The 144,179-nt window shown below is 32.7% G+C and overlaps 10 protein-coding genes across 12 annotated transcripts; 5 read left to right on the forward strand and 5 right to left on the reverse strand.

Moving 5' to 3' along the window:
- Positions 1 to 7,193: 7,193 nt before the first annotated feature.
- Positions 7,194 to 17,398, forward strand: LOC100257934 (uncharacterized). Of its 3 annotated transcripts, none has more exons than XM_002263603.4 (9): positions 7,194 to 7,468; positions 9,093 to 9,144; positions 9,479 to 9,552; positions 10,639 to 10,737; positions 11,709 to 11,852; positions 12,819 to 12,870; positions 14,550 to 14,623; positions 15,494 to 15,583; positions 17,027 to 17,398. In XM_002263603.4, the coding sequence occupies exons 1-9, from the start codon at positions 7,344 to 7,346 to the stop codon at positions 17,115 to 17,117; spliced, it is 801 nt and encodes a 266-aa protein (XP_002263639.1). In that variant the 5' UTR covers positions 7,194 to 7,343; the 3' UTR covers positions 17,118 to 17,398. The 3 variants fall into 3 exon arrangements, with proteins under 3 accessions (XP_002263639.1, XP_010645819.1, XP_002263710.1); XM_010647517.3 differs by having other exon boundaries at positions 7,250 to 7,468; positions 17,031 to 17,398; XM_002263674.5 differs by lacking the exon at positions 17,027 to 17,398 and adding an exon at positions 15,784 to 16,048 and having other exon boundaries at positions 7,250 to 7,468.
- A 21,860-nt stretch (positions 17,399 to 39,258) lies between these two features.
- On the forward strand, positions 39,259 to 44,387 carry LOC100263065 (polyadenylate-binding protein 3). Its single transcript, XM_010647520.3, has 7 exons — positions 39,259 to 39,725; positions 41,339 to 42,117; positions 42,226 to 42,303; positions 42,393 to 42,482; positions 42,998 to 43,303; positions 43,430 to 43,654; positions 43,781 to 44,387. The coding sequence occupies exons 1-7, from the start codon at positions 39,449 to 39,451 to the stop codon at positions 44,003 to 44,005; spliced, it is 1,980 nt and encodes a 659-aa protein (XP_010645822.2). The 5' UTR covers positions 39,259 to 39,448; the 3' UTR covers positions 44,006 to 44,387.
- Positions 44,388 to 44,420: 33 nt separating this feature from the next.
- LOC100240805 (uncharacterized) lies at positions 44,421 to 45,700 on the reverse strand. Its single transcript, XM_010647519.3, has 3 exons — positions 45,525 to 45,700; positions 45,156 to 45,435; positions 44,421 to 44,821 (listed from the first exon to the last, which is right to left on the reverse strand). The coding sequence occupies exons 1-3, from the start codon at positions 45,579 to 45,581 to the stop codon at positions 44,481 to 44,483; spliced, it is 678 nt and encodes a 225-aa protein (XP_010645821.1). The 5' UTR covers positions 45,582 to 45,700; the 3' UTR covers positions 44,421 to 44,480.
- A 96-nt stretch (positions 45,701 to 45,796) lies between these two features.
- On the forward strand, positions 45,797 to 48,474 carry LOC100242653 (uncharacterized). Its single transcript, XM_002263532.5, has 3 exons — positions 45,797 to 46,330; positions 46,981 to 47,145; positions 48,151 to 48,474. The coding sequence occupies exons 1-3, from the start codon at positions 46,037 to 46,039 to the stop codon at positions 48,247 to 48,249; spliced, it is 558 nt and encodes a 185-aa protein (XP_002263568.1). The 5' UTR covers positions 45,797 to 46,036; the 3' UTR covers positions 48,250 to 48,474.
- Positions 48,475 to 53,015: 4,541 nt separating this feature from the next.
- Positions 53,016 to 61,245, forward strand: LOC100247785 (DEAD-box ATP-dependent RNA helicase 39). The gene is made up of 9 exons (XM_002263604.4): positions 53,016 to 53,642; positions 54,490 to 54,585; positions 54,676 to 54,864; positions 55,037 to 55,177; positions 57,370 to 57,510; positions 57,882 to 58,024; positions 59,980 to 60,109; positions 60,219 to 60,267; positions 60,615 to 61,245. Exons 1-9 carry the CDS (start codon positions 53,106 to 53,108, stop codon positions 61,094 to 61,096), a joined length of 1,908 nt encoding a protein of 635 aa, XP_002263640.1. The 5' UTR covers positions 53,016 to 53,105; the 3' UTR covers positions 61,097 to 61,245.
- Positions 61,199 to 61,838, reverse strand: LOC104877949 (uncharacterized). The gene has a single exon (XM_010647521.3). The coding sequence runs from the start codon at positions 61,627 to 61,629 to the stop codon at positions 61,243 to 61,245; it is 387 nt and encodes a 128-aa protein (XP_010645823.1). The 5' UTR covers positions 61,630 to 61,838; the 3' UTR covers positions 61,199 to 61,242.
- A 12,778-nt stretch (positions 61,839 to 74,616) lies between these two features.
- LOC100245899 (embryogenesis-like protein) lies at positions 74,617 to 75,506 on the forward strand. The gene has a single exon (XM_002263296.4). The coding sequence runs from the start codon at positions 74,699 to 74,701 to the stop codon at positions 75,230 to 75,232; it is 534 nt and encodes a 177-aa protein (XP_002263332.1). The 5' UTR covers positions 74,617 to 74,698; the 3' UTR covers positions 75,233 to 75,506.
- Positions 75,507 to 82,962: 7,456 nt separating this feature from the next.
- LOC100258033 (LRR receptor-like serine/threonine-protein kinase RGI5) lies at positions 82,963 to 86,916 on the reverse strand. Its single transcript, XM_002263533.5, has 2 exons — positions 83,894 to 86,916; positions 82,963 to 83,625 (listed from the first exon to the last, which is right to left on the reverse strand). Exons 1-2 carry the CDS (start codon positions 86,757 to 86,759, stop codon positions 83,243 to 83,245), a joined length of 3,249 nt encoding a protein of 1,082 aa, XP_002263569.3. The 5' UTR covers positions 86,760 to 86,916; the 3' UTR covers positions 82,963 to 83,242.
- Positions 86,917 to 90,758: 3,842 nt separating this feature from the next.
- Positions 90,759 to 102,750, reverse strand: LOC100240915 (protein PIGMENT DEFECTIVE 338, chloroplastic). The gene is made up of 8 exons (XM_002263472.5): positions 101,793 to 102,750; positions 101,487 to 101,561; positions 101,339 to 101,410; positions 99,382 to 99,462; positions 99,112 to 99,209; positions 93,003 to 93,128; positions 91,424 to 91,472; positions 90,759 to 91,306 (listed from the first exon to the last, which is right to left on the reverse strand). The coding sequence occupies exons 1-8, from the start codon at positions 102,654 to 102,656 to the stop codon at positions 91,130 to 91,132; spliced, it is 1,542 nt and encodes a 513-aa protein (XP_002263508.2). The 5' UTR covers positions 102,657 to 102,750; the 3' UTR covers positions 90,759 to 91,129.
- A 37,322-nt stretch (positions 102,751 to 140,072) lies between these two features.
- LOC100251146 (3-ketoacyl-CoA synthase 11) lies at positions 140,073 to 142,086 on the reverse strand. The gene has a single exon (XM_010647523.3). The coding sequence runs from the start codon at positions 141,929 to 141,931 to the stop codon at positions 140,498 to 140,500; it is 1,434 nt and encodes a 477-aa protein (XP_010645825.1). The 5' UTR covers positions 141,932 to 142,086; the 3' UTR covers positions 140,073 to 140,497.
- Positions 142,087 to 144,179: the final 2,093 nt, after the last annotated feature.

Genomic DNA, 144,179 nt, shown 5'->3' on the forward strand with positions numbered 1-144,179 from the left:
GACAAATGGTCCTCCAATGATCGGATTTCCTATGCCTCTCTTTCACCAACTCTAGTTAGCGAAGCTTCTGTTTGAATTCCCACAAACAATGCCAATTATTTTTGGTGAAAAAGTTAACCTTCTGGAACAACATTTTTTGTTTTAACTTTTTAAGATGGACACATGTTGAGTCCTAAAAAAGTGTGCCTATAATAGAAAATATTCATTTTTGTTTTGTATTTCAATACGACCTTCTATGTTTTCGCGAATATGGATAGTTCGTTTTCATGAGACCACAATGATGGTTCGTTTTCTCGAGCACACGGATGCATGTGTTCGAAACCTATATCTATTACATACACATTCTTCTCATGTAAGATATTTATGATTTTTAATCCTAAAAAATCTTGTTAAGTCTCATTTTGTACTAACATGTGTTAAATGATTAAAGTGAAACAAGATAAAAGGAAAAACAAAAGGAAGTGCAATATTGAGAAAATGATGAGATGAACAAATAAAGTAATGAAATGGAAATGGGAAGAGAAATAAAGTTGAGGATGAAGATTTTAACCATGGAAGGAAGTTAAAAAGTCAATTGGGAGGGAAATCCATTTTGATTTGGCACTTCAATTTTAGAAGTGATTTTGGTTTCTCAAAGAAATTTGGTTTGCATTTTGGTTCGAAGGCGCAAACCAATTTCATTTCGATTTTTACCATGAAGAAATTGAAATTTTGATTTTTCTCTAAAGAATCGAAACTATGGAAAGTGGTTAGTTCAATGGTTTTTTCTATTTTTTATGAAAATTGAAAATTCGATTTTTAATTAAAGAGAAAGATTGTCAACCTTAAGTTTGGTTAAATTAAAGTTTTAATGATAACAAAACAAAGTTTGGATTTAATATTTATTTTTAAGTGTGATAGAGAAGAAGATTTCCTTGGAACAATAAAAAAGAAGCTATATAAAACTATACAACTCAATGCTATAAAGCTAAAAACGAAATCAAGAAAAGGATAATGCACCTTGCATGGTTTTTCAAACTTGGAAATTATTTTTAGAATCTTTTAAATAAAGGCTTCATTTACAATAACTAAAAATATATGAAAATATTTTTAAAGGCACCTAATAATTATATTACTCATTCATCCAATCAATTTTTAAATTTACTTAATATCTTGAAAATTTGGATAATGAGAAAACTAGTACAAAATCAATGTTTTAATCTTAAAAGGTTTTAGAAAATGATAAGGAATATTCTATAATTGGTTTCTCCAACTTAATTGAGTTTCAAAATTACAAATTTATAAAATCTTGAAAAATTAAGTGAGCTAGTTGGACTATAAGTTGATGGATTGAGGGAATGGAGTGGTTGATTGGTTAAGGGTGACATTGTGTTTCAAGTTGCCAATGACTAATGACTGACCACTGGTTAAGGTTTCACCCCAACCTTGTCAATCACTAGTGATCCAATCTTGAACTAGTTAAGCTTTTTACAGCCAACAATTACCTACAATAGTACATTTTTCCCAATAGGTAAGTAGTTGAGTGATCAATTGGTTGATCGATTAATTGAGTTGAAACAATATTGAATGATTGGTTTCACTCTAAAACTCTTATTTAAAGCTATCTTGGTGCATTTATAAATTGAAGAAAACCTTAAGCAGTTATTACTACACATTTATTGAGCTTTAAAGAGTGTTTAAGTGCATTTTTTTCATATGACTTGTTAATCAATCCATACTCAATGCATCTTAATTATAGTTTTTCTTGTATACTTGATCTTCAATTTGCAAATTAGGAGGCCAAATCATTAGGTATAATTCTTGAAAACTTGTGAAAAATAATTTCAAATGCGAGATATCACTTTAATGTTTTTCTTTAAGAGTGAGGATCTCTTAAGGTATTGTAAAGATCCATTGGTACCTAGAACCCAAATTTATATTGAAGAATTTCTTGGTTTTAAAGGATCCTAAGTATAATGGAACATCCCAAGGCTTGGGTTAAAGCTTGAGGCCGTAGACGTAGGTGAGGTTGTGCTAAACCACATTAAAATTGTTGTTTGCATTCTTTACCCTATTTCATTACTTTATTACATATAATCATACTTTAAATCCTTATTGTTTATAATATTACAATTTAGCAAAATAAAATAAAATAAAATAAAAATTAAAGTGACTATCACTCAATTCACCCATTCTCTTAAGTAATCACCTAGGTTTGTTAATTATATTGGCTTCATAATTTTTATGAGACTACTCCTTTTGTTTAGGACTTAACCATCTATAAGGAACATAGCAAACCTATCTTCCTAATCACTCATGCAGTTCTACATCAATAGGCCTTAATTCTTTACATGAAATGATTACTCATATTAGAAAACTAGAATGACATAATTTTTTAAATCAATGTATTATGTTCTTTGAGAACTCATTCAAACAAACCCTTATGTGCCAAAAAAAGTAAAGAATGTGATTACTATTCCTAAGCCAAGCCATGAGTGAGATAAGCAAGATAAGAGAAAACACAATTAAATGTTAGAGTGATTTATTACCTTCATTATGCTATAAATAGAAATGGAAACAATGGGATTTATCAATGTGAATCAGGAAAAGCTCTTTGGAGACTTCTTAAAATAACTCATAAAGGAGCAAGCCAAGTTAAATAATCTAAAATTTCCCATGAAGACAAATTTTTCATTTGGATTTATGGTTTGGGTCATAAGGAATCGTTGCATCGTATTTGGAAACATGAGTGGTACAACTAGAATCAATCCATTAAGTATTACAAGGAACTTCTACAAAATTTGATTCCAAACATATGAAAGCACTAAGCTTATCTTTCTTTTCAAACTAGACTTTATGTTTTAGGCAATCTTTCTTATAGTGTCCAACCTTTTTGCAAAAATAATACTTATCATTCTTGTGTTCTTTTTTATGGATTTGGGCAAATGACACATTAATCTAATTTAGTCACTGCTTGCCCTTTCTATTCTTCTTTTCAAGTTTCTTTCCAACTCCTTATTGACCCATGAGATTAATTGAATGAATTCCTTGTTTCTTTAGCTTGATTTCCTCTTGAATGAGCATACTATGCAATTCATGCACATTCCACTTATCCTTAATAGTATTGTAACCCATTTGGAATGAGGCATGCTAAGAAGGCAAGGAGTTTATAATGAACTAAACAATGAAGTTTTCATTCATGTCTATTCCCATGGATTTCAGTTTTACTGCTATATTTGTCATCTCGGTGACAAGCTCACGCATGGTACATGAACCATCAAACTTCATGGTGGTTATGATAACGATAACAATGATGATATTTAAATGAATAAAAGTGAATGGTGGAATTTTTGTTAGTCTAAAGGTTAAATTTGGAAATCCGGTGTTAAAGAGTTGAATTTTAATGATTGAAATAAATAAATAAACAAATATGGAATAATGATATTTATTAACAAAAATAATGTTTGAACGAATAAAATATTGGAATTTTTCTAATTGAAAATTTGAATTAGGGCGTTGGATTTTTAAAGGATTAGGCTTTGAATAAATAGGTAAGTATGAGATTATAATACTAATTAACAAGAATAATGTTTAGGCGAATAAAGATGGGTAGTAGAATTTTTGGGATTGAAGTTTTAATTCAGAAATTGGATTTTTGAAGAATTGGATCCTATATAACTAAATAGACGCGAAACAAGAATCCTAATTAACAAGAATAAAATTTAGACGAATAATGGCATTTCTGGGATCGAAAATTGAATTAAGACAGGGGGGTTTTCGAAAGATTGGACTTTGAATAGATATGGAATAATGATTCTAATGAGTGAGGATAAAATTTAGATGAATTGCAGAATTTTTAGGGTTGAAAAATTAAACTAAGACATGAGATTTTTGAAGAACTAGTTTTTAAATAAATAGACGAATATGAGATAATAATCTTAATTAACGAAAATAAGATTTAAACGAATTATTGAGAAACTAAATTAAGACAGGGGATTTTTGAAGGATTAGACTTTGAATAACTAAATAAACATGGGATAATAATTTGATTTATGATATTAAGATTTAAACAAGTACTTGAAGAATTAAATTAAAGCGTGAGATTTTTGAAGGATTGGCATAGATAGATAGGAGAATATAGGATAATAATTCTAGTTGATAAATATGAGATTTAAAAGAGTATTTGAAGAATTAAATTAAAACATGTGACTTTTTTGGTAGATTGAACTTTGAATAAATAATAAATACGGGATAATGATTTGATTTATGAAAATATGATTTAAACAAGAATTTTGAAGTATTAAATTAAAACTTAGGATTTTTGAGGGATTGGCATGGATAGATAGGTGAATATAGGATAATAATTCTAGTTGATGAACATAAGGTTTAAAAGAGTATTTGAAGAATTAAATTAAGACATGTGATGATTCTTTTTTTGATAGCTTGGACTTTGAATAAATAATAAATAAGGGATAATGATTTGATTTATAAAAATATGATTTAAACAAGTATTTTGAAGTATTAAATTAAACTCAGGATTTTTTTGAAGGATTGGCATGGAGCCTATCATCCACACGAACTGGGCCTGGGCTCCAATTTAGGCCCAAGTCTAATGTCTTCATTGGGCAAGCCTAATACAATAATCCATCACCAACTTGGGCCTAATGCCCTAATTCAAGCCCAAGTCCAAAGATATCAATGGGCAAGCCCAAGGCAATTAAAGCCTTCACAAACTTGGGCTTCTCCTCTGAGTCCAGCCCACTAAAGCCTAAGTCCATTCTCCTCTTCTCTTTGGGCCATTCAGCCACATACTCTCCTTCTTCACCTCAGGAGACGACGATGGAGAAAGCGGAGGCGAGAGGGGCATCGCCAGAGGTCCTCGGAGTTGGCCCAAGCTGCCAACCTCCCGCGCCACCTCAGACATGCCCAACTGCAGTGGCCTGGTGTCGATGGGGAGCTTGCTGCTGCAGCCTTCGTAGGAGTGTGGAGAGCTTTGTTGGCCGGAATCTGGCCGTTGAGGAAGAGCTCATTTGTTGACGGCATCCTCGACGTCGTCGCCGCGAAGCTCCCATAGCAGGCGAGCCGTGTGGAGGATTCGAACCCGGCGCCGGTGGACGACGAGGTTGGCGCTGGGTGCACGTGGAGCGACCGGAACCTTGGCATCGAGAGGTGGTGAGGAGCGGGATTTTCACGGAGATGGATATTGAAAAATGGGTATTCACGTGGATGTTGCAGGGGGGGAGTCATGCAAGTTATTCATGCATGTGAGAGGAGAAAGGGTGTGGAGTCTGAGAGGAAAAGGGTGGTGGGAACATTAATGGATGACTGAGGTGGGGGATGAAGGAGTGGGGGTGAGTGAAAACGTATGGGGAATGGCCATGCATGTGAGTGAATAGATGTCGAGGGGTGAGAGAGAAAGGTATGGCATCAAGGGTCTTAGATGGCTTAGCTATGGTGGATATGGTTTGCTCTATTATCGGTGTGCGGACTGGTAGAAAGGTTCGGGTTCAATGCCATTGGGTTGGCATGAAGCGCCCAAAGTGAAGGAGAAGCTCATTCCTTAAGAGGCCATGGATAAGCACACTGTAAGTCAACACTGACGGTGCCAGTTTTCTCTTCTTCATCTCATCCTGTAATTCACAAGCACGAGTCATGTTCTATATCACCCCGTCTCGTGAACCAATAAACATCAAAATAATACAATCTAACCAACAGAATAGGAATCACCAAGTATGAGATATAACGAGTATGAAGAGCGAAAATACACAGGAAAAACCATGATAATCGTACCTGAAGATGATCCCCTCCAGCTAGGTCCGTCGAGAAAAATCCACAAGCCCCTTTTTTTTTCTTCCCCCTTTCTTTCTCTTCCCTCCACAGCCTCATTCCTCATGTTTTTTTTCTCCTATCCCCCTGTTTTTGGCGGCCGGTGCTATCCTATTGGGCAAGCCATCACCTCCCTTCCTCTGTTCATCCCCTCAGCAGCATGGCCTCCTAACCACCTTCATGGCTGCCTGTCCCATCTGGTCGGGATTCATGGTAAGAGAGGGGGGTCCCCCCTCACACTTCAAAAGGAATGCAATGAAAAATTATAAAAAGAAAAACCAAACTCCACTCTCTCCGGGTCTTCACCCTATCTACAACAACTTTTAAGAATAATCCTTAAAAATAATTTTTAATTGTTTTTAGAAACAAAATTCTATTTGAAAACTCAAATATGAAAACATTTTCTTGATTTGTTTTCTTAGAAAGTAGTATGCATTCATATACAAAATAAAAGTTTTTAAAATATTTTTCATATTTTCAATTATTGCTCAAAGCATTCCATAAAAAAATAACTAAAAACACTTTAAAATTGTTCTGAACAATAACCATTTATTTTTGGAACAAATTCTCTAAAAATTGTTTTGCGTAAAAAATTTGTCAAATATATTTTTTATTTTAAAGAATAGAACACTATTTCAAGAACAATTTCTAAACAAGGCTTATAACTTTTGAAAATTTAAATTGTAATTTTTATATTTATTTTTAAATTATATTTTTAACCTAATTTTATTTTTATTTAATAAAAATTTATCGGGTTTTCATTGAATTTTAATATTATGAGATAAGACAAACATTAGGTTCTAAAGGGAGTTGGTGTCATGCTAGAGCACTTGTGGATTTAAAAAAAAAAAAAATTCTTTTCCATTTGAGTTGATCCACCTAGAAAAACTATTTTTATGGTTTTTTTTTTTTTTAAATATTCACTAGTGATTTGATAAAGAAGAATAAATGTCATCCCCTTTTTCATTTCAAAGTTTTTTTCAAGATTATGTTTGGTTTCAAAAAATTAAAAATTTAAAAATATGTAAATTTTTAATTAATTTTAATTTTATATATATATATATATTTCATGTTATATCGAAGAAAATAGTTCTAAGTTAAAGTTTTTTTTAAAGAAATTGGGAATCAAACATTTTTTTTTCACATTTTTGTTATTTTAAATTTTACTATCAAATTTTAGAAATAAATAATAAATCATATTAACAAACATGATTGTACGAAATATTTTTGAATTTTTAATTATAAAAAATTTAAAATATTTTCAAATTTTCATCATAAAAATAAATTTCAAAAAATAAAAATGCATGGGCAACCAAACATATTTTTTGTGTTAATTTTATTTTTCTCTCATTTTCAGAATTCTGTAGCCGCAATTAGAAACGCTGCGTTTTGGGGTATTATTCTGCAAAACGACGTCGTGGTATCGGGTGGTTGTAGTTGTGACTAGTCATAACGTGGCCCCTGTGACTCCACATATTCCAGTGCTTGCCACATATTTCAATTCAACCAGTCTCGGCTTCTTCTCTCAGAGAGCAGCAATGGCAATTTGGCTTGTTAATGGCCTCAGAGGTCTCTTCTCTGTGTTGGGATGTTTGATGCTGGCCACTCTCCTTTACACCATCTCTACCGATGGCCTCCCTTTCCGCAGAGACCTTCTCACCCCGTATGTGCACTCTTTCATACCCTCTCTATGTGTATGATTTTTATTACAAGGAATGTGAAAAGTTATTGAGAGTTGTCTAGAAAATGGAATTCTTGTGTGGAAATGGAAATGGGTTTGTGTGGAGATAAGCCAATTTTGCATGATGAGGGAGAACTCAATGAAAGATGAGGAGAATTGTGTGGAGATTGGACTTGGAGTGGTATCTGAAGTGGAAATTGCAAATGAACATGAAATTGGATGAAAAAAAAGTGAAGAAAATGAGGGTGTAACTGTTTGGGAATGTTGTGTTGTTGTGTTATATGTATTTGTTGTGAGCCTTGGTTTAATAGGAGGATTTTAGAGCAGTTACCCATGATTTTTGTGTTGAATTAAAGGGGGTAGATTTCTCTGGATATTTCATAATCTAACCGATGAATAGTTCCCTCCTTTGATTTTGGGTTTATTGTTATTCGTTCTTCCCTTTTTTTGTTCTTCAATCACCCCATTGAATTCTTTCAACAATGTCATTTGTTTTTGGCCCAAAATTCAACTAGGGAGCCATTGTGGATTATTTTGGTCTCTTTGCTCTTGTTCCCTTTCATTCGACTTTTGTCATCCAACCTGGGATTTGATCAGTCCTTATTGTCCTTCTTGACCTCTCACCATGGCAGTTGAATTTGGGTTTATTCAATGTCTGTGTAAATGCACACGATTCTTTAGAAATGGATAAGGTTGTTAATGGATTATGATGTTAAAAAAGTGGCATGACTTTGACTTCAGGCACTCCATCACTCTCTGGGCTTTCGTGTATTTGTCAACATTTCTAACATTTTGTATTAGAGAAGGGCTCCACATCCTGGGTCTGAGTTATGGGAAGGCTGTACTTGGAGTTGATCAAGAAACATTTACCAAAAACTAGAGAAAAGGGTAGCTACTACCAAAAGTGAGAGCTACCATGGAAAGGGCTAACTTAGGAACTGCCGAGTCTTGGAAAAGGGTACCTGGATTTGAGTGAGAGCCATAGAAAAAACTAGAGGAAAGGTCTGTGTTGCTAGAGTGAGGCTGCCCTGGTAAAAGCTTCCTAGAAGAGGCCATAAGGAGCCATGTGTGAGCCATCACCAAGGGAAATGCAAAAGAGCTATCTATCATGAAAGGCAAGGCTACCTAGTGTAAGAGCTTTCAAGGATGTCAACTTTGGGAGGATGGTAGTCTATTAGGATCCTAAAAGGTTATAGGACAAGAGAGGAGAGTTGGGAGTTAAGGTTAGTTGGTATATTTAGCTTTATATCTGAATTTATTATTGATAATATTGCGAAGGAAAATTTGATGCTCGGTTATTGGATAAGCTTGAAAGCTTTATCTGGCTAAAAAACCAAAACTGACTTATCCATTTCTGATGTCATTTGTTTAATGAGAACAAATGACTTACTTTGTGGATGACATGTGTGAGTGATCATCAAATACTGGGCTTTGTTTTTTTTCACTTTAATATTCTTTGAATAAAGGGAGATGGATTCAATATCATACTTATTTTGATTTTTATACCTGTATCAATTTTTATTTATTATTTACTCAATAGATAAAAAATTAAAAAATTTTAAAAAATTAAAAGAAAATAAGTTAATGTGTTTGAAATATGTTGCAGGTGGATGGCTGCAACCCTGGTTGATTTCTATATCAATGTTGTAGCTTTGGCGGTATGACAAACCTGCCTTTTCCTTCTTTCTCAATCTTGTACAAACAAATTATTTTCATGACTTCATTCTTTCACCAAGAATTGGAATGTCATTGTACAATAACTTTATTTTTTAATTATGGCTGAATAAAAACTCAAAACATTTTGTACACAGGTGCACAATTGGAAGAACTATAGGTTGCATTTGAAGCTTCTAAAAATATTCATGGTTCTAAACTAATATGTTTTGAAAAGAAAAAAAACGAAAAAGAAAAGAAAATTCACATTTCACGGTAATCCTTGTGTTATGAAAATAAAGATTTCTTGTATACTTATAAACTTGTTATTCTTATCAGGCTTGGGTTTCATGCAAGGAATCTAACAGGGTTAGTGCAATACTATGGACAATTCTGCTCGTGTGTTTTGGCAGGTATGCTCCTTCCCCCTTTTAACTATTCCACTCTCATTTGTGCTGTCCCCTGACAGAAATTTTATTAAGAATTATGCATTCCTTGAGGTACATGGACACAAGGACCTGCATTTTTTATGTTTGCTTGAAACGATGCTGAGCATCAAATTGCTCTTGCTTCCAAAACCCTGTGGTTCCATGATCAAAAGTATATTATCCAGATTATTGGCTTAATTATTTATGTTGATTGGGGACAGTGAGAGGAAAATGGGAGAAGCAGGTCAAACTTCCTTTTGTTTTCTCATAAGCTTTTTTTTTTTTTTTTTTTTTTTAACTTCAGAGTTTGGCTTCAATTATGACTACTATGGTTCTGTTTTACATTTCCATTTATATGTGGGCTTCTCTCTCATTTGCTAATGTGGTATTTATGCTCTAAATTTTTCTCTTGCACATTTGGCTTTGAGCTATGATGCTTTTATGGTTTGTTGTTGAGTGTGGTTTTGCCTTTTATCAGAGTTTAATATATGTCAGTATACTTCTGCAAATGGAATATCAGGTAAAAAATGCACATATGGATGTGGAAACATTATTTGACACTGCTGACTCACTGCATATGTTGTTTGATTTCTGTAAATGTTTTCTTTCAATTTGAGATATTGAACAAGGTTGTTAACAGTATATGAAATTCAGTGCTTCACATTTTCACTTAGTTCTGATTTTTCAGCTTCTGCCAAGTTCCTCTTGCCTTCTTTACTAAAATTAGCAGGTTTTATTTTTTCTTGTTGCTTTTTCAAAAAAAATTTAAAATAATTGTTGATTTGGTTGAAAATTAAAAAGAGAAAAAAAAAATAGAGGAATTTTTTTTTCTGGATAGTGGTTGAAAATAAAAATAAAAAGAAAAAAAGAAAAAACAAATAGAGGATTTTTTTTTCCCTGGATAGCAGGTGTTATTGGTTGAGAGTGAAATTTAATGAGCTTTCTATGACTTGTATTATTTTCTGACCTTCACACAAGCAATTTTGATTGAAAATATGAAAAGGTATTTTCTCATCATCCTGTTTACATGTTATATGGTTGATGATCTGCCTTCTGTTTCCTTTATTGCAGCATTACTACATGTGCATACATTGTTTTGCAATTTTCCAAGCTGTCATCAGAATCTGTACAAGATGCCATTTATCATGTCTTGTTGCGGAATCAAAGCAAGTAAGTCATAATATGCCATAACATGCATATTTTTTCATTGAAAGGTATTTTATTCATCGTATCAGTAAAGTATAGGGAAGTGCAAAGTTCAGATAAGAAAACAGGACCGACTGGCCCCAGGGAAATTTTTATTAAGAAAACATCAATACATTATAAGGGAAGTCCAAATACTTGGCACTGGCAATGTTGTGGTTGTCCAATTAAATTTAGGTGTGAAACCAGTTACAAGTTTTCCACCATTTTTTGCATAGCACCAGTAGTTGAGGCTTGAAGCTTTGGGTTGCTCTTGCTTTCATAAATCTTGATAATGTGCATATCATGCAAGAGGGGATATGCATACACACAAACAGAGACATCTAAGATGGTTTATATGTTTGATAATGTCTAACTAGCTGCTATGATAGAATTTGTCTATACCATTGTAAAAGCAAATAGATCTAATTAAATTTTCAGGTTTTTGAAGACAAATTACTTTTGGGTTAGTTTAATATCCTAGTTTGCTAAATAATCTCCAGATATTTTCTCTAAACATGAAATCAAAATCTTAAATTGAGGGTAGGAATGAAAATCTGTTCTGTTTACTGAATGAATAGTATATGAAGGACATCCTCCTCTTTGGTTAATAATAGAACCTTCTTAACTTCTTTATATAATCTCCAAAGTCTGGGTTTGCTTCATGTCCCTTGAGAATAAAAGTCTGGATGATGCTTTTCTATTATTTTCCATCTTAACTTTTCCATAGTTATTAGGCAAAACATGCTCTACATACCTTTGGTCTTGTACTCTTATCATCCCCTTACTTGGATCAAATAAGAAAGCATCAGAGGATAATGGAAGAAAACTTTATTGCATTGTATAGTTAATACAAAATTTGTTTTTGATATTAGTGGCAGAATCCTTGCATTTATCATTTCTCTCTCCACCTCCATGAATGTGATTTTCTTACTTGTTGAGAGATCTTTTTCTTCCAGGAATGGTACAGTACAAAAGAGGACATTTTCCCCTATTGTGACTGCAAGAATTAGTTTCAGTTTATTGGGTTTGTTGATGTTGGGAACTTTGATTTACACTCTCCTGACTGATGGTTCTCCTTTCCGCAAAGAGCTTTTAACACCGTAAGTTTTCTTCTATCTAAACTTTATTTCTTGTAGATCAGAATACTATGGCAAGTGAGTATAGTTTTACTTGAAATTTCTTTGTTTTGTTGAATAACCAAGAGAAGTTTTGTTCAGCACCATCCCCAAGGGCACAAAACCCCAACCAAAAGAAAAAAATAAATAAATAAATAATTTTGAGTTATTTGTCATGTTTTTTTTATGTTGATTTTGCTTTCTCATCGAATTTTTAGTTAATAATCAGGTCAATACTTGGTTTACTATTTTGTAAGATGCATTTAGCTTCCATTCTTTTGTGTCAAATATACTGGCTATTATATTTTAGAACTCCTCTATGCTTAAAAGAAGAGATAAAATCTTTAGAAAGAATCAAATTTTTTGGGAATGAAATGCCTCATACTATCAACAAAGCTTTTAATATAGGTTGGGAATCTGTTGGGTTAGACCTAGTGCAGAGGGCAGTATATATTTCTATCCAACCTGATTTTATAATGTTTATATGTAAAAACTTCCATCTCTCCCTTTTTTTGTACTTGGCTCGAAAAACCCACAATTTCCCATCAAATTAACCAAAGTTTCCTCTAGGCTAATAGATTTTAACACAAATTTGAAAACAATTGAGAATATCGGGGACTAAATGGGACAAATATATTGGGTTAGAGTTGGAAAATTTTAAAATGAATTAATTCAGTGCTTGAGTTTACCAAACCAGTTAGCAAAGGGTAATGGTTCTGGTTGAGTGAATTGTAATGTCTTCTTGCTACAAGTCCATAAGTGCTCAACCAGGCCTGGCCCAAGCCACTGCCACCTCTAGTATTTGGTTTCTTTTCTTTATGTGCTAGGAATAAGTAAGGATGCTATCCAGCCATATATTTAAAAACACACGTCTATTTTTAAGTACAGCATCCGTCTTCAAGTTTCTATATTTATTATCATGCAAAATTATGTTTCTAATTTTTTTTTCAGGTGGATGACAGCAACACTAATTGACTTCTATATCAATGTTGTGGCCCTCTCAGTATGTCCTTCAGTACTTCATCTTCATAGCTTCATTGCTACTTAAAAATTGCTTTCTTTAACTTGTGAGGGGCTGAAAAGTTTAAATCTTAGCATAATATCAAAGTAATCACATGAGCATAGGAAGTGTGATAACATCAATGTCTCTGAATTAAAATTAAAAATTTTAAAAAGAATGTTAGTGGGGATTGCTTCAGGGTAGGCCTTCTGAATCAGTTGCAATGTTCTGAGTTATCAAACCTCCATGCATAGAAATTAGTTTCTGCCATTGATTGAGATTGAATTTGAAAAGTATGTGGTTTAAAGTTTTATCTTCTATGGTTTCCATTCCTTTATATATTCTTAGGATTTTACATCTTTTGAACTCTGTACATTTCTTCTTTTGCTATAATTCATAATAGAAATTCAGTTGAGGTTGGAATAAAGGATGTCCAAAATGGTTGTAAATTCTTTAAGGGAAAATATTTAGCAGTTTCAGTGACTAGATTTTGGGATTGTGGTTTGTCACTTGTTAGTTGGAAGCCATTTTACTTCATTACCATCAAATATCTTCATCACTTATTTGTAAATTAAATAGTGAGAGAGAAAAGACCAAAGGAGCGCTCCCTTTACAATAGCATAGATAAACCTTTTACACATCCAAGCAGAAAAAGAATATCCAGCAAATCTCCTTGTTTCAACTAAAGCCCCTATTGGATCTTATTTTAGAAGGTTGCACTTTTAGAGAAAAACATTTTATAGTCAGTGTTCGTTTTCCCAAAGATGGCAAACTGTTAGATGAGTTTCTAGTAAGACTATGCAAGAAGTTCGAGAAAAATGTCATCTGGCCTTTAGAGTAGTCTCATCCCAATTACACCGCTAGTTGAGCCTCTATAATTTACCAAGTTCAATTACGATTCCCAAAACACTGTAAGAAAATCATGTTTTAATATTGTAAAAATTCGTCTCAATTGATTGGTTGATTACTCTAAGCTCCCATATTTTTGCATCCATTGTCCTTCCTTTATATGCTCTGCTTTAAAATTTTCTGGCATATCCTTAGTTGAAGTCTAATATTGGGAATCTGCACCTTAGGTTTTATTTTTCTCGATTTGTAGAATTCTATGCCAGTGGAAATCAAATGGAGGGTGAGCTCGTCAAATACCACAAATTTCAACCAAACAATTGCAATGTGATGGTGAATGGAACACTACCCAGGGTGAAAAGGTCTGAGTGGACCCAATAGTGACAATGTGCAAAATTCAATACTTCAAGCGTCTTTTAACCCCCCATATGCAAATATGCATGCTCTTGGCTTCTGCAGTTGTGTTGACTGGGAGCCTGGAACCTGGCTTAGTTTTGCATAAAACACTGAATCAATCTACTTAATTATGTTGTAAGAGAAGAAAGATGATGAGTATAAAATAATTGAACAATTTCATGAAAATTTAAAATATTCAGGTTTTTCTATATAAATAATAATAATTAGCATCCGAGATAATGAACCCATAAGCACATAGAAGAAAATATCAGGTGTAACACTCAAGTATCTACCTGCCTAAGTAATTTTATAACTTACAATTCGATGACATATTATACATGATTTATCATTACATTTTTTAATGGGTTCATAACTTTGTTAGATCTCAATATGATCTTGCTATTCTCAATCATCCTTTTCAATTGTGTATGTAATGTCAGGTTTGGGTTGCTTACAAAGAATCAAGTTGGATCAGTGCATTCCTTTGGATAATTCTATTGATATGTTTTGGCAGGTAATGTTCCCTTCATGGTTCAAAATTTCAGTTGGCTATATCATTTATCTGCTTATGCAAACATGCAGCTTGGCCATCATATACTGCTATGAAGCTAGAGAGTTGATGATTGCTGTGGTCAACATATCAACCACATATCATATGCATAGCATTATCTGGGTTGACTTGATATTTAATAGATGTGGCTGTGATTTTGTCATTCATTTTAAGAAAATAACTGTCAGATGGTTATCAATTAGTTTACAGGAATATAACTAAATATTTATTTCATATGCTAGGTTAATTTTTGCATGCCATAATTGTTTATTCATGTGCTTGTTGATTTAATATCTATATAATATTAATGGTTTGTGGCTATTGCTAAGTCAGATTAACCTGATATGATAGTAGTTAGTCATGAATCCTGAACAGAAAATTTCTAATTGCTACATGCTAGGAATTGGCAGTTGCCTTGTTGTCCTCTCATTTTATGCATATAACCTTTTCCCCTTTTTCTTTCTCTGTTCTCTAAAATCTTGCTATCTTTTTGTACTGTAGATGAATGAACAGGTGGTTACTGTAATATTATGCTTTAACTACTCATCAAAGAATGTGCCTATTTAAGAAGGTCAGAATGGCATATATTATGTATAAAAATGATATGGGACTTGTCCTGCTATCATGACCACAAAAATCAGGCAATTTTATAAAACCGAATATGTAATTTGAACCTTTAAAAAAAATGGTAAAATGGACTCATAAGCGCCTTCTCTTCTTTTTCATTAGTTTGGCTGTCCGGAGCTTATTTTAGAAAATAATAAGAACATTTCTGTGATTATGACAACAAAGTCTTCTAAGGTTATGCTAATATTTCGTTTCGAAAATTTTCAGCATTACTACATGCATCTACATTGTCCAACAGCTCTTCCAGCTCTCATCCCAAGATCCACTTTACCTTGTTTTGTTGAATAATGGCAACAGGTAAGTCCAAAAATACATATGTGCATTTTGAAATCTTGCTGACTGTAAGTAATGCTACATTTCAAGAAAATATCAGTTTTCATATGCTCCCTTCGCTATATGAAGTTGGTATCTATATTTGGGATCTTCTTACCGGGCAATATGAAATTTAGAGCATATGTATAGCATATGTGTGATATTAATTAGCATTTCATTTGCAGGGTCCCTAGGGCAGGTTCAATTAACCGCTAGAAGAAAGGAATATCATTGGGCGGATGGTTCTAGAAAACTTACTTTGAAATGATTGTCCTATCATTAGTTAGATGTAGTTTTCTAAATAAAAAGATAATTGGAGTTTGAAAAGGTCATTTGAAAGGACCCCTTGTAATATAGATATATTCCACTCTTCCTGTGTGTCTATAATATGTTAACTATCATCTTCATAGAGAAATGTTCAGATGCAGTAAATGATTTGTTTTTGTGTCATCCAGTCATCCTAATGGAGGATGTTATTGTGACAGCTTGAGAGGAAACTGACCCTATCAAGAACAGCAGGAGCTTCAAGATGTGATTATGAATTTTATGCTCATCTTGAGGACAATTTGCCTAGTTGACATTAAAACAAGTTCCTGGATTTTTACAATTCTTCAACTTTTGCTATTCTTAGCAGTTTTGTCAAAAATACTAGGAATTTAAAGAAAAGGTAAAGCTGAAATAGGCCAATCCTTTGAAATGGATCGAGCCAATGATATTTGGAATTTCAGTTAAAACCTGAACCTTGGGTTGGATCCCAATGATTGCTAGATCCCAAAATTTACCAACATAGCAAGTCCTCAAACTGACCTCTGTTGATCCATTGCCCAGATGCATGGGAGTCGTGGACTGTGATTTTCACCCAGACTTAATGGGTTCTGCAAAGAAAAATGAAAGAACTGCTTCTAAACTGGAATTCAAAAATTTGTTAGCAAAAAACAAGACAAAGGAGTTGGTTACTAGGCTCAAAGAGATTTATTTGTTTTCCTTGTATGCTTGGACAGGAATTGGAACTTTGATTAGGAAGCATGCTTTCTGGAATACACTAACAGCTTGGGTTGTACAAGAGTCTTGAAGTGTTTTGTGCTCTTGTTTTTCTCTTTCCCATTCCAGATTTGTCCTGTTTCTTTTGGCACATTGCTGAAATTATAAACCTGCATCCCAAAAACCTATGTTTCATGATCTGCACTCAAAGCTGTTTTAGAATTTGATTAAATCAATTTCATAAGCCCCTCATATCAATAGGTACTGTCTGAAGTACTCAGGAAGTTCTTTTTCATATACCTTCCATCTGGGAAAATCTAGTCAGATTTCAGGCATTGAGGCTTGGACTAGTAAATTATGTGCTGATGAAACATTCTCTGTCGTCTTTCTCCATTTGCCTCTTTGTTTTCTGAGAATACTGAAAATATTTGTCATCAATTGTGTTAGGCAGAAAACAGGTATGAGACAACTTCATGGAGATGATGGTGCAGCTCAACTGATGGATAACAAAGTTTTGGGCAAACCCGACATGTACTGAAACATAGATACAGACAATTCTACACTGGACGAACCGATGAATCATGGTTGATATTTTCTCATCATTTATAGTCTAAACAAGGTCTATACTGTATTGCATGCATTGATGTATAATAATAATAATAATAATAATACAAATGATGCAAAATGCATATACCATTGGAGCTTGATGAACAGATGAATATTGGTCTATATTTTCATGCTATGCACTGTGTAAACAATCTTCATTCTGTATCATATCTTACTTTTCTAATCAAGTGCTCTATAATTGTTATTGTTTTATGTCCATAAGTAATTAAAATTTGTTACTTATTTGCATGTTCACAGAACATTCCATGCAAGTTCATCATACTGAGAATATTCTTTTCTTTTTTTTTTTCTTTTTTTCTTTTTTTTTTCTTTTTTTATATACAATGACACAGTTCAAAATTCTAGGTAAAGTGTTCTTCCAAAAGGATACAAGACCAAAAGGGAAAGAAATCATATTCTCAGTTACCCAACAAAACTATTTCTTCATCCAACTGGTTTTTCTAGACCTCAAGCTTTCATATTCTTTTCTCACCCATTGCATCTGCTTAAAATCCTAGCCCTAATTTTTTTTCCCTTTTTTTCTTCTTCCCATCTCTTTCTTTCTTAAAAGGGGAAGGTAATTTCTTCAATTTCTTTCTTTGAAGTTAAAGAAGAAAAAATAAAAAAGAAAAGGAAAAGGTGGTGAACTCATGGCCATGGTGGTTGTGGGAGTGGTGGGGGGGTTGCCTTTTCACATCATATCTCAGGAAAAAAAAAATGAAAAACTTTTACTTGTAGGACTAGGTAGGGAGATACATAGGTTTACCATTTTTAATCTTAATAAGTAAAATGTATAAATTTAGGTGGTGTTTGTTTTTTTGGCTTTTTACTTTAAGTAATTTGTTTTCAGAATTTAGGTTGTTTGTTTTTTTATTTTTTTATTTTTTCATGACTTATTATAAACTTTTTACTAAATAGAAAAAACCAAAATATGTAGTTTTTTCTAAATAAAAAAATTAACATATTGATTTTTTTTACTTTTTAATACTTAATAGAAATAAAATACTACAAAAACAAACAACCTAATATTTAACACTATTAAGCATTAAGGTTCTATTTAGAATTAAGTAAAAAAATAAACACCACCATAATGTCTAATTACCACTTCAGATTTGGAACTTTTTGATTTATTTAGATTTCTAACACTTAATCAATATGGTCATGGATCATCGTAAGCATCAATGGACCCTATAACCGTCTTTCTAAGGTAGTGTTTGTTTTTTTTTAAATAAAAAAAAACTTAATTTTAAATAGATCTTAATTTAACTTAAGGCTAAATAGTTCTTAATAGTATTAAGTTGTTTTTTTTTAATATATTTATTTTTGTCAAGTGTTAAGTTTTTTGTTTTTTATATGCTAAAAATAACATCTATTGTATTAAGAAAAATAATTTTTAAATTATTTCTTATTTGACCAAAAAATAATTTGACATATTTCCAATAATTTAAAACATTAGAAATTATTTTAAAAGTTGTTGAAGTTCAAGTTGTGAAAAAAGAGAAGAAGGTGGTAGTCGAGGAAGGTGAAGTGACAGAAAAGGAAAGTGATAAGAATAGGGAGATTCATTATAATAATAAAAGTTGGAGGTTGACATTTTTTGGAGGGTTTAAAAATGATATTTTTTCTATTCAAAGAAAGTCAAATATTTTACTAAAGGGCATTCATTTTTTTAGCTTTTTGCTTAAAGTAATTTGCTTTCAAACTTTAAGTCGTTTATTTTTTTACTTTTTCATGACTTATTATAAACTTTTTTCTGAATAGAAAAAATCAAAATATTTAAAATTAGGTAAAAAGAAAAACACCACCTAACTTTTTCTATTCAATAAAAAATATTTAAAAATAAGTAATAAGTTAAATAAAAAGTTAAAAACAAACATAAAATCTAAAAACAAATTGTTTTCGATGATAAATTAAAAAAACAAACACCCTCAAAATCTCTTTTTCTTTTCTCAATTGCCCCATAAATAGTTTAACTCGATAAAAGTTAACATGAGACTTACATATCTTTAGTATGTAATCAAAGAAACTTTTGTCTCACAATAACAGTTGAATGAGAACTCTAAGGTCCATGCATGCAAAGTTGATTAAAATTAAAATACAAGTACTTGTTGAAATATTACAATAAAGCAATATAACTCTCATTCTATCATGTTTATCTCAAATATATAAACATGAAGGCATAAGAACCTTTTTGTAACTCAGAGCAACATCTTCTAGAAAAATGGTTCATACTAAATACGATCAAATTAATGTAACAAAACAAATAATAAGATAACCAAAAGGAAACCATGATAGAATGACATGATCATGCAAATGTTTTGCACTTACAAAACAAGTAATATAAATGTCACTACCTATAATAGGATATAAAGTCGAGAGGAAAATATTATCCTACTTGTTTAAATAATTCCTATAAACCTTTATATATGTAAAAAAAAATATCTTTTATAGTAAGTTTCGGGTTATAATCAAAGTGTAGTATAAATCACAATTGACTCTACATAAGAACAAATATAAAATGATAGGGTTAAAGGAAAAATAACTTAACGGAAAACTATAACTCTAATTTATTAATTTCGAAAGCAAAACTACAAAACTTGTTTGAAATATAATAACACAAAAGGAAAATGTAAAGTGTAGGAGTATTAATGCATCTACTATATGAGTACTAAAGGAACATAGACATATAGAGAATAAAATGACAAAATGATAAAGATATGCAGTATGATAGGAATCCAAATCTAGAATTTAAAAATAAAAAAAATTAAAAAAAAAAACACGTTTTCTATTTTAAGTTGGAAGCAAACTTCTAACTTGTTGCAGCTTTTGTGATCGACTTGTATTAACAAGGGCTCTAATTGATGACTTCCACCACATCAAGGTGACACTCTACTAATGAGCTATATCCCTTTTCAAGAAGAAAAAATGGTTTTAAACTTACCACTACTTCATATAAATATGACTCTCGTCCTTTTAGTTTCTTAGTAAAATCATATAAGGAAGCATCTTACTACTTCATTTGAGTTCTAAGAAATAGAAAAAAGATTAAAAGAAATAAAAATTTAATTAGTAATGATATTATGATAAAGCATTAAGGTTAAACATTAAAGCTATGATGCTTTCAATAAGTGTCATTATACACCCTATTATATATATACCCAATTACAACTAAATAACCACATCATCCTTAAAGGATCAGCTACTTACTCCTTCATTTAAACTTTTATTGAAAAGAAAAAAATGATAATATCTAGTTTGAAACTCAATCAAACTAAATCCAATTAGGATAGTGCATATCTATTTTTTTTTCCCAGAGTTTGAGCAAATTTAGAGCCTATTTGGCAGAGTTTTTAAAAATAATTTTCTATTTTTAAAAACAGAAAACAGTTTTTAAAAATTCATAACACTGTTTGGTTATTGTTCTTTGTTTTTCAGTTTTTAAAAACAAAGTGAAATAGAGAATAACTTTTAGAGAACAAGTAGTTTTTAAAAACAATAGAAAAACACATACTCTTTTATTTCTGTTTTACATAGAATTATTATTTTTCAATTTTTTTTTTCACTAGGCAAATTAACTCCAAATTAAACAAGACTTAATGTGTTAGATTTATTAACAAGTCCATTAATTTTAAAAAATAATTTAAAAGGTAAATAATAAACTTATTAATACCAAAAATTTATTATTTTTTCTAATATATAATAAAATAGTATATTTTCTACTAAAAATATAATTTATGATTTTATTATAATATTAATATTTATGTTTTACTAAAAACTATATATTTTTTAATTTATTTATAATTACAAAATTATTTCATTTTCAATAAGACTTAAATTAAATTTAATTAATTAATATTATATAAATTGAATTTAAAAAATCAAAATAATTTTTTTTTTAAATTATCGAAACAAGTCTTTTTGTTTTTTATTTTTAAAATCCTTTTATAATAATAACTTACCAAATATCCTTAGTTTTATAAAACATTAAAAACCTTTTTTGATTCTTTAACTTTAAAAAAGTTTCTAAAAAAAGCATAAGAATCATGATCGAACAAAAAAATTTTAAAAAAATTAATTAAGGTACTTAATTGACTCGTATTAAAAATGAATATTAAAATTATTTTTATATTATAAATTTTTTTGTTACACTTCAATAAAAAAATGGTTTCATAATTTAAAAAAAAATACTTATCTTTAACTCATATATAATTGTAAATTTAATTTTTATTTTTTAATAAGACTTAATTTGAATTTGATTTCATATTATTATAAATTAATTTTATAAAATAAAAGTAATACATTGTCTTTAAAAACAATACAAATTCTTTCATTCAAACAAACTTTTTATTTTTTGTTTTAAAAAACTATTTTTTAAAACATCTTGCCAAACACTCTAATTTTTAAAAAATTCTAAAAAACTGATTTTTGTTCTCTATTTTAAAAACAAATTTTAAAAAACACCACCAAATAGGCTCTTATACTCAACCAAGGCCCAAATTAAATTACCTAGTTTGGTACCAAGACTAGTGAATGAACACCAAGTTAAAACTGGTTGCATCTCATCTAATAATAAAACCTATAGACTGATTAACCTATGCCTTACTATAATGGTATGATATGCAACCTTAGTTCACATATGAAATGCCTTGAGAAAATTTATTTCAAAATAGTATTATGTACATAACCAGAAATGAATTCCTATAAGTTATGGAGTATCTAGAAATAGATCTTAAAGGAAAAAAAAAGCTCCCAAAGTCCTTACATGTATAGAGAAATTGGAGAGAAACTAATATGAGGCCCTCAATAAGTTTCTTAAAGCTTAACTAAACTTATCAAAAGAAAAAAGTTTCTTAAAGCTTAACAAAAGTTCTATTTTATTTTTCTTAAAGCTTAACCTTTCGTTCTCAAATGTTTCAACAACAAACATGAGATCAATGAAATCACATGACTTGAAAGCCATATATAGAGTTACAAAAGAACTTAGTTCCTTCTCAAATTCTTCAATGGCAACCTTGAACTCATTCCCAAAATACAATTTCTTTCCATTTAATTGCCTCAAACTATTTTTCATTCTTTAGTATGATTGTAGTTTCATTTTCTATATATGTAGGCATTATCTTTTCAACCTCAAGTTCTTTTGTTGTTTCAAAAATATGCACAACAAATATTTCTTTGCTATCCATGCTCTCTTTATCGCTTAAGCTTTCTACTTCCTCTACAAGTAAATGAAATTAACCTTATAAACAAATTCTAATACTTACTTAAACAAGGACTAGACAAATAATTCTTAGAATGAACATAGACAATGTATCAAGGAGAGAATTGAAATTATATATATAAACATAAAACAAGACATCAAATAGTTTTAAATATAATTAATCCACATAAAATAGTACATGAGAATTTCTTATTCGCCTACTCTATCATGTAATGTCAAAAAACAATGGCAACACAATTATATGATAGATTCCTCATGAGACTTGTTTACTATAGAAGCATTTCACAAGCCAAACCAAGTAATTTTCTATTCTTCCTTCTCCATCAAACCCACCTTTTTCTTTTCTTTTAAATAGTTCTTTGTTTTTCTTATAAATGTACTTTTTGATTTTATGGTTATATCGAGAAATATCGGTGATATAAAAATTAAGCAAGACTTGTGAAAATGTTAGGAAAAACTTAGAAAAAATTATGTAAGAAATAATAATAAACATATAAAGGTTATTTTGTTAAAGAAATCGATATATGTGTTATATAATTTATAATATTCACAATAATGTTTATAACTTGAAACATATTTTATACTTATCTAGCTATCTAATTTGGATATATTCAATAACATAGAAAGAATTAATTCATATTTATTTTGTATTTAGTTATTATATAAAAGACATGATAATTGAAATTAATTTATTTATAATAAATTGATTCTAATTAATTTATGATATTTATATATACAAAAAACATATATTAATTAATAAAATTATAACACATACATACATACATATATATATATATATGGGAATACTATATATAATAATTTTAATATAATATATACAAATATATGTCAATAGAATAACAAAATAAAAGTTGGTTGGGTGACAACCTCTCATTCCAAATGTGAGGTCTGGGGTTCTCAAACCCTGCCTTCACAAGCACTTAAAATTTAATTACATTTGCATCCTTGGTTGTAATTAGCTCTCAGTAATAAGTTCCAATTGTCTTTTTTTAATCATTTTTTTTTATCATAAGGTTCTCTTCTAACTTCAAATCTAGGTTTTTCTACTTCTCTTTGTTATGATCATATTCCAACATTGTCTTTAAGTTTCTTTCATTCTTTTTGTCTTATTATGGTTCATCCATAGTTTTAAAAGGCTCAAGGCACACTAAGGCACAAAGTAGTCTTGGAGCATGAGGCACAAGGTGCACCTAAGACACAAGCTTTAGTGAAGTGAGACACACCCTAATTTACATATATATTTTTATTTTATATAATCAAATTTAACAATCATTTATTTGTCCTAAACACATAAATCATCAAATATCATCCAAAACTTCAATTTAATCAACAACAAAAATAAATAAATAAAGAACTCCAAGCATAAAAACAAAGCATCATGATTTCTAATAGCCTAATATATATCCAAATCCAAAGTTTCCTAATCAAAACATGAAATTTGTCCACAATTCAAAAGCATCATTAAAAAACACTTAAATAACAAATTTGTCCACAACAATCAATCATCACTCCTCCTCTAAATCAGCAAAATCATCATCATCACCATTTCCATCATCACATTTGTAGCTTTCCCTATCTTCCTCATCTGCTGAATCAACCATTTCTCCATCTTCATCTTCATCTATTAGTGAACGAGAAGGCAAAGTTTTAGAGCTTGAAGTTATCTCCCTCAATGGTGGTATTATGCTTAAGTTTGTTCTAACTCTAGCTCTAGTATCAAACCTGGCCTCCTCAACTCCAGTAACTCTAGCAACATCACCCCATGTCAAATTATCTTCATCAAATACAAAATCATCTTGTGCACGTCCATGATAATCCTCTTCTTTCATTCTTCCTATCAACCATTTATTGCTATCATCTATATCTTTCAAGGAAATTGGGTTAATGGTGTTACGTTCATTGTATCTTCTCTTCAAGGCTCGATTATATTTAATGTATACCAAACCATTCAAGCGTTGATGATCTAACCTATTTCTCCTCTTGCTATGAATCTACTAAAATTTATAAGCTCATAAATATATTTTAAAGTTTTAACTTTTAACTTTTAAGTTACATTCAAGACTCTATTAGACTATTACTTGTAATTATTTTGGTCACTTACATTTTCAAAGATGCTCCAATTTCGTTTACAACTTGATGCACTACATGTTAGGTTGAGGACTTTTATTGCAAACTTTTGCAAATTTGGAGTTAAAGCTCCATATGTAGCCCACCATTCAGTTGTAGTATAGATATTAACAATTTAGTGAAACAATTCACCTATTTTAGCAAAAATACAATCTAATCATTTAAATAAACAAAACTAAATAACTAATATGGTGCTCTAGTCTTCCTTGTCTTAACAGCTAACTCATTCTCGAATAGTCCTTGGGCATTTGTGTACAAACTCACTTCAGCCACAACTTTTTCTTGCTTAGTAGGGTATCTTGTCAGCCTTAAGATGCATTTATACAAGTCACTCATAATCTCTGTATCATGCTCTATATTTGGTTTATCATAGAAGAATTATGGGTTCAAAAAGTACCCCACTACATGCAAAGGCTGATGAAGCTGAATCTCCCACCTCTTATAAATGATTTTGAATATTTCTTTATACTTCTCTTCATTTCCATTAAAACTTCTCACAATTGTATCCTTAGCTCTATTCATGACCTTATAGATGTATCCTATAGGAGTTTTTTTTTCACCATCAACCAAATGAAGCACATGAACAAGGGGACCCGAAAACTTTAAGCAAAACACAATAGTGTTCTAAAATGAAGGCATTAGAACTATGTTGGCTATAGTTTTCCCTTTCTACTCTTTTTCCCATTTACTATTCGACCAATCTAAACTTGTAAACATTTTCCTCAAGTTGTTTTTTTTATTCATGCAATCTCAATAATGTGATGAAAGTAGATGCAAACCAGTCTTTGCAGGCCTAAGCAATTTCCTTTATCCAATAAACCACTTCATCATGTTGAGTAGCCCTGAACGATTATAAATATATCCATTTAGTGATATAACCCTCTCCAATGTCCTCTTGATGTTTAGTAGCTTTCCAATATCTTCCAATATCAAGTCAAGGCAGTGTGCAACACATGGTGTCCAATACAAATACAAACGCTTTAATTTTAACAACTTCCCTATGTGACATTATAGATAATAAATTTATATAGGTTCTCAAGATAAATAATTCAAATTTTAAAATTAAATAAAAATTCAAAAAATAATATTTATTACCTACCATCACATAAATTGAGTGATTATCTATTATAACTTGAATAACATTCTCCTCATCAGCTTGCTCTACCCATTTGTCAAGTAACTCAAACATCTTTTCTCCTGTCTTAATCATTGAAGAAGCATCAATGGATTGAATAAACATGGTTCCCTTTGAAAAATTAACCAAAAAGTTCACCAAAGTTATTTATTTCCTATCAGTCCATCCATCCGACATAATTGAACATCCATTTTTTTTCCATTCCACCATATGATCCTTCATCAAATCTTTTGTAAGAGCCAATTCTTTCTTGAGGTTAATAACTCTTACCTCATGAAGAGTTGCTCCCTTTATACCCACACCATACTGGCCAATAGCCTCAATCATTGGTTGAAAACTCGGATATGTGATTGCATTAAATGGAATAGCAGCCTTATACATCCATCTTGTGATAAGCATATAAATTCTTTCTCTTGCTTCTTTTTTATAGGCATCATTGATAGTAGTTTGATTCATATTCCCACTCCTTCGATTTTGAATAACCATCTCTACATTATGAGTGAAAAAAATTATCTATTGGACCTTTTTGTCTTGGTTTTTTTTTAAGAAAATATCCTACCACCACTTCTTCCTCGGTTACTACCCCCACTAGAAATGTTGGTGACATTCATTCTACTATTAATCTTCTCACCAAAATCTTCATCTTCCAAACCAAACAAATTTTCTTTAACATCTTTGCTCCCTATATTCATTTACTCTTTTTGACTTTGTTGGAACTCATATACTATTCCATTACTTCTCTAACATGTTCCAGACATTTTCTACACTTTTTAGCATTTCTATATCCACTAACAAGATGTTGTTTATGTCTATATATGCCTCATTTGGTTACGTTATCACAAAAAATGCATATGATGGTGTTCAAATTTTTTTCATTAGGCGAATGAGCATACTTCCATCCAAGATCTATTCTTCCACTTACACTAGAGTCCACTTGAGTTTCACTCTTATTTATTCATCTTGCAAACAAATTATCTATAATACAATAAAATAATTATTATTAAATTAAGAAAAAAAACTAAAAAAAAAAAAATATATGCATATCATATTAACAAAAAAATATGCACATGAGAGTGTTTTTTATTTGTTTATTTTTATTTAGTAAAATCTAAATGTCAAAATACAATATTTATTTATTTTTTTAAATGCCAATGAGAATTATGAGACAAGAACAAAAAAAATGTTGAAAAGTGAAGAAATAAGAAAGATACCAAGGTCCCGGAAAGGTACGTATATTTTTTCTTTATTTTCTCCTATTTTTCCTCTTCTTATTCGTCTTTTTCACTTCTCCACTGCACAGCTAAAGCTAGGGCAAATTTGGAAGGGTTGTCGGGTTGAAAACAATTAGAAAATGGGGTTAGAATGGAAATAGGGTCAAAACGGCGTCGTTTTGGCTTGTTTTTTATTTTAAAGGAACATGCTCCAAAATGGCGTTGTTTTGACATGTTCTTTCTGAAATAAAAAAGTGTCAAAACAACATCATTTTGGTCCAAAAAAAAAATTAGGGCTTCTCTTTTCCCTCTGCAACCCATCTCCGGAAAAGAAGAGAAGAAGAAGAAGGAGAAGGAAATAAAATATTGAGGAACACCTATGGACCGCGTCGCACCTTGCCCAAGCGCCTCATGCACCTAGGCGGTGCCTTCATGAAGGGGTGTCGCTTACCTTCAGGCTAGGCGCCGGAGGATGGCGTTGCGTCGCCCAGAGCCTAGGCGCACCTTTCACAACTATGGGTTCATCTGTATTCCTAACTTCTCTAGAAAAAAATTTAAATCTTTTCTTACTTTAAAGATAACCAAATCTACTATAAACTCTTCCCTATATAACCATAGCATCATCTAAGTCCATTCATCCATGTCATCTACTAAAAAAAAATATAAAATATTAACACATGTTGTAGTAATTAGAAACTTTAAAAAAGATAAGTAGTCTCCGGTTAAGATTCTATATGGGCATCCTCGCACACCTTAATGGTCATCCTTCATAATAGCTCAACAATCTATTAAGATTCAATATTAGGGATGAATTTTTTTACACTTGCTAGTAACTTTAATGAAAAATGAGTTCCAACAATCCACTTTATTGATGTGGGTTATCCCATTCCATGGATCCATATTTAGATTTTTCATATTCATAATCTATTATGAATTCTTCTCCAACTATACTCAACTTTCAAAATTCAAAATGTTCAAGTTTCTTTTAGTAATTACAATAAAACAAAGAAATTGATTTTTTTTTTTTCATTTCCAAAACAAAATAAAGCTTTGAGAAAAATAATGAAGATGAAAAAAAAATATTCTTAGGCATGTAATTTGTAATACTGAAATCCATAATTATTCACTTGTCTCTTATTTCAAGCCCACCAAAATCTTATGGTTCCAAAGTGAATGTTTCTACAAAATGGCTATTCCTTTGTCTCTCATCATTCCTATCTAGGGTAGAAGAATATCATTTCGACAAAACAAAGAGAGTCATTGGTGCCAATGAATGTGTATCCATGGAGTTACCAAGTGGAAATTCAATCTAAAGGATTGAAAAGAAAACAACCCATAACAAACTAAAAAGAAAAAATATATATGAATATTAGCATGTAAAAAGTAAAAATAGTTCTGATTATTTAATTTCCATGAGCGTCTCTTTTTTCCTCTTGAAGCTCCGTTTTCAGAAACTATAATTCATAATAAAAGCATCCAAACTAAGCCTTTGTATGTATCCATATGCAGTGTATTCATCTGTGATACCACCTCCCTAATTTGGTCCTCCTCAAATTATCTTCTCATCCATAAAAACAATAATATCATATAGTGGAAACAATGAAGACTCTTCAATTTCTCTTCAACAATACCAGTCTATTCAAGTATAAGGAAAACAAGATTAGATGATGAAAAGACTTACCAATAGCAATAGTGGTTGGCAATAGATTTTCCTGATGGTGACCTCCTATGGAAGTTGGTTATGACTATTCTATTGGATTAGGACATTTTGGTGATGGAATTTGTAAGGGGGAATGGATTATGGAAATTGATGTGGAGTCAAATGATGTAGGGCATTTCAGCTATGGATTCCATTGATAACAAAAGCATTAGGGTAACTCAATAATGGATGAAGAAAGGGGTTTCTCACCCACACGGGTTACGTATGATTAACACATATCAATTGGTTTCTACTTAAAAAGGCCTAATTTGGGGTAAGCGTTGATGTTTATGGGGAAACATAGTAACTCTTTGAAATGAAAGAAGTGTGCATCTTTAAAGCCAAAAGACTAATTTTTTTCATGTTATAAATTATATATATATATATATATATATATATATATATATATATATATATATATATATATATATATATATATTGATTATATTTGTCCTTTGATTATATTGTATAAAAATCATCTTGATAATAGAGATTATGAACAATGAGATATTATTTCTAATTTCCTTATAATTTTAAAATATGTTCACAACATATAAGCTTGCCATGGACAACATACTTATTAAAAGTCATCATGAGTTGTACTACTATATGTAATAAAGTAATGGATCTCATTCACTAGAGTTGAGAGACTCTTAGTAAACTTCCTAGGTGATTATAATGTGATAGTCACAAAATTAGTCTTCTACAAGACAACTCTTGGACATCTTATTGTTTGTTTTGTTTAATGTTACATAAAATCCTTTTTGTATTTGACTGTATAGCTTTGATATTGTCAACCATTGATGTCTAATAGTAAACTATATATGGACATGTTGGGCTTTATAAATGATATAATGGATATCCGATAAAGGATCCATTACTCCTATAGTATGAGAGAATATTTAAGATTGCGTCACTATAAATTGGATTAAAATACCAGTTGATCAATTTAGAAAGAAATTTTTTTAAGCATATATATCTATGAAACTAAGGTTTGGTTAATCTCAGTTTTGATGATAACAAAACAAGGTTTAGAACTAATGATTATATTTCAAGTGTGATTAGGCAAGACGATTTCCAAAGTGGCAATCACAAAGACAAATCAAGCCAAAAAGAAATCATGAAGAAGAAGACCACCTCAAAGAAAAGTGTTTTTCAAGACCCAAGCTTCATAAGATCTCTTTGTAAGGTTGTTGGTGTACTAGGATTTTCATGCATTACATTATTTACTTATGTACCAAAATCATCCAAGAGTTATTTTGTTTTAAATATTTTAAAATTGAATGATTTCATGTTTTCAACTAAAACCTTATGTCAAATGTTTTTCAAACTTGTTTAAAAGGTTTTAAGTGAAAAAGTTGGTTGTTGAGCCAAAAACGGCTCAACCGGTTGAATCGAATAAGGAACCGGTCGACCCTCAGCTCAACCAGTTTAGGTTCGGGTCGACCCCCAACTCAACCTATCAAGGGTGCAAAAAACTTTCTCATTCTTCCAAAACGGTTGTTCAATCAGTCGAAGTCCGATCAAAAGTCGGTTGAGGTTCGATCAAGGGCCGGTCGAGGTTCGGTCAATGGCCGGTCGAGGTCCAACAGTCACCTACCAAGCATTAAATGCTAACGGCTAGTCAACTGGTCGAACCCCCAACGGTTGGTTTGGTTTTTTTTTCCTCTATAAAAAGACTCCAAATCTTCATTGTTGATGAGCTCAACCTTCCCAAACCTTTCTTGAATATATTTGAGTCTTGGAAGAGTGTTTTGAGTACACCATTATTCTAAAACTTGCATATCTTTAGTGCATCATTCAATCCTAGTTTTCTTGTATCATTTGAGCTTAAAGTTTTTGTACTAGGATTTTGTGATATCAATTATTTGTATATATTTGAGAGGAAGATTCTCGTGTGGGGTATCACTTGAGAGGTTGTTCAAGAGTAGTGTATCTCTTGAGGATTGTAAAAGGTGCTTGGAGCCAAAAGTCCAAGAAGGTGAATTGGAACCATAATCCAATTGTATTGCTTGAAGGCTTGGTTTGGAAGCCTTGAATTAATGGAACCTCAAGCTTGAGATTAAAGCTAGAGGAGAGTGGATGTAGGTCGGGTTATGCCAAACTACTATAAAATTTTGTGTTTGCATTCTCTCTTCCCTACTATTTTACTTTATATGCAATTGACTTTATATTGTTTTATTATATACTTGCATATAATTGTCTCTTGCATTCACATATTTTAAATTTACAAAAAATAGACCATCACCATATTCACCCCCCTTCTAAGGTGATTACCATAGGTTGGATTAGCCTAATTTTTTCTAACAATATCTATATAGTATATCTTATATTAAGTTTTTCTAAAAGGTCCAATTATAAGAGGTAACACATTTATAAGTTTAATAACAATCATTTTGGTCTAACTCAAAAACTTATAAGGAATATTAGCTAATGGAAAGATTAATAAGTAAGTAGGGAACTCACTAATATATCTCTTATTATTTGGGTGAAATTGCAATTTGTTTTAAATATAATTGCAATTGACAAGTTTATTTGGAATAAACTTACTAAAGATATAGAGATCCCACAAAGGTCCCATTCTATATGTCCTCACCTTAGATTATTGAGAAGAAACAATTAATTTATTGAAATATATGTTAATGTCACCATATACAATTTAGGAATCATATTGGCTGTACATATAGGAAATGATTGACAAATTGGCTTACCATGTATTTGTTAATATTACCATATACAATTTAGGAATTAGTTAGACTCTGTGTATAGGATATATATCTGTATATAGATGGATGCAGGGAGATAATAAAAGAAAACTTATCAGAGTTCTTGGTTTCTGTGGAGTTTTTTTAGTATTTTGACATGGTATCAAAGCAAGGTTTCGGCACCTTCTGAGTGGAGTTCGTGATCTTCTACCAATCAAACGCTTAGCATCGAAAATAGTGTTGATCGGGTTCATCACGACCTGGTTCTTGGCCGTTTTTGTTCCAATTTTCTGGTGGGCTATTTCTTTTGTTTCTCGATTGCATCATGTCATCAAATAAGTTGGAATCGTTTCCTATTAGATTTACTAGCAAAAATTATTGTGCTTGGGAGTTTCAATTTAAATTATTTGTCAAAGAAAAAAAAATTATGGGGTCATATTGATGGGAGTAATTCTGTACCTCGTGATGTCGAGGCTTTGTCTAAGTGGGAAATTAAGGATGCTCGAGTTATGACCTAGATCCTTAGCTCGATTGAACCTCACCATGTTCTCAATCTGAGGCCTTATAAAACTGTTGCTGCTATGTGGAATTATCTTCACACGGTTTACAATCAAGACAACTCTGCTAGGTGTTTTCAATTGGAGTATAAGATGGCTAATTTCACACAAGGAAGTCTCTCAATTGAGGAATAATTTTATGGTTTTCAAACTCTTTGGATTGATTATTCCGACATTGTTTATGCTAATGTTCCCGTTGCAACTCTCTCTACCATCCAAGCAGTGCATGCAACCAACAAGCGAGATCAATTCTTGATGAAGCTACAACTTGACTTTGAAATTGCACGGTCTAATATGATGAATCGTCATCCTGTACCATCTCTGGATGCCTGCTTGAGTGAAATTTTGCGTGAGGAGTAGCATATCATAACTCAAGCTACCATGGAACATCGAGCTAATGTTAGTGCACCTGTTTCTGTGGCTTATGCAGCACAGGGACGGAATAAGGGTCGAGATATGCATGTTATCCAATGCTTTAGTTGTAAAGATTTTGGTCACATTGCTCGGGATTGTCCCAAGAAGTTCTGTAACTACTGCAAGAAACAAGGTCATATCATCTCTACTTGTCCTATTCGACCTGAAAGGAAGCAGGGTACTGCTTATCATGCCTCCATCAGTGCCTCTAGTTCTACTAAATTGCCTACTGCCTCGTCGGTTGTTTCTATTCCTGTTACTACAGTCTTCGCAAACCCGAACACACTTACTCCTGAAATGGTACAACAAATGATCATTTCTGCTTTTGGGCTCTCAAGCAATCATACAGTTTCTTCTAAGCCATGGTGTTCTGACTCTAGAGCTTCTAACCATATGATGAATACCGTTCTTTTCTCTTTCCAATGTCAAAAATTATGATGGAAATCTAAAAATTAACACTACTGATGGTAGTTCTTTGCCTATTAGTGTTGTTGATGATCTTTCCTCTTCCTTAACCGATGTTTTTGTGTCTCTTAACCTCTCCACAAATCTGATTTCTATTGGTCAATTGGTTGATAATAATTGTAATGTCAATTTCTCTTGTTTTGGTTGTGTTGTGCAGGATCAAGTGTCAGAGAAGATGATCGCGAAGGGGCCTAAAGTGGGATGACTCTTTCCTCTTCATGTTTTTCCTTCCCTATTATTCCTAGTTTCCATTTACTTTCCTTTGCATGTAATGTTGTTGGTTCTGGACATAAGATGTGGCATAGATGTCTTGGCCACCCAAACTCTGATGTACTTCATAGTTTGTTTAATTCTGGATTATTGGGAAATAAAACATGTTCTTCTCTTGATCTTTCTTTTGATTGTACGTCATGCAAACTTGGCAAAAGTAAAGTTCTACCTTTTCCTCATTCCGCATCTCATGCCTCACAATGTTTTGATATTATACATAGTGATGTTTGAGGGATTGCACTTATTGTTTCTTATGCACATTACAAGTACTTTGTTACTTTCATTGATGACTTTAGTTGCTTTACTTAGGTTTACTTCCTCTGGGCTAAGGCTGAAGTTTTTCCAGTCTTTATGCGCTTTCTTGCACTTATTGAGACTCAATTCTCTACCAATATCAAGGTCTTGTGCTCTGATTCTGGTAGAGAATACATGTCTAATGAGTTTCAGAACTTTCTTCAAAGCAAATGGATCATCTCTCAGCGTTCTTGTCCTTCGACACCACAACAAAACAATGTTGCTGAGATGAAAAATCATCACCTTCTTGATATTGTAAGAACTATTTTACTTGACTCATCAGTTCCTTCTTGTTTTTGGTGTGAAGCACTTTCTACTGCAATTCATTTGATCAATCGCTTACTTTCTCCTATGTTAAATCATGTTTCTCTTATCTCTAAGTTGTTTGGTCATTCTCCTTTATATTCTGATCTTCGTACATTTGGTTGTATTTGTTTTATGCATCTACCTACTCATGAACGACATAAACTTATTGCTCAGACTATTAAGTGTGCTTTTCTTGGTTATGTTATCCCTCACAAGGGTTATGTTTGTTATGATCCCCATGCTCATCGTATACGAGTTTCTCGAAATGTGATTTTCTTGGAAAATCAATATTTCTTCTCATCTCATGTTGAGCTACCATCTACATCTGTATCTCTTCTGCCTAGTTTTTTTGAATCCCCAACAATTGTGGAAATGTTCAAACTTGGTTTTGTGTATGAAAGACGTAGTCAACATGAGTTTGGTTCCACTTCCTTTGTGTCTCCTTCCGATCTTGACCCGACGCCTGATCCTGCTCCTGTTTCCACCATTCTTCGTCGATCTACTCATTTTTCTCGACCCCCTGATTGGTATGAATTCTTCTCTCTTGTCTCTCTTGTTGCTACTTTATCCACTATTTCTATTCACTCTTGCTAAAAACAGGTCATGGAACATGAGTGTTGGCAAAATGCAATGCAAGCAGAACTTCAAGCACTTAGGGAGAATCATACTTAGGATATTGGTCCTTGTCCTCCTACAGTCAAACCTATCAAGAGTAAATGGGTTTTCTCTATAAAACTTCGTTCTGATGGCTCTTTGGACCGGTACAAAGCTTGCCTCATAGCTCTGGGTAACAAGCAGGAATATGGGGTTGATTATGAGGAGACATTTGCTCCTATTGCCAAAATGACCACGGTTCGAACCATCTTAGTTATTGCCATTTCACAATCATGGCAACTACATCAGATGGATGTAAAAAATGATTTTCTTCATGGTGATCTCCATGAAGAGATTTACATGAAGCTTCCCTCTAGTATGGCTAATTCTTCTCCTCATGATGTTTGTAAGCTAAAACGTTCTTTGTATGGGCTCAAGCAAGCACCCCCGGCTTGGTTTGAAAAGTTTCGCAGTTCAATTCTTTCCTTCAGTTTTACCCAAAGTCAGTATGATTCTTCCCTTTTCTTCCACACGTCTGCGTTAGGTATAGTCCTTCTCTTGGTTTATGTGGATGATATTATCATTATTGGCTCTAATTGTGGTTTGATTACTAACCTTCAACGGATGTTACATACAACTTTCCATATGAAAGATCTTGGACAGCTCACATACTTCTTAGGATTGGAAGTTCATCATCAGGCTAGTGGTATTTTTGTGAACTATCATAAGTATATTTAAGATCTTATCACTTTGGTTGGTTTAGAGGACACTTCTTCTGTTGATACTCCTATGGAGGTAAATGTCAAATACAGGAAAGATGAAGGGGACCTTTTGGATGATCCTACTCTCTATCGGCACTTGGTGGGAGTCTTATCTACTTGACCACTACTCGACCTGATATCTCCTATGTTGTTCACTAGGTTAGTCAGTTTATGACTTCTCCTCGACATCTCCATCTTGCTGCAGTTCGACGCATCATCCACTATCTTCGAGGTTCACCTACTTGTGGGTTATTTTTTCCTACCGGGTCCTCTCTTCAACTTGTTGCCTATAGTGATGCTAATTGGGTTGGGTGTCCAAATACACTTCGATTTACTACGGGTTGGTGTATGTTTTTAGGTGATGCCTTAATTTCTTAGAGATGTAAGAAACAAGATCATGTTTCTAAATCCCCTACTAAGGCCGAGTATCGTGCCATGTCTACTGCTTGTTTTGAAATTGTATGGTTACGCGGTCTTCTTGAGGAGCTTGGGTTTCCTCAAACTACTTCTACACCTCTTCATGCTGATAACACTAGTGTTATTTAGATTGCCACCAATCCCCTTTTTCATGAACGTACCAAGCACATTGAGGTTGATTGTCATTCTATTCGAGACACCTTGGAAAGTTGGGTGATATCTCTTCCTCACATCTCTTTTGATCTCCAAGTGGTTGATATCTTCACCAAAGCTTTGACTCGATAGCGGCATCAATTTCTTGTTGGCAAATTGTTGCTGGTTGACTTACCATCATCAATTTGAGGGGGGATGTTAATGTTACCATATACAATTTAAGAATCAGTTAGACTTCATGTATAGGATATATACATATCTGTATATAGATGGATGCAAGGAGATAATAAAAGAAAACTGATCAGAGTTCTCGGTTTCTGTGGAGTTTTTTTTAGTATTTTGATAATATAAAGAATTCATAACATATAAATAAATTTATTATAGGCATTTACTTTAGAAATTAAAATATTATAACAAATTATAAAGTTATAAAAGGTTGTAAATTTACAATTATTTAATGTAATGTTACAAAGAAAGGTGTAAAGATACCAATGAATTGTGAGTTTACTAAAGTTGTAAACTTACAATGAATTGTAAGGTTACAAAAGTTGTAAAGTCACAATGAATTGTGAATTTACCAAATTGTAAATTCACAAATAAATTATGATGTTCTAATAAGTGTAAAGCCACTATTAAAATTTGTAAAGTTACAAAAGTTGAAAAAAAATGTCATGGTATATTGTTATGCCAATAAAAGGATGAAAGTGTATCATAATTTCAACACTTTTTATTGTTGGAAAATGGTCTTTCTATTTTTCCTTTTATCTCTCTTAAGAATTCTAATTTTCTAACACAAGACTAGAAGGGCAAGCACATGATGAGCTTGTGGAGGGTTTTGCACTTGTGAAACCAAAGTGAGGTAAAAGAATTTTTTACTACTTATTTCTAAATTCATACATCCACATGTGAATATCAAGGGTAATTATTTTTAAGGATTTGTTTCAAAATTTTCTAATATGAAATAGGGTTAGCTTTAATTGATAAAGTCAGGGTTTAAGATAATGAAAGGAGGGATAAGTGATAATGGCTCAATAATAACTCTCTGATAGCTTATCATTTGATTGTCACTCACTAGTTGAACTTAATGATGAGCTCTAAGGTTTTGAGGTTTGTCAAGATTTGAAATGGTAAAGGGAATGTATGACATCTCATATCAGATAGAGGGGAAAATTTCTAACGCTATTTAAGTATGGATTCTTTTTAACCCTGTAAACGCGTTTTAAACCCGTGAGAGCCCCTTCAGACCTACAACGGACAATATCTACACGGTTGAGTAAGGATCGTTACAAATGATATTAGAGTCAATCCCCAACCCCCGATTTGAGGGTTTGTTTGGTCTCATAGGAGGTGTTTATCTATTTGGCCCTATAATCCCATGGGACACAACAAGGACGTTGTATCTGCATGAGGGGTGTTTGTGACATCCCACATCGGATAAGAAGGAAAATTCCTAGTGCTATATAAATATAGACTTCTCTTAACCCTATAGATGCATTTTAAAGTCGTGAGGGTTCCTTAGGGCTTAAAGCGGACAATATCTATATGGTTGGGTGCAGGTCGTTACAAATATTTCGTGCGTGCTTGAGGAGAGGAAAATTTTATATATATACTTATTATTTAATGTCACCATGTACAAGCACCAATGTAAAATATCACAACTATGACATAGCCATAAAACACCATCATATACCAAATTATACTTATAAAAAGCTTCTGATAAGCTCCAAGGATAAATCATCAAGATTTTCTATTTTCATAGTAGTAATTAGTATTATTTTACCACATATTAAACATACTTTTTTTAGTTCTTCTTTTTTAATTATATATGTATAATTTTTTAATAATTTCTAAATTTATTGGCCACATCGAAATCCCTACAAGAATTCAACATTTAATTGATTTGAATCCATTTGAAAGCTTAATTTGAAGTTATTAATTGATTTAGTTCATGAAGTGTCAAAACTTCATGCATATAATGGAATGAAACATGCATAAAAATGAAGGCTTAAAATTGGAAGAGTGCACCATTTTTAAATAAAAAACAAAATGATCTTTTATCTTAAAGGTTTCCAAGATTCATCAAAGAAATAGAAAATATGAATTTTATTTCTTTATATCCCATTTTTTTTAGTTCAAATATAAAGTAAAAACAAGTTTTAATTAATTAAAAATAATGGCTTGTTTGGTATTATGATTTAAAAACACTTTTTTTTGTTTTTTAAAAAATAAAAAATCATATCTAAAAATTTATAATACTATCTTATTATTGTTCTTTGGAACCTGTTCTTTGAAACAAGATGATATTGAAAATAATTTTTACTTATTTTTCAAAGCAAAATAAAAATGGAGGAATAAAAAAATAATTTTAAAAAACATAAAAAAAATACAACTAAAAATTTGAAGTGTGATTTCTTTGAATTACCTTTTCTATAATATTTTTTAGTCTCAGCAAAAATTTTAATTAAAGAAATAGATTTCAAATTAAACATATTTTCTACACAAGATTTAATAATTTTTAAATATAATTTGAACCTTAAAAATCGATCTAATTAATGATACTAGAAAGTTTTGGAACTCAAAATCAATTAAATTAATATTAAAAATCATGTATCAAAACACCGATTAATTTTACTAATTCTTTTTTACGCATAATTATATTTTCTAAAAAATTTTATTATATCAATAAATTTCAAATTAAATCAAACTTAATTCTAAGTGATTTAATTAATATAAAAAATTTATAAATGAAAATGAAAATAAATATACCATATATATATGTATGTAATTTATTTTTAATAAACAAAAATAAAAATTTATTTTTCAAAATATGAAAATTATCTCATCCATTATAAAAAATATTTCATTTAAATAAGAGGTTATACAACTATTCAAGTAATCGATTTTTGAAATTATTTATCTTTATTTTTATTTTTATTTTTATTTCTTGGTCATTTTTTCAAAACTTTTTACTTTTAAATTATCTGGTTTAAATTATTTTTACAACAATTTTTTATCAAAATTTATATAAATGATTAGCATGACATTTTAGATATATTAAAAATTTTTAAATAAATATTTTTAAAAAAATTAATATTTTAAAGTAGTAGATTTGTGAGGTGGTTAGCCGGATACAAATATAAATTTTCTCAAAATATATCGAGCATAAAAATGGAAATTGTATCTATAATTTTTAATAAATTGATATTATGAGGATTATTTTGTCCTTTTAACACAAATATTGAAATAGAAAAAAATATTAATAATAATAGAATTAAAAAAAAAAAAAAAAAAAGGGGAAGATATTTTTACATATAGTCGCATTTCTATCCATTCTAGCCCTAAACTTAAAGATTTTGTTCATAATTTTATTTCTATTTTTAATTAATATAAATATTATTTAAGGTAACCTTTTTAAGGTGCAAATAGGATTGCCAGCGTGTTTCCGTGGATCCTTATTCGATGCTACCACTGCAGGAACTGAACTTATCTAGGCCGTCCACGTTTCAAAATGGGAATCAATTAAAGGCTCAGATTCATCCGATTAGGTCGGTTAACCGTAGGGGATCTGCTCCCGCCCGCAAAAGCGAAAAGCGCATCACGTGAGAGTGACATATAATATATAAAATGCCACGTCACGAACCACGTGTGGGACATCCGAAACGATACGATTGAAAAAAACCGGTTCGTGGAATGGCTTCTCTCGTGTGTATATATAAAAATATATATATTATGAATCTCTCTTCTCCTCTCGCTTCACTCTCCCCTTTTTGTTTCGAAGAAAACCCCAAAAAAATTTCCAAAAAAAAAAAAAGAAAAAATAATAATCTTAGAATCGAAACCCTAGTTTCGATCAGGAACCCGAGAGCCTAGACCTCTCCATTGTTGGTGGTTTGATCGTATTCGGCGGGTTGATCTTGCGATGGCGGCAGCGACTCAGTCACCGGCGGTTCAGACACCGCAGTCGCTTTCTCCGGTGGCGGTGCAGCAGTCCACGGCGATGACGGGACATACTGCGGCGGCAGGATTCGCCAATGCGTCTCTGTACGTGGGCGATCTCGACACTGCCATCGGCGAAGGACAACTGTACGATCTGTTCCAGCAGGTTGCGCCGGTGTTGTCCATTAGGGTTTGTAGGGATCAGGCGAGGCGGGCCTCCCTTGGCTATGCGTACGTGAATTTCGCAAGCCCTCAGGATGGTATGTAATCTTCTCCTCCTTTCTCTCATTCCTCTTTTCGTTGTTTCACTTTTTTTTGTTGGTTGATTTTAGGTTTCTGGGGTTTCGATTTGGTTTTGCAGTTTCTTCTTCTTGATTTTTCTGTTTTTATTGTTTTTTTTATTGTCTTAGTCTGGTCTTGACAATTTTGATTGATTCTTTACTTTGTGGAGAATGAAAATTCGTTTTTTATTACGTGTTTTTAATAATTGATTTCAATGTTCCAGTTTGCCTATTGATATATGTTTTTTAAGTTATAAACGTTTGTTCAATTATTTTATAGCAATGTTTCTGTTTCTTCATCTTGCAATCAGCATGAGTCTGTTTTTTTCGGTGATCAGTAATTTGAAATGTCTTTTCCGGGTGCAAATATGGTAAAGCTTATATTTTCTCTGTAAATTCATATGTACCTTTATCTCCCAGGTTTTATATTATGGATCATAAATTTGTGTATTATATATTTGATTCTAAACTCTTTAAGTAGAGAATTAAAATATTGTTGGTGAAGCATTGTTCTAGATGATGAAGACTCGGAATTTTTGCATTGTTCTAGACGAGGAAGACTGGAATTTTTTTTATTTTTTTAATAATTATTATTTTCTTTTAACCAATGATTTCAATATTCCAGTCTGCTTATTGATGTATTTTTTTTTGTTATAATTGTTAATCAATTTTTTTTATTTTCCATGAATCCGTTACTTCACATTGTAATCAGTATAAATTGTCTTTCTTTCTTTTTTTTTATATGAGCTATATTCTGGAATGTTTTTTTTTTTTTTTTTTTGTTGCAAATATGGCGGGGATAATGTTTTCTTCCTCTGTAAATTCATATGAAGATTTATTATTTGATTCTAAGCATAGTTGCAGATTTTTTTGGTGAGAACATTGTTCTAAACATTGATTTTTATCCAAATAGTTGCTGAACATTATTATTGTTATCATTGGTGAGAACATTGTTTCAAACACTGATTTTTATTTTGTGAAGAATGGAAATTCATTTTTTAAATTATTGTTTTTAATAACTGATTTCAACATTCCAGTTTGCATATTTGTATATGTTTCTTTACATAATTATAAACATTATTCAATCATTTACTTTTATGACTCTGTTTCTTCATACTGTAATTACTATAACATGTAGTTTTCTCTCATTTCATGGTATTTTTTACCTTTACAACTGTTGTAGTAGATGCAGTTTACCTGGGTTTGACCTTCAATGTGTGTGTGAGAGAGAGAGAGAGAGTATTTTTGGGGAATCATCTAAGTGAAATTTGGTGTTTGTGATGTGTGATTTGGCATGCTGCAGCTTGCAGGAGAACCTGTTAGAAGCTGCTTCTGTCACAGGACTCTGTTTACTGTCTGTTTTTGTTAAATATTTTGATACACTGAAACGTTTAGGAAGACCAACAAGTTAAGATTAAACTTATGTTAAAATAAATTTAAAATGGTATCTAAAAGAATAAACTATTGAAGCTGCTTTGATAGGGCAATCTATCTAAAAGAATAAACTCTTGAAGTTGCTTTGATATATAGTATTTGATATAGAATGTGTTAAGTTTAGTTTTGACCCTGATTGTGCTGTTATTAAATTGCAGCTACTAATGCTTTGGAGCATTTGAATTTCACACCTCTCAATGGGAAACCTATCAGGATTATGTTCTCTCATCGTGATCCTAGTATTCGAAAAAGTGGCTTTGCCAATGTTTTTATTAAAAACTTGGACCCCTCAATAGATAACAAGGCATTGCTTGATACATTTGCTGCCTTTGGCACTGTACTCTCTTGCAAAATAGCCCTTGACAACAATGGTCAATCCAAAGGATATGGATTTGTACAGTTTGAGCAGGAGGAGGCTGCCCAAAATGCAATCAAACGGTTGAATGGCATGTTAATAAATGATAAACAAGTTTATGTTGGACTTTTCGTTCGTCACCAAGAAAGGAACCGAGGAAATGGTTCACCAAAGTTTACTAATGTGTATGTGAAAAATTTGTCTGAAACAACCACTGATGATGACCTTAAAAACATTTTTGGAAAGTATGGTTCCATCACTAGTGCTGTTGTTATGAGGGATGCAAGTGGGATGTCCAAATGTTTTGGTTTTGTAAACTTCCAGAGCTCAGATTCTGCTGCTGCTGCAGTTGAGCATCTGAATGGTGCCACTTTCAATGATGACAAGGTCTGGTACGTGGGGAAGGCTCAAAGGAAATCAGAGAGGGAGGCTGAGTTGAGAGCAAAATTTGAACAGGAAAGAAAGAATAAATTTGAAAAATTTAAAGGCACTAATTTGTATCTGAAAAATCTTGATGATAGCGTAAATGATGAAAAACTGAAAGAGCTATTTTCTGAGTTTGGAACTATTACGTCATGCAAGGTACAATGTTCTTTAATTTGATAACATTCATTTTTTTTTTTTTACCATTCATGTTCCTTGTAATTTTTATTTTAAAGATGTAATGGATTGAATGAATGATTTGTTCAGGTCATGCTAGATCCACAAGGGCTCAGCAAAGGCTCTGGTTTTGTTGCCTTTTTAACCCCTGAGGAAGCTACAAGAGCTGTAAGCTACTATTTATTTGTTTTTTCCGGAAACTTTGCAGATCTCTGTCTTTTTCCATTTGCTCATACAGTTTGTTAACCATTTTTCAGTTAAATGTGATGAATGGAAAGATGATTGGGCGCAAACCTCTGTATGTAGCTGTGGCCCAACGGAAAGAGGAAAGGAAGGCCCGCCTGCAGGTGATCCTTATTTTGAATTATTCTATGTTGAGTAGAACAATCATAGATATTTTTCTTTAGAACTACTGTTTTTTTTTTTGTCATTGATGGAAGAGGCTCCATTTAAAATTACTGTTACCATTTGAGTCTTGTGGAGGATTCTCATTCTATATTGATGAACTGATATTGCTTAAGCAATAGCTTCTGTACACGGGGATTGTGCCACTGTTGGTGGTATGCAGGTGAAATTATTGCTGGTGGAGGGTGGTCCCCTTGTCAACCATAAATACAAATGGTCATTCAGGAGACAGTATGGGTTTGAAGATAAGAAATCTAAAAGCCTTGGTTCCCAAAGTTGTATGCTTGTCATATCTATCTGAAAGAGTTTAGTTCTGATCCAGTAATAGGGTAATGGCAGTGTTTCTCAATTATGATGTGCAATGGGGTCTAAAGAAAGCCACACTTAATTGTTATTACTGCTCTTTGTTTTGTGGTTCGTTTAATTGTGAAAGTTTGTTTCTATTTGTATTTTTCAGGCGCAATTTGCTCAAATCCGATCACCTGGGGCAATGACACCCTTGCAATCTGGAGTGCCTGGATTTCATTCTGGGGCACCTAGACTTGCCCCTCAGCAGCTCTATTTTGGTCAAGGTACTCCTGGTCTAATACCCACTCAGCCAGCAGGGTATGGATTCCAGCAGCAACTCATGCCTGGAATGCGGCCTGGTGTTGCACCGAACTTCATTATGCCATACCAGCTTCAGAGGCAAGGACAGCCTGGACAACGGATGGGTGTAAGGAGAGGTGGGAACTCCCAACAGATGCAGCATCAGCAACAGCCAGTAAGTTATTCTTTCATCTTTTTTATGTCTAAACATCCAACCATCTGCCATTTTTATTATAATGCTGCTCTCTTTTTTCAAATTTTTATTTAAATTTGCATTTTATATTTTTCCTTTTAAATTTAGTTGCTGCACCGAAACTCCAATCAAAGCTATCGGTACATGGCAAATGGACGGAATGGAGTGGACCCATCCATGGTTCCTCAAGGCCTCATGGGGCCAGTGATGCCATTACCTTTTGATGTTTCTGGGATGCCTGTTTCTCCTATGGACATTCAGCGAACTGGGCCAGTGCCTATGTCAACACTTGCATCTGCTCTTGCTTCTACTACCCCCGATAACCAGCGACTGGTGTGTAAATCCCTCCACTCTTATTTTTTATTTTGATAATTGGTTTTGTGTTTCTGAACTATTGTACTTTTTTATGCCAAAATATTTGTGCTTCTGAATTATTGTACATTTTGTGCCAAAATACAGATGTTGGGTGAACAGTTGTTTCCTCTTGTGGAGCGTATTGAACGTGAAACTGCAGGAAAAGTGACTGGGATGTTGCTAGAGATGGACCAAACAGAGGTGCTCCATCTCATTGAGTCTCCTGATGCTCTGAAGAACAAAGTGGCTGAGGCTATGGATGTCCTTCGTGCATCTTCATCAGGAAATGATGTTGGTGATCAGCTTGGCTCGTTGATGCTCAATGAATGAAGTGACTCTCATATTTATTGGTATACATGCAAATTGCGACAGGGGCCCCAGTTTTTATAGGGCTTGATTGATAAGGGAAGGATTTTTATTTTAATTTTTTATAATTTTTGGGAGTGTTGTCTAGAAAATTCTCTAGGAACTGTTCTGCATGGTAGTGTTATATCGAGCACAGCTTGATTGGTGGAATTTTTTTTATCCATTTTTAGGCTCTTTTGACTTGGTATGGAAAGGGGGGTTATGGATTTGTTTTTGGGATAATTGGGGATTTGAAAGCTGCAAGGTTTTTAGGACATCTATTTATCATGAAGCCCATTACTTTTAGAATATTGTCATTGACCAATTTTATTTCAGACTTATAGGAGTTATTTTTTGTATTCGTTAACTTAAACTGTGCTGCAGGTAGACATGTGGAAAATTATTGAAATTTTCCTTTAGAATTTGCTTTTCTTTATTTGATTTTTGAAGGTTATGGATTTTACATAAAGTCAGGATGAATTTCTTCTTCGACCATCTGATAGTGAGTAATGGCAGCAGCCTCATTGTCCACAGCTGTTGCCATTGCCATCGCCTCTTCATTTTCTTCTTCTGTCAAGTATTCACTCCATTTGGAAGTCCTCCTCTTTGCCTTTGCCTTTGCCTTTGCCGTTGCCGTTTCTGTTGTGTCCTCGAGTGAAATGGTAGGACGGTTGGTGGTGTTTCTCTTGGGGAAAAGAGGTTTCAGTGGTTCCTTGCCACCTCTATCTCTGCTTTGCAATCCAGTTGATTGGTTTTGGTTCTTCAACATCTCTGTCACAATTTCTCCTTCCATATCGGCCCCTGTGCACGAATCAGAGCGCCTCTTCAAAAAACCAGAATTTTCCAAAGCAAGAAAAAAGTTTTCAATCAATTTCCCCCTCCTTCCTCTTTCGCATAAACATTTTGCATTCTCAGCAATTACACATATGGTAGAAAACTCAAATTTGTTTTAACAATCTATTCTCAAAAAATTATTTTCTATTAAAGGTTTATTCTTTTCCCCTTTTTCCCAAAGCTAACACAAACACAAGGTGGAAAAAAAATATCAAAACAAAACAAAACGCTCTTACAATCCATAATCCACCAAATATTAATAATAAATGAATAAATAAATAGATAGATATATCAAACAAACCTCTTTCTTCTTCTTCCTCCTCCGGATCAAGGTACTCGCTCCAGTCACTCCTCCTCTTCTTCCCATTTCCCGAACAACTGCCTCCCACCTCTTCACCATCAGCCACCATCACAGTCAGATTTTCCTCTTCATCAATGGACTTCCGGGACATGTTGAAGGACTGTACGAATTTGCGAACATCCTTGGCCATTGATCCCTGCGCATAGACCTTCCTCACCGACTGCTTCTCGTTGCACACCACACAAGTCCACTTGTTGCTGTTCTTCTTCTGCTGCTTCACCTGAAAAAAAACACCAACCATAACCCCATCAGCCAACATTCGCTGAAATCACATTTCATTTCACACGAAGGTCGTGGAGAGATATCCGCCTGCATGGTGGAGCACTGGAAGCATTGCAGGGCAATGAAAGAGGCGGTGGGCGGCATTGGATTTGGAAGGGATTGATATTTTCGCTTTTGATTTGAATTCTCCCCCCTCAATCGCGCATTTCTGGTTTTTGAATTGTAACTTTGGTCGTTAGGTCATTTGGCGCCAAGTTTTTGAAATTTTTGGAGTTGGGCCTCGGGGTTCATCAAATGGGCTCTCTAGACATGCAGGCCCATGTTTTTGAAAATTTTCCTTTTCTTGTCGTTAACATTAATTTCTTTCCTTTGATCCTTTGAATATTTTTCCATATATAACTAAATATTTTTCCATATATAAGAGAAAGAGTCTACAATTATTTATTATTTATTATTTATTATTTAAAATTTAAGGTGTGAAAGAGTTGAGAACAAAGAAAGCAGCTTTTTGGAAAGCTGTGAATCGATTCGCTGCTGCAGGTGGGAATATAAGGCAGGGTTTCGAGTTTTCGAAACCCTAACCCTAGACGCCGGCTTCCATGGAGTGTGACATAGAGAGGGTTTTGTGGAGTCAAGACCAAATCTCCCGCCGTGTCTCCGACATCGCCTCTGAGATTTCTGCTGACTTCCATGCCCTCTCTTCTCCTCCGGTCTTCCTCGGCGTCGCCACTGGCGCTTTTCTCTTCTTGGCCGACCTCGTCCGCCACCTGTCCTTCCCCCTCACCGTCGATTTCGTCCGAGCCCAGTCTTACGGCTCTGGTACTGAGTCCAACGGCGCTCCCTCGATTTCCTTGGACTTGAAGATTGATATCAAGGGCAAGCACGTAATTGTGGTATTCATCCCCTTCTCTCTTTCTCTTACGTTTGTGTTATACACTCTGCTGACTGCTGAGTAAAACTAAAATTTTCAATTCTGGAATTCACGTAATTGTGTTATTTTGTTTTCATTTTATGACACCATGATTCAGAGACTCAATGAATAAAAGAATTGTTTAAAAATATCAAACCAACACTATATATATCTGGGAAAGAAGATTTTGGTGAGCTTAACAATGGCAGGTGATATAGTTTTTCAAATGGGAGAAAATTACATCCCATTGATTGATGGATTGGAGTTCCGACCTTACAGTTCGCCAGGTTTGTAAATTACGAGGAGCGAGATAGTTTGTTTACGTTCTATTAAAGAGAGTTCGTAGTGGTAGAAAGCATGGTTGATCACTGAAAAGCATTCTAAATCCTAACTGTCCTTTAATTCAGCATCAACTCTGATTATGCTTTTACTTAAAAACCCAAAAGCTTCTATTCCCCAAGTTTTTCCAAAACCTTTCGAAGACAAGTGGGCTTTGAAAATAAAGGCCATACCTTCTTCCTTACATATTCTTCAACACATCCAGGTTATTATGTTCAAATTCTGTGTAATGGTAGGAATAATTTACTGTATTATCAGGCTCTGTGTAAATCTGTAATGTCTTTCTCCTCTCAGGTTGAGGACATTGTAGACACGGGAAACACTTTGTTCTGTCTCATTGCACACTTGGAAGCAAAGGGAGCATCCTCTGTATCAGTGTGTGCTTTCCTTGATAAACCATCAAGAAGAAAAGTTCAGTTTGAGCTAGTGGGTAAAGGGAAGTTTTATCGTGGTTTTGAGGTAAGGTGTATGGTGGTGCTTGGGTATGCCCTCTAGCATGTGTGTGCTTTCTTACACATGTAGCGTTTAGGTATGGTGAATTTACATATGTATTGCTAAAAAAAAGTCAGGAAAAGCTTTGGAGGTCTATTATGAATTTATCTCGAAATGTTTTGAGTGTTTTTCCCACTTTTTCAAATGATTTCCTGTGATTGCTTAAGCTTTGCAAAGGGAAGGTCTCATAGTTTTCAAAATGTTAGGGCAGGTCACTGTTCTTCTGGAATGAGTTGGGCAAGTGTGATATTTCCGTATATCTATAATAAATTATATGCTCTTCTAAACATTCTTATACAGGAAGTCAAATCATCTGCTTACTTGACCAGTGGCAAACATTTAGAGGCATATCTATGTGAAACACCATGGTCAGTGAATTTGTAACAGTCATGCTAGTTGTTGGACTTGGAAACACTATAGACAGCTATTTCCCTTCTCTACATTGTTCTCCTTCACCTTTTCTTCTCCATTCTATCAAATATGTTGATAAATATTCCTTTTGTACTGATAAATGTTTGTTGTTTGTGCTTTAAAGTGGTTGCACAGAGTTTTTACTGCTTGGAAGTAAAGTATATACTTTATCACAAAACAAAACCAACCTAAGTAAAATTGAAATTTTGTTTGTCAAATTGGTGTTTAAGTCTTCTGTGTTATTCAGATTCATTTTTCTACTTGGAAAAAGAAAAACCCACACTGGATCCCAAATTAAAAAGGGTTGGAGCTTCCAACTTCCAAAAATATATACTAAAGTATCACTGCACTTTTACCGTCCTGCTGATGAAGGTAGAATGAGCTGGTTGCTCCAGATAATTTACTGGTGACGATTTTATTTTGGTCAGTGTTTCTGTGTTGCATTTTGTTCAGTGAAACTGCCAGAATCATAGAATCACAGATCCTTGTATTATTTCATTTAATTACTATTGGCAAGCATCTATCAAATATCTTTATTTTCTAGTTTATTTATCTTGGCAGTGTCCAGATTATTTTGTTGTGGGGTATGGCATGGACTTCGCAGAACAGTACAGGAACTTGCCTTATGTGGGGGTCCTAAAGCCTGAAGTGTACAACTGATTTGTCTCACCTCAGCTGATGATTTTGTATTTTTAAGTGTTGGGAAGAAGGAAAATTCTTCAGCAATGCTCACATCCAGCCTTTTATTTTATTTTATGTTTTGGCATTTTTATGTCAGTTTAAATTAAATGACGAAGAATTGAGAAGGAGAATGGAAAATTTTATGTATGTGTCCGAGGGTTATGCAAATTTTTGTACTAATTAATAAATTCTCTTTTTTTTTTTTGTCTTTTTTGAGGTGAATTACATTAACATGGATGTCGAATGATTTTACTTTACCTTTTGAAGTATTTTCTATATGATCCTTTTGGGCAAAAGAAAAAAATAGTCTTGGTGGTTGTGTCCATAGTTGTGAAAGGTGCGCCTAGGCTTAGGGCGGCGCAACGCTACCCTCCGGCGCCTCGCCTGAAGGCAGGCGATGCCCCTTCACGAAAGCGCTCGCATTCCTTCTTTCGTTGGGTTGCAGAGGGTTGGATTGAGCCCTAATTTTTTCTTTTTTATTTGGTGGGTCCAAAACGACATCGTTTTAGCCCTTATTAATTTTAAAGGAACATGCCAAAACAATGTCGTTTTGGAGTTTGTTCCTTTAAAAAAAAATAAACAGGCCAAAACGACGCCGTTTTGGTTTGTTCCTCCCTTTCAGCCCCTTTTCTAGTCTTTCTCAACCTGAGACCACTCCCAATCGTGCCCTAGCTTCAATCGTGTTAGAGAAGTGAAGAAGAAGGAAAAAAAAAAAATAGGGAGAAATAGGAGAAAAATAAAGGGAAAACAATCAAGTACCTTTCGAATCTTGGTATTTTTCTCTTTTCTTCACTTTTCTGCACTTTTATCTCATAACTCTCATTGGCAATTTTTTTTTAAAAATATAAATATTGTATTTTGACATGAAAATTTTACTAAATAAAAATAAATAAACAAAAAACACTCATATACATATTTGTTGTTAATGGTGATATGAATTTTTTTTCTTTTTTTTTCTTAATTTAATTATAATTATTTTATTGTAGAGTATAGATAATTTGTTTGCAAGATGAATAATGAGAGTGAAACTCAAGTGGACTCTAGTGCAAGTGGAAGAAGATATCCCGGGTGGAAATATGCTTGTTTGGTTAATGAAAAAAATTTTAACACCATCATATGCATTTTTTGTGATAAAGTAACCAAATGAGGCATATATAGACACAAACAACATCTTGTTGGTGGATATAGAAATGCTAAAAAGTATAGAAAATGTCTGGAACATGTTAAAGAAAAAATGGAAGAGTATATGAGTTCTAAGAAAAATCAAAAAGAGCAAATGAATATGGGGAGCGAAGATGTTAATGAAGATTTGTTTGGTTTAGAAGATGAAGATTTTAATGAGGAGATTAATAGTAGAATGAATGTCACCAACATTTCTAGTAGAGGTAGTAACCGAGGAGGAAGTGATGGTACGATGTTTTCTTCAAAAAAACCAAGACAAAAAGGTCATATGGATCATTTTTTCACTCCTAATACAGATATGGTTGTTCAAAATCGAAGGAGTGGAAAGATGAATCAAACTACCATCAATGATGCCTACAAAAATGAAGTAAGAGAAAGAGCTTGTATGCTTATCACAAGATGGATGTATGAGGTTGTTATTCCATTTAATGCAGTCACATATCCGAGTTTCCAATCAATGATTGAGGCTATTGGCCAATATGATGTGGGTATGAAATGACCAACTTTTCATGAGGTAAGAGTTACTAACCTTAAGAAAGAATGGGCTCTCACAAAAGATTTGATGAAAGATCATATGGTGGAATGAGGAAAAAATGAATGTTCAATTATGTCAGATGGATGGACCAATAGGAAAGAGAGAACTTTGGTGAACTTTTTGGTTAATTGTTCAAAGGGAACCATGTTCATGCAATCCATTGATGCTTCTTCAATGATTAAGACGGGAGAAAAGATGTTTGAGTTACTTGACAAATGGGTAGAGCAAGTTGGTGAGGAGAATGTTATTTAAGTTATAACAGATAATCACTCAAGTTATGTGATGACAGGTAATAAATACTATTTCTTGAATTTTTATTTACTTTTAAAATTTGAATTATTTATCTTGATAACTTATATAAATTTATTATCTACAATGTCACATAGGGAGGTTTTTAGAATTAAAGCGCCCACATTTGTATTGAACACCATGTGCTGCACATTGTCTTGACTTGATGTTGGAAGATATTGGAAAGCTACCAAACATCAAAAGGACATTAGAGAGGGTTATATCACTAAATGAATATATTTATAATCGCTCAGGGCTACTCAACATGATGAGGGGGTTTACTGGGAATTACTTAGGCCTGCTAAGACTCAGTTTGCAACTGCTTTCATCACATTATCGCAATTGCATGAACAAAAAAACAACTTGAGGAAGATGTTTACAAGCTCAAATTGGTTAGATAGTAAATGGGCAAAAGAGCAGAAGGGGAAAACTATAGCCAACATACTTCTAATGCCTTCATTTTGGAACACTATTGTGTTTTGCTTAAAGGTTTCGGGTCCTCTAGTTCGTGTGCTTCGTTTGGTTGATGGTGAAAAAAAAGCTCATATGGGATACATCTATGAGGCCATAAATAGAGTTAAGGATACAATTGTGAGAAGTTTTAATGGAAATGAAGAGAAATACAAAGAAATCTTCAACATCATTGATAAGAGGTGGGAGATTCAGCTTCATCGGCCTTTGCATGCAGCAGGGTACTTTTTGAACCCGGAATTCTTATATGATAAACCAGAAATATAACATGATGCCTAGATTATGAGTGATTTGTATAAATGCATCTTAAGGCTAACAAGAGACCCTACTAAGTAAGAAAAAGTTATGGTCGAAGTGAGTTTATTCACAAATGCCCAAGGACTATTTGGGAATGAGTTAGTTGTTAGGACAAGAAAGACTAAAGCACCAAGTTGGTTATTTAGTTTTGTTTATTTAAATGATTAGATTGTATTGTTGTTAAAATAGGTGAATTGTTTCACTAAATTGTTAATATCTATACTACAGTTGAATGATGGGTTGCATATGGAGCTTCAGCTCCAAATTTGCAAAGGTTTGCAATGAAAGTCCTCAACTTAACATGCAATGCATCAGGTTGTGAACGGAATTGGAGCATCTTTGAAAATGTAAGTGACCAAAATAATTACAAGTAATAGTCTAATAGAGTCTTGAATGTAACTTAAAAGTTAAAACTTTAAAATATAATTATAAGCTTATGAATTTTTGCAGATTCATAGCAAGAGGAGAAATAGGTTAGATCATCAACGATTGAATGATTTGGTATACATTAAGTATAATCGAGCCTTGAAGAGAAGATACAATGAACGTAATACCATTGACCCATTTTCTTTGAAAGATATAGATGATAACAATGAATGGTTGATAGGAAGAATGGAAGATGAAGATTCTCATGGAGGTGCACAAGATGATTTTGTATTTGATGATGATAATTTGACATGGGGTGATGTTGCTAGAGCTACTGGAGTTGAGGAGGCCGGGTTTGATACTAGAGTTAGAGCTAGAGCAAGCTCAATCATAATACCACCAACGAGGGGGATAGCTTCAAGTTCTAGAACTTTGTCTTCTCATTCACTAATAAATTAAGATGGAGATGGAGACATAGTTGATTTAGCAGATGAAGAAGATGGGGAAGACTACAAATGTGGTGATGGAAATGATGATGATGATGATTTTGTTGATTTAGAGGAGGAGTTGACGATTGCTTGTTGTGGACAAATTTGTTATTTAAGTGTTTTTTTAATGATGTTTTTGAATTGTGGACAAATTTCATGTTTTGGACCTTTTGGTTTGGAAACTTTGGATTTGCATATGTATTAGGCTATTAACAATATGGATTTAGATTTGTTTTTATGCTTGGAATTCTTTATTTTTTATGTTTTTTTGTTGATTAAATAGAAGTTTTGGATGATATTTGATGATTTATGTGTTTAGGACAAAGAAATGATTGTTAAATTTGATTATATTATATAAAAATATATATGTAAATTAGGGTGCGCCTCACTTTATTAAAGCCTGCGCCTTAGGTGCGCCTTGCACCTCAGGCTCTAGGACTACTTTGCGCCTTGGTGCGCCTTGAGCTTTTTAAAACTATGGAGAAATGTTTAGAAAAACTCTTACTGTTTTGGGAGGATTCGATATTGTAGAAGGCTTTAAAATTCTTCAATGCTTTTTCATTGTTGGAAAAACAGGAGAGCTTTCAATTTGTTTTTTTTTTTTTGACAAAATTCATTGATGTTTCATATAATTTTATATATTTATACTTTTAAGATTCTCGTAGCATTTTGGTTTTTTTCTATTTAATTAAGAATAATCTATTTATATTAATTAATATAACTAAATTGAATTTATTGAGTTAGTTGAATATAAAAATATAAATATTAAAATTTTTTTTAGTAAAAAAAAAACACCATTTAAAACTTATAATTGAAATCTTTGATCCCGTGGGTTGTATTATAGTTCGAGCTCCATACGAGGAATAAGTTATTAGGAAATTCGACTTAAGAGAGTGGTTGCATATGAGAATCTACTAAAAAACTAAATTGATTAAATGGATAAGATAATATCCATATTAAAAAAATAATTGCCACCTAACAATTTTTTTATATTAATTCACTTTGATATATTTTCGTTGAAAAGAAATTATATTTGATGTTTAAAAAAAAAAGTTAATACTTAGGGATTCAGATTTCTTTCTATCAAATCATCCGAAAATAGAAAGAATTAAGGGTAGTTATGTCATTTGACCTAAGCCCTTCATCTTCTATGGGTGATAATATCACGCACACAGCGGGAACCAGAGTGAGAAGAAGAAGAAGCAACCATGGGAGGAACTGGAAGAACGCTGGTTGGCCTTTCTCTCTCCTCAAACCTCTTCTCTTTCTCTCTCCTCTCTCCTTCCATGAGACGCCCGCTTTACAAACTCGCAATCCCCACCACCACTAGGGTTTTTCTAGGGTTTAAGCCAATCTCTTGCTCCTCCTCCTCCTCCACCACCGCCATTGAAGCAGACCAAGCACTGCAACCCATGAGGCACTCCATTCTTCTAGAGAAGCTCAGGTTCAGACACCTCAAGGACTCTGCAAAATCCCCACAAACCAGGTCACCTCCACTGTCAACGGGTGGAAAAGAGGGTGAGCCTGGATCAATGAAATCTCAGAAAAAACCCAAGATGGTTTCAAGTTTTGAGGAGCTGGGGTTGAGTGAGGAAGTGATGGCGGCTGTGAGGGAGACAGGTATTTCAGTTCCAACCGAGATTCAGTGTATTGGGGTCCCAGCTGTGTTGGAAGGAAGGAGTGTGGTTTTGGGTTCTCACACTGGCTCTGGCAAGACTCTCGCTTACATGTTGCCTCTGGTTCAGGTGATTTTCATATTTGTTCTTTGGTTTGATTCTGGGGTTGTTTTATCTGGAGATATTTGTTTTCTAATGGAATTTCTGAATTGTTCGAGTGCTATCTGCAATGTACTTTAAGGCTTTTTTGGTAGACAATCACTTGTAATTAAACACCTTATGAATCTGTTTACGATTTTTTTTTTCAGGTTCCTTGATTGCATTTAATTTTTTTTTTCCAACAGTGCCAAGCAATTTAGAGCCTGTTTGATAGTGGAAATGAAAGTGAAAATGACTTTTCAGGATCCCTTTCATTTGAGAACTGAGAACATTGTGTTTGTTGGGTTTTGGATCATTTTTAATTGTTAAATGTGATTGCATTTCTTGAAAATGACGTTAATCTCAGAAAATGTTTCAAAAAAGCTTTTTGACAATGTGTTGCAAGATATACTCTCTGTGTTAGTATCACTTTCTTGAAACAGAAAACAGAAAACAGTTCTCATTCTACCATACAGGCACTTGTGTTCTGGAGTAATTCCATAAGAAAGAAGGTGCTACCTGCCCTTTTCTAAGCTAAATGGGGACTTTCAATCTTGCATATGTGACATTTGAAATAGGCTATTAAAATATTATTTTTTGATAGGCTATTAAAATATTATTAGCTGGCCATCAGAATCATTCTACTGATGTTTCATACCCACCCTAAATTTTAAACAATGTGTATATTGATCCAGCATTTTTTGAAGGCAATCCACATCTCTGTTTATGATTTCACCTATATTCGGAAGCAGTGAAAGTTGCACAATATTTATGCTGATACTGCAAACTGTGTCCCATATGAATTTAAAGTAACAGTTTTGAGTTGTTGATGTTATAGCTACTAAGACGGGATGAGGCACTCTCTGGTGTGCTAATGAAGCCAAGGCGTCCTCGAGCTGTTGTGCTATGCCCTACAAGGGAGCTATCTGAGCAGGTTTTTGCATACTTCCTATAGAATTTGGACTTCAGTTAAAACTAGGAGTTCTTGAATCTTAACTAATTAAGCATTAGAGGAACTTTGCAGGTGTTTCGTGTGGCAAAATCTATCAGTCATCATGCACGGTTCAGGTCCACTATGGTAAGTGGTGGTGGCCGTCTAAGACCCCAGGAGGACTCATTGAATATACCAATTGATATGGTTGTTGGAACCCCTGGCAGGGTTCTTCAACATATTGAGGAGGGGAATATGGTTTATGGTGAAATTAAATACTTGGTGAGTTTAATCTTGTAATTTTATGTTAAGGAGTATCCATTGTCCTATGTTTGTATGTGTGCAGATCATTTGTCAATGTATGGAAGCTTGTAAACAGCTCTATGCTCTCATGTCTTTATGCTACTTGGTAATTGCTGTGTCACACTTAGTAATGGTGGCTTTATTTTAGTAGGTGTTGGACGAGGCAGACACGATGTTTGACCGTGGATTTGGTCCCGACATTCGCAAGTTTCTTGCTCCATTAAAAAATCGTGCATCAAAATCTGATGATCAAGGATTTCAAACTGTTTTGGTCACTGCGACAATGACAAAGGTATCGTAAGTTGCACTATCACATTAGTAGATGTCTAGGATACCCATTATATCTTCAGAGGCCTTCATTGCCCCATGAAAATGAATGTCTCATAGCCCCTCCAGTATTTGAAACATGACATTTTGTTTTCGTGATATTTAAAACCGAGTACATTTTATCATGATAATATTTATATTGGATGGGTTTTAGAGGAATTATTTTAAAGTGATAAGGTCATATTTAGGTGATCAAAATCTGATGATCAAGGATTTCAAACTGTTTTAGTCACTGCTACAATGACAAAGGTATCATAAGTTGCGCTATCATATTAGTAGATGTCTAGGGTACCCATTATATCTTCAGAGGCCTTCACTGCCCCATGACCCTCCAGTATTTGAAACATGACATTTTGTTTTCGTGATAATTTAAACTGAGCACATTTTTATCTTTTTGGATTGTTAGATGGGCTTCTGCTATGTTTGGGTCACAGCAACCAGTTTGGTAGGCAGGCCTACAAAAAGGTTGTCTGGCGGTACACTTTGTTTTCTCTAGGTCTTTTAAGCTTTAGGCTTGGTTTGGGGGGGCAGGTTGTTGTTGCCCTTTCCTTTGGCTTGCTGGAAGGTGCTTTTTGTATACTCTGTGTGTACTGTGATGCACCTCTTTCAAGTGCTTTTAATTTTAATCACTCTTTTTACATATAAAAAAATAAAAAAATTGGATAGGTTTTAGAGGAATTATTTTAAAGTGATAAGGTCATATTTAGGTTTCAACAATGGATTATTCGTTTTTCTAAACCATCTCCCACCACCCAAAAAAAAAGGAAAAGCTGATTTTTTTGCTAGTGTTTTTTATTTTATGTTTTCCTTATTCAAATGTAAAGATAATTAAAATTTAGCTCTCTCCTTTTTTTTAATCCTCTGTCCAAATGTCTAGTTGATATGTATTTCCTTATAAACAGTGATTTTTGATGCTCAACCATGATTCACTAGTTATATTTGAATGTGGGCTTTATTTTTTCTAGTTGTGCTGTGTAAAGAGCAAGCATCTGTTTGTGTTCTTCATTTTGTATTTATTATTGTTTTTTACCCTTCTCTAATAAAACTTTGTTTGGTATTAAAAAATTGTACATCAGTCTTTCTCTACCTGAGTATGGTTTCTTAAAAGAGCTTTTTATTTGTTTTTGCTTGGGAAGGACAAATTCTCATGATCTATTGGTGAAATTCCCCAAGGACTGTAGTATGTACCTCTTTCCAACTTCCCTGATCCTTTTTATCATTAAAATATAGTATAACCCTAGATGGTGAAGGTTGAGCATAGTAACAGTGAAAAGCTCCATTGAACAACTTATGAAATTTCAAACTTGGGTTAGAGATAAATATAAAATTGCTCAAGGCTCATTAACTTGTAGGCAAAGAGGTACATACATAAACACACGTGTGCACATGCATACACATGTATAAGTTTCTCTTTAGGGAAATCCAGAACCAAGTCAACTGAGGATAGCCTTCTTGGGGTTTTTAATTTACTAAGCTTGGTAAAGCTCTATAAGTTGTAAGGGGAGCAACTAGGTATAAAATTTTTATAGGTGAAGAAGAAATATATATATATATATATATATAGAAGGCACTTAACAGATATGGGGCACGATCTTGGTGTAAAAGAGGTATTGAGTTGGGGACCTGGTTCTGTCTTGAATTTAGTTTATATGAGGTAGCATGGGGACCTGGCTGGGTGCATTTATAAAATCAGAACAGCCACTAGACTTCTGACCCAAAATATATATATATATATACAGCCACTACACATCTAAATAGTGATACTTTCAATTTTTAGAAAAGGATCTCAGATTCATGATATATATATTCATGATGGCCTGTGTTGAAGGAGTGACTATTGGTTAAATAAGAATCAAACATCAGACTAGATTTGAAAAGGAGCCTTATATCATTCTCAGTGTGTTTATGAGTAATTATCTCACAGAGACATGAAGTACATAAAAAATGATTTCTCCAGAAGCTCCTATATTGGGTATAACATAATCTTAAACTGTTTTTTGAAAGCTACCTAATCTTTGAAGCCCTACCTTGGTAATTTAGTTGCTAGTTGGTTACTTCTCGAAGTTTCTTTGTCAAATTTCAGCTCATGGGCTCTGCTTTTACGTGAATTGTGGTCTTCAAAGAAGCTTTATAGCTGATCTTTGGGAGGTTTTGCAGGCAGTGCAAAAGCTGATTGATGAGGAATTTCAGGGAATAGTACATTTGCGCACTTCAACACTGCATAAGAAGATTGCATCTGCTCGCCATGATTTTATCAAACTTTCGGGTTCTGAAAACAAGCTGGAGGCATTATTACAGGTCTCCCTTTTTGTGCACTTCTTTTTAGTTAGTAATGGCTATAAAGCTAATAATATATTAATAATAGAGATATTGAGAATTACAACAAAATTGTTGTAGCTCTAGCTCATCTAGAACTTAAAAATGCAAGTTGAGAACTTTACCTAGCTCAGCTTGGTTGAAGCTCAATTATATTTTAGACCCAGTCATTTTTGGCTAGTTGGCTGGGTGTTGAGCTGTCCCAGGCCATTTGACAGTCCTATGTAGTATAATTGGCATTTCAATGGAACTCAGTTGCACTACAAGCCTGGACAATTTTGGTATTGGCTACTCAATGAGTACTCCTCGAAAAGCAGTAAACTCACATGGGCTATTTTGTGATGTCAAATCAGGTTCTTGAGCCAAGTTTGGCAAAAGGAAACAAGGTAATGGTGTTTTGTAACACATTGAATTCTAGTCGTGCTGTGGATCACTTTCTTGGAGAAAACCAAATTTTCACTGTCAATTACCATGGTGAGGTGCCAGCAGAACAAAGGTGAGATGATGCAAGGTATTTAAATTTTTTTTTCCCTGGTTATATGTAATACTCACAATTTGCATAGTAAATGGGGAAAAATATTCAAATGGAGTGATGTAAAGCAGCTTTTTCCCCCCTTTTTCCATAAACATGGTACTCATTCCAGAGGTTACGCAGTCATAGCAGGTCTTCCAGTCTATATCAACATTACTTTTAGGTGACTATATTTGGACAAGCCTTTTAGATGGTTCTCTTGGCTGTCGAAATGATATAGGTAGATTTGATGAATATCTTTTAACTAATTTGTCTCTTGGGTAGGTAAGGGTACAACCTAGGTCCAAGTTATTGTGACCCTACTCAAGTCACGATCTTCATTCAGATAATGGAAAATTTGTTCGTACTATTTTTGATTGGAAAACTTGTTACCTGAGTGGGGGCATTAAGGTGGGCGGATATTGGTTCGGTTGAATGGGTAGGCCCTGATGGGGTTAACTGCTGGCCTGATCTATCAAAAAAAATTTTTGATCAGAAAATTTGTTTGTAATATTTATACATAATTAATTTGTAAATTGAGTGAAAACTAAGTGAAGAATTTTTTTTTATACATAATTAATTTGAAAACTGAATTAAAACTAAGTGAAGATTTTTTTTTTTTTTTTTTTTTTTTCAGTTTTTGAAACTCAAAAGCTTGTCTGAGTCAAGTCACTTGTGGTGGGTCTGATCGGTAGTGGAGCCAGAAAATTAATTTAGTGGGGGACAAAAAAAAAATATACTCCCCTTAGTCTAACCCAATGGTAAGTACTCAAACCCTTTGAAAGGAGGTGAGTGCTTGCACCCCCCTTCCCCCAGGGGTCAAGGTGGCTCTGCCACTGGTCCTGATGCCATGAACATAAGCATGAGCAGAAATAGCAGAAAACACGGTCTCTTCATGGCCTTTGCTTCCAATGGGAGCATTTACCATATGTTGGTCTTGGTATGAAGGAAATTGTGCCTTATTCTCCGTTTAGTGATCCCTTATGACAGCATGCCTCATATTTGTTCCTGAACTGTGCGGTTATTATTTGTTTTTTGACCTTTGGGTTTTACTGTGATTGCTGTTTTGCTTCAACCTGTTACTAAAATTTACTTTTAATTGAAGTTGGTAAGAGAATTCGTGTGTTAGGAACATGGGAGAATTGTCGATCCTAGTTGGAATGAAGTGAACTGCAGTTAGTGAGCCGATAAAATCTAAACAATCTTTCAGTAAATAATCATTCTTAGTGTTTACTTTTTGAAGAAATAGGATGTTACCAACTCTTCTATTCATTCAAGTGCTCACATTGAATCTCTGATGTGGCTTATTGGTCCTCTCTGAATCCTCTGGGATATGCAATGTGAAATTAGCATAGAGTTTATAATGTGTTTGGTTGCATACTAAAGCACTTTAGAGTCGAGGAACTAAGTGGAGTTTAGATGCTGTTGTGGTAGAGCTTCTAGGAAGATGTTTTAGAATTTTAAAATTGTCCATATATTAATAGCAACCTCTTTGTAAAGATCTTATTAGGGAAGCACTTTACTAGAAGTTACAGCAAATTGGCCAAGACGCTAAATACAATGTCTAATGCAAGAAGCATATTGCATCACTTTGTTAAACATGTTTAATGTGGTAATTCTTGAGCTTGAAAGTGCATTTTTGGTTTCGAGGATGCAGTATTTTTATCTCTGTTTTCTGTGCATCTTGTTTTCACCACTAGGTCATTTGAGGCATCTAGAGCTTGTTGATATGTGTTTATGTTCCTGGTATCCCCTGATTTAGATTCTCTGTATTATGGTGCTCATCCCATGAAGTTACTGCATCCCACTATGTCATTTTATTTGAATGCCTCTAAAGTCCGTGGATCTTTGCTCATGTGAAATGAGACCATGTGATAGTGCTCTTTGTAAATCCATAAAATATTAGAAGTTGCTAAGCTGCCTTTTTTCTCTATGCCTAGGGTTGAAAACCTCAAGAAGTTTAAGACTGAAGATGGAGATTGCCCCACATTGGTATGCACGGATTTGGCTGCTAGGGGATTGGATTTGGATGTTGATCATGTCATCATGTTTGATTTTCCCTTGAATTCTGTAAGCATCATTCTTTGACTACTTGTTGAGGTTTGAGAAGATCTTCTGTTTTTTCACTCAACTTTCCTCATATTTGGAAACTAAACTCTGTTTTTCTTTGACCTTTTAGATCGATTACCTCCATCGAACTGGAAGAACTGCACGAATGGGAGCAAAAGGTATGCATACTGGGTCTCGGCTTCTCTTTTTCTTTGCTTAAAAATAATGGGAAAAAACCTTCTCTTCTTTTCTTTGCATGGAAGTGTTTATAATAATATGAAATGAAATTGCATGCTGTGCATTACGGCTCTTATTATGTCACTCAGTGGAGCATAATCTCAAGTCTTTGGGGTTGGTGACATGAAATCATGAATGCTGAATCCTTCCCACTTGTAGAACTAGAACCACATCTTTTCTGTATGAATTGGGTGGGTGGTGTGGAGGTGAGGGTTTGGTTTGGTTAGGTCTGTGGTAGCAAGGTTGAGGCACATTGCTGAGTTGCTAAACCAAATACTTCTCTCAACAGGAAAAGTGACAAGTTTGGTTGCTAAGAAAGACCTGCTTTTAGCCACCCGAATTGAGGAGGCCATAAGGAAGAATGAGAGCCTAGAAGCTCTCACTGCAGATAACCTCCGAAGAGATGTTGCCAGGGCCAAGATAAGCGAGCAGAAGGCAAAGAATGCCAATTTGGTAAAAGTTTCAAAGCAGAAAAACAAGACTAAAGTGGAATCAATGAAGTCCTCCAGCAAGGCTGCCTCCACTCAGACATCAGGAAGAAAAACCTTGGGAGGGAAATCTGGAAAGGTATCTCCTCCAACAAAATCTAAAAAGACAGTCAAAATATTGAAGCCCTCAAAGTCTTCCTCTGCTGGAGGTGGTTCAAAAAGAGCGTTATCAGGTGTGATGAAACGTGCAGACAGCAAGAGGTCCAGCTCAGTTAAGTCTTCAACTTCGAAGCTTAGTGTCGTTGGATTCAGAGGCCGCAGTTCTTCATCCATCAAGAACTAATCAAAGCCCAGATTATTGTAATCAAAATTTTGGTTAAATTTATCTATAAATCCGGTTCTTTTGCACTTGTATGTAAGTTTGTTCAAAATCAATATTGAATAATGAAACATTAAATCAGCATTTCAAATTTCATACACATATTTCCATCACTTCAAGCTCAGGGTTGCACCAGAAGTTTTGGCATTAGAGACAACATTTCCTGCAGAATCATAAATTATAACACCAGAAAAATCAGGCAGCTGGCACTTCCCTCCCATGAGTATGTTCCTCTGCCATACTGATGCTTCCCCTTCTTCACCATCACCATCACCAGGCTGAGCCCCATGTCTAGCTATGAACATTGCATCTGAATCAACTTGTATAACAGGATCTGCATCATGGAAGCTGTGGCAACCACCACTCAAACGATGCCATTTCCGCGAATGGGAGGCACACATGAACAAAGCAAAAGCACACAGCAGAAGGGTTGCTGCTGCCAGGACTGCTTGAGATTGGCCGGTGAGGGGAGAAGAGAGGAGAAGCTGGGGAGCCATGGGAAATCTGTTTGAGGGTGAGTTATGTCATATGTGTGTGTAGTGTGTAGAAAGCTGGTTTATATATGTAGTAGACTCACTGTTTGCTAAATGGGGTTGCTGGGTTTAGGACAATGGAAGAGGATTTGGTAGGGTTTTGGAGTAGGGAGGTTTTGAGTTGGTTGTGGTTTCGGTGATCTTTGACCTTTGTCTCTTCATGCTTATGTTGGTTCCTTACTTTGGGTATTTGGCATCATTTGCTATATTATAGTCAATTTAATTGAATAATATCATTCCCATCTTTATTTTAGGCTCCGATCATCTTTAAGCGGAATGGAAAAAAAAAAAAAAAAAAATCCTTACGCATGTTTGGCCTATCGGAATGGGGAATAGGGAATGGGAATGGCCTATTAGAATGGGGAATGGGGAATGGGAAATGAGAATGGATATTTTTATTTTTATTTCTATATCCCTTTTAATATGAATGAATTTAGTGATTATAATTCTTGTGTTTGATTACACCAGGACTGTAAGATTAGAGTGATTGTTTATTTCAATTTCAATGTTAGGCTAGAAGGATTATTTCTTTTCATTTTGATGTTAGGTAACAATGAAAATAAGAATGGAAAAAAAAAATAAATTGACGATAATATTTATACACATAGTTTAAAATATTTTTTTTATTTTCATTACCAAAAAACCTTCTTTGAGAGTTTCCTTTTTTCTAAATAATAAAAGATTGTTTGGTTGTGTAATTCGAAAACAATGTTTTATTTTGAAAAGCAATTTTTATAGCAATGTTTGGTTGTTATTTTCTAAAAATAGTTTTTAAAAGCAAAGTGAAATACAAAACCCTTTTTTAGATAAAGTAGGAAGTTGTTTTCACATAAAGAGAAATAAAAAAAAAACTATAAAATAAAATAAATAAAAAAATAGAACACGGTACCTTTCTTCTTTTATTCTCTCTCCGTCACCCAATAACATTACAAAAAATCTTTAAATACGATGTTCTTTTATTTCATTCTCTATTCACCACTCAATACCAATACAAAAATCTTTAAATATAATATTCCCTTGAATTATATATATGTATGTATGTATATTGATTTTTTCAAAATTTTTTATTAAACAAATAGATTTCAAATTAAACAACACTTAATACAAAAAAATCATTCATTTTTAAAAATATTTGAAACTCAAAAACTGATTCAATTAGTATTAGAAAATTGTGGAACTCAAAATCGATCAATCTAACATTAGAAAGTCACATATGAAAATTCTGATTAAGATATAAAACATGTAATTAAAATATTCATTTATGAGAAATATATTTGAAGTACAAAAAATACAACCAAGGTATGAATAATGTGATCAAGATACCAAGATATGAAAAACATCACTAATTTATGTATGAAAAAAATGATTTAGTTATAAAAAAAAATATGACTGAGGTACAAAAAAAAATGTATTTAGGGTACAAAAATGTGACAATAATATTGTGATATGGAATTTGTGATTAAAATATGAAAAGTGTAACAAGACCTTTAATTTATATATATATATATCACAAAAACAAAATTCATCTTTTATCATGCTAAGTACAAATTTGATTATCTTACTCGTATTCGAGTATTAATTATCAAGTTTACATGAAAGTTTCTCTTAAATATAATAATTGGCCAATTAAAAAAGAGTTAGGAAGTTTTTATATTTTGAGAAGTACATAATTTAATTCATTTAAATTTCTTCTTTGGTTGCATTTATTTTTTAACCATCTTTTATTTTATTTTTATTTTATCTTTAATATACATGTGTCAATAATGTTATAAATAAGTAATTGTTGTAAATACAGTGGTGAATGACCACATTGATGGTTATTTATGAACTCTATTTACTCATCTTTAAGATGAGTAATGGGGGTTCATATTGTGAAGCCTATAAAAGGTTTCTTACACCCTATGTAAGAAGCATCCCGAGAAAAAGAAAGATATTCTCTTCCTCTCATTCTCTCTCTCTTTCTTTCTTTCATTCTCTCAACATTTCTCTTCTTTGATTTCTTTCTCCCCCCCTCTCTCTCTCTCTCTCTCTCTATATATATATATATATATATATATATTATTAAAGTACTACATAGTCATCTCTACTTTTATTTGAGTCACATTTATTCTCATTTTACAACACGTTATCAACACGAATTGCTCTAAAGGTAATTCTCGTATCTTAAACTTGAAGTTATTTATATAGAATAAAATTTTACATATTTATATTATTGTTGATTTGTTTTGTTACATATTGTTAAAAGTTATAAACAAATTATTTGATTTTGTTTATAATCAAAGTTTACCAATGCTATCAAGTTATTATAACCGATTCTAATAATATTGTTTTGTCATATATATGAAGTTATTTGACAATGTCAAATATCACAAAACTTGATTATGTGGCACTTGACATTTCGGGAAAGAACTATCTATCTTGGATCCTTGATGCTGAAATACATTTTGATGCAATGAACCTTGGAGCTACGATCAAAAAAGGAAATCAAGCATCCCCGTAAGATCGTACAAAAGCATTGATTTTCCTTCGCCATCACTTCCATGAAGGTTTAAAAAATGAGTATCTTACGGTAAAGGACCCTTTTACTCTATGGAGTAATTTGAAGGAAAGATATGACCACCAGAAAATTGTGATTATCCCAAAAGCTCAATATGATTGGATGCACCTAAGGTTGCAAGATTTTAAAACTGTTAGTGAATACAACTCCGCACTTTTCAAAATCAGCTCTCAATTAAAACTGTGTGGAGAAAAAATCACAGAAGAAGACAGGTTAGAGAAAATTTTTACTAAGTTTCATGCCTCGAATGTGCTTCTGCAGCAGCAATATTGAGAGCGTAGATTTACAAAATATTCTGAATTAATATCATGTCTTCTTATTGTTGAACAAAATAATGAGCTTTTGATGAGAAATCACTAGTCTCGTCCAACTGGATCTGAACCATTCCTTAAAGTGAATGCAATATCATCCCAAACTTGTGGATGTGGATGAGGACGAGGATGTGATCATGGTCGTGGAAGAAATCCCCGATACCATGGTTCTTATAGTAATAATTATCAGAAAATGAAAGTCTTATTGCACCACTAGAAGTGGAACAATGCTGAGACAAAACAAGAAAATGGGAAGCGCTTACAAGATGAACCTCCTAAGAACCATGAGAATAATTGTTATAGATGTGGTATGAAGGGACATTAGTTGCGTACCTATCGTACACCCAAACATTTGGTCGACCTTTACCAAACATCAATAAAAGAAAAAGGAAAAGAGATAGAGATGAACTTTACCGATGGTGATGGATTGGACCTAACCTACTATGACATTGATTTCTTTGAAGGTCTCAATGAAAAAACAGACCATTTGATAAATGATACGAAAATTAACATTGATTGGTGTTATTTTATATATGAAATAATATATTATTATGTCTTATATTTACATATGATTTTCTTTGTTATTTCCATTATGCCTTTTTTTTTTTTTGTTATATATGAAATCCATATGTTATTTGGTCTCAAGATGAATGAGGATGATGTATGTCTCATAGACTATGCGACCACACACACAATTTTTCGAGATAAAAGATATTTCCTCGAATTGACATTAATAAAAGCTAATGTAAGTACTATATTTGGTACTACAAACTTAGTTGAAGGCTCTAGAATAGCAAACATAACCTTGCCAAATGGAACTAGATTCCATATAAATGACGCTTTATATTTTAGCAAATCCAGAAGAAATTTGCTCAGTTTTAAAGATATCTGCAAAAATGGATATCATATTGAAACTATGAATGAAGATAATGTAGAATATCTTTACATTACTTCCATTATATCTGGCAAGAAGCTTATAATGAAAAAACTCCTGGCTTTCTCCTCTAGGTTGTATCATACAACTATAAAGTCTATTGAATCATATGTTGTCGTGAACCAGAAGTTCAACGACCCAAAAGTTTTTGTGCTTGGAAAACAACCAAATATCTCTCACTTACGAATCTTTGGTTGTGCAGTATATGTACCAATTGCACCTACACAACGCACTAAAATAGGTCCCCAACGAAGACTTGGGATTTATGTAGGTTTTGATTCTCCATCTATCATAAGATATCTTGAACCTTTGATAGGCGATGTTTTTACAGTCCGCTTTGCGGATTGTCATTTTAATGAGAGTGTTTTCCCGTCATTAGGGGAAGAAAATTCAATTCTTGAAGAACGATGAGAAATTAGTTGGAAGACATCTACTATGACCCATCTTGATCCTCGTACAAATCAATATGAATTAGAAGTTCAAAGGATCATTCATTTGCAAAATCTTGCAAATCAATTACTAGATCCATTCATTGATACAAAGAAAGTGACAAAGTCACATATCTCGGCTGCAAATACTCCAACACGGATTGATGTCCTTGTAGGATAGTTAACAAATGAATTTAAGATACACCTGAAGCGTGGTAGACCTATCGGCTCAAAGGATGTAACTCCCCGGAAGAGGAGAACCCAAGAAAACTTGGCACTCTAGAAAAAGCGTTCAAAATGACTGATCAGTTTAAAATTGATAAATCTATAGTCCTAGAAAAGGCATAAATAATGCAAAAAACCCTTGAAGAGACACATATTGAACAAGAAGCGCTTAAAGAGCCACATATTGAACGAGAAGCCCCTGAAGAGGTATAGGTACCTGAAAATTGTGAGATCTCAGTAAGTTATGTACACACGAGAGAAAAATGGGATCGAAATAATATTGTTATTAACAATATTTTTGCTTTCCAAGTGGCCTCTGATATCATAAGAAATTATGAAGATTCCGAACCACGAAATGTGAAAGAATGTTGACATAGAAATGATTGGCCAAAATGGAAAGAAGCTATATAGGCAGAGTTAAACTCATTAACAAAACGAGAAGTTTTTGGACCTATAGTCCAAACACTTGAAGATGTAAAGCATGTTGGGTACAAATGGGTATTTGTACGAAATCACAATGAGAATAATGAGATAATAAGATATAAAGCGCAATTAGTAACACAAAGTTTCTCGCAAAGACTTGGTATTGACTACGAGAAAACATATTCTCCCGTCATGGACGCAATCACATTTCGTTTCTTAATTAGTTTTGCAGTCTCAAAAGGACTAGATATGCATCTCATGGATGTTATTATAACATATTTATACGGATCCATGGATAATGATATATACATGAAAATCCCTGAAGGATTTAAATTGCCTGGAGAAAATAGTACAAAGCCTCATAGCATGTACTCAATCAAGTTACAACGATCCTTGTATGGATTAAAGCAATCTGGACGCATGTGGTACAATCACCTTAGCAAATACTTGCTAAAAGAAAGGTATATGAATAACCCTATAAGCCCATGCATCTTCATTAAGAAATCAGAAACCGGATTTGCAATTATTGTAGTGTATGTTGATGACTTAAATCTTGTTGGAACTCTTGAAGAGCTCACAAGAACAACAAATTACTTGAAAAAGGAATTTGAGATGAAAGATCTTGGAAAAACAAAATTTTGTCTTGCCTATAGATCAAACATTTTCCAAATGGAGTTTTAGTACATCAATCAACATACATGAAGAAAGTTTTGAAACGTTTTTATATGGATAAAGTGCATTCTTTAAGTTCTCCAATGGTTGTCTGATCACTTGATGTGAAAAAGGACCCATTTCGTTCTTGCGAAAAAGATGAAGAGTTACTTGGTCCTGAAGTACCATATCTTAGTGCTATTGGTGCACTTATGTATCTTGCCAATTGTACACATCCAGACATTGCTTTTTCTGTCAATTTATTAGCAATATACAATTCCGCTCCAACTTGAAGACATTGGAATGGTATCAAACATATATTGCGTTATCTTCGCAGAACTACTGATATGGGTTTATTTTACTCAAGGGAATCAAAGCAACAATTGTTTGGATATGTAGATGCAGGATATCTTTCAGATCCACATAAAGGTAGGTCACAAACAGGGTATGTGTTTAATTGCAATGATACTGCTATTTCATGGAGATCTGTCAAACAAATAATGGTGGCCACATCATCAAATCATTCAAAAATACTGGCAATTCATGAAGCAAGTCGTGAATGTATATGGCTAAGATCTATAATCTAGCATATTCGGGAATCATGTGGACTCTCCTCTATCAAAGGTGACCCGACAATATTATTTGAAGATAATGTTGCATGCATTGCACAAATAACAAGGGGTTATATTAAAGGAGATAGAACTAAACACATTTCACCAAAATTCTTTTATACACATGAACTCCATAAGAGTGGTGAAATTGATGTGCAACAAATACGTTTAAATGATAATCTAGTAGATTTATTCACAAAATCATTGCCAACCTCAACATTCAAGAAGTTAATACACAGGATTGGAATGCGTCAACTCAAGGATATCGACAAGATGAGGAGTATGCTTGTAAAAGGGTGTTAGTGTACTGCACTCTTTTTTCCTTTGTCCAGGTTTTGTCCTACTGGGTTTTCCTGGCAAAGTTTTTAACGAGGCCGTCCTAACATACCAAGAAAAGAATATTGTACTTTTTTCCTCTGCTAGGTTTTTCCTATAGGGTTTTTCACTAGCAAGGTTTTAATGAGGCATATTCTTTTAATATGGTGGTCATCCAAGTAGGAGTGTTGTAAATACAATGGTGAATGACCACATTGATGGTTATTTACGAACTCCATTTACTCATCTTTAAGATGAGTAATGGGAGTTCATATTGTGAAGCCTATAAAAGGCTTCTTACACCCCATGTAAGAAGCATCCCGAGAAAAAGAAAGATATTTTTTTCCTCTCATTCTCTCTCTTTCTTTCTTTCATTCTCTCAACATTTCTATTCTTTGATTTCTTTCTCCCCTCTATATATATATATATATATATATATTATTAAAGTAATACATAGTCATCTCTACTTTTATTTGAGTCACATTTATTCTCATTTTACAACAGTAATGAATGACCACATTAATGTAATAATTAATTAAAGTTCATTTATGAACTTTATTTATGAGTTTCATTTACTAATCTTTAAGATGAGTAAATATGAACCTTTTAGGAAAGCCTATAAAAGGGTTTTCCATCCCTTATAGAATCCATCCCGAGCAAAAGAAAAAAAATTTCTTTCTCTCATTCTCTCTTCTTTTTATTCTCCCAATTCTCTCAATTTTCTTCTTTGATTCTTTCCTTCCCATTATATATTATTATCGAAATAATGTATATTTGTTTCTCTATTTTTATTTGTGTTGCATTTATCCTCATTTTATAACACATTATCAGCACAAATTACTTTGAAGGTATTTCTCATATTTTAACCTTGAAGTTGTTTATATAGAATAAAATTTTAAATATTTATATTACTATTGTTAAATTCATTTAAGTTGTGTTATATATTGTTAAAAACTATAAGAAAATTATTTGATTTTGATTATAATCAAAAGTTATACCATTGTTCTCAATTTATTATAATCGATTCTAATGATATTGTTTTGTCATATATCTGAAGTTATCTGACAATGTCGAATCTCACAAAACTTGAATTTGTGACACTTGACATTTTGGGAAAGAACTATCTATCTTGGATCTTTGATGCTAAAATACATCTTGATGCAATGAATCTTGGAGCTATGATTAAATAAAGAAATCAAGCATCCCTGCAGGATCGTGCAAAAGTGCTGATTTTCCTTCGTCATCATCTCCATGAAAGTTTAAAAAAATGAATATCTTACGGTAAAAGACCATTTTATTCTATAAAGTAATTTGAAGAAAATATATGACCACCAGAAAACTGTGATTCTCCCAAAAGGATGATATGATTGGATGTACTTGAGGTTATAGGATTTTAAAACTATTAATGAATATAACTCCGCACTTTTCAAAATCAACTCTCAATTAAAGCTATGTGAAGAAAAAAAATCATAAAAAAAGACATGTTAGAAAAAACTTTTACTACATTTCATGCCTCGAATGTTCTCAGCAAGCAGTAATATCGAGATCGTAGGTTTACAAAACACTCCAAATTAATATCATGTCTTGTTGTTACTGAACATAATAATGAGCTTTTGATAAGAAATCACCAGTCTCGTCCAATTGGATTTGAACCATTCCCTGAAGTGAATGCAATATCATCCCAAACTCGTGGACGAGGATAAGAACGACGATGTAGTCGTGGTCGTGGAAGGAATCCCCGATACCATGGTTATTATGGTAATAATTCCTTAAATTCGCAGAAAAGGAAAGCCTCATTGCACCACCAAAAGTGAAATAATATTAAGGCAAAACAAGAAAATAGGAAGTGTATACAAGATAAACCTCCCAAGAATTATGAGAATAATTGTTATAGATGTGGTATAAAGGGGCATTGGTCGCGTACCTATCAGACACCTAAACATTTGGTCGACCTTTCCTAAGCATCAATAAAGGCAAAATGAAAAGAGATAGAAATGAACTTTATCGGTGGTGATGGATTGGACCTAACTTACTATGATATTGATTTCTTTGGAGGTCCTAGTGAAAAAATAGTACATTTAATAAATGATGAGAATGCTAACATTGATTGATGTTACTTCATATATCCAATAATATATTATTATATCTTATATTTATATTTGATTATTACATTTTTTTTATATTGTTATTTACATTATGCCTTGTTTTTTTTTAAATATTAGTTATATTTAAAATCCTCATGTTATTTGGTCTCAAGATGAATGAGGATGACGTATGTCTCGTAGACTGTGCAACTATGCACACAATTCTTCGAGATAAAAAATATTTCCTTGAATTGACATTGATCAAAGCTAATGTAAGTACCATATTTAGTCCTACAAACTTAGTTGAAGGCTCTGGAAGAGCAAACATAATGCTAGCAAATGAAACTAAATTTCATATAAATGATACTTTATATTCTTGCAAATCTAGAAGAAATTTGCTTTGTTTTAAAGATGTCCACAGAAATGGATATCATATTGAAACTATGAATGAAGATAATGTAGAATATTTTTACATTACTTCCATTATATCTGACCATAAACTTATATTGGAAAAACTTCTAGTTTTTTGCTCTAAGTTGTATCATACAACTATAAAGCCTATTGAATCATATGTTGTTGTGAACCAAAAGTTCAATGACCCAAAAGTTTTTGTCCTTTGGCATGACAAGTTAGGTCACCTAGGGTCTTCAATGATGTGTCAAATAATCAAACACTCACATGGACATCCAGTAAAGTACCAAAAGATTTTTTTACCTAACGAATACTCATGTGTTGCTTGCTCACAAAGTAAATTGATAGTCAAACCATCTTTTACTAAAGTCATCAAAGTCACCAATCTTTTAAAAAGAATACAAGGGGACATATATGGGTCTGTCCATCCACCATATGGGCCATTCCGTTATTTTATTATCTTAATAGATGCTTCTACTAGGTGGTCACATGTTTGTCTCCTTTCTACATGTAATGCTGCCTTTTCTAGGCTCCTTGCACAAATGATTAAATTACGAACACAATTTCCAAACTATCCAATTAAGACAATACATCTTGATACTGCTGACGAATTTACTTCTCAAAAATTCATTGACTACTGCATGTCCGTAGGAATAGATATTGAGCATCATGTTGCTCATACCCATACCTAAAATGGTTTAGTAGAATCCTTTATCAAATGTCTCCAATTAATAACTCGACCATTACTAATGAAAACCAAGTTACCTACTTCTGCCTAGGGACATGCTATTATGCATGCTACAACTTTAGTCCGTATTCGACCTACAACTTACCATGAATACTCCCCTTTCACAACTTGTGCTTGGAAAACAACCAAATATCTCTCATTTATAGATCTTTAGTTGGCAGTATATGTACCAATTACACTTACACAACGCACTAAAATGGGTCTCCAATGAAGACTTGGGATTTATGCAGGTTTTGATCTGCATCTATCATAAGATATCTTGAACCTTTGACAGACGATGTTTTTATAGCCCGCTTTGTAGATTGTCATTTTAATGAGAGTGTTTTCCCGTCCGTAGAGGGAGAAAAACTGATTCTTGAAGAACAACAAGAAATTACTTGGAACGCATTTAATACGTCCCATCTTGATCCTCGTACAAATCAATGTGAACTAGAAGTTCAAATGATCATTCATTTGTAAAATATTGCAAACCAATTACCAGATGCATTCATTGATATAAAGAAAGTGACAAAGTCACATACCCTAACTGCAAATACTCCAACACGGATTGATGTCCTTGTAGGACAGTTAACAAATGAATGTAAGATACGCCTGAAGCATGGTAGAATTGTCAGCTCAAATGATATAAATCCTCAGAAAAGGAGAACATTAGAGAAACTTGACACTTTAGAAGAGGCCATCAAAATGACTGATTAGTCTAAAATTGAGAAATCTATAACCCTAGAAAATATACAAATAATGCAGAAAACTCTTGAAGATGTACATATTGAACAAGAAGCCCTTGAAGAGGCACGGGTATCTAAAAATTGTGAGATATCAGTAAGTTATGTACACATGGAAGAAAAATGAGATCGAAATAATATTGTTATTAACAATATTTTTACTTTTCAAGTGGCCTCTGATATCATAAGAAATGATGAAGATCCCGAACCACGAAATGTGAAAGAATGTTAACATAGAAATGATTGGCCAAAATGGAAAGAAACTATGTAGGCAGAGTTAAACTCATTAACAAAACGAGAAGTTTTTGAACTTGTAGTCCAAACACCTGAAGATGTAAAGCCTATTGGGTACAAATAGGTATTTGTACAAAAACGTAATTAGAATAATGAAATCATAAGATATTAAACATGATTAGTAGCATAAGGTTTCTTGTAGAGACCTGGTATTGACTATGAGGAAACATAATCTCCTGTCATGGACGCAATCACATTTCGTTTCTTAATTAGTTTGATAGTTTTAAAAAGATTGGATATACGTCTCATGGATGTTATTACAACATATATATATGGATTCATGGATAATATACATGAAAATCTTTAAAGGATTTAAATTGCCTGAAACAAATAGTACAAAGCCTCGTAACATGTACTCAATTAAGTTGCAACGATCCTTGTATCGATTAAAGCAATCTGGATGCATGTGGTATCATCACCTTAGTGAATATTTGCTAAAAGAAGGGTTTGTGGATAACCCTATATGTTTATGCATCTTCATTAAGAAATCAGAAGCCAGATTTGCAATTATTACAGTGTATGTTGGTGACTTAAATCTTGTTGGAACTCTTGAAGAGCTCACAAAAACAACAAATTACTTGAAAAAGGAATTTGAGATGAAAGATCTTGGAAATTTTTTTTTTGTCTCGGCCTACAGATTAAGCATTTTCCAAATAGAGTTTTAGTACATCAATCAACATACATTAAAAAAAAAAATTTAAGCTTTTTTATATGGATAAAACACATTCTTTAAGTTCTCCAATGATTGTCTGATCACTTGATGTGAAAAAAGTCACATTTCGTCCTTGTGAAAAGGGTGAAGAATTACTTGGTCTTGAAGTACCATATCTTAGTGCTATTGGTGCACTTATGTATCTTGCCAATTGTACACATCAAGACATTTTTTTTTCTATCAATTTATTAGTAAGAGAAAGTTCTGCTCTAACTCGAAGACATTCCATATCAAACATATATTACGCTATCTTCGCAAAACTACTGATATGAGTCTATTTTACTCAAGGGTATCAAAACAACAATTGTTTGGATATGTAGATGCAGGATACCTTTTAAATCCACATAAAAGTAGGTCACAAACAAGGTATGTGTTTAATTGTAATGATACTACTATTTCATGAAGATCTGTTAAACAAACAATGGTGACCACATCATCAAATCATTTCGAAATACTTGCAATTTATGAAACAAGTCATAAATGTATATGGTTAAGATCTATGATCTACCATATTTGGAAATCATGTGGACTTTCCTCTATTAAAGGTGATCTGACAATATTATTTGAAGATAATGTTACATGCATTGCATATATAACAGAGGGTTATATTAAAGGAAATAAAATTAAACACATTTTACCAAAATTCTTTTGTACACATGAACTCTAAAAGAGTGGTGAAATTGATGTTCAACAAATACATTCAAGTGATAATCTAGCAGATTTATTCACAAAGTCATTGCCAACATCAACATTCAAGAAGTTAATACATAAAATTGGAATGCGTCAACTCAATGATTTCGACATGAGGGGGGAGTATGCTTGTAAAAAGGTGTTAGTGTACTGTACTTTTTTTTTCCCTATGTCCAGGTTTGTCCCATTGGGTTTTATTGACAAGATTTTTAACGAGGCAAAGAGCAACTTAAAGAGTTATAAGAATATTGTGCTCTTTTTCCTTTGCTAAGTTTTTCCTATATGGGTTTTTCCTAACAAGGTTTTAATGAGATATATTCTTTTAATATGGTGGTCGAGGGAGTGTTATAAATAAGTAATGAATGACCACATTAATGTAATAATTAATTGAAGTTCATTTACTCATCTTTAAGATGAGTAAATTAGAACCTAACATTTTAGGAAAGCCTATAAAAGGGCTTTCCATCCCTTACAAAATCCATCTCGAGTAAAAGAAAGAAATTCTCTTTCTCTCTTCTTTTCATTCTCCCAATTCTCTCAATTTTCTTCTTTGATTCCTTCCTCCCCATTATATATATATTTATTTTTCTACTTTGCATTGCATTTATCCTCATTTTACAACAAATAAATTATTTTTCATCCCATTTTTTAAATATGCATGTCTCAATAAATAAATTATTGATACAAATATGTGGTATAATATTGAAAAACTACACTTTCATGCTAAGGTTGATCACATGACAAAATATCGTTCTTATTTTATTAAATGGATTTTTTTTTGTTATTTATTTTATTTTACTTTATTATTCTTACTTTAATCTAATTTTGGTAGATGAAAAAGGGTTTAAACCGAACTGCAAAACAGGGGTTTGAGATTTTGAGTTTCTCCGTCTCATTTTTGTCTCTGGGAAAGAAATATGAATCAGCATACATGCAATTCGCTCTGTAAATTGATTCTCAGGCACCCTTTTCAGAAATCTTCAAAACCCACTTCATTGATTAGACTGACTTCCCTCGCACAAATCCCCAATCAACTCGTTTCAGGGTCCGTTCCATCTCCAAAGCCCCAGATTCTCTACACATCTGCCTCCAAGTTCCATTATTTTCGACCCCCAAATGGCTCAAGTTTTTCGATCCAGTTTATTTCGCGGGTGATTCTGAGGAATTACAGTGGCGAGTCTGCGAGCAAGTTGGATAAGGACAAGGTGGTGGACGAGATCAACCTCAAGTTTGCAGAGGCGAGGGAGGAGATAGAGATGGCTTTGGAGTCAAAGGAGACTGTGTATTTTGACGAAGAAGCCAGCTGTGCGAGAGCTGCTGTGAAGGAGGTGGTGGACATGTTTGACGGTCTTTTGGAGAAGTTGCCGGAGAGTGATAGAGGGGCGGTGCAGCGGTCGATGGGCCTGAAGATTGAGCAGTTGAAGGCTGAGGTTGAGCAATTGAATGATTAATGAATAAGGTCGGTTCATGTGGGCATTGTTTCATTTTTGCAATTGGGTTCTCATTGTTTTCTAGATTAGGCATGTATTGAGGGTTGAACTCCAAGTCGGTGTGTATACCAGCATTGCGAGTTCTGACTAAAACAATTAATGCTAATGCATTGGGGATCATTTTTGAATAGTGATTGGTATTGGTAGTGTGTTATTGATGATCTTTGATGTTGGTTGTTTTTGGGAATTATTGTAATATTTTTTATAACTGCAAATGCATCTTCTTGCTAACTTACCCAGCATACTGCTAAGTAACTAAAGGCCGAGCTAGGCCGTTTAATGATTGGGTTGGTTCATACGGGTCCATTTTTGTCTTGGTTTGGTTTTGTTTTGTTTTTTTTTAAAAAATTTTTTAATATTTTTTTTCTTTTTGTGTTTGGTCATGTGCTATTCTCTGTGGAGGATGAATCTGCCATAGAAGTGTACCTAGAATTACAGGTTATGGCTAAAAGAATTAATGGTTATGCACTAGAGATGTTTCTGAATAATGACTTAGTTTTGTTTCATTGAAATTTGATTATTTTGATGTTGCCAATTAGGGTACTGGTGTAGTTTTTTGACTGCAGTTCAATGGTATATTAGAGTAGGTCGGCATGTCACTGATAGTAATCAAATGTTCATATGGCTATTTTAAGTTTGTTTTGTTCTTTTTCATTGTTGGCAACTAGATGACACTCATGTAGTCCATCAGGATTTGCTTGTTTGAGTGCTTCCTTTTTTTCAATAGGCAAAGCCTGGAACTTATATAGGAGAGGGATACCAAGAAAAGGGGTGTATCTTCAATGCCTATTGTGACAAAATGGTGCTCATATTTTCTTTCAAGTTGATGTGGTAGTGTCTCTTACAATGGCTGTGCCTGTTGGAAAAGTGAGTAACATCAAAGGAAAGATATGTTGTGTGTTTGGGTTGCTCTGAGCTTCTGACTTTGTGGCATAATCAAATACCCTAACTAATTAGTTTCTTGAGTTGAGCAACCTGCATAAAGGCATAAGGATCTTGAATTAATTAAAGACATGGTTTGAAGGTAAAGAAAACCACCAACACTATCATTACCAAAAAATATATGTGGTTCACAGATAATGCACTCTGTTTGAGGGGCATCTAATTGGGCATAAAATTTATTATCTGATGGCAGACTACAAAACACATTAGTAATAGAATGCTGGTGAAGCTCAACAAGTGTCTCAGCAACAATTCAACCAAGACTAAAACCAAGTGTTTGATTGAAACTATTTAACCACTTCTGTTTTAATATTTTAGACTCGTTCAAGATAGCATTGCCTAGAAGACACAGATGCCTTTTCAACTAATTTGGAATCAGGATTTCCCTTAACTTATGCAGAGATATGCTAGTTTTTATATAAGCAAGCAAAACATTACTATAAACAGCACCTAACAAAGACATGCATTGAAGTACACAAGACATGTACAAAGGGTGCAAAAGTGCACAACCCAAAAAAGAGAAAACAAAAAATAACTCCCTCCATAAGAGAACCCAACCTATGTATAAGATCTACCAAAGACATTGAACCTTCATCTATTTACATCCTAATTCACATTAAAAGAGTACTGAGAAATAGGGATTTGAGTGTCTGATCCATGTGCTCCTCATTAAAAGAGCGCAGAGAAATTTTAGTTTGTGACTAAAGAATATTATTTGAGCTAAATATCAGAAGTAATTTAAATAAGTTGCTGCCAAAAGAAAGTAAGAACGAGATAGGGAGGAAACAACTGTCTTGATACCCTGCTGTCTACAAAAATATAGCCCCTTTTTTGAGTAACTCTTTCATTATACCTCATTCTGTCTTGTTAACTTGTATAATTTATACTTGGTGCATTCTTGAAATAACATTCACGCATTTCGGGCAGATTTAAAATCCCTGTTATCATACCCAATAAGTTAAAGACTGACTGATCTAATTGCATTGTTGAAAGGCAATCAAAACCAGCATCATTTGGTTGTGATTCATTGATATGGATATACTGGGTAGATTCTTGCTGCAAATAGTTTGGATACAGCTCTGTTGTCATCTGGATTCTCTTGGGCATCTTTCATGTGGTGCACACTTGACTGAAGAAGAATTGAGAGGCCCTGATTCAATTCCTACCACCTCATCTCCTTTGCCAAGTGTTCATATTACATCATATGCAATACTTTGAGAGGCCCTGATTCAATTCTTCTTCAGTCAAGAGTGCACCACATTTTCAACCATATTTGTCATAGGTTGATATAATTTTTGTTTCTTATTTATTGAGTGATGCTAGGTTTTCCAAATAGTTTAGCCAAAATACTTATCCAAATTGACCAAGTGTATAAATGTCCCTGATTTAGACAGAAAAAAAAAAGGAAGAAAGAAAGAAAGAAAGAAAGAGATATTACATGTGCTACTAAATCTGTTGGAGAAGCATTTGCAAGAAATATATCATTTTTCTTGTCTATTTGAGGAGGCTTCTTAATGTTCTCTCTCTCGCTCTCTCTCTTTCTCTCTCTCTGTTGGTCCACTAGTTAAATTCAAAGGTTGCAAATTCTCTTTATTTTATCATGCTTTTATTAAATCCTTGCTTGTTTTGGTTTATTCCTTATGAACCCACCAACAATGTGAGCACCATTGTCTCAATGGATTACTAAAGCAAAAAGGATATAGATTGTCATTATTAGCTGACTGTGTTAATGAGGGTTTGACAATGCAATGATACTGACATGTTGGTCAGCTAACTTCATGTATTTTTAACCTTCCTGATTTCTATTTTAAAGAACTTTTGTTTTATTTTTTTATTTTTTTAAGTTCAAGGGTAAATTTGACAGTCTAGATAAAGTATGGGATTTTATAGTGCGGTAGAACAAAAGGGTTGTTACATTTGGAAAGCTTAATTGAAAACCTTATCTTTTATTTTATTTTATTTTTATTTTTATTCCCTCTTTCAATGGAAATGACTTGATGCTATTGTTTTATACTACTTTTTGTGCATAGGATCTTAAAGAAAAAACTCACTTCAGTTTTTGGAATTAATATTTCCTCCCTTTACAGAATCTTCCCTGTGTATGTTAAGTGATGAATAGCTTGTACCTCATGGTATTTTCACATAAAGAACATAATTTTTTTACATTTGAAGGTCTTGTGTTGAGATTTTTTATTCTCTAGAACTATCACCTGTTGTGATGCACCACTCTTTGCTTGCTGGAATTGAATGGACATCATTGGTTATTGTTGTTAAGGTTGGATATGGGAGTGCCCTGTCTGAATACTTAAACTTACTAGATAAAATGAAAAAGAAAAGCGCATGGCTCAATACCCAGTCATGTTTTGATATGAATGCTATCAATGATGAACTGCTATGGAGGTTAGTTTTATTTTCCTTTGGTGACCAACTTAATGGTTGCTTTGAAGCCATAGTGTTTGATTACTCCTTAGATTGTGCTGGAGTTATATGTCACAAAGAGTTCTCCTTGGGTTCCACCAGCACGGAAAGACCCTGACTGATCTTTTTATATTGCCATCTTAGTAGGTTAACATTTGACTAGGTTTAGCACGAATGTGCCAGTAGTCTAGAGTTTGGAGTACCTGGAAAGGTTTTTCATCTCAATAAAAATTATAATCTACTTGCAGAAACTACTATTCTCTAAACTTCTTTTGTTCGTTTCCCTATTTCCCAAACAAACATCTTAACTTCTCTCGAAACAACATACCTTCAGGTTTCATCCCTTTTCAACATGTTTGTCACATTTTGGTGGAACAGACTAGAAGCTGTGCCCATTCTGCTGCTACACTGTCTCAACAGGTTCACTTATGATTTTGCTATGTTGGGCATGGAATTATTGTGAGGGAAAAAGCTGGCAGCACATGCTGTTAATGACTCAGTTTTTCTCAGAGCCTTAAACAGCAAGAGAAACTACAGAAACTGAGCCTCTTTGATATAACCCATCCCACAAATACTGGATCTGAATTTCTTTGAAGTGTATCCTGCTTCGTGCTTTTGATTTCATGGCAAACCTCAACCATTCATTTCTCTGAAACTGACTTTCTCCATAAAAGTGAAGCTAGATATTGAGAATGAATAATGGTGCATTTTTTTTTTTTTTTAAGTTTCTATTTGTTCTAGCATAGTTTTTTATTAGGATTTTGGACCAACTCCAAACTGATTCTTCCTTTCTTATAGCCTGTTATTTATTAAGGCTGTATTTCCAGCATCATCTCAGTTAATAATTCTTCCTTTCTCATTTCCCGCTGTATATTAAGGCTGTAATTCCTGCACTTCTTGTATTTCCAGTGTCGTCTCATTTATATATGGTACCAGCTTTACCTAGCTGGATTGGAACTATGAACCAGTCATTTAAAAGAAAGCATTTTAGGTGTTGATTGGATACACTTCTCCTTTTCTGTTTTTAAAATTTAAAAATGATAGTAACTTTTATATAAAATACAAGAACTCTTTAAGGCTTATCTTAGAAAGATAACAACTATTAAAAGAGGAATTAAAAAATTTTTACTTCCCCAAATTTTAAAAGTAAATTTTAAGGATATAAGATAAGTTAATACTTTCTATATAAAGGTTACTATATTTTCCATAGAAATTACTATTATTTTTTGTTTTTAAAATTAGAAAACAGAAAGTGTATCCAAACGAGTACTTAGTTTTTCTTTTACCTTTTTACTGTGCTCTTAGGATGAGTTTCTTATTGGGAAATAGGACCGTTAAACTGATAAGTAGCACGCAGAAATCACAAGTGATCAGGCCATAGTGAAGGTGAAAATTCCAAGTTCATAATGAATGCAAATTGTTCCTTGTTTTCTCTCTCATTGTTTTTGTTGTTGTTGTGTGTGTTTTTTGGTGAGGTCATATATTTATCGATCTGGATTTCCATTGAAGACTGGTAAAGAGTGTTGAGGAAGGGGCATAACTAGGAGAAGTAACCTGCTAAAGGGAGTCATCATCTGCTGAATGGGTAAACTTGCTCTTCATTTGGTTGGCTAGGAAATGACTGAAAACGAAAAAGAAAAAATTATCAGAATATGGCCTTCCCTGCAACTACAAGGAACCACCAGATTTGACTCCTTTAGGATGAGTACGTAATGAGGAGCCAAATGATGTTTCACATGTTGGTTTATTGGCAATAAAGAAAAGTATGCTTCTACTCCAAAATGCCAGTGGGGTCTTAGGGATGACGCCTAAAAAGAAGGTAGAAATGAGGTATGGCTTCTGGATACAAGCTAATATAATTTGAAAAAACTGATAGGCAGTTGAGAATGATGAGGAAACATCCTGGGTTGAAATTCTTGTAAATTTATGAATCCAATTTCTCCTGTTATTATGAGGGTGACTAGTTTGAGGATGTAAACTTTTGAAGCTGTTTATCTGGTAATAGTGAAGTTACAAGATTCTGATGGTTAAAAGGCCAGGTTCAAATGAAGGAACACCAACTGAACAAATCTGATTTTCTGGTTTTGTAGAAGCGAAATTTCTGGTGATTAGGAAGAACCACCGATGAATCTGTCTTTTTCGAACCGAAATCTCTGAAATAACTAGACAAAGACTGAAAGCAGTTGCTTATATATGGATGAACTTCAATAATGAAAAATGGACAGAGTTTCTGATGTGATGGGCATGGCCTGTCGAGTCCTTGTCTTTTGGAACAGCTTCTGTTGGATGGGGACCTATAATTTGTCCAGTCTCCAAAACAAACTGAATCAAGGTACATTGCATTTAACATCCTTCTTTTGCTTGTATTGAGGCATGATATTAGATTGAAAGGACTGATTGGACTATTGAAAAGAACAAAAATAAAGTGAAGCTTGATAGGTCTTCCAGTGTATTATTCTTCTGAACCTTAAGAGAAACTGTAAAGAACTGAACCTCTTTGAGATAAACCATCCCATAACCTACCAGAAACAAACTTCCTACTTCAGTAAACCAAATCCTGCATTCTGCTTCTGAAACTCGTTGTGAACTTCAGGAACAGACATACAGAACTGGTATTCTCCATAAAAGTGAAGCAAATTTTGAGGGTTGCTGTTTTATTTACCCTAATTTGTTTAGGCTGCATATTCTGCTTCATCTTGGTTTATATCCTATGCTATCTTTTCCTAGCTGATATTTTTGTATTCTTTTTCTTTTTAATGTTTCTTAGAATTGAGTTCTCGACTAGGGAATAGGACCTTTGGACTGGAGAGCATGGAAACCACAAGTGATAACCAACATTAGAAGTCAAATTTTTATATGGAGTGTGCAGCTTCTTTTTGTCTTTTCCCATTTGGTTCTGCTTGTGGTTGGTTTTAGGAATATATATTGATAGATTATTAATCTTTGAAGTGGATCTGCTGTGATATCCTGCATAATTAACCTTGATGCCCCTGGGAAGATAGGTACCATCTGGATACTAACCTCCCAAAGGAAGTCCTCATCTACTGAAATGAGTAAAACTAAAGCTTTATTTGATTGCCAAGAAAATGGAAGAAAAGAAGGAAAAATGGGGAAAAAAAAAATTTAAACTTGGTCTTCCCTGCAAGCAACCAGAGTTTTATAGTTCCTTTCAGAAGTGTAGGTGTGATAAGGGGCCAAATGATGTTTCACCCGTGCACTTACTGGAAATAGAAGTGACAGTTTTATCAGATAAATGCCAGTGGATTCTTAAAGAAGAAATATATGATGTCAAGAAAAGAGTAGAAATGATTTTTCCTCCTTTTTTCCCCCAGATGTAGGCTTTTAGTAGAAAATCATAGTAACAGAGAAAAGAAAGCACATGGCACCACATTCAACAAAAGTTCCTTTCAAGGTAATAAACCTCAGAACACTGGAAAATAGGTTACCACAACTTATGGGAAAGATGAGGGAAGTTAAAAGAAAAACTCATAGGCAGTCGAAAATGAAGGAAATCTCTGGGTGAACTTAATTACTTGGATAATCTGTGGTGATTTGGAAGCAATGAAGCAATGACTAAACCTAAAGTGAAATCTCAGGCAACTAGACAACAGATATTTCTTAAGAAGGCGAAAAGCAAGGCCATTGTTGACTGTGTGGATGAGCATTGACAAAGAGAAGTTGACAGAGTTTTTGATGTGGGGGGCATGGCCTGTCTAGGCCCTTTCTTTGGACTACTTCTCTTGTGGAGGGGGGGACCTCATCCCTGTCCAAGCTCCAAAACAAGCTGAATCAAGGTTCATTGCATTTAGCATCTCTCTTTTGGATCGCATAAACAATACTTTAGATTTAGAAGACTGACTAGGCTATCGAAAAAAACAAAAACAAAAAAACACTACATAGATATTCTGATGTCTATTGATCTTCTAACAAGGTTGATACTCTGCAATTATCACTCTTTATCTTTGTATTGATATGATTTTTTTTTACTATAATGGGAATGGAGAGCAACCAATATTGTCATATTGGATCTCCCTTTTGACTGACACTTGAAGAGTATGGACCCAGTCAAGAACACTCAAACCTTGGGAAACAACACTTGTCTGGTAAGGCATGTGGGGAAGGAGAGGGAGGCATGGCCTTCTATTCTGTGTCTCCTTTTGCCATGCAATATAGGGCCTACACATGGGGTGTGTGTGGGTGTGAACTAGGTTGCTTTCTCTCCTTCACTTTAGGCTCCTAAACTGCTGAAAAACTTTATCCAGAATTTTAGGTCGGTTTGAAAAGAGAAGAAAAATAAGATTCCCGCTTGGCCTCCCTTCAACTTTGCTCACTTTCATGAATAGTTATCTATTTCTTCAAAAAGGGGAAAAAAAATTGATTCTTTTCTTAGGAAAGGAAACAGAAACAAAGGGGAGAAAAGAAAAACAAAGCAAGAGGCAAATAAACCCATTGATGTTTCTAAAACTGTACATAGAACCCAATATGACGAGCCAAAGCCAACAATGATGCCACCTAAAGCTTCCTCCTCTCATTTCCCAGAGTAGACAGGGAAATTAATTACTGATAAAATTAATTACTGATAACCTTAAAAAAAGGAAAAGGAAAGAATATTCAGCTCTGGTTCGAAGACCCTTTTATCAGAGGTTGAGAAGTTTTCCCCCATTCTTCAGGTGGGCTCTTCACCTCCATCAGCAGTGCCACCACTTCCTTCATGGTGGGCCGTTCCACTGGCGAAGAGTTCACGCAGAACATTGCTATCCCGAGTGTTTGAAGCATCTCTTGTATCATCTGGTCTGGTAATCCTTGGAGCTTTGAATCAAGTACTGATGCAGCTGGTTCAAAGCTGCCCATTTTCTTTTTCACCCACTCAACTATGTGTAGCCCGCCCCCAGCCTGGGGCTCAACCGCACTACGCCCGCTTAGTATCTCCAGCAAAACCACTCCATAACTGTAAACATCGCTCTTTTCTGTTATGTTCATCGTGTATCCATACTCTGCAATCAGTATAAAAGAAGTTTGAGACTTAGAACAAAGATTTCCATGTTAAGATGAACCACTGAAACTGCATAAAATGAATCAAGAATGCCGGTTCCCTTGGCAATGGAGATTAAAAGAAACTGAAATGTTATTAAGCTTAAAGAATAAATGGCTCAAGTAATAACAACAGGCACCTATGAGAAGCAATTCAATTAACCATGCAAATTATGAACATAAAATGGTAAAATGCAGAAGAAGAGGCAATGCTTGGTTAGAATTGCTTGCCTGGGGCAATATACCCATAAGACCCGGCTACTCTGGAAATCGCCTGGTGGTAATTTGGAGAGATCATCATCTTTGCCAGTCCAAAATCTGCAAGATACGCTTCATACTTGGAGTCCAGAAGTATGTTATTGCACTTCACATCTCTGTGGAGTATTGTAGGTAAACAATCATGGTGAAGATAAGCAAGACCTTGTGCTGACCCAACTGCAATCTTGTACCTAGTTTCCCAATCCAAGTTCCTATTCCCCTGCAGCAGCTGTTGCAGATTCCCATTGGAAATGTAGTTATAGAGAAGGAGCTTAACACACTTGTTGGAACAGTAACCTAGGAGCTTCACAATGTTCCGATGTCGAATGTGTCCAAGAATTTGAATTTCTGAGGCAAAAGAGTCCACTGGGTCTTCATCTTTCATCGTTTTCCAAAGCTTTTTCACTGCAATCAACTCCCCATTGGGCATTTCTGCCTTGTACACCACCCCAGAACACCCTTTTCCAATCACATTTTCATCTTTCAGGCAATCCAGGATGTTGTCAATTGTGAAATTTAGCTTTTGAAATGGAATGAATGTCCAAGGATATGAGAAATCTTCAGCCCCTGATGAGGAAGCTGATGTGCCTGAGGACTTCTCTACCATATACTTGTGATTCCTTGTTACTAGAATCCATGATGCAATAACTGACATGATCACAGAAGCAAGAATAACACAGATCAAAGCTGCAGTTTTAGCTGATTTCATCCCATTTCTTCGAGCCAGACCTGAAGAACAAGTATACCCGTCCATTGACTGACAAAGCCTAGGATTCTCAAGGTATGAGGTTGAAGATAGAGTTCTGAAGAATGTTGTTACAGGGATAGGACCTGAGAAGTTGTTGTAGGAGATATTGAGGGAAGTTAGACTTGTAAGCAACCCCAAAACTCCAATCTTTCCATAAAGCATATTCTGAGAAAGATCAAGCGATTGCAGCTGCGTCAAACCGGACATTGTCTCAGGGAGTTCTCCTGTAAACCCGTTGGAGCCCAAATCCAAACTGATGGTTAAACTTGTAATGTAGCCAATTTCAGGTGGAATTGGACCAGAGAGGCTGTTGAAGCTCAAATCAAGCAGGGTTAGCTTCTGCAAGTTCCGGATGGATTTGGGGATGGACCCAGTTAGTAGATTGTTGTTGAGGATGAGCTTGTTCAAGTAACTGAAGTTCCCAAAACTCCATGGAATTCCGCCTGTGAAGCTGTTTCGACTGAGATCAAGCTGCTCCAAATTCACCAGCTCCCCTAGTTGGGAGGGAATTTCCCCAGTTATGTAATTATTGTGCACATCCAGCAACTCAAGAACTGTGATGTTGGCAATCTCATGAGGGAGGCGACCAGAGAAATGGTTCATGTACAAGTCAAGAAAGACGAGGTTCTGCAATTGGCCTATCTCCTTGGGAATCTGGCCTGAAAGCTGGTTTTCCCCAAGCCTCAATCTCACTAAGGACTGACAATTCGAAACACTTCGTGGCAGTCGTCCTGATAATGAATTCCCAAGGAGCAGAAGCTTGCTTAGCTTCTTCAAACCGAAAATCTCTTCCGGGATTGACCCAGTGAGCTTGTTCCTCGAAAGGTCAAGTGCATAGAGCTCAGTACAGTTCCCAAAAGAGGATGGTATGGTTCCAGACACCAAATTACCCCACAAGAAGAAACTCTGCAGATATTTCAAGTAGCCAACCTGCCATGGAATTGGGCCAGATAGTTGGTTCTTATCAAGCTGAAGAGCGGTAAGACTTGTACAGTTGCTCAACTGCCATGGAATCAAACCAGTGAGCGAATTGTCCGACAGATGAAGCTGCTCAAGAACCACTAGCTTCCCCAAGTCTCCAGGGATTTCCCCGGAAAGTTCATTTGCAGAGGCGTCAAGGATAACAAGCGATGAACAATTGGAAAGGTCAGGTGGGATGGGTCCTGTGAGTGAATTACCCCACAGAAGCAAACTAGTAAGCTTCTGCAACCTGCCCAACTGAGGAGGGATCGAACCAGTAAGCTTGTTCATATGCAGGTACAAGTTCCTGAGCTCTGAACACAGCCCAAGTTCAGGTGGAACTGACCCGAATACCTCAGTATCATAAAGGGCCAAAGTCTGGAGATTGATTAGGTTCCCAAATGTAGGCGGTATCACACCGGAAAGTCCAGTGGCTGCCGCACCAAACGTGGTGAGATTAGTAAGTAATCCTAACTGGGGTGGAATCTCTCCAGTCAGATAAGGGTTGCCCCCAATTCGAAACTGTTGGAGAGACACCAAAGAGCCTAAATGGAACGGTATGGACCCATTGAGAAGATTGTCTTGGAGACAAAGGACTTGCAATGAAGATAGGTTAGCAAGCTGCTGAGGTATGCTACCAGACAATCTATTGGAGTTCAAGAAGAGAAACTCAAGCGATGAGAGCCCTCCCAGTTGTGGAGGAATTGGACCAGAAAGAGAGTTAGAGGAGAGGTCTAGCAGGCGAAGATGAGAGAGTAGGCCAAAGGAAGGAGGAATTGTACCAGAGACATTGGTGGAGGAGAGGTTGAGGAGTTGCAGAAATGAGAGAGATGATAGTTGAGATGGCAATGAAGAGAGGTTGAGGAATGTGTTGGGTAGAGAGAGTGAGATAACCCTGTCTTGTGGAGAGCATGTAATGCCTTGCCATGCACATGGGGTCGAGCTTGATGGGTTCCATGAGGAGAGCACAGCCGATGATGACTTTGAAGAAGGGTCTGCAGCAGCAAGAAGAGAGAGAAGAGCCTGCCCATCAGGAGACAGAGAGGTGACCAGGGTTTGAGCCATGGTTGCCCAAAGGAAGAACAAGAAGAACAATGGAGAGGATGTAAGAAAACAGCCTTTTTTCTCCATTTTTGGGCTCTGTGACAAAGATAGCAAATGGGTTTGAAGAATCAGTACTGGTGGTCCTATTAGCGGCTCTGCTATCGGTGGTGGTGGCGCTGAAAGTCCACTCTAGGAGACAACATACATGTGAGGGAGGGTTTTGTGGAGGTGGGGATGCTTGAGTTTCACACTAGCTGTTGAACCCATGCATGTGAGCAAAAAAGATAGTGCTAGCTCCTCTTAAGTGGAAAACAGTACTGTTGAACACACACAAAGTTATTGCTCAAGAGTCTCAACTCCCTTACCGGAAAAAAGCCCTCCTGCTCCCTCAACCGCCGGATGTTGTGCTAGTGGAGGTGCTGCTAGTCAGTGGTCATACAATGGTGAAGATGACAACCTCAAACCCAAGCCCTTCTAGGGTTTACTCCATGAATGCTGGCCATCATATTCTGTGTCTCATCACTCCCATATAGTGGTGGTGGTGGGTGGTGGCTGAGCAGCTTTGGTTTGAACTTTCAGGGAACTCTTGTACTTTCTACAAAAGAAGAGTTCAAAGGCCATTCATGCATTTAAATACCTACAATTACTTTAGCCCAAAACTACCCTCATCATCCAATGGGATCATCAGCTCTCCTCCAGGGGCAGTGCTGTGATGTTGAACTCAAAAACAAGCTTAGCATAATCAGCAGATGGGAAATAAAGGAAAGTGGGCAAATGGGTCGGATTCCAGTGGGTGGGTGGTGCCTAGGGAAGAGTAAGATTTGATGATATAGGAGTGAGGCAGCTTGGGAGATTGTGAAAGGTAAAGGGACTGGAGGAAGCAACCATTTCAATGTCTTTTCCTATATATATTATTGCCTGTTTACTACATAAACAATACACCATCTACCATTGTTTGTTTCTCATATAATTTATACATATGACCTAGGGTTTGGCTCTAAAATTTTGTCACCTCTTGTGAATTTTCTTATCAACATCCCATTTTACTTCTTTCAAACGCCCAATTGCATAACATATATAGTAAAAGACACAATATTATGTACGGTCCAACCTTGTATTATCAAATGGGTTTTGTACTATGGTCTAAAATTATGTAACATTAACTATAGCCTATGTTTTCGAGTAGAGAAATGATAAATAAAGTTTGGAATTATTATCTTCTTGAGAGTGAAATGGTAAAAATGTGTAAGTAGAGATAGGGTTGGATTTGGTTTCCGAGGAGGAAGTGGTGGGTTTGTTTTGGGAGTGGTGGCAAAGGAAAATGCAGAGTCACATGAAAGAGAGGCTTGTAGGGTTATATAACATAAATTATATTAGGGCACATTTCACGATTAGGGTTTTATTAGGTTTTTAGGTTTTGACTCTATTCACTATTCACTATTCAGCCGCACCACATTTCATTTCATTTAATGAAACCTAAGCTGATTGGGCCACTCTTGGGTGCCACCTCATGGAGCTATTTTGCATGAAATGACCATTAGCACCCTAGCTGAACCAAAGCTCCAAGGGAAGTTTTGGAAACCCATTGGCCTGAAATTGTGTCTCGAGCATCAAAATTATAGGGTGTGCAAATCACTTTGCTGTGACGTGAGCCATATAAAACCCTAATTACTGTAGTCAAAAGGGTGGGTAAATGGGCTTGGACTTGGGCTTGGACACATTCAAAGGCCTCATATAGTTTATTAGGGGGCTTCATTTTTCATCTTAATTTTAATTAATTAATTATACTTATACAATAATAATAATAATTGGATTTTTAATTGAACCCACATAATATAAATACATCAAAATGAATAATGCAATCATTTTAACTTCATTAAGATATATATATATATATATGTAAATTAAATTATTTTAATATGAATTTTAAGATAATAATTTAAAATTAGGTACCATGAAGTGCACTCATTGGGTCAAACCAACCCCATCATGGGTTCAACCAAATGATGACCCCATTTAGTTTAAAGGATTATTGGCCATCCCCTTTACATATGTGTAACAATTTCTAAGTATTACACAAAATATATAAATATAAATATAAATAAAAATATAGATTGGGTTTTGCATTTCTTAAGGTTGACGTATCATTAAGATGAATGTTGAAAAGAGGTTTACTCAAATAAATCAAAGATATGGCACATTCATAAAGGCACCCTTTCATGGATTACACAATCTCCTCACATGGATGAAAAAATAAAAATAAAAAATAAAAAGGAAAGGAAATGTTGTTAATTTTATAAAAAAATATAATGAAAGAATTTTATTTTTTATTTTCCCTATGTTCCCGAGAAAAAGTTCAAAAGAATATGATAGATTATGGGTTTTCATAAATAAATTATTTTTATTTTAAAAATATACAACTTAATATGCAACTTTTTTATTTTTTTATTTTTTATAAAAGTAAAATGAATTCTCTATTTCTTTACCAAACACACCCATCATTTTTCATGAATTTTCAATTTATAAATTAGTGTTCAAGTTGCAGTGGTCCAAAGCAAACTAGGTGAGTAAAATAATGGCACAAAAAGTGTAGGGTGGGGGTCCTGCAAGCTCCCTCTCAGAGGTGCAAGGCCCCCATAAAAGGGGTTCAAATAATACCCTAATGTGACCTTAAATTTTTCCATGTCCAAAACCCATTATAATATTGAAGCCTGAAGCCGGAGTTTAAGAGTCTAAGACCAAAATCCTAGTGAAATTAAAATCTAAAAGGAAATGACAGTAGGAATTGAGTGGTTTGGACAAAAACATAAAAAAGATATCTCTAAGATAGGCAGGAGATACCAAGATGGAAATTGGAGTCAGATAGGCCTGCAATCTTTAGTGGTAGGAGATAGGGAACATGCATAGAATTTCTTACTATTCTTCTCATGTCTTTAAGCACAAGCATTTGATATGGCTCCTTCTTGAGACTTGAGCACTACTCTCTCTGTCATTAGTATCTTAGTTTATAGTTCATAAACCTAGACACTTGTATTTTTCCTTTTTAAATTTAATTTTTTTATCAGGGTTACACCATCCATATTGGAAGTAATTTCTTCCCATTTCAAATTTGTTTATATGTTGTTTGGATCTGACTTTCTAGCTTTTAATGATGTTTACCACACTTTCAAACATGATTTATCTATGTTTTGTAGAAAAAAAAAATTAAGAAAATCACATTTTTACTTAATTCAGTTATTAAAAATAAGAAAAATAACCTTATTTTTTAAAAACTATCCCAAACAGGCCCTTAGAAAACCAGCAAGATTAGTGGAGATGAGAGACACAACCAAGGACAAGCAGACCTAATGTAGTGCTCAAACTCCTGGAAGTAGGACAAGTGAGGGGGACTGACTTTAGGGTGCCTTTCTTTGCTCTTTGCTCTTGTGTCTTTAAATTTCATGGAGCCCATAACCCTATTAATAATAGGGCAGTCTCAACTTAGTTCGCTTTTAGATTCCATCTCATAGGGTAATCTCTCTAAACAAAAGATCAAAACCATAAAGAGACAATTTTTAAAGTCATGATAAGAATAGCATGAAGAAGACAAAAAGATGGAAACCTTGGAGAAGAGCCACAGGCTCACTTAGTCACCCTGCATAAAAAATAACACATAAAAATGATCATGTATAGGGCTAGGGTTGGTAAGGACTCATAACAGAGATCTCCACAAAAGCATACTTGAAATTAAAAGGCATCATCTTTCTTGGTATCCTGCTTTTAGCTAAGAAAATGGAACACTTTTTGGCAAGATGACCACTCGGTCAATATCAGATTCTTTGGTGCATAAACATATGCAATTTTCTTAACTGTTCTTGCAGCTTCTCAAAACCAGTGGCGAATGGAGGATCAGTTGTCGATTTGTCAGCATGCAGAGCTTTGTCGCGACTAACACCGAGTAACAAACTCTCAATGTCAAGCAATAAGTGAAGTACATCATACATTGAGATTGTTTTAAAACACTGAACGAGGATTCTTTGAATTAATGGAACTGGTCAACGACAAACTTGGAGGGCAAGGAAAGGGGAGGGATCAGAATCATGGATATAGAATAAATAATGATCACTTTTCATTGATAAATCATAAAGTAACATCTAAGGCAATATTAAACTGCATAGATGAAAGGAAAAGGAGACACCAAACACAAACTAGAGAAAATTTGATCAGTGGGGCTACTAATTGAATGAGGAAAATCATGTTTGTGTTGTGATCATCATATGCTTTGTTTCGATATATTTTCAGATGGGTTGTGATCTGAAATGCAGTACACACCATCAAGATAAAACATTGATTTTTGTTAACCTTACCAAACAATGGCCTAACTGGAGATTTAACTTTCTTTCCATGATCAGACGAGGCGTGGCTTGGCCGGTTTCACATTTTTCCAACTATATGAGGTCACTGAGAAACTCTATAGGTCAGTTTGGTCCATCATCCCTTTCAAATTTGAACCATCTCCAATTTGCATACAAACTTGCTTCGTCATGAAAAGGTAGAGCATCAGTTGGAAGAGGTTCTAACTTACGAGTTGCTGTAACTGCTGGCAGCTTTTGCCTATACTTTTTTGCCATTTCTTCAGCATCAGAAAAAACTTTCTGCCAGAGAGTAAAATCTTATGAAAATTGTAACTTTAGAAGTCAAAATCAGAGAATAGCCACACTTAGAAGCCATTACAATATAGAAATAGAGATAAACTAGAAGAATATAAGCACCTCTTTGTTTGATAGAAATAGACCAGGCTCACTTTCGAGGTCAGCAATACTGCAAGCCATAATATCAAACTATCGTTAGTGGCCATTATTTAGCATTAGCTAAACTTGTCTGACATGAAATGTTCTAAACATTTCCCCATTTTAGCTTCAGGCAAACACAAAGGGAGTTGGCGCGGAGGGGGGGGGGGGGTTGGTGGTGGTGGTGTGGGGAGAAGGGATATAAGAACCACATACATCAATGATACAAGTTATGAAACTTTCATCAGGTGGGTTCATTCCCATCCTAGTTTCATGTAAGTCCATGATGAACTTAGAAACCATCTCAACCAAAAGATGGTGAGATGGAAAGACATGATGAACTATGATATCACATAATTGGAATACAAGCATTTTATGGGCAATTGCTAAATGATAAATGTGATTTTATTGGTTGCCAACCTCATATATACATGCATCATCAGATATCCAAAGTACAAAAGTGCACTATTGTCCAGTGATTGTAGTGCTAACAGAATCATCCGCAATCATCTCATCTATCAATATTAATGGACTTGGGGCAGAACCAAAGTGACCTTGGATGTCTCATTGAAATGAACCACTCAATCATGTTTTACATTGCGTTTTTGAGGCATACAGTCATCCTATAAAATGGCATCCCATTATAGAAGACAGATCTATCAACACAAATAATAGTCCATTTTCAGGATTTCAATTTTTCTTTCTTTTGTTCCAATGGCACAAGGCATCTGCTTTCTACAATTAACTCTGTTTTGGAATATGATCTAAGAGGATGGATTTGCAGCTTGTTTTGATAAGTACAATGGAAAATTTTCATTTCCATTTGACCTAACACAGTGAGATAATGATAGTTTTTTCATTTTCTTTCTTTTTCCTTTCATCAGAACACAGAAGAAAGCTCCTACAAACTTCAACTTAATAGAGTTAGTAAACTTGCATGACAACCCCTTTGATAACTAGATGGTGCCGCTTGGTGCTCCTGCACAAGGTTGCAATATAAATAAAACATATTCTTAGGTGCCAACACCAGGATCTTTGTGCAGGTTTCCCAGATAGCTATGATGTTGGGTGAAATAAAATTTTAGAAAGAGAATATACACCTTGATTTCTGGATTCCAGTCTATTAAAAAGAGAAAGGCAAGGTGCTACGAACCAGGCTTTGCCAATTTAGTAGTAGTTGTCCATATCCTTACCACTGTAACTGACAGGGATGATTCAGAAGTTGTCATTTTTATCAACTATTTGATGAATATTCGTTTTTCTATTACCTAGATCAGATATAGCTATACAATTTCCAAGATAATTAAACTCCCCACCTGAAGATTCCACCATGGCCAGGATATTTCCAATAAAGTCTTTTCTTCTAGACGTAGAGTTCTCCTTTCTTATGCCTTTTAAGCTTGTATTTTTTTACCTTCATAACTTGAAGGAAATCAAACACTCAAGGGATGCAAAAGTTTGGAAATAAATTAGAAAACTATGAAGAGAGGAAATGAACAACGACCTTGAGAGTCAGAATTGAGGATTACTTGTAAATGCTATAATGATTTCTTGGGCTTACCTGAGAGCTATTTTGTTGGGAAACATGGACTTTACTACCATAACTTTAACCTTCTCATCAACTGTTAGCAAATCACTGACAGAAGTAACTCGGGCACGAGTGATGTTTGAGATATGCAGCAACCCACTGAAAAACATTAGAGAGTTATTAGTCATTTCTTCACCAGTGATAAACAAAAGAGAATAGGGAATTTGATTTAGCTTATGTGATACGTCTATGGATCATCTCCAAATACATACAATTTGCTGTAAGTGAATAGAAATCTAGAGCAATACTATTCATTAGAGGAGTCTTGGCAGATCTTTTAATTTACTTTGAAAAACTACAATTTATGAGAAAGTTTTGACTAATAAGAAAGCCTACCAGACAATTTACAAAGTTAATGTCCTATTTGTACCATTAAAACCAATTTAGAAATTTATTCAGTATTCAAAAGATGAAGATGTAGATGTAGAAAAGAAAAAAAGCAAATAAAAACAGCCAAAAGAGAAGTTTTCCCTCTATTTTTATTTTTATTTTTCACTAACAACCAATTTGTATAGAGGTTATTTAAAACTTCCTTAGTGGCCAGACTTAGTAGTTATCACGTAACCACAAATATCATCTTCTCCCCTGAAACCACCATTACTGTCACCACCATCGTGGCATTGCCTCTACCTCTACACTGCTGTGCCATTCATCAACACCACTGCCATCTTAGTAAACATAACCACAACCTCTAACACCACCACACTGCTATGATCACCATCCACCAGGGGGTCGTCCATTCTTGCCAAGAAGCTTTAGGATCTTGGAACAGCCTCTTCCTCCAAGATCCTAAGAAGTGCTCTAGTGTCTAAAAGACCATTGGAGGGTTGCAGCAAATCAGTAATGCTTGAGAAAAGGTCCTTCACAGATGTAGTGAAAAAGGCTCATGGAGTGGTGGGTGAAGTGGTGTGGTTACAGCTAGGGGTTATGGAGGTCCAGCATAGGGAGGAACTACTGAAGTGATGCTTAGTGGGAAGATAAGGGGGAGTCTCCTGGCTCCATTTCAGTTTTTGCCCACTTTGAAGAGGCGGGCTGCTAGGAGCAGGAACTTGAAAGGTGGTGTGAGGTTAGCTTTGATAAGGGATGCTCTCATCCCTTTTTATTTTGAAGAAGCCTCTAACGCAGAGTCGATGTTTGTAAGTTTTAAGAAGGCATGAGAATAAGCCCTTATATCTAGACAGATGGGCTCTAGAGATAGGGTGTTTTTCATAGAAAAGTATTTCCAAAGGAAGTGTAAGCAAGTGTTGTGGGGCTTCTGCCACATTCATGGTGTTGTCAGGTTTTGAGAAAGCTAGGAGATAGCTGTGGTGGATTTTTGGTAGTAGATAAAGATACCGCCCAACAACGAAAATTGCAATGGGCAGCAGTTTTGGTGAAATCAAACGGAAGGAGGATGCCTAGGACATTAACTAGTGATGGACCTATCGTGCTTTGCGATACAGCTCTGGTGGAAGTTCCACCATGGCTATCTTAGGTTGCTCAAAGCTTGGTTGCAGCCAACTGGAGACAAGGGGACAGGTTGAGGATGTGTCACACGCTGAAGGGAGAGTGGGGAGCAACATCTGTAAAAAAGGAGTGGCACATGGGACATGTCATCCTCTTATTCAAAGAGTAGGAGCAAGCCTGTGGCAGCTACTATTGGCTCTAAAAAGGGGGTCTTAGTTGGATCAAAAGATGGGTGTAGGTTTGCAAAGGATGAGGGGCCTAAAAGTTTGAGCAAAGATAGCTTTGTTTTTGTTTTGTTTTGTTTTTTTTTTTTTTGATAGGTAAAAAGAAAACATGTATTAAGAAGAGAAGTGCCAAAAAAGTGCCCCAAAGCACACAAAGAGAGTATACAACACCCCTCAAAGAGCCCCTAACCAATCCACAAAATCTACAATAGAGGATAAGCTGGAAACTATAAACAATTTGGACCACGCCCAAAGATTACAAGGAAAAATAAGTTCAATCCCTTGTACAGACAGCTCTTTGTTATTAAGCGCTCTATTATTCCTTTCTTTCCAAATTGTCCACAACAAACACAAAGGAACAGCCTACCAAACCTTCTTCCTTTTCCTACCCACAAAGGACCCGTGCCAACTTAAAAGCAACTCTCTCATTGAAGAGGGCAGCACCCAAGACACACCAAACAAAGAAAACAAAATATGCCAAGCAACCCGAGTCTTGTCACAATGGATGAGAACGTGATCAATTGATTCTTCCTCTTCGTGACAAAGAAAACATTTGTTTTCCATTGACCACCCTCTCCTCCTTACAAGATCCAGAGTTAAGACTTTACTCCAAGTAGCCTCCCATGCAAAGAAGCTAACCTTAGGCAACACCCAAGAATTCCAAATGATTGCAACTGGGAAATTGGAAGGACCTCCAAGCTCCAAAACCTTGTACAGGGCTTTAATAGAACATTTTCCACACTTGGCCTAAAGTGAGAGAGCGGTAGCTAGTGGCAAGCTCATAAAAGTTGGTGGGCTTAGTGGTGGGTTTGAGGGGTCATACTTGAAGGAGGCCCATTGCCAAAGGGAAGGGAGTAGCATAATGTGCTAAGCCAAGAGAGCCCCATAGAAAGGGATGGGTAGTGGAATCCCTAATCTATAGAGGGGTTGTGGGCTAGGTTGACAAGTCGTTGAATTTAATGGGTGTGGGCCTAGACTGGAGGAGATGGTGGATCTTCGGGTGAGTTGTAAGCTAAGTTGACACTTTGTTGAATATAAAGGGGGCGGGCCTTGGTTGGAGGAGTGAGTGGGCATAATCTCTTTAGGCTTAAAGGGCTTTGAGGTTCCTTTTGTCTCTAGCTCATCCTTCTAAGTAGGACGTTGAGCAAGAAGAGGTAGGTGGGGGGGTTGGAGGGAGTTCGATGACATCGAGGTAATGGTAATGCAATCCATATCGTTTTTTTCGCCTTATGATCGCCGATAATGCACTCATGGCAGAAGGGGCTAGATTCCTAGGTTCTCTTTTCTTTGTGATTTCTTTGGGAAGCAGGATTAAATCAGGAAAGAGATGTTTTAATCAAGAAAGAGATGGTCATAAATTAGGGGGGATTCTAGGACTCCAAGGAGAGGGAGGGAGTCCTTTCTCAAGAAGAGGATGAAGTTAGAAGGATAGCAAAGAGGGGGTGTCACAAGTGGACCCTCGTTGAAAAACCTAATAGAAGTAGAAACAGAGGGAGATTTATAATTAGGGGAAGTTTGAGACAAGTCATAACGCTACATTTTTTGTGTTCATCCCAAAGAAAGGGGGGCGCGGAGGATATTAATGAGTTTAGGCCTATTAGCTTGGTGAGTGATCTATATAAGATCCTTGCTAAAGTATTAGCAAAGAGATTGAAGAAGGTGGTGGGAAAAGTGGCTTCCAAGTCTCATAATGCTTTTAGAGAAGAAATGCAAATTCTTGATGTGGAGTTAATTGCTAAGGAGGTTGTAGTTTCTATGTTGAAAAGTGATGCATGTGGCATCAAGCTAGACATTGAAAAGACATGATTACATCAACTAGATTTTCTTTCTATTAGTTCTTGAAAAAGATGAATTTTGGTCAAAAATAGATATGATGGATTAAATGGTGCATATTTTCTACAAAATTTTCAGCACTTGTTACTGGCACCCCTTCTAATCTTTTTCAAAGCTCTAAGGGTTTGAGACAAGGGGATCCTCTTTCTCCTAATTTATTTGTTGTGGCAATGGAGGTTCTTAGGTTTCTTTTGAAGTGAGATAAGGAAAGAGGCTAACTATTGGGATTTAAGGAGAGAAGTACAGGTGGTGAAGGGAAGGAAGTGCCCTATTTGTTGTTCGCAAATGATACCCTTGCTTTTTGTGAGGCTTCTCTAGATCAAACAGATCATTTAAGCAAGTTGATCATGTAGTTTGAAGCCATCTCATGTTTGAAAATTAACATAGAAAATAACAAGTTGATTCTAGTTAGAAGGGTGGATAATGTGGAGAAGTTGGCCTATGAATTAGGGTGTAAGTTAGGAGAGTTTTTTTGTTCTTATATGGGGCTTCCATTAAGCACTCTTTTTAAATCAATGGCAATTTATGATGGGATGGAAGAGCGGTTTCCCAAAAGGTTGTCGATATGGTAAAGATAATATATCTCTAAAGACAAAATAGGCTTTCTTTGATTCAAACCACATTATTTAGCTTGCCCATCTATTTTATGTCATTGTTTTATGATCTAAGAAGAGTTAGATGGAAGCTTAAGAAGATTCAACAAGATTTCCTCAAGGGAGATAGGGCTTTGGAGAGGAAACTTCATCTAGTGAAGTGGTTGATTGTTTGTAGGGAGAAAAGAAAAGGAGATTTAGGTGTTATATGTCTTCACTAAATAAGGCTCTTTTGTGTAAGTGGAGTTGAAGATATGCATCTAAAATGGGAGCTATCTAGGAACAAGTTATAAGTGGAAAATATAGGAAGGAAGGAGGAGGGTGGAGATCTTGTGGCATGAGATATGAGTATGGTGTTGGGTTATGGAAAGTTATCAGTAAGGACTGAGACATCGTTAATCATATAACTTCCTTTTTGTGGGGAATGGGAGAAGGGTAAAGATTTGGAAGGATAGGAGGTGTGGGGATGAGCCCTTGTGTGTTTCTTTCTCATCACTGTATGCTTGAGCCTTATCAAAAGAGGCTTGGGTGGCGGATTTGTAAGACCTAACAAGTGATAAGGATAACGGAAACCCTTGTTTCTCTAGACATCAAAATGCTTGGAAATTGGATAATGTAAAAAAAACTCTTTTCTAGACTATAAAGCAAGGTAGTGAATATAATGGAGGAGGTAATAGTGGTGTGGATAGATTTGAGGAATGATACCTTCCTTGTGAAGTCTCTATATGTTGCCTTGGAGCCTATGAGTTCAATTCCTTTTCCAACAGGGGTTAATTGGAATCCTTGGTTTCCATCTAAAGTAAGTTTCTTCGAATGGGAGGCTTGTTGAGGAAAGGTATTAACTCTCAATCAATTTTGGAGAAGAGGTTAGGAGTTGGTCAATTGCTATCTCTATAAAGTAGAAGAAGAATCAATTGATCACATTCCTCCTCACTATGCTAAGACAAGGTCTCTTTGTTTGGCATTCCTTAGGTGTTGTCTACCATAGGTAGAGAGAATCTTTTAGGATAGCATGACTCCTTTATAGGAAGAAGACATAAGAAAGTTTGGAGAGTTGTTCCTTTGTGCATTTTTTGAACAATTTGAAAAGAGAGAAATCAAAGTTCATTTGAGAACGAGAAGCAATTTGACCATATTCTAAAAGAGTCTTTTCCTTAATAATATCTTCTTAAAGTTGTGCATAGATGAAGGCTCAATGCTTTGATTTGATTTTGTTGATTGGTTGGATCCCCACTAAGGGAGAGAGTTGTTTCTTGTGTTCTCTCTTTTTTTACCATACCTTTGGCACTCATTGTATATGTCTTGTGTTTGTTTATAAAATCTTATTATTGCCTATTGATATATATATTGTTTTGCTTGCTTGTAAAAAAATGTATTTATTTTAAAGCAAAACATATAGAACTGTTTAAAATAAAATCATAAAATATCAGTTACACAATCTTTTACTATACATTTTATCTCATAACATTTATTGCATATATCTTGTACACAGAATTCAGATGAATTGAGTTCACTTTCTGAACTAGCCAACCTGGACCTCAACCGCATGAACATAACTGATAAGTGCATCATAGGGGATGAAGTAAACATGGTTTGTGCTAAATTTTCAGCATTCTTAACTTTCTCAGAATCATCTCCCCTTTTCTGCACCAGTCCTAACAAGTCATTACTTAGAAGTAAGGCACATGCATATAGAAAGCATCCAGCTAGGTGAAAGTAATACAAAACTGTCTTGGTGCTATATGTTGCCATCTTTATTTCCTTCCATTCTTTTCCAAATTCATATAATTTAGCTTCTACTAATGTGATAACTCTTTATCCAAGAAACAATGTGATTTGTTTCCTTATTTTGTTATTCAGATATCAGCTTATCCCACATTCACAGCTTTGTTTCTGCTTCTTGGTAACAAACTTCAACATGGCATAAATCAAGGAAAAATTAGATGTGCAACTAGAGACCAAGTTATAGAACCAACAGTATCTCACCTTCTATTACTTTCACCAATCATTATTTGAGCTCCATATGGAAAAATTTTCTTAACAGTTCCTTCTAGAAGTGTTCCCTCTTGAAGGTGAGACTTTTCCTGCAACATTAAATAGCGATTCAGGAGGGCTTTGTTTATAAGGAGGAGACAAACAGACAAAAACTCCCACTAATATTTTAAGTGTCATGCACACACACACACACACAAGAGAGAGAGAGAGAGAGAGAAAGAGAGAGAGAACAACAACACAAAATCCCAAGAGAAAACTGACCCAAGCATCCTTCTCACTGAGTATTAAGTCATTCTTAGCTTCATCTATTCTAGTAATCTGCACATATAGTCGGCGTCCAACCTACACCATCAAGAAACCAACAAAATGAAAAGAAAAATCAATACAAAATGGGTTAGAAAATGTGAGGAAAATGACTTAATAAACATGGAGATGCTAGAACTAAATTACCAGTTTAGTCAAAGTGTAAGCCAGAGAACCATTTGCTTGGCCATACAGACAATATTCAGTGCCTAGACTCAGAAACTTGCCAGCAGTTGACCAGGTGAGACCAACGGTGGCACCTCCTTAAGGTGTGTTATGACGGTTATTTTGTACATAAAGTATTTTATGAATAAAAGGAATCTTTATTTTTATTTTCCATGGGGACTAACTCGAATAATAGTTGAGTGCTCGCCTCTCAATAACATTCATGCTGCAAGCAAGTCAATTTTAGATACAGCTCTCAATTTGCAATAATGACACTTCAACATACACTGGTTTCTCTCAACTTAAGTGAACAAAGCTTTTAATTCAACCATTTGGCATCAGCTACCCAAATCCTATTTTAGGATTCCATTCTATGCATGTCCATGTTTTTGTCATATTGTCCACCATGATGTGTTTTGTTCACTGTGTCAACTAACATTCTTTTTTTTTTTTTTTTTTCTCATCCTCAAAGCATCCAAAAATTGAAAATTGTAAACCACCTACATAGTTTTTGAAGGCCTTTCACAAGGCGCACCTCCAAACAAGAGAAGCATAAATAAAATGGGTCCCAAAAGATTTACTCCTCTGTCAGAAAGGTGTCTGCCTAGCATGCTTTTTCACACATTGTATGCCTCAGAGAAATAGACAAATGCTTATGCCTCGCAAAGTCTTTTTACACCATAGCATGTAAGAAATATGCCACAATCAAACATACTTATGTCTTTTCTCATAGATACTAATTTTCAATATTTGTGTATACTGCTTATGTTGTATATCAGCTATTTCTTTAGCTTTTTCTTTCTTGATAAATTTTATATACAGAGAAAATGGCTTATGCTTCATGAGAATAAACATTTTCTCTTTTCATTTTTATATCTAAATTCATCTATTAATTTTTATATATATTATAATCACCAACTTTTTACATACCTTTAAATATAAAGATAAAAAATCAAAAAGCTTACGCTTCATGCCTCAATGCTCACCTTGCTTAGTAGAAAGGAAAATGTTTTATTTATGTTCTAGTTGATCCTGATTTGATACTAGGAGTATATTGTTTTTTCCCCAGCCACATTTTAACCATCTCATTTTATGAACAAAAGTTTTCGTTCAATTTGTTAGGTAATACACAATCCTACAAGAGACATAAAGCCTTACTTGACTCCATTCATCCCCTCGAATGCTAAGGGCAACATCTTTTTTGATCTCTTCTGTGTCATAAATTCCCTTTCAATTTATCTATTTAGTCTTCCTTTATTTTCCATAATTCACCATATTACTCCTCAATACCCTTTATGCTTATCCTATGTCAATAATGACCATACACAGGTCTTCTTCTACCATATATACCTTCACAATCTGACATCTGAACAATAAGATAGCTTCTATTTGATTTCCCCCACAGGGATCTAAACTAATGTCCTTGTACTCTTCCTTCAAGTAGTAGACTTAGCCTAATCACTCACTCCCAAAGTCTCATAGTATGTAAACATGTTGCATATCTCCTCTTCTCTAGTAAATCCTAGTTCTAGATTAAACAGTCAGTATCCATCTATTATGAACGTTAATCTGTTATCTTGACACATTCTAAACCATTGTCACCATGGAAATCTCCATCTGATGCAGTACAACTATATTAAAGTTGAGATTAATGCAACATGTATACATATAAACAGAATCAATGGTAACCCCACAAGTAACTAATATTAGAAAATTACCCAGCCTGAAATCCCAAGAAGTTCTAACTTACATTTTCTTTCAACTCGGTAAAGCTTTTAACTCTATTCAACAACTCAGCCTTAGGAAGAAAAGCTCGTAAACCCTGCCAAAACCAAATTCCAAATTTAGTAACAAACACTTACAAGGACCAATCAAAGGGAGTGTGTATGGAATTAAACCTCAATTCTTGTCAGAAGACCACCAGTATTCCACTCTGTTATTCTAACCTCGATAGGTTCATTGAGTTGTTTTATCTGCCAAAAACACAAAAAATTTCAACAAAACGTTTGAATCCCATTGACAGATATCACATATAAGTTCAACGTTATCATAGGCAACTAAAATCATGAGCTTAGATTCAAAAAACCGGTAATAACTGCCCCATACAGTGTTGAATACCACTAAGAGGCCAAGCACCGACTCTATAGTAACAGCAAGAAAATATCAAATAGACGTTTCACCAAAAGAAAAAGTAAGAAAAGAACCTGCCTCACTCGATGCCAGGCAATCCTCCGAAAGAACCGCCGTGTAGAAAGCAAAGGCCGGCCACTGAGAGTTCTTCCAAGAACCTCAGCAAACAAAACGGTGCCAGTCTCCACAACAGGGCTCCCTTGCATAGGTACCCTACTCAATGCATCATCATTCCTAACGATGCTCATTTTCCCATGAACCATAAACTCCTCAGCATCTTTCTCCACATCACACAACAAGTATTCCATCTCTTTGTCATACAAAGGAAGCACCTCCTTGGTCAGCATTGTGCCCAGAAGGTCTGCCCCAACATTCACATCAAGCTTGTTCTCATTCCCTGAAACAACCACACCCACTACAAAATCACCAGGTTTTGGCTCATAATACTCCACAGACACCAGTTTAGTAGACCCGCTCTCACTTATCTCACTGCCATCTTCCCCAGATGCTCCGTTGGCCTCCTCTGAACTCTCCCTAGGCTTAAAGAACTTTAAAAAAGGTGCTAATGCCTCATCTTTATCAGGCTTTTTCAATTCAGAATCAATATCTGAAGCAGAACCATTGTTTAAAGGCACCGGAGAAGGCTTACCCAACAATTCAAGCTCTTCAATATCTTGAACCCCATCAATTTCTGGGGTTTCCGGCAGCTGGGTACTCGAAATATCATAAAAAATGTCGTTTGGGGAGCAAAAGGAGATTTGGGTTGTTCTCCAAACGGGCGAATTCTTAGGAGAAACTAGGGTTTTTGATTGGGGTTTTCGAAGTGGTAATTTGGGTGTGTTGTGGAAGGAAGTAAACGAGATGTTGGAATTTAGAGGTGGATGAGATGAGAAGCGAAAAGAGAGGGAATTGGAGGGATGGGCAAGGACTATTGGCATCTCCTTATCTGAAGCAGAAACTCATGAGCGTGAGCTCTGTCTGTTGGATTCTTTCAGCTTGATTTTCCTTGACGTTGTGGACTCCTCAGCCATGAATTTGTCTAAAACGTAATGTCCGTTGTTTTATCATTTTTAATATTATTATTATTATTCACTTATGTGAAAAAATAAATAAAAATTAACTTTAAAAAAATTGAATTAAATTAAATTATTTTAAAAAAAACTTAAAATATAATTTTATTGTTGAGATAACGAATCAGAACTTTTTACACGAATCATTTCACAAACTTACAAAATTTGAAACTTAATACTCATCAAAGATAGCGTTTGATAAATCAATTTAATAGTTTAATATTATTTAATAACTTAATTTAAGTTATTATATTGATTAAATATATTTAATAATTTAAATAAAAATAATTTTAATTATTAAATCAATTAACTTATTTTTAATTTTAAATATTTTTTTAACTCATTTATCTATATTTAATAATATTATATTTTACTATCACGGCTTCATATCTATGTACTACTAATTTTTCAAAGTAGTCTTTTAATAGTTATTTTATAAATCATTAACACTTTTAATATAGATGTTCAACAATCCAATTTATTATTATTTAAAATTAATTAAAGTAATAAAATTAGACATAAAAACAATTCAAAAACATTAAAAGATAAATTATGTTTATGAATCAAAATGATAATTACTGTCTAATAAAGCATAAAATTGAACACAAGAACACAGAAATTGAATATGAAATAAAACTTTGTATTAAAAATAAAGCTTGAGTACAAGAGAGTTATTGATTACAAACCGGCTTGTTAACGATAGAGGGATTTGATTACAAAAGAAAAGGTTTTTTAAAGGAGAAGAATTACAAAAACTAAGAGAAAATTTTGGAAAACACTCTTACTCACTATGGTCTTTGTTTTTTCGCTTCTATCTTGTGATAAACTTCACGTCTGTATTTATAGAGAAAATTGATGGACTTGAAACTTGTTGGAGTCCACGGCATTGAAGCTTATTTGAATCCGAAAATAATTTGAGTAGACAATTGATTGATTTCTTTCTTGATTCAAACGAAGGAAATTACTTCATATCAAAGAGGCTTCAAGTAAGTAATCCTCGTTTCTTCACGTGTTTCTTTGAAAATAAAAGTTGTCATATGGAAGGCAACTTTCTCTATTTGAGTACTCTTCAACACCATTTGAAACTATTTGAGTACCATTCAACACTATATGGATAGTATTTGATTTGATTATTTATTTATTTATTTATTTTTATTTTTACATTCTTCTATCTCATATGCACACTTCTTTTTTCAACTTGTTTTTTTACTAGATAAATACACGGGGGGGAATGTACAAAATTATAGTGTACAAAAGATTCTTGAAATCTTTTAGCTTAGGGCTTCCAAGAGAAGTTTTTCAAATTCTCTACCAGATTACTTTTCTTGTATGTACTCTTTTTTGTACATATCTACTACAAGATAAGAAAATTGAGTCTAAAAAAGGAGAGGGACTTTTGGAAAGATATTTGTAGAGATGATTTTTTTAATGTTGTCCTTAGTAATGAGATTATGGTTAGAAGAACTATAAAACTCAGAATCTAGGTCTCTGGCAATCATTATTGATCTTCGGCAATCATCATAGGGTCAAGGGTCCTTTGTACCAAATAATTGATGTTTTTTGTAATTAACTTTAAGAAGAATGATATATTGGATTGGGTAAACCCCTCCATTGTTCAACCACTCTGAAGGTTTACTATTGATAATGAGTTCAATGGATTTGAATTCTAGAATAAAAGCATTTAAAATATATACTGTTAATTTTCTTCAAAATCCATCAGCTTGCTTAGGATTGGAGAAAATTAGTTGATGAAGTAACTCATAATCCACGAGGAGAGCAGGGGTTAATTCTATTGACTCATTATTGAATTTGATGACTATTAATTTATATATGTCTAAGTTAATATTGGCCTTATAAATACTATAAGTAAGGGCACACTTGTAATCTTACCTTTCTAATGGAATTTCCCTATACAAGGGATCGAGCTTTGGACACTCATTTTTGGGGTTGCCCTAATGATTTTGCCAAATAACACTAATTCCTTAAATAGTAACTCCAAAAGTGCTACTGACGCAATGAATTACATGATGTGTTCTTGTTTTGCTTCGCCTGTAGCTTGAACCTTTAAACTTATCATCTGTCTAAGGTCTTGAGGGAGATTTAAAATCTTTTGTTGATAAAAGGAAAATCTTGATTTTTGAAATTCTTGATCTTCTTTTGAAAGTTTTGCATTTTGAAATTCATTTTGGAAATTTTTTGAAAATGCAATTTTTGACTCATCTTCAAAAAATTTCCTTTGTTTCCTACCATTGAAACTTTCAAGACTTATATCCATTGGAACATAATGTATATCAGAACTTGAGGGGTTAGAAAAATTATCTAAATTATTATTAATCTATTTAAAATAAAAAGATAATGCATTTAAAGCTTCCAACTTTTGAATATCACTTCGTGCATTCCAAAGGTTGTCTAAAATGCATTTATGTGATTTGTCTAAAATTTCTATATCTTCATGAATCTGAAATAACAAATTACTTTTAGGAAATACTAGAAGAGTAAATTTCCCATAATTAATCTGTTCTTGCTCTATCTATAAAGAAAATTTAAATGTTAGTACAAGCTTTGACACATGAATAAGATATCTAAGCAATTTATCTTTCATATACCAAAATTGAAAATATATTGAATTTATGAGTGACAGATAATTATGAATAAAAATATTTAAAGGAGTTTTTGAATATTTTGAAATCAAATTTATTGATTTATAAGAACAAGCACAAATACCATCACAATCCTTTTGATCGTCCGATTCATTTTGACTTGACTTTTCTCTTGATATTTCTTAAGTTATTAATATATGATTTTCTTCTTTTGATTCATAATATTCAATTGAATCTTCTTTTTCTTCTTTATTAATCATTAATCTTATCATTAAATTATTAAGTTCATCACTTATCTTTAAAGAATTAATTTTGTTTTCTAATTGACAGTCTTTTGAATAATGACCTATTTTTCCACATTTTTAACAAGCTGGTGTTTTCTTTTAGAAAATTGTTTTATTGAAAGATTTTGATTTATTAGTATTATTTTTTACAAATTTCTTTTGATATTTTGACTCAGGTGATGTCTTTTTCCCCTTTATGTTATTTTGTTTACTTTTCCTTTTTGAAGGATCCACTATAGTGTCGTACCATAATATGAACACAATTTTCCTAATTCTTTCTTACTATTTTGTTTCCTTTTTTTCATTTGATTCTTTAATTTGAGATATGTACAGAGAGCTAAACCTTTATTATTAATAAAGGTAATTAATTCTCAATATGTTAATGACTCATAAGAAAATCTTTTATTATAAACGTTTCTAATTCTTTGTCTAACCTTTTTAGCAATAAAGTGGGTAACCTTGATATAAATTTTTCTTTCTAGTAATAACTTCCACAATCAAGTCTGGTCATTACTTTGACTAAAAACATATCTTGAAGTATTGGAAATTTAAGATTATTGAGAATTTTGGAGGTTCTTTTTTGAAAATATACTAGATCTTCTGTAAAATGTTTTGTTATTACAAATATTAAAGTACTAATAACATTTTCATAAGTTTGGACTAATGTTCCTTCCTCTTTAATCATTATCTTTTTTGTATTTAATATGTATTCTTTATCCGTTTGACTCAAATAATGATCCCACCATCCTTTAAGTAAACTAGTGAAACCTAATTGTAGACTCCCTCAGTAGCAGCAGCAGGGCGTTTTTTTTTTTTAGATTATTATTTTATTCCTTTTTCTTTTGCTTTTTTTTTTTCTCTTCTTTAGAACCCGAGAATGAGCTAGGGTGGCAGCCAAAACAGGGCGGCCATGGGACAAGATGGATGAGCCTTTTTTAGGCGGCCAAAGAGGATGAGATGGGCAGGTTTTTTTGCGGCGAGATGGGACGGGAAGAAGGGGGAAAAATGAAGAGAGCTGGGCGGGGGATTTTGGGGCAGTAGACTGGGGGACTTTCAGCTGGAAAAAAAAAAATTAGAGAGGGTTGGAGGAAAAGAGGTCCGAAGAATCGACGAGAGAGAGACGTGGGAGAGAGGAGAAATGGGCGTTTCAAGCTGAGCAGAGGAGGAGCTTGACATTTTGGTCCAGGTAAGATTTCTGCATGCTTTACATACCTCATTTCAAATTGTTTTATTTTATTTCTTGTTAATTTTGTTTTATGCTTAGTGCTTATTATATGGATAACGAGACAAATGATGCGTTAGTGAGTGTGTGTATTGGATTGAGATCAATTAGAAGGGTGGAAAAGGTGTTCAATTATAGGATTAATAGTGGGTTTGATCCGGATGAGTATTTGGGGAACAGGTTTTTGTTAATGCAAGTAAAATATGGGATGATGATTGATGCACATGGACTGTTTGATGAAATGCTAATAAAGAACATTTTATCATGGAATACGATAGTTAGGGGACTCGTGGATGTTGGAGATTATTTCGGGGCACTCTGTTTGTTTCTAATGATGTGGCGGATTTTTTTTTTTTTTTTGATGTTTCTAATGATGTGGCAGATTTTTTTTTTTTTTTTTGATGCTGAGTCTCAGATGTTTGTGACAATGATTCAAGCATCTGTTGGATTGGGGCTCATTTTTGCTGGAAGGCAAACATACTCTTGCTCTTTGAAGACAAGTATATGCGGAGATGTTTTCATGGCTTGTGCACTGATTGACTTGTACATTAAGTGTGGGAGCATTGAAGATGCTCAGTGTGTTTTTGATCATATGCTAGAAAAGCCCACTTGCTTCCTTTATTTACTCATTTTCATGCATGCCCTGAACAATGGATTTTCAAAAATCTTGTTTTCAAATCATTTTAATTTTATTTATCTATTTATTTATTTATTTATTTTTTCTTTCTCTTTTTTTATTGTAAATAAATCCAATTTTTAATAAATCAATTGCCACCTTTGATTTCCAAAATGATTCAAAAATAATTTTCAAAATTCCATTTTCTTTCAAAAATAATTTCCAAAATTCCAATTTCTTTCCAATTTAATTTCTAAAATTTCAATTCATTAATTTAACTTTCAAAAACTCCAATTTTTAAATAAATTTTCGAAACTCCAATTTCTTTCAAATCTAATTTTCAGAATTTTCATTTTCCAATTTTCAAAATTCTAATTCTTACATTTGTTTGTTATTATTATTATTATTATTACTTTATTTATTTATTTTCAAAATAATTCAAAAATAATTTCCAAAATTCCAATTTTCACATTTATTAACTTAATCATTATTTTTTTTGTTATTATTATTATTTTATTTATTCATTTGTTTATGTATTCTTCAAAATTCCATTTTTCGCGATTATTTATCCAATCATTATTATTTTTTATTCCATTCATTTATTTATTCACTTATTCAATTATTTAAAATTCCATCTCTAAATAATTTTGTAAATTTCCGATTTCTAAATTTAATTTTCAATTTCCAAAATTCTATTTCTCGCAATTATTTATCCAATCATTATTATTTTTTAATCTATTCATTTATTTATTCACTTATTCAATTATTTAAAATTTCATCTCTAAATAATTTTACAAATTTCCGATTTTTAAATTTATTTTCCAATTTCCAAAATTCCATTTTTCACAATTAGTTATCCAATCATTATTATTTTTTATTCTATTCATTTATTTATTCACTTATTCAATTATTTAAAATTCCATCTCTAAATAATTTCGCAAATTTCTGATTTCTAAATCCAATTTACAATTTCTAAAATTCCTATCTTTGTAATTATTTATTCAATCATTATTATTTTTATTATTCTATTCATTCATTTATTATTTTTATTATTCCATTCATTTATTTATTAACTCCCTCATTTATTTAAGATCCCATCTCTAAATAACTCTTCAAATGTTCAATCTCAAAAATTCCATTATTCATGTTCATTCATTTAAACATTTTTTTTTATTATTATTCCATATTTATTTATTTATTTATTTTAAAAATTCCAATAATTAAAGTTCAATTATTCAAAAATCCGACTTTCAAATTTAAATTTCAACCTCAAAACTTCCACTATTCACTTTCATTTGTTTAAATATTAGGTTTGTTAATTATTATTATTATTCCATATTTATTTATTTATTTTCTTTTAAAAATTTCATTCATTAAAGTCCAATTCTTCAAAAATCCGACGTCCAAATTTAATTTCTCATCTCAAAAATTCCACTATTCACCTTTATTCGTTTAAATATTATTTTCGTTAATTAGTATTATTATTCCATATTTATTTATTTATCCATTTAAAAATTTCAATCATTAAAGTTCAATTCTTCAAAATCTGACTTCTAACTTTCAATCTCAAAAATTCCACCATCCACTTCTATTCATTTAAATACCATTTTTGTTATTATTATTATTACTCCATATTTATTTATTTATTTTAAAAAATTCCAATCATTAAAGTTTAATTATTCAAAATTTGACTTCCAAATTTAATCTCCAATCTAAAAAACTCCACTATTCACATTCAATTATTTAATGATTATTTTCGTTATTATTATTATCCCATCCGTTTATTTATTTACTTATTCTTATATTAAAAATCTCATCTTTAAATAATTTCCCAAATTTTCAATCTCTAAATCCAATCTCCAATCTCTAAAATTCTATTTTTCACAATTATTTACCTAATCTTTATTATTTCGTCATTGTTATTATTCCATTCATTTACCTATTCACTTATCCACTTATTTAAAATCCCCTCTCTAAATAATTCTTCAAATTCCCAAATCTCTAAATTCAATTTCCAATTCCCAAAATTCCCATCTTCGTAATCATTTATTCATATTTTCGCTATCCTATTCATTTATTTATTCACTGGTTCATTTATTTAAAATTTCATCCCTAAATAATTCTTAAATTTCAAATCCCTAAGTTCAATTTCCAATTTCCGAAATCCTAACTTCCACAATTATTTATCCAATTATTATTATTTCGTCATTATTATTATTTCATTCATTTATTTATTCACTTATTCATTTATTTAAAATTCTGTCTTTAAATAATTCTTCAAAATTCCAATTTCCAAATTTAGTTATCTGAAATTCCAATTTTCCAATTTTCGAACTTAATTTTCAATTTCCAATATTTCAATTCTCGCATTTATTTCGTTACTTTTATTATTTTCATTATTATTATCATTTTATTCATTTATTTATAAAATTTCTGCCTTCGAATGATTTCCAAGATTTCCAATTTTTATAATTCAATTTCCATAGTTTCTGCTTCTCAAATAATTTTCAATTCTGATTTCTTTCAAAATTTAATTTCCAAGGTCCCAATTTTCGTAATTTTTTTTTTTTAAATCCCGAACTCTCAGATAATTTTCAAAATTTCAATCTCTTTCAAATTTAATTTCTAAAATTCTCATTCTTACATTTAATTTCTAAAAATCTGATTTTCAAATAATTTCTAAAAATTCGATTTTCAAATAATTTCTAAAAATTCGATTTTCAAATAATTTCTAAAAATCCGATTTTCAAATAATTTCAAAAATCTAGTTATCCCTCGAACTGTTTTAATTTCTGTTTGGTGATGCATGTGATATGTTTCGTGCTCTTTATTGTACATTGACCCCATATTTTATGATAACGCATTGCTCGTTCGTGGCCCAGGTACACATCCACTCCCATTCGGGTAATTCTCTATGCATGTTTTGATTCTCATATGTGCATCATCGATTTGAGTATCCATTGATTTTCCTATTGATTGTCATGTCAGCTTCATTTTATTAGTAGAGACCCGACTTTAGGGACTTAGAGGGGTGCTACGGTCTTTATCGTACCTTTCCGACAAGTAACCTGACCCCTGAGCCCGATTCGGTTTTTCACAGACCACCTTTTCCAAAATAAGGAGTTACACTTAGGGTTTTCTTTCTTATTTTGTTCACCTTTTTAAAAATAAAACAAAAATAAGTGGCGACTTCAAGTCATTTTCTAATAAATAAAATCATTTTCAAACAATAATCGAGCTTGCCATCAAGTGGAAATGCATGAGCCGAAATGCGGGGTCCACACTATTACTAAGGTACCAATAGCATAAAAATCAGAATTATTAGTCTTGATTCTATAATCATTAGCAACCATCATCATTTCATGAAGTAAATTAATTATTTGATGTTCACTTATTCCACCTATATTTCGTTCGTAAAAACTACTACCATCATAGCTTGCAACTAATTGATAATTTCTTTCTTCTAATTGTACATTAGGAAAAGAAGGTTTTGAATAACAATTTTTTCTACTTACAAAATTATTAGATATTGCATTAATTGTTAAAGGGGGGTGTAGCTATTGAGTCTGGGGACATTTTGAATTGTTCTTCTATTTTATTGGTTCTTGATTTATCTTTTGTTATGATTTGAATTTGATTCATATTTTGATTAATCTCATTAATACTAAGTTTATCTAATTTAAGTTGTATTTCTTTTAATATTGTTTCTGTTGGAGTAGAGAGTTGTATTTTTTACTTTGCAGCATTTCTAGGAATAATGAAAGATTGGTTTAAAAACATTGTAAAATATGATGATGATGATGATAAAGTTGAGGAAAAGGTTGAAGAAAAAGTTGATTTTGATATTTCTCATTTCTTCCTTCCCAGGACAGAACAAAACAAAAATTGAGAAATTGTTATTGTCTGTTGATTTAAATGTTGAAGAGAATGATTTGTACAATTTAATTGTTGTTGAACTTGTTTAACATCTTTATAAATTATGGGATATTGTTTATCTTTTGTTCTTGGAATTTTGAAAGGTAAAATAGTAATTGAATTATTGTCAAAGTTAAATTGATGATTGTTTAGGGACGATTGAGAACCTAATTCTAAGGTTATCATTGAAATTCTTTTTTGAATTATTTCTATATGTTTTAATGCTAATTGATGTCCTCCTTCATCTGTCAAAGTTATGAGTTGTTTTCATTTCTTTCGAAGTTTGAAAAACCAATGGAAAAAAGGAAGTCATTTTATTTTGATTCATATATTTTTCATATTGTTTTCTTATAAAAATAAGTATGTTAATTTAATAATTTAAAATAAAGTTTAAGTTAACTTTATCAAATAACTTTAATATTTAAAGTAAAAATAAATAATAAGTTTAAGTAATAACTTAAGAATAATTTGATTTAAAGTCGATTTAAATCATGAAATAATAAATAACACCATCTAAATGGATGAGATGACACTCACAAAGTGGGCTCACATTTTTTCATGTGTGTTTCTACTTGATGATGAGACACGCTAAAATTTTGATTTTTAAAAATTTAGAGTCGCTACTTATTTTAGTTTGTTTTTTAAAAGGGAAACAAAATAAGAAAAAAAAAATCTTGTACTTATTATTTTTAAAAAATGATAAGTTTACAAACAAAAAATGAATTGAGGGTCAAATTGGAAGGTAAGCTAATAAATCGTAACACTCCTCTAAGCTCATGTACTTACAATTTTTACTAAATAAATAGAGAGAATTATGACAATGAGTTAATTAATTGTTAAATACCAATACACATAAATATGTAAGATAAAATAAAGACAAGTTACAAGAATATACAACACAAATAATGAGATAATTACACAAAGTGATTTAATGGATTAATTAAAAAAAAAACCGAGTTTGATTATTTCTAAATATTATAATATTTTCAAGAAATTTCAAAAGAATTTATTTATATTGAAAACAATTTCATATTGATAATTGCAATTTATTTACTAAAAAAGATACAATTTATTTTCAAAAGATTTGATTCTTACTCATGTTCAAATTTATTTCTAAATAATTTCTCTTGTTTTTAATAAAAATAATTTATTAATTCAATTCCACTAAAAAAAAGGGGGGTTCAATTTGATTTTATTAGAAAAAAATAATTTTGTGCACTTTGCTACATAAAAAAAGAAAGAAAGAAAGAATTTTTACAATTCTATTTTTAAGAAAATATTTTAATTCAAATTTTATTTTTTAAAAAATATAAAAAAAATGTGACAAATTTATTTGGGAAAGAATATTTGAATTTGATTTTATTTACAAAGGAAGTGATCTTATTATTTTATTGAAAACTAGATTTATACGATTTTAAAAACCATCAATTTGATTATTATTTTGGAAAAATGATTTTAAAAGGAAAAAAGTTTTCACAAATTTATTAAAAGAAGAAAGAGGCCAATTTAATTTTTTATTTAAGGAATATGATTTTTATAAATTGTTTAAAAGAATATTCCAATCCACAATGATTTTTTTTTTTTTTTTTACAACTTCTATTTCCAACCAAATTTTTATTAAAGATTATTTTTTTTTACAATTTCTATTTACAAAATTATCTCCAAATCCAATTTTTATTTAAGAAAATTACTTTTACAACTTTATTTACAAATATAGTTCTAAACCAATCTTTATATTAGGAAAGTGACTTTTATTTAATTTCATTTATGCAAAATTATTTCCCAACCAATATTATTTATAAAAAAGATTTTTTAAAACTTTTATTCATGAAAATTATTTTCAAACTAAATTATTTTATTTAAGAAAAGAGTTTTTATTACAATTTTTATTCTCAATCCAATTTTTATTTTGGAAAATGAGTCTTTAGAAAAATATTTCCAATCCAATTGTATTAAGAAAAGTGATTTTTATTTAATTTTATTAGAAAGTATATATTACCAAATGATTTTACCCTTATTTTTTAAAATTTTATTTTATTCAAGAAAAGATTTTTTCTTTTTACTTTTATTAACAAAAATATGATTTGTAACTTTATTTTAAAAATATTTCATATTTTCATTCAAAGGAAAGGGTTATACAATTTTATTTAAAAAAAAAACAAATTTACCATTTTATTTAAAAAGATGTTATAATTTTATTTGTAAATGCAGAAGGATGGTTAAAGAAGGAACTTGCTTCTCTTATGGATATATATATATATATATACACACGTATGTATATTGGGTTGTTGCTAGAATCATGGAGTAGAAAACAAATACACAGGATTTTAAAAATACAAATATGTATCTTTATCTTTATCAACTATACAATATATCCTTATCCATTGCATAGCCTTATCATTATTTAGAAAAAATGTTTTTACCTTTTTAATTTGGAAAATGATTTTACAAATCTTATTTGAAAAAAATAATTTTACCTTTTTTATTTGGAAAATGTGATTTTACAAATTTGTTTTAAGAAAGATTAGATTTATAGATATACTAAAAAGAGGGTTTTTAGATTTGTTTTTTAAAAAGGCGATTTTCTCATTTTATTTTGAAAATGATCTTACAGATTTTCATTCAAAAGAAAGGGGTTATATATATATTTTTTTAAATTTTACCATGTATTTTAAAAGATTTTATGATTTTATTTAGAAAAAGTATTTTTACTATTTTTATTTGGAAAAAAAAAAATTTTCCATTTTTATCCGAAAAGGTAATTTTATAAATTTGTTTTAAGAAAAAAAATAGATTTATAGATTTATTTGAAAGAGAGTTTCTAGATTTGTATTTATTTAAAAAGGTGATTTTCTGGATTTATTTTGAAATGATTTCATAGATTTTCATTCAAAAGAAAAGGATTATATAATTTTATTTAAAAAAATTACCATTTTATTTAAAAATATTTTATGGTTTTATTTAGAAAAATTATTTTTACCATTTTTATTTGGAATATGATTTTACAAATCTTATTTTAAAAATGTATTTTTACTATTTTTATTTGGAAAATATGATTTTACAAATTTGTTTTAAGAAAGATTAGATTTATAGATTTATTAAAAAGAGGGTTTCTAGGTTGCTTTTAAAAAAAAGAGTTGATTTTCTAGATTTATTTTGACTTACAATGGTGTCATGGTAAAATAAGTGTTGGAATTGACTTGTTTTGGTCGCAACATGAGTTTCTAATGGTGAGTGCACTAGTATATGTAATGCACATTGAACATGACTTATAATGAATCATGATATAAAACTATCAATTGTCCTGATTCACTAAGCTACTATACTTAAAAGTTTTTATATCTAAAAAACCCCTTTAAAATTTTTTATTATTCTATAAGTCCAAAAAACCCCTCTGTAGACCCTCTATTTTGTTTTCTTAGCACATTCCATCCAAGATTGCCTTTCTACATCCTCTGTTACTATATTGTGCACTTACGACCTTTTTTAAGCTGTTTTTGAGCTTTCATCTATGGTCAACTATAACTCTTTTGATCACTATTTTTGGACTTTATCTAAGGGACGCCTTGGAGGGATCATGTGGATCCCAACCATGATTTTAGTGACCTTTGATTCTTAGTTTAATATTTTGTTTTTGATTGATTTATAACAGATTTAGGTTTGTTTAGAATTTTAAAACTTTAATTTCGTAAAATAGATTCAAGATTTGAATTAATTAATAACTGATTTCATTCTCTTTTAAAATATAGAATATGATAAAGGGCTCATAATGAATTCAAACAAAACTTTATACGAATGAGACTTTTATGTGATCCAATTATTCTATTAAAAACCACCTTATAAATGATAAAAATGAAAATATTAATCACATTTGTTAATATGTATTTTTAAATTGATAAATCATGATGAAATTATAATCTTTTCAATATTTTATTAATTATAAATTAAAACATCACTATAATTATTCAATCCATATCTCGAAATATAAAGTGAGTTATTTTTAATAATAATAATAATGATAACAATGATAATAATAACAATGATAATAATAAAAATAATAACTAATCATAGTAGAATAACCTACTTTGAATAACATTTCATGAATTATATATCAAAATAAAGCTTTATGTTTATCATATCCCATGTTTCAAAACAAAATAATATTAGTTATATTTCCATTCAAATGTATTTACTTATCTACCTTCATAGCCCATTGTATTAAAATAATCTGATTAAGCACAATATCCCATAACCAGTCAACAACACAGCTGCTCCTAGCTTTATCCCCTTATAGCTGCAATTAGCTATTCCACTCTTTGTTATAGTCCAGCTTTGGCCACTTAAGACATAATCTTTTCACCTATCAGCCATTACCTTTGCTTGAACTATTACTTCCCTTTGAGCTGCCCAAAGTGACACCAACCCACCTACTAGCTGATTTATCTCCACAAACCATACCTTACAACCTGCAAACCATCTCTTCAGCTGCCCCTAATAGCCCTTTGCCAGCCCATAACTTAGCAATAAGACCATAGTTTTAAAAATCGGACCGGACCATCCGGGCTGACCGGTCCAACAATTGGCTGGTCATGGTTTTGGTTCGATCCCGTGAGTTAAGCCATCTAGGGGTTGGACCAGTGATGGATCGGGTGAACCAACAGTCAAACCGACAAACTGGCTAGTTCCTTTCGAATCAAAATTTTTATTTTTTTTCATTTTCATCAAAACGACATCATCTTGATCAATATAAATGGTTGCATTTTTTTCTCCCCCACTCCTCTCCGTCAACAAACCCTACCTGGTCGCCTCTTCCCATAGTCTAGCTCCCCAGCCATAACCACTTTTCTTGCAACACTATCGCCAGCGTCGGTATTGTCACCATCGGTGCAGTCGCCGTCGACGAGAGCCTGAAATCAATTTTTTTTAGTGGTTGTGATTGTGAGTTCATTAGTTTAAGTTGTTTAATAGTTTAAGTTTTTATTTTTTAACTTTAATATTGAATATTTTTATATTTTATGTTTAATATTTAATGCTTTAATTTTTGTTGATTTATAATTTTTGTTGATTAAAATTTGTTATCCCTTATTTATTTATTGCATATTGAAATTTTAATTTATTGAATTTATTTATTTATTTAGGGAGAATTATGTTTTGGGGGTAGATGGACTCCCAAATTAACAAAAGGTCCATGTAACTCTTTAAATTGAGCCCAAAACCCAATAAAAGTATGGAAATTGAGTTGAAGGATATCATCCTTCAGTATTTCCAAAAATGCCCTTTGTTGATTTTGAAAAAAAAATTAATATTTTTAAAAAATACTTTTATTTAATTTAATATTTTTGATTTAATTTAATATTTTTTAAAAATACTTTTACTAATTTAATATTTTTTAAAATACTTTTATATTAATTTAATATTTTTAAAAAATAAATTTATTTAATTTAATATTTTTTAAAAATAAATTTATTTAATTTAATATTTTTTAAAAATAAATTTATTTAATTTAATATTTTTTAAAAATAAATTTATTTAATTTAATATTTAAAAAAAATTTAATTTAATATTTTTTTAAATACTTTAATTTAATTTAATATTTTTGAAAAAAAAATTTAATTTAATATTTTTGAAAAAAGATTATTTAATTTAATATTTTTGAAAACTACTTTTATTTAATTTAGTATTTTTGAAAAAAAATTATTGAAAAAAAATTATTTAACTTAATTTTATAAAATATTTTATATGTGTTCTTAAAGGGTATATTTGTCCGTTACTATTTCATATCCTTCAACTCAATTTGAAGAGTTATATGAACCTTTTGTTAATTTGGGGGCCCATCTACCCCCAAGAGATAATTCTCCCATTTATTTATTGCCATTGAAATTTGAATAAGTTTCATATTTTATTTAGTTTAGATTTTAGATTATATATATATATGTACATTTATATATTTACTTTATTTTTATTTTATATTTATTTACAAAAATTTTATTTGAGTTTAGATAAATTAATGAAATCATTGAAAACATTAGGAATTCAAACAATTTGTATAATTTTCAAATAATTTTCTGATTTTCAAGTAAAATTATGATTTTTAAATTTTGAAATTTTTTTTTATTTGAAGTAAATTTCTGATTTTGATTTTTTTTTTTTGTAATAGTTAATAAATTTCAAATTCTTTAATTTGTTGATTTTTTAAATTGTCGATGACTTGAATCTTTAAAGTAATGTGGGGTTTCTTTAAATTGTTGATAACTTGATTTAAAAAAAAATTAAATTATTGATGGCTTGATTATTTAATTTTATGATTAAAATTGTGATTTTTGTTTACAATTTGATAGAGAAATAAAAAATGGAATCAAACTTAATCTCATCCTCCAGTCAAGATGCAATTGTAAATTCATAAATAAGTAGATGCAAGACCGACCCTGAATGGGAGCATGTTTATGAAGAAAGATATGCAAGTGGAAAGAAAATTCTCGTTGTTTGTATTGTAAAAAGTTACAAAAGGTGGGGATATTCATAAAATGAAGCAATACCTTGCTGGTATGAAAGAGGATATTGGTCCATGTAAATCGGTTTCTCCTGATCTTAGATTTCGAATGAAAAATTCTTTATAAAAGTTTGTGAATTCCAAGAAAGCAGCCCAAGAAACATATGAGTATAGAAATCATTATGGTTCTAATGTGTCACAATTTGAAGGGATATGCTATAAGGTAAAGAAGAGGTTGAAGAAATGCAAAATCCTATGACAGCTAGTAGTGGAAAAAGAAAAAAAATCAACAATGGATAAGATTTTATACCAAGAAATACTCAAGGAGCTCAACCTTCCATTATAAGTTTATTAGCTAGGAAATAAGTTGTTTGGAGAGCAGATATGATTTGGGGAGATTATTTCATGATGTATGTATTCCTACTAATGTTGTGAATTCCTTCTACTTCAAGCCATTGTTGGATGTTATATCTGCAATTGGTCCTAGATATAAGGGTCCAAATTACCATTAGTTATGTGTTAATCTTTTAAAGGATGTCAGGAAGAAAATTTAGTTACTTGTGAACTCTTATCGTGAAATTTGGGCAAAAGTTGGGTGTATAATGATGGGTGATGGTTGGACAGATAACAAACAAAGAACACTTATCAACTTCCTTGTTTATTGTCCTAAAGGAATATTGTTTGTGAAATCTATTGATAATATATTGTCAAGGATGCAACTAATTTGTTTCAACTATTTGATGAGGTGATTGAATGGGTTGGTCCACTCAATGTAGTTCATGTAGTGACTAATAATGCAACAAATTGTGTGGTCATAGGAAAATTGATTTCTCATAAGTATAGACACATCAATTGGTCACTAGTGTAGCTCATTCTTTTAATTTGATTTTTAAGGATATTTATTGGTAAGATGGACCATGTTGCTGAACTTGTAAGACTTGCATCAAAGATGACATTTTTTTTGTATAATCATGTTGCTTTGTTAAGTTAGTTGACAAAAAAAGAAGAATGGATAGAGATTCTCCGACTTGGTGCAACTCGCTTTGCTACTACATTCATTGTACTCAAGAGTCTTCATGATCATAAGCATGACTTGCAAGCTTTGGTGACTAGCAAGTTCTTTATAGACTCTAGATATTCAAAGGATAATAAGAGTAGAGTTGCAGTTTCTATCATTTTGGATAACAAATTTTGGAATGATTGTTTGATAGTTGTGAATCTTATGGCCAACTAGTGCGCTTATTGCGTATTGTTGATTGTGATGAGAGGCTTTCGACGGGATATGTGTATGAAGACATGCATAGGGCTCATTTGGGCATCAAGAAATTATTTAACCACAACAAAAGACTATACAAGCCTTATACAAAGATCATAAAGCAAAGTTGAGATCAACAACTAAAGAAAAGCATTCATTCAACAACTTATTGGTTGAATCCATGTTTCTAATATGATCAGGAAAACTTTTGTAATAGGCTAATAGTTATTGGAGGTGTCATGGATGTTATTGATCAGAAAGTTCTAAAAGGCAAGCATGAAACGTTGAATGAATTGAAGTTGTTTCATGATCAATTGAGAAGTTTTGGAAGAGACCTTGCTTATTCTTCATGTGAAGTACTTCAAACCAGTAAAAGATAATTTTAATTAGTTTATTAGTGTGTTTGTTCTTTTTCATTAGTTATCTACTTACTATTTAATATTTACTAGTGTGTTTTAAACTTGCTAAAGCCTTTTTTTTTCTTCTTATTTTTAATGTGAAAATGGTAACTAGATGAATGGTAAAGGCTACATGGATATAGTGCACCACATTTGTAAAAGTTGACCATTCAAATATTGAACCAAATTGCATTGTCTTCTGGATGTGAGAGGAATTGGAGTGTGTTTGAACGTATACATACCAAAAAAGGAATAGATTGGAACATCAAAGCTTAATGATCTTTTATACATTCATTATAATTTGTGGCTAAAAAATCGGTTTAATGCTTTCTTAGTTATTTTGAATTTAAATTTTTTCATTGACAATTATGAATAATTATATGCTTTTCTTTTTTAGGTTTTACAACAAGAAAAGAACCTATGATCCCATTGACTATGCATGCATTAATGAAACTAATTTTTGGATAGTTGATGAGGATGAGTCAGGAAAGGTAGATGTTGAAGAATTGGAAAATCTTCTATATGAAGAAGGTTTAATTAAATAATTGAAGTGGAAGGTTCAAGTTTTCACATTGGTTAGTAGAATATTTAAACATATAAAAGTTCAATAATTATATTTTTTTCTTCAAAAATTATTTCTTGTTGATATATATTCAATATTTTTGTAAATGACGAGGATAGTGGTGGTGTGGCTTTAGAAGGGTTTGATGTGGAGAACTTTGGTTTTCTAGATGCTCATTTTGAATCTCCATATCTCAATTTTCAAAATGAATAAAGACATGAATTTTATATTTATTAGTATGGAAATTTTTTTATGGTTAGACAAATATTAACATATATTTTGAGTAACTATTTAAGTATTGTGGTTGACATTTGTATTATCTATTATCGATAATGTGTTAAAAACTCTTTAATAATTTGGTCATTGTTGGTTTATTGCTCATATATGGATGTAGGGTAATAATGGTTTAATTATTAATTTGATAAATATTGAGTTGATTTACATTATGAATGCATAACATCTTACATTGTGTTAGAGATATGATATATGAAGACTTTTATAGGTAAAAAATATTGTGAAAAAACTCAAAAAACAAAGTATATGCTGTCAAAATTTAGATAGAATTTATTATTTTTATTTTTAATTTTTAAAATTTTAATAATATATAAAATATACATTTATGACGTCATCGGTTCGACTGTCAATCTAACTAGTGAACCATGAACTAGTAACTTTTCTAGTTCAATGATCGGTCCAGTTCTGAAAACATTGAATAAGACAACTGCCATAACCCATACCCCATAACCTAATATATGACTCTCACAACCGGCCTTTGTTAAAGTCACATCAAAGCCAAGTTTTTTTTTTATATTATCCCCGCACAACCTCATCAGACCACCAAGTCTCCTAATCTCATCTCCAAACCACTTCTGCAATTGAATCCATTCCCACAAACCTCTTGACCGACAACATCGATTATATGAAGTTTCTATAGTAGTTGTTGATAATAATTGGAATGGACATCATGGTCATCTCTCTCGCTAGCTTCGCTAGAACTCATCACTTGAATATATTCCTCATGTAGCTTTACCTTTGGGCCATGTTCTTCATCAGTGATCTTCGCCTATGCTGTTATAGACAAAGGTTCAAGTTGGGTGGCACCTAACCAAGTTTATCTAGGTCATTACCTATTGGACCATTTTACTGATCGAAGATGAACTTTTTAGATGGTCGATGATTTCTTTGCCATTCTCTAGTCATGGAGTTTAAGCCTGTTGCTAATTTTAATGCACCATTTGGATGTTCTCATTGATCTTGCAGGCCATGCATGTTGCTTTTTATCCATTTTATTCATTATGTTTGTTTGTTTGCTTTTTTTTTTATTGTTCTATTTTCGTTTTGATTTTTATTTATTTATTTATTTATTTTTATTACTTTGCATCTCTAAGCTATGAGAATGACGTGCAAGGTAAAAAAAGTAAGTGATCAAGTGATACAAAAGGATGGGAAAGTTAGTTTTCTAAGGCCTTGTTTGGTCGAGAATATAGGGGAACGGTTTTGAGAGTCATGTTGATTGCATTAGGTCGAGAGAGTGAGATCATGTGAAAATAGAGTTCTCTGGATATTTCTGGAGGCTATAAGGGAAGCAGCCTAAAATAATGCCAAATATTCTATCATTCAATTTGTAACAGTAGCATAGATTTAGTCTTACCATTTCTTCTAAATTTGACTGTCATTCAATTTGTAACAATAGCATGGCATCCTTACCGTGTATAGCTCTGTCATTCAATTTGTAACAGTAGCATAGCATCCTTATCGTGTATAGTTTCTCTATATGGTATCAGAGCACTGATCTCAAACGAGCCATCGATCCAAGTTATCACCATGTCTTCCTCCTCTGATCAAACTCCAAACTTTAATATCCATACTCAACCTCCATCTGCAGCCGATAAACCCCTAATTGCTCTCAATATCACAACCCAAATCAATGAAAAATTAACTCCTTCCACCTTTCCTCAATGGCGTGCTCAATTTGAAGCACTCCTTATTGGTTACGATTTACTCAACTATGTCGAAGGCACCCTTCGGTGCCCCTTCTTCGCTGCCACTCATGCTGATGAGCTGCACAAAAACCACTGGGTCCGACAGTATAAACTTATCTTGAGTGCTATTCTAGCTTCCACATCTCCTTCAATCACACCACTCATTGCTACCGTAAAAACCTCCCATGGAGCTTGGAAAAAATTAAAAACTTTGTATGCTAGCCGATCAAGAACACGTGCTATGTAGTTAAAGGAGAAACTCACCTTAATCCAACGAGAAGATCAGTCAATTACAGAATACCTCCATGTTGTGAAGGCCTTGGCTGATGAAATACCATTATTAATCATTCAATTTATAATGATGACCTAACCCTTTATGTGTTGAATGGCTTAAGTCCAGATTTTTGGGAGATTGTTGTGCCTATTCGGACTCGAGAATCATCACTAACTTTTGAGGAGTTGCATGATCTTTTGGTTGGACACAAGGCATACTTACGACGTTTGGAAGTTGCGACACATAACCTGGTTGTTTCTGCAAATTTCACGAAGACGAAGCAATTTTTGCAAAGGAGGAGTCATCGTGGTATTTCAAGTAAACTAGCTCTCACTGTGGGCCTCAAGGTTCTCAACCAGGCCGCAACTCAAATGGAGCCCAACGTGATGGACGTTGCTCCAACAACTCTAGGTGACCTAACAACTCCAATCAGCGTTACCAACCCAAATGTCAAATTTGTGACCAATTGGGCCACATTGCAAAGTCTTGTCCTCAACTCCATTCATAGAATGCCTCCATCAATTGTACTACAACCTCTACTAGCAAGGATAAAAATTGATTACTTGATTTGGCTGCTTCTCATAATATCACGAGTGATCTTTCCAACTTATCCATTCACTCCGAATATGATGGAACTGATGAAGTAATTCTCGATGATGGTTTAGGTTTGGTTGTCTCACACATTAGTTCTTTGGCTTTGCACTCCCCTCATTGAACTTTTACATTGCATGATACTCTTTGTGTTCCAAATCTTTGCAGAAATTTAATTTTCGTTCATCATTTCACCAAACTAAACAATGTCTTTGTTGAATTTCACCATTTTCATTTTCTTGTGAAGGACAAGATTATAGAGGCAATCCTACTAAGAGGAACATGTAACAATGGCATCTACACTTTTTCGGCATCAATGGTGGCATAAAAAAAGGTTGCTAATGTGTATGAATGGACTTCTATTGATGGATGGCACAAGTGCCTTGGGCATCCTTCTACTAAAATTGTCCATCATCTTGTCAAGAAACTTTCTCTTCCTATTTCCTTAAACAAAAGTTTGTCTTCATTATGTTCTTCATGTTCTATTAATATAGCACATCAACAACCATTTTGTGCCACTAGTCTCCAAAGTCATGAGCCACTTGACCTTATTTACACGGATGTGTGGGGTCCCACTAGTTATACTGGCATTGATGGATCACGATATTACCTTATTTTTGTTGATCATTATACAAAATATATATGGTTTTATCCAATGGTCACAAAATCCAGTGTTTATAATATTTTCCAGCATTTCAAAAAGTTTGTTGAAACTCGTTTTTAGAAAGCTATTAAAACACTTTACTCCAACAATGGTGGTGAGTTTATCGCTTTAAAATCTTATCTATTACTTCATGTCATAACTCACTACACCACTGCTTCATACACTCCAACAAAATAGTGTCTCTGAACGTCGTCACCGTCATCTTGTTGAAACAGGCCTTACACTTCTTTATGATGCAAATTTTGCTTTCTTGTATTGGCTCTATGCCTTTCAAATAACTTCTTATCTCATAAATAGACAACTAATGCCTTTCTTCCAAGAAAAATCACCTTTTGAAGCCCTTTTTAGTAAACCACCCAATTACTTGAAATTAAAAAAATTTGGGTGCATTTGTTACCCCCTCACATGGGCCTATAACTTAAATAAACTGCAGCCCAAATCCAAAGTCTGCATTTTTCTCAGTTATTCACCAACCCAAAACACATACAAGTGTTTTGAACCTCAAACAAAAAAATTATTTCTCTCACGGCATGTGTTATTTGATGAAAATCTAACCCATTCCAGTCTATCCCAAACCGCGCCTTCCGTAACAACCCAACCCACTCAAGAATCTCACAACTTTTTTCCTCTTTTCTTCGATGCTCAGTAGGCTATCGTGTCTCCATCATAGTTGTTCGGTGCACCAACCTCATCGCTGCCTCCAAAAGGTCCGTCTGCCATTGTTGCGTCCTCTTCAGGTAATTTCGGACCCTCTGCTCCTTTCCTTCATGATTGCTTGCCAACCCTAGATCACAACACCACCAACTCGAGCTTTCCTTTACATGACACTCAGACTGGTTCTTCTTTCACAATCTCATGCTTCTTCTCATGATCAGCATCAAGGTCTAGCTAATACTCTCAATTTTCTAACCCCTACCGAACCCAATAATCCTCCTCAACGCACTCATACCATGACCACAAGATCAATGAACCAAATCTTCAAATCCAAACAACTCCACACCTTGTCAAAATATCCTCCCCCTCCCGACCATTGAACCAACAAATGTGAGCCAAGCCATTTCTCAACCTCACTGGCTTGAGGCCATGCCTAATGAGCTTACTGCTCTAATGAAACATGGGACTTGGGACTTAGTTTTACCACCTTCAAATTGTAAACCCGTGGGTTGTAAGTAGGTATTTCGAGTAAAAAGAAAAGTTGATGGGTCAATGGACAGATTCAAAGCCCGTCTAGTTGCTAAGGGCTATCATCAACATCCTAGTGTTGATTACAAAGAAACTTTTAGCCTTGTCACCAAACCAACAACTATTAGAGCTGTTCTATATATTGCAGTCATGAATGGATGGGTTTTGAGGCAACTGGATATCAACAATGCTTTTCTAAATGATGAATTATCTGAGACCATGTTTATGGCACAACCCTAGGGTTCAAAGATTTGTCCAAACCTAATCATGTTTGCAGGTTAAACAAGGCCATCTATGGGATTAAACAAGCCCCATGAGCTTGGTACACAACACTCAAACATGTCATTCTTCAGTTGGGTTTTCACAATTCCAAAGTGGATTCCTCTCTTTTCATTTACAGCCACGGTTCCAATCTTTGTTATTTCCTGGTTTATGTTGATGATCTTGTCATTACAGGGAATAATTCCATACTTGTGGTAACTATTATTAAGCAGTTGGGTGACATGTTTTCTCTCAAGGATATGGGTTCTCTTCATTTTTTCTTAGGAATTGAAGTAATTTCAACTCGGGCAGGATTATTCCTCTCACAACATAAATATGTTCATGAACTTTTAGCCCACACTAGTATGAGTAGTGCAAAAGATGTCTCAACACCTCTTTCTACCACTCAATCTCTTCAACTGGTTGATGGCACTGCTGCTGTGGACAACTCAGAGTTCCGTAGAATCATTGGCCACCTTCAATACCTTTCTTTGACGAGTCCAAATATCTCATTTGCAGTCAACAAACTCGCAATTTATGTACAAACCGACTACAAATCACTGGATAGCAACCAAACGACTCATTCAATACTTAAAACAAACCATTTTTTATGGTATTCAAATCAACAAAGCTAGAACTCCAGTATTACGAACATACTTAGATGCAGATTGGGTTGGAAATGTGGACGACCGCACGTCCACATTTGCTTATATCAGTTTTTTGGGATCTAACCCCATTTCTTGGAGTTCAAAGAAGTAAAGAGTTGTTGCAAGATCCTCAACAGAGGCTGAATACTGAGCACTAGCAACTATGGTTTCCGAGACAATGTGGTTGTTCACTCTTTTCAAAGAACTAGCTTTTCTAGTCAAAGAATCTCTCCAATTGTTATGTGACAACCTTGGAGCCACACATTTTAGTTTTAACTCTGTCAATCATTCACGCATGAAACACATTCAAATAGATCTTCACTTTGTGTGTGACTTAGTGCAAAATGGAAGCATCCAAGTCTGCCATGTACATACTCAATACCAACTAGTTGATCTGTTAACCAAGCCGTTGTCCAAACAACGCACAGAATTGTTACGCACCAAGATTGGGCTTGTCGATGGCAGTCCTATCTTGCGGGGGCGTATAAGGGAAGCAGCCTAAAATCATGCCAAATATTCTATCATTCAATTTGTAATAGTAGCATAGATTTAGTCTTACCATTTCTTCTAAATTTGGCTGTCATTCAAATTGTAACAGTAGCATAGCATCCTTACCGTGTATAGCTCTGTCATTCAATTTATAACAGTAGCATAGCATCCTTACCGTGTATAGTTTCTCAATCACTGTATATAATATAGAGTTTCTATCAATAAAATGGGTGGAAATTCTTCGGCAATTTTTGTTTCTCTATAGAGGCGATATAAAAGCAGAGAAACTGCCTCTATTAGAGATCTTTGGCTATCGTATTTTTCTTCTTTACTAAGAGAAAAACTATAGAGAGAGAAGAGAAAAGACTAAGGTTGAGAGAGATCTTTGGTAAGAGTGTTTCAACAGGAGTTAAAAGTGAAATAAAGTTTTCGATTGTTTGATTTTCTACACTTCGTCTTCCTTTCAGGTTCCATTTTCTCTAATTATTTTATGTATTCATGAAAATCAAGCTTGTGATTCTCTGGTTTTGTATTTTTTTTTTTGTTTGGATCAAATCATTTTAGAACTGGTGATTGTATTTTGTTTTCCTATTGTTGATTTGTGTTTGGTTATCTTGGAATTTTTTTAATAGATTTCTACGATCTCTACATTTTATACCTTGATTTGGATCATTTTTTTTTAAATCGTAGATCATTACGTCTAGTAATTCCTTATTGATTTATATCAAATTTGTTTGGAGGCTTTTTTTACATTATAGTTTGTTCATTTTTTTTTTAATTCCTATAGATTAGGTTGTCTTGAAAGATTGAGATGATTATTTTTTTATTTTTTATTTTTTGCCTCTTTTGTTTTCTTTGTAGATGTTTGGTTTATTTGCTGCAATCATAAATTGACATTCCTTGTAGATTTTTGTTTAAGAGAATTTGAATAGGTTACATATGATTAGAGATTCATTGTTTTAGGTACCAATTATTAAAAGTTGATGTAATCGCTTTGGAAATTTGGGATCTAGAATTTTTTTTCTGTTTTCTCTGTGGGTATTTGGTTTGTTTGTTGCAATCATAAATTAATGTTTCTTGCATGTCTCTATTTAATAAATTTTGAGTAGGTTATCACATGATCATAGATTCATTATTTTAGGTATTAATTATTAAAAGTTGACGTAATTTTTTTGAAATTTTTAGATCTAGGCTTTTCATTTAAGAATTGTTAACTTAATATTAGTTTTTATCATCTTATGTAGTTGATTGGTGATTTACTTGGAATTTCCATAAATCTAATTTAATTCAATATACTAAGATTTTTAACTCTATGACTTACATGAACTTGGTTAATCTAAATCCTTATTTTACATTTTTTCTCAAATCCTTGTTAATTATAATGATTTAAAAGGAATTTTTTTTCGAATTTAAAATTGTTGCTTTTTTTAATCTTTGTTTAAATAATACTCTGACTGAATTATTGCATAAGTGGAAATTCATCTTCCCTTTTAATCTTAATTGTTATAGGTTGATCCAAATATTTTAGAAAATTCAGAATCTGGATTTCTCTGTTTTATTGTATTATGTTAATATGATTATTACATGTGTTTAATTAGTGACTCACTTGAAATTTCCATGCTGGTTCAAAATATTTAGATTCTAGTTTTGTGGGATTAAAAGAAATTAGTCACTCTAAATTTTTATTTTTTTTTCATATTCCTTTTTTTTTTTTTCAAATCTACATCAAATCATCATGATTCAATTGATTTTTTTTTTCTAAAAAACTTGAACTATTGTTTTCTTTAAATCTCTGTTTGATATATTCTCATAAGATCATTGTGTAATTAGTGATTCATTTTCATTAAAATTTCAACTATTACAAATGGATTAAAATAGTATTGATAAATCATTGTTAACTGGATTATTTTATGCAATCAATTTGCTATTTACTTAGAACATCAATGACTTCATGTTGACTAAATATAATCAAGTTGTATTTTCTATGATTTTAAATGAGTTTTAGTTATTTTTAAACTTTGATTTGTAATAATTCTTCATTTTCCACCAATTTATAATAGTTTGATATCATTTGAAAGTATGATGGAATTTATTGATGACTTGGTTTAGCTTTGTTTGTTCAGAAATCTTAATCTGTAGTTTTTTTTTTTTTAATTTTGACAATTGAATTAATAATCGAGTAATAGACAATGTTAGTATATATTGATTTGTTAAAATTTGCATATTTTAGGACTTTGTGCAGGGGAAATCAAATTTGTACCTATTAATTTGATTTAATCAAATACTTGAAATAATCTCTTCTTGATTTACATTGATTTTGAGTTAACATAATGAGATTTAAAATCTTGGTAATGATATTTTGAGATCATTGATCTTGTTTTGGTATGCTTTGATCAAGAACTTGACTGATGACATTCCACAAATATTAATTGATTGATGCTGATTAATTTATCTTGAGAATGAAAATTGTTTTTTTTTCAAATTTGAAATCCTCCTAGACATTATAGGAATTGGTTGGATTAGTTTTAGATTTCATGAATTATGTGAAATTGAATTAATGATTTAATATGAAATGTGTACTCTGAAAGTGATTGAATATTATACTCAGAATTCTTGTTCATAATGTAAGTCTTTCTTTTTTCTAATTGTATCTTGAGATGTCAATAATGATCGAATTCTATTTATGGATTCTGGTGATATTGAGATAAGCTTTTGGACTAATACAAAAATGGTTGAATAGAAGAGAAACAAATGACTGAATAATAATTCTAGGAAGTAAGGATGGATGCAAAAAAGGTTGAGGAAGGTTAGGATATCTAGATTTTATAGTTTAAACAAGAAAAAAGAAATAACAAGAACAATTTTAATTAATTGATTACATAAAACAATAAATCAATAAATGCAATTGATTGTAGACAATTGATCTAGATAACTAGTAGATTACCATCTTACACGACATATGAAAGAACAAAATATCATTGTACAGCTTTTGATCATCATAATCTAAACTTATCAAATTTTATTAGCTTTAAAATCTGATTATGAAAATATAAATTTTGGCTTTTGAAAGCGCTTGGACAAATTGCATGACAATGGACTTTGGAATAAAACTCTCTATTTTAGAAAGACTTGATTTCCTATTTTCTTATGAGACATAAAATGTCTCTGAATGTCTTACAAGAACTCTCTCACCCTTGTTTTCTTTAATCATTGAACTTCAAAATGACACTTTTTTATATGTTAAAAATATAATGTTTTAAAATCAATTTTAAACCCTTTTATAGCCATTTAGTTTTCCATTCAAAATAATATAGCTCCTCTAGACAATGAAACTTCTATTCTCTTAAAATAGATACTACCTAATTTCATTTGACAAGCATGTTTGAAAAACGTTTTAAAAATGATATACATGAATTGAATTTCATGACTCCGATTAATGGAGACTTGTGGATAAATTCGTGGAAATCATAATGAGATTTAACAAATCCTAACATATAAAATGATTTAAAAAATGAATTGTGTTTCTCTTAAACGATTTTTTATCTATTTAAACAACCAATTCTTAAATTAAAACTCAAATTATTTAGGGGATATTTCAATTCTTTGCAATAGTAGGAATCATTAATTTAAGGAGTAGCAGAGCATTAAACAAATAAAACAACCTTAAATTACATTATGATTTGGTATAATTATGAATTTGATAATATTTCTTTAATCATATTCAATTTGTTATTGATATGCATGTCACTGGTTAGATTTAAGTTTGCCCTTTAAAGTCAATGTTATCGTATCTTATAAATTAAATATTGCCTTTGGAAGAAACACTATGCTTGCTAAACTAGGTACACAAACTTTCCCCTCACTTTTTATTTAAATTAAGGTATACGTGTGAACTTTGTTTGCAATTGTTTGTTTGTTGTGTTGAAATCATATGATGTTGAGTTTGACTTGCTATCAATATCTAATGTTTATTGTGCAATTTGATATTTATTTTATGTTGCTTAACTTTTATAAAAGCACTTTTGAATGCTACCAAAGTACGTGTCCTTCGCTTACCTCTTTATATACATTTGTATTTATGCTTAATTCATATGATTGGTTAGCTTTACTTTGTTTGATCTTTGTGTTGATATGTCCTTGCTTATTGATCTTAGGTGGAATGCATATTGTATATGTTATGACATTGTTGCTTGTGAACTAATTCTTTTGTTTTATGGAAGCACTTAACAAGTTATGAAGGTATGTTCTCCACTTTATGTTATTATTGCTCATTGAGTGTGCTGTTTTGATATATACTTTGACACCCATGGTATCCACTAATTTACCTATTAATTGTCATAATTATTTCAACTTACTTAGTGGAGACTATTTTTAGGGCTTAAAAAGGTGCTATCGTTATGGTACCTTTCTGATAGGTAACTTAACCTCTAGACATAGACTCAAGTTTTCAAATACATGTTTTTTTAAAACAATGAGTCATTTTTTTAAGGTTTTATTTATTATTTTGTTTTCCTTTAAAAAAAAACAATAATAAGTGACCACTTCAATATTTATAAAATTAGTTTTTTATAAAAAAAAAAAAAAATGAGTTTCTCTCATTCACAAGGAATGCATGCGAAAAATATGGGCCCATGCATGCGAAAAATATGGGCCCATGCATGCGAAAAATATGGGCCCACACCCTCCATCTATCTATGCTATATAAAAAGAACATGCTAGATGTTAATATTTTTATACCTAAAAAACCTATTTAAAATATTTTATTACCCTATATGTTTAGAAAAACCCCCATAAGTAACAAAAATTCTAAAAACTAATTCAGTTCAGACTCTTAATGTTTTAGTGATAACTTTCTAACTGACAACCAACAACTCCAACAAAAAACTCATTTTCTTATAAACTTACTAAAAAATCATTCAATCACCATGTTGCCTTTTTAAGTTCTCATCATTGACTCAGTTGACACTAGTTCCATTCCCCAAATGTATTACCTTTTGGAAACCCCACTAACATTATAGCAAGTTATTTTGTTCTTTTCTTCTTCTTCTTCTACTTCTTCTGTCTCTCTTTTTTTCTTTCTTTTTTCTTTGACTATATTACAATTTAGTCTCAAGTATTACGATTATTCATAATTTACTCTCTTTATTGACTTTTAAGATTTGAGTTTGTCACTTCAATGTTTTTCTTGACATGCCAATGCCCTAAAAAACTTCATTTAAATGTCTTTATTACTTATAAGCCCATCATCCGTAGTTTCAATTCTTCAATAATTAAGACCACTTGTCATCTTAGCCTCTTTATTCACCTATTTTTTTGTTGTTTAGATTTACATAATTAAAAAACCTTTACAAAAAATATTTAATAATAAAAAATTCTATTCCCTTATCCAAAAAGATATTTAATAATTAAAAATTCTATTCGTCTCACTCTTTATTCACCTATATAAAGGCCTACACCCACCTATATGCATTCGCAACATTTGTAAAATTATAATTAAAAAAAAAACCATTATTTCTGATTTTTTGTTTCATAGGTATTCTCTACTTACTGTTGTTTTTAGGTATAGAATATTCATTCTATATGTTTACCTTAGGTGGGTGTTGGTTTTGGGTACAATATTTTTTTTCCTTGTTCATTTTTTCTTCATTCTAATTAGTTGGTTTTGGGTATGGTACATTTTTTCCTTTTTTATTTTTTTATTTTTTATCTTATTCTGATTATTTGTTTTGGGAAAGTTGTGTTTTGGTGGGCCAATTTGTTAAATATATGGTTTTTGGAACCTAGGTTTGTGAAATATTAAAAACATTTTTTAATGTGGAAACTTTTATGAGTTTCATGAACTCTGAGCCGCTTGTCTTTTTTGTACCAAGATTGCCCCTCCTACTATCCAGGTTAGCAGCATCCGCAGGGCATGTCAGCACAGGCTGAAACTCCAAAATCAAATATCGAGGTTCCCACAAAAACACTGTAGCCAACGGTTCTTTCTTCATTTTCTCTCATTTGATACCCATTCCTCTCATCTGTTTTCACACTGTCACCGAGGCGATTTGAGCTTCCCACAAAAACAGTGAAGCCGACGGTTCAACACCCTAGTCGACGGTTTTTTCTTTCCTCTTTCATTTGATACCCATTCCTCTCATCTGTCTTCACTCCGTCACCGAGGCGATTTGAGCTTCCCACAAAAACAGTGAAATCAACGATTCAACACCCTAGCCAATGGTTCTTTCTTCCCTCTCTCTCATTTGAAACTCATTTCTCTTATCTATTTTCACTCCGTTATTGAGGCGATTTGAGTTTCCCACAAAAACAGTGTAGCCGACGGTTGTTTCTTCCCTCTCTCTCATTTGATGCCCATTCCTCTCATTTTTCTTCACTCCGTGACCGAGGCGAAGCAGAGAAGCGTGTAGAGTTTTAAAAAAGTTCTGTCATTTCAGTTGAAAAGGCCTTAATCCCATTTGTCTCATCTCATATTTTCTTTCTCGAGGTAACCCATTCCTTCCTTGTTTTGCATTGGCATTCACATTCACGAAAATCTGCTGTTTGTGTGGGTTTTTTCTGAACTAGTTGTGGCTCAAATGTTGGCATTTAGGATTTGGTACTGAAATTTTAAATCTATTCGTAATGAATCATCATCGTCTTTTTCAATTCCATTGGATTATCTGAGTTTCTACTGTTTTTTTTTTAATTGGCAAATTCTCGAAACTCTGTTGTTTTGATATAAAATGAAGGCAAGAATGAAAAACCCATTTGTTTTGGTTGTGGTTTAGAACTGGGAAAAACAGATATTGAATTGATTTGCCAAAAAATAAAATAAAATTTCCTTGCTGCTTTTGGGTATTGGGAAACAATGCATTTTTAGTGAAACCCATTTATTAGATTGGGCTATGCAGTGGATTACCAAAAGTGAACACTTTTTCGGGATGATGTTTTTTCTTTTAGAGCGAAATAAGTGCTTGTGAAATGGTGATTTTTAGATTCCAACTTACTCAGGTTTTTGGGTTTTTGTGATATTGATTTAGAGATCCCTTTTAGAAGATGAAAATAAGAAAGGCTATATAGGAACTATTGGTATCCATGCAGTGGTTTAATTTCCTTCAGAACTTTTTTGGAACTAGGGAATGCAAGTAGAAAGGATGAAATGCATTTTGATCTATATATTGTTTTTTTTGTTTGTCTATGATTACTCCCATTTAACACAAAATGACGTAGATTTGATAATTTTATCAATTTGATTTTCGTATATTTATATAAAATTACTTTAACTATTAGGTAGTTGCTATAAATGCGTAGAAAAAAGGATATGGGTTTTCAACAGTTAAAATTATCTAGTCAAATTTATATTTTATACATACAAGTAATAATTGTAACCCTTAAATGAAATAACTAAATTTTAATTGACGTAAATTAAGAAATGAAAATTTTATGACACTCTAATCTTCAGATAAATGGTTCTTTATGAATAAACAGTGTGGGGGTGAGGTAAATCTCCATGGCTGACCATAAAGCTGTTCCGATTCCGTTGTGGTGTGGTAGTTAGAAAATGTTCACTTCTCATATTAGCCTTAGTAACTTCATTCCTTAACATTAGGTAATTCCTTTGTCAATACGTAGGCCGTTTCGCAAGGATATAACCAATCAATCGCATTGCATGGGCTACGTGCACAAAACATACTCAATTGCGCATCGTGTTTTATTTTGGTGATCAGTTGGTTAACCTTATTCTACTGCTAAGTTAACCTTATGTACTAGCTCATTATTCCTGAAAGTACGACCTTAATCGAATGTAGGTACTGCCTTAGTCAATGTTAAGTACTACTTGAGCCCACCTTGGGTACTAGCTATGTGACGATTGGAAACTATATTTTATTCAATAGTAGATAATTAATATGTGAATAAAAGTTGTCTTTATTTTTAACCCAATGGGGTCAGTTTGTGAAACATAGGACCCACAGGTTGTTTTCAAGCCATGCATAAATTAAATTGTATTCACTTCCACATACAACTTATCATGACATTATGTGTTTGATTACTCTGCTCATTTGGTTCCCCTTACCCTTACTATAGACTATACCATAGGTACTATCTTAATTAACCTTAGGTCTAACCTTAGTAATCTTTAGGTACTACCATAGTTGGACTTGCACACGACTTGTGTGCATCATCCAATTATCATGTTTGAACCTTAATTGCATAGTTCCTTGTTGGAATCTTCGAAAGTGCGTATGTGACGCTTATATATTTCCTACATCAAAGTATATGGACTCAACATACATAATTCCTCAATCTTTCGTTGTTGTATTGTTTGTAACAAATCTTTATGTCACTAAGAAAATGGAAGACGAGATGTTTTGTTACATTCATGAAGGTGGTGAGCATGTTAAGACAGTTGTTGGGTCCGTCGAATATAAGGGTGGTCGGACTAATTGCATTGTTGTTAGCAAGAATATCTCACATTCTGAATTCTTTTCAAAAGTATGTGGTGAACTTAACTTGGAGCCCAATTCAATAAAATTGGATTTCACAGTGAAGTTTGACCCATCATGTCTACTCCCATTGCATAATGATGCCGACATAGTGAAGATGTTCAAATTCAACGACATGTTTTGTCGTGCCTATGTCTTCCAATGTATTGAAGGTGGTGATGGCTTCATTTGCCATACTAGGTACCTAATGTATTTCCACAATAATGTTCCCTTTTGTATAAGCGTTTTTCACACCTAGGTGGATGGATGAGCAATTTCTTTCCCTGTGTTTTTTGTAGTGCCCCAACACCTATTGTTGCTTCAAAATCGGCTCATGTTTCCTCTATTGGCGAGCCCCCATTGCACATGTCTAATGAGTCGCCCACAATTGAGTCATTTGGGTTTTCATAAAGATGTGCTGAAACAAATATCGTTCAATCAACCAAGTCGGTTTGAACATTCAATTGTAGGTAGTGAACAAACCTTCCCAAATGCCTCGAAGTTTCGAGATGCAATCTATTTGATGTCTTTGGCTAGAAAATTCTGATATTCTTACAAAAGAAATAGTCCAAAACACATGACCGTAGTATGCACAATTGAAAATTGTCCTTGGAAAATCACTGCCCATGCAATAGGGTATTCGAACATTGTTCAAGTACACACATTCCGAAATCTACATAACCATTGCTTGGAAGATGTTGCCTTGTCTCAACCTTTAGTGAGATCCACTCGTGCGTCCTTGGTCATTGATGATGTCATTCGATCTACTCTTGAATACCAACCACGACAAATTTGTAAGGCAACATGACTTTTCTTCATAGTCTTTTGTTAAGGGTTTTATAATTGTAAGGGAATAATGTTAGCTTTTCTTCATAGTCTTTCCTTCACTTTTCTTTAAGGTTACTACTGTCTTTGCCTCGTCACCAAGTTGGACTAGGTTTTTTGTGCATCTCATCGATCAACTCTACGATCATGACGCAGTCAGGGCATTAAGTTTTGATATGATTAATGTGATTGTATTGGATTTCATTTTAATGGGATTGATGTCATGTAAGCATTATTTATTAAATAAATAATTTTGGATTCATTATAAAATATTTATTAATAATTATCCCTATTTTTATTTAAATATTTTTTTTTTGATTGAAACAAGAATACAATAGAAATCCAAGAAAAAAATATATCTTTTAAGAATTTTTTTTATAATTATTTATGATATAGTGAAGATAATTACGATTAGAGTTATTTATGTCATTTTATATATTTATATATTATTTGAATTAATTTTAGAAAATCTAAAAATTATTTACTTTAAATAATTTTTAAATTATGTATAAAAAAATTCTAATTTAATTTAAATTATTCTATAAAAACTAAAGACTTTATAGAACCCAACATAAAAGGAAGATAAATATTATTAGCATAAATTAAATATTAATATAAATAAAACATTGTCTCATATATATTTGAAAGTAAATATTATATCCCTCATCAATATTTTATTTATTTATTAGACTAGATTATGATAAATAAATAAATATTTTTTATATTAAAATAATTTACTTGATTAATCATAAATATATTAGAAAATTATATTAAAGCATTTTAAAATAAAAGGTAAAAAATTAATCAACTCATGCAATATCATATTAAGGTATATAAAATATAATATATAACAACATGATATAGAATATTAGTTTTATTATTATTACATAATATCACATTATGTATATTATAAAAGAAGCAACATTATCCATTATAATAATATATCTCTTAACAAACATATACATTTTATAAAATTTTATTCACAATTTTTGAGCTTAAAATCAAACAAAATTTCACAATTCTTTTTAAAAAAATAATTTTTACTTTTCCTAATCAAACATTCAAGAAAGTAAAAATAGAAAATGAAAATTGAAGGTTAAAACTAACAAAACATTTTTTCAAACTGAACACAACATAATCATTAAAATTAATTCTCAAACATTAAAATATTAACATTCTACATTTCTAAAATTACTATAATAAATTTTAATTTATCTTTTAATATAATAAAATTGAATAATATATTTGATATATATATATTATCGATTAATATGAATTATTATTATATTATTTCATTTCATATATTATTTTAATTAATTTAAATTATTTATAAAATAACTAAAATGAAAATTGAAAATTAAAACTGAAAAATGTTTTTCAAACTCAACTCAACATAATCAGTTAAAATTAATTTTCAAACATTAAAATATTAATATTCTACATTTCTAAAATTACTATAACAAATTTTAATTTCTCTATTAATATAATAAAATATTATTGAATAATATATTTGATATTTATATATTATTTATTGATTAATATGAATTATTAGTATTCTATGTCATTTTATTTATTATTTTGATTAATTTAAATAATTTATATAAGCCACAAATCTAATTTAAATTAATTTATTGAATATGGTAAAAAAATATCTCACAAAAGTTTCATGTAAAGAGGAAGATTTGAGAAAGATTAGAAGCTACTTTACCTCTGAAGTATAAAGTTTGTTAACTTTGCTAGAGTCATATAGAAGACTAAGATATGCATTTAAAATAATAAAATCAAATTTTTATAATTACTAATTAATTTTTGAAGTTTTATTTCTTCTGACTTACTCTACCTATGTCACGTACATTTGTATTAATGACTTAGTTTAACCTTTGTATTAAAAGAGTCATTCAATGATACTAATTTAAATGATATAATAGATATCAATTTAAACTATATAATAGAATATCATAACTAGTTATTAAAAATTAATAATTAAAATTAATTTGCAAACATTAAATAATCTTATATCTACCATAATAGATTTTGATTTAGTTTATTTAGTCAAAAGGGTGATTTAAGTTGTATATATTAATTTTAGTTTTTATATAATAAATTTATTATTTAGAAGTGAAATATTATATATATATATATATTAAAAAAAAATGTGGAATGAACCAAATTTTCATTGAATTTTAGTTTTTCATCGGAAGGGACTCGTACATGCTCTGTAGTACCCCTAGTGGATACTCGATCGATATGAAAAGTTCTTAATGTTAGTTGAGTACCTAGTTCTCAATAGATTGTCCCACAATAATACCTACAACTTCATCATAAGTAGGACTCCAACCATAACATAGCTGACAAGTCCAAGATGTGATCTTACAAGTAAAGGGGGTAATATTAAAAAGTTAATAATTAAATTATAAAACCAATATCATCTACTATCATCCAATGTAATCTGCGGGTACATGCATGGCATGTGTTTACCTAATAGTAGGTATGTATAAATCAAACAAGTTGCATTCAACTGTTATGAACAAAATCAGGTTGGTGAAATATTAAATTCTTGGTCAGTGCAGGCCCTTTTGTTCTTGTTATCATACATGCATTATGAATTTATGAGCATCCAAAGGACTGTTGCGTCTTCCCTCGTCCTTCTTCATTGTTGTGAAGATCTGCCAGCCCCTTTATTAGCTACACCTCTTGCTCTTCATTTATTAAAAAACCCAAATAAACATTATGCATAAATTGGGTTTCCTTCTAATATAAAGAATTAATAATTTATTGGATAGTAGACATGAGGGAATTAAAAACAAAAAAGAAGTTTTGTAATTTTTTTTCTCTTTTTTTTGTGGTTAATTATTTTTTATATAAATTTCTCTTAATTTTTATGTGTAGTATTTTATTTTTAATCATTTTGTATATTTATATAATTATTTTTTAAAACAACTCTAAAAAAATAGGTGAAAATAAAAAAAATAACTAAAAGATGTTATTTGAAAGCACACTATTTTTTTGTTTTAAGAATAGAAAATAGAAAATAATTTTTGATTATCAAATGTATTTTTCACCCTAACAAAGCTAGTACTTATGCTTTACCAATTAATAATCTATTTCTTGTTTTCAACTTTATGGAACGTGGAAATTCAAACTTCAAAAGATTAATGTTATGTCTGGTATATGAAAATTTTAGAAAAAAAATAGAATTAATATAAAATAGTGAAAAAAAAAGTATAAATTAATAAATCATTTTTATATACTTCTTTAAAATTATTTCATTATTTTTATATAAATATAAATAATTTTATACTCGACTATTAAATCTTGCATGAAAATTTGTTTAATTTGTCTCTTTAGGTAATTTATTATGAACGACTTCTTCCCAACTCCTTTCACCATAAAAAACACGACATTCACAATTTGTCTCAAGCAAAATAAAAAATTATTCATTAAATATTCATGATATGCTCCTTATGATAGGGTTCATGAATTATAATAAATAAACAGTACGAGTTGTAAGGTATATTAGTAAAAGCTTCGCAATTGCCTTAATTATCCCATGCAAATTGTTTTCTTGCAACTATTCAATGTCCTTATAAAAATTTTCAGCACTCTTTCTATTTTTTGTTATTAAAAATAAAAAAAATAATATTAATAAATTGTAGTGTATTCTTTTTTAGAATCATTTCACATTTTTACATAAAAATTAAACAATTTTAGTACTTGATTGAATGTCATTCATATATTATTCATTATTAAAAGTAGAAAATAGGAGTAACTTATCTATAAAAAAAAATTGCAAGAACTTTTACATAAAAAGCATGGACTCATCTTATAATTCTTAAAATTAACTTTAATTTTTTTTTTTAAATTAGGGTATTGTAAATTTTTTAAACAACTTTTAAAAATCATTCTTGTATTTTTATGTTAAAATTATTGATATTTTTGTTTTTAAAAATAAAAAATAATAAGTGTATCCAAAATACATAGCATATAAATTTTTAAGTAATTTTAGTTATATCGAATTTCTTTGCATGGTAAATCCAATATTAGAAAATTTGAGATTAGGAATATTTTTTTAAAATATATTTTTATTCTTAAAAATGGATTTTTTTGTTTTTTTAAAACTTGAACATACATTTGATAATTTTTTTTTGACAAAAAACAATCTTTTGAAAACTTATTCTGTGTTTCCTAGGAACCTATTTTAATTATTTTAAGTTGCTTTTATTTATTTGTTGTAGGAATTGTTTTATATAAAAAATAATGATTCAAATATAAAAAAAATTAAAAATAAAATACTATATATAAAAGTTATTTTTAAAAAATATAAAAAATAATTGGTAATTAATATTCGAAGTTCCAAACAGCCTAGAATTGTTTTTGAAAACTACACCTAAAAGGAGTTTCCAAACAAACCTATATATTCTTTAGATTTTATTAGATTATGAAGTCTCAGTATTTCATTCGGGATGCTTATTCTTTTGTTTTTTTTTTTTTTTTTGGGGTGTGTGTTCATGGTTTTGTTAACCAAACCTAAATTGGTATGCAACAGACTTCAGAGATGATGGAAATTATTTGAACAAGAGAGCTTTGCCTCTTTTATTCACACCAAAGATGCGTTGTCTTACCCAAACTTGTTCACGTGACAATATCTTCCATCCAAATCACCCACGGCTAAAGTAGGTTCCACTCTTAGAGTTACAAGGGATTACAATTTTTCTTAAAAAATAAAAAAAAGAAGAAAATAATACTATATGCATCACTTTATAAATTGATGTGATAGGTAATTGATTAGAGGTTAAAAATATGATGAAATAATATTTTTTCCATATCATATTTTAAATCATCAATAGACAATAATCACCCATCATTTTACAAAAGCCAAATAATATTCATAAAATTTTCTTTTCCGGAAAAAGATTTTTTATTTTGACAAAAAGAAAAAAAATGAAAATATTATTTTCCAAAAATAAAAATAAATAATATGATTATTTTGTTACCATGCCTTGACTGGGTATCTGTGAATGCAATCTCTCCATGGATTATCATAATCCTTAGGAGAGTCCCTCAGGCATTTCCACGCCAAACTGCAGACCTTGAACCCAGTCCCAAACGCCAGCATCCACATCCTATCACCTTTCTTCACCCTCCCTTTCGCTTCAAAATATGCCAGTTCATAGAACACCAGGCTACTCGATGTGTTCCCGAATCTGTGCAGACTCATACGAGCCGGCTCAGTCACTGAGTCACTGAGCTTTAGAACTCGCCCCACCTGCTCTATCACCGCTTTCCCCCCAGTGTGAATGCATAGGTGCTCAAAAGCAGTGGTGAAGTCAGGGACAATGGGTTTGGACTCTCCGCCGGAGATTGTAGAGGTTATGACTGAGTAGAGATAATGAGCGAGCTGACACAGTGGGAGGACTCGGGGTGCGAGTTGTTTGATGTGATGGTGAAGGTTGACGCCGGCGACTCGAATGAGGTCTTTGGTAAGCGCGACTCCGGTGGTGCCGTTGTCGTCCTCTTGTTGGAATGCGGCTTTGTAGGCGCTGTCGTTGGCGCCATGGTGGGTTCGGAGGGAGTGGGTGAGTTCCATCTTGGCGATTCGACGGAGACTCTGGTCGTTCGTCATGAGCGCGGCGGCGCAGCCGACTCGGAAGATGCAGTTGGTGACAAGCATGGAGCGGTTGTTGCCGCAGTACCAGTTCAGGCTGATGCTCTCGGTGACGACGACAAGGGCGTAGAGAGACTTGCGGCTGGCGCGGAGTATCTTCGCCGCTAAGTCGATAGAGATCAAGCCAGAGCTGCAACCCATGCCGCTGAGGTTGAAAGTTTTCACATCCGGTTTGAGCTTGTAATGGTTGACTACGAGGGACGAAAGCGATGGCGACGGCGAGAAGCTACCGGAGGTGATGATGACCACGTCGATTCTACTCGCGTCTATCCGGGTCTTGGAGAGAAGCGCATCGATGGCCGAGAACATCCCTTCTCGGGCCTCATCGACGGCGTATTCGAAGTTGGGTTCACAGCTTTCCTCGAAGAAGAACTTCGGTGCATAAGTCTCGTCGCCGAGACCGGACTTGAGGTAGATGCCGCGCATGAAGGCTTCACTCTCGGCAGAGAAGCTGTGGCTCCGGCGAAGAAAGTACTCAGAGACCTCGAGGGTACATCGGCGGTGGCTTTCCGGCTTGAAGCAGGCATAGTTGAGAAGCAAAACAGGACGTGGGCGAGTAGAGTAAAAGTAGAAAAGAGAGAGAAGTACACACCAGGCGCAGGAGAGAGAGACAGAGGTGGGGGCGGCGGAGAGGAGACGGAAGAGGTAGGTGAAGGGGGTGCCAGATAGGAGGGTGTGAAGGAGGAGGGTAAAGAAGAAAAGAGAGGCGAAGGAGAGCTGGAGGAGTTGAATGCAGGTGAGAGGAGTAAAGGGTCTCATGGCTGCTCCTTCTCCAGATCTCCAAATCTCGAAAGGGTTTTGGGAAAATGGGATAAAGATAGCAGAGAATTTATATGCATGGAGAGATGGGGGAAACTTCAAATGGCATTAAATTTTACAGTTGTTTGATCATCTTCTTCTACATTAATGGACCGTTGGCAGCGGTAGCGCTGTGGCGGGCAGCGGGCTAGCACTACACACTAGATAAACTATTTCTTTATTTCTTTATCTTTAATTAATAAAAGACGATAAAACCCACATTTTATCATGTCATCATGCAGAACTTCCTCGAAAGACACTTCCAAAAAACAATTAAAATTTTGAAAAGAATGGCCAAGAGGGCGAGGGCTTCAATTTTAAAAAATAAAAATCCTAAATTGAAATTATTATTTTTAACCGACAGAGTTAACCCTTTTTGTAGATATTTTTTAATATTTTAAAATAAAAATAGGTTTTTTAATTCCTGTAAGAAAACATGTTTTACAAACATTTTTAGTAGAAAAATAATAGTATTTTAAGACATAATTAAAATTTTAAAGAATATTATAAAAAACTTCATCATATACAAGTATCGGTTAAGTCAACACTCTACCATTGAATTATATCATTTTCTTGTCCCTATCGAGAAATAGAATTGACTAATCCTAAATAAGATAAGGGATCGAGACGTCACTATTTTTGAACAATTTAGAGTCAAACAATTATTTGGTACCCAAAATAGTAGTATTTTAAGTAATAATTAAAAATCTAAAGAATATTGTAAATTTTTTTACATCATATGTAAGTATAGGTTATTCTTTCATATCCACTATTTACTTTAACAATTTTTTTTTCAATTTATTATTAAATATTAAATATAATTTTTTATTTAATTAAATACCTAACATTTTTCTAAAATAAGAAAATCCTATCAACTACTCGTGCACTCTCCTTATTTAATTAATTAAATATATAAAAAGAGATAATAATTTAATTTGAAAATTAAGTAGTTTTAAATATCATATTAGAAAACATGTAGGATGTGTTTTGATAAATCAAATTTGATTTTTTGAAGGAATGAAAGAAAGAGATTTGAATTTCTTAAAGAAGATATTGTATGAAGGAATTCAAGCGATGACAACTATTAAAAGTAATATTTGATTTTTTTTCATCTAAATATGTATTTTGTATGTAAAAAAATCATGTTACATAGCATTTGAATATTTAATGATTCATAAGATTTAGACTTTAGAATTTTTTTTTTATATGTGTTTATTATTGATCAAATCGAGATAACTCAATCATTTGTTGTCAAATTGTTTTCAATATTTTTATAGTATTTTTCTGTGTTTACATAAATACATTTTAAGATTAAGTTTTGTCTTGAAGAAGGAAAAGAAAGAAATTTTATTTCTTGAAGAAGATTTCAAGTGACGGCAAGTGTTAAAAGATAATATTTGATATTTTTTTCTCATGTAAATGTAAATTTTGTAACTAAACATACTACGTTAAATAACATTTGAATATGTAATGATTTACAAGATATAAATTTTGAAATTTTTTTATGAGTATATGATTAATTAAATTGAGATAATTTAGTCATTTATCATTTTTTTTAAATTATTATTTTTATATCATCTTGTTTCATTTTTTGTATTTAGGGATCATAAAATATTATTCATGATATTTTTAAATTTTAAATCAACTCTTTATTATAAACAAAAATGTTGGAAAATACATGAAACATGTGAGAAAGGATATGAAGGAAAATACATGAAACATGTGAGAAAGGATATGAATCATGTGAGAGAAAATACAAATAATATAAGGCATCATACAAGGAATGTGAGAAATAGTACAAATAATATAAGAAAGAGTATGAAAAATGATACAAACAATGTGAGAGATGATACAAATAATATGAGAAAGGATATGAAGAATATGAAATATTAATGTTATGTTTATGGTCAATCATAATCATTCTATGGTGGAACAAAAAAAAAAAAAAAAACCCAATTCCTTCAATCCCATAGGGTCATGAAGAATTCAAAAAAGGCTCAATTTAGTGCAATACTTGGTGTTGGCATAAGCCAAATTATGGATTACATAGTGTAAGAATAAGGTAATTATAGCAATGTTAGCTTCACAAAAAATATTCATGTAAGCATGTTGATGTTGATTGTAGAGTTTAAATGAGAGATGGTGATGTAAAAGCTGCTTTGGATTTCTTGTACGGAAAGGTTAAAATTAATCCAACGTTTTATCAAAT

Source organism: Vitis vinifera, chromosome 18 (assembly GCF_030704535.1).
Source record: "Vitis vinifera cultivar Pinot Noir 40024 chromosome 18, ASM3070453v1".
Classification (NCBI taxonomy): domain Eukaryota; kingdom Viridiplantae; phylum Streptophyta; class Magnoliopsida; order Vitales; family Vitaceae; genus Vitis; species Vitis vinifera.

Coding starts and splice junctions, on each gene's coding strand:
- LOC100257934 (XM_002263603.4), top strand. CDS start 7,344: ATGGCAATTTGGCTTGTTAATGGCCTCAGAGGTCTCTTCTCTGTGTTG. Junction 12,871..14,549: donor TCAATGTTGTGGCCCTCTCA/GTATGTCCTTCA, acceptor ATGTAATGTCAG/GTTTGGGTTGCTTACAAAGA. Junction 14,624..15,493: donor CTATTGATATGTTTTGGCAG/GTAATGTTCCCT, acceptor GAAAATTTTCAG/CATTACTACATGCATCTACA.
- LOC100263065 (XM_010647520.3), top strand. CDS start 39,449: ATGGCGGCAGCGACTCAGTCACCGGCGGTTCAGACACCGCAGTCGCTT. Junction 42,118..42,225: donor GAACTATTACGTCATGCAAG/GTACAATGTTCT, acceptor TGATTTGTTCAG/GTCATGCTAGATCCACAAGG. Junction 43,655..43,780: donor CCCCCGATAACCAGCGACTG/GTGTGTAAATCC, acceptor GCCAAAATACAG/ATGTTGGGTGAACAGTTGTT.
- LOC100240805 (XM_010647519.3), bottom strand. CDS start 45,581: ATGCCGCCCACCGCCTCTTTCATTGCCCTGCAATGCTTCCAGTGCTCC. Junction 45,436..45,524: donor TCCAGTGCTCCACCATGCAG/GCGGATATCTCT, acceptor GTTTTTTTTCAG/GTGAAGCAGCAGAAGAAGAA. Junction 44,822..45,155: donor GGAGGAAGAAGAAGAAAGAG/GTTTGTTTGATA, acceptor ATTCGTGCACAG/GGGCCGATATGGAAGGAGAA.
- LOC100242653 (XM_002263532.5), top strand. CDS start 46,037: ATGGAGTGTGACATAGAGAGGGTTTTGTGGAGTCAAGACCAAATCTCC. Junction 46,331..46,980: donor AGGGCAAGCACGTAATTGTG/GTATTCATCCCC, acceptor TTCTCCTCTCAG/GTTGAGGACATTGTAGACAC. Junction 47,146..48,150: donor AGTTTTATCGTGGTTTTGAG/GTAAGGTGTATG, acceptor TTATCTTGGCAG/TGTCCAGATTATTTTGTTGT.
- LOC100247785 (XM_002263604.4), top strand. CDS start 53,106: ATGGGAGGAACTGGAAGAACGCTGGTTGGCCTTTCTCTCTCCTCAAAC. Junction 53,643..54,489: donor ACATGTTGCCTCTGGTTCAG/GTGATTTTCATA, acceptor TTGATGTTATAG/CTACTAAGACGGGATGAGGC. Junction 54,865..55,036: donor ATGGTGAAATTAAATACTTG/GTGAGTTTAATC, acceptor TTATTTTAGTAG/GTGTTGGACGAGGCAGACAC.
- LOC104877949 (XM_010647521.3), bottom strand. CDS start 61,629: ATGGCTCCCCAGCTTCTCCTCTCTTCTCCCCTCACCGGCCAATCTCAA.
- LOC100245899 (XM_002263296.4), top strand. CDS start 74,699: ATGAATCAGCATACATGCAATTCGCTCTGTAAATTGATTCTCAGGCAC.
- LOC100258033 (XM_002263533.5), bottom strand. CDS start 86,759: ATGGAGAAAAAAGGCTGTTTTCTTACATCCTCTCCATTGTTCTTCTTG. Junction 83,626..83,893: donor TTATGGGTATATTGCCCCAG/GCAAGCAATTCT, acceptor TACTGATTGCAG/AGTATGGATACACGATGAAC.
- LOC100240915 (XM_002263472.5), bottom strand. CDS start 102,656: ATGCCAATAGTCCTTGCCCATCCCTCCAATTCCCTCTCTTTTCGCTTC. Junction 101,562..101,792: donor CCTGGCATCGAGTGAGGCAG/GTTCTTTTCTTA, acceptor TGTTTTTGGCAG/ATAAAACAACTCAATGAACC. Junction 99,210..99,381: donor TCAGTGAGAAGGATGCTTGG/GTCAGTTTTCTC, acceptor TTAATGTTGCAG/GAAAAGTCTCACCTTCAAGA.
- LOC100251146 (XM_010647523.3), bottom strand. CDS start 141,931: ATGAGACCCTTTACTCCTCTCACCTGCATTCAACTCCTCCAGCTCTCC.